We start from the raw sequence: 144,179 nt of genomic DNA, 5'->3' as shown, positions 1-144,179 counted from the left end.
TTTTGGTTTTATTGTTGTTGTTGGTAGTATGTATGTGTTTCCCTTCTTTAGGATTTGTTGGTGTGAGATTATCTATTGCCTGTGTTTTTATGGGTGCAGCTAGTTTCCTTGGGTTGGAGTTTTCCTTCTAGCACTTTTTGTAGGTATTGATTTGTGGATAAGAATTGTTTAAATCTGGGGCTGGAGAGATGGCTCAGAGGTTAAGAGCACCGACTGCTCTTCCAGAAGTCTTGAGTTCAATTCCCAGCAACCACATGGTGGCTGACAACCATCTACAATTCAATCTGGTGTATATGTAATAAATAAAAAAATCTTTAAAAAAAGAATTGTTTAAATCTAATTTTGCCATGAAATATCTTGTTTTCTCTGTCTATGGTGATTGAAAGTTTTGCTGGATATAGTAGTCTTGGCTGGAGTCTGTGGTCTCTTGGTGTCTGCAAAGCATCTGTCCAGGATCTTCTGGCTTTCAGAGTTTTCATTGAGAATTTGGGTGTTATTCTGATGGATCTGCCTTTATATGCTTGCCTTTTTTTCTTTGCACTTCTTATATTCTTTCTTTTTTCTATATGCTTAGTGTTTTGATTATCATGTAACAAGGGGACTTTTTTTGGTAGTCTATTTGGTGTTTTGTAAGCTTTTTGTATCTTCATAGGTATGCCCTTCTTTAGGTTGGGAAAGTTTACTTCTGTGATTTATTTGAATATATTTTTGTGCCTTTGAGCTGGTATTCTTCTCCTTCTATTCCTATTATTCTTAGGTTTGGTCTTTTCGTGATATCCTTCATTTCTTACATGCTTTGTGTTAAGACGTTGTTGGATTTAGTGTCTTCTTTGACCAATGAGTCTATTTCCTCTATTGTATCTTCAATACCTGAGATTTTCTCTTCTATGTCTTTCATTTTGTTGGTTTGTATCTGTAGCCCCTGTTGATTTTCCCAGATTTTTCATTTGCAGAATTTCCTCTGTTTATGTGTTGTTTATTGCCTCTATTTGAATTTTCAACTCTTGAAATTTCCTTCACCTGTTTGACTTTTTTGTCTTATTTAAGAAATTTATTGATTTCTTCCAATTTTTGAATCTTTTTCTCAATTTCTTTAAGGGAATTTTTCGTTTCCTCTTTAAGAGCCTCTACCATCTTCATAAAGTTATCTTTAAGATGACTTTCTTCTAATCTAAATTTAAACTTAAAAATAAAAAAATAAAAAATGTAATAATAATAAAAAGATGACTTTCTTCTGCTTCATCTCTTTGGGATGTTCCCATCTTGCTGTTGTAGGTCCACTGGTTTCTGGTGGTGCCATATTACTCTTGATGTTGTTGAATGTTTTCTTGGTTTGGTTTATTTCTTTTTCTTTTTATTTTCTCTCTCTCTTTCTTATTTTCTTGTCTTTTCTTTTTTTTTTCAAGACAGGGTTTCTCTGTGTGGACTTTGTTGTCCTAGAAGTAGTTCTTGTAGACCAAGCTGGCCTTGAACTCACAGAGATCCATTTGTCCCTGCCTGTGGAGTGATGGGAAGAGAGGAATGTGCCACCACTACCCAGATAGTATATTATTACACTGCTCTTTACTCATCTGGGTTTGGGGTAATTATAGGTATGGGTGTTGATTCTTGTGATGTCTTTGCTGGACATGTCTTTTGTTCCTTTGTTGTCTGTTTCCTTTACTGTCTTTTGTCCTGAATGGCTAAGGGTTCTGGTAATTGACTAGTTGTCAAGTTAAGTAGGGTTGTCTCAGCTGAAGTTTGTGGGAGCCTAGGTGCCTAGATGCAGCATATTGTCTACTGGCTGGTGAGGGCCTTACTTGTGCCTATGGGATCCTATTTCAGCTGGTGTAGGTTTTGCCTATACCTGTTCTTCCAACTGGTATTCGTGGTATTTTTGCCTATAGAGTCTCCTGATACTACTGGAGAGGGCTGTTCACAGTGTGGCTCTTCTTTCAATTGGTGTAGGTGGTGTTTGTGCCTCTAGGAGCTGCTGATCTTGCAGGGGAGGGGTGCTTGACTGGGGGAGGATGCTGGGTTCAGTAGGTTTGGGGGTGGAGTGGGTCTTGTAGGTTACAGAGTCCAGTGGGTGGTGACAGTGGTGGAGCAGCCTGTCTGCAGACAGGAGCTGTGGCTGAGATGGGAGGGGAAGTGCACAGGATGTGCCCAGTTAAGAGGAATTTATACGTAAAAGTAGTAGCATCAGCCATGGAGCCTGTGCTGCTTCTCTGGGTCAGGGCGAATATTGGTTATGACTGTGGCAGGAGAGGAATGAGCAGCAGTGTTTACTGAAAGCCATTTGCAACTACCATTCACTCAGACAAACAAAAAAGTACTCTATTATCAGGAAGGCTGGGGCTGTTTAAATGCAGGTCCAGTGGAGAGCTTCCTCCCAGGTCCTCTCGCCTTTTATGTCCACCAGAGCTGAGTTCAGTCACGTATCCAGTATCAGCACCCAATACTCCTATCTGTGTATGCATATTTGTGACCACTCATAAACGCCACACAGACATATATACAGACACACACAAACATACAACATAGACATACACATAGATAAACACACATTAGACATACCTAGGCATACACACACAGAGACATATAGACACACAACACAGACACAAGACACAGAGATGGACACATACATACACAACACACACACAAAAAACACATGCACACATAGATACACATATTAGACACAAATGCATGCTAGATATGTAGACATACACACAGAGACACACACGCATGCGTGCATGCGCGCATGCACGCACACACACACACACACAAACACACACACACACACACACACACAGTGCTTCGGCTGCATTAGCCTCAGCACTCTGTCTGCCTTCTTCATCAACCTCAGCTCTCCCACTGTCTATATATTGGCTATGTCTCTTACCAGCCTCTTCCTTAGAAACTCCACAATTTGCCCCAAAACTCTGGTTGTGGAGAACAGGAAATTAAATTCTCCATATCTTTGTGGAGCTTGCCAGGGAAACACACTTTTCTGTTTCAGCCACACCCCTCTTTTCTGAGCCCCACACTCTATGAATTTTAGTGAGTGAAAAGAAACTCCAAGCTTGCTGCTAATGGGCCACCACCAACACCTGAGTCTTCTGAACCGTAGTTTTAGTACTGTGAACAAAATTTTAAATTGACCAAAGAACTGGAGCCTGAGGGAAAGCTTTATGACTTAGGTTTCAGGAAGGAACTTACACCTTTTTACCTCTTTACATGGTTTCACTGTAAGTACTGTAAGCAGAGTTAGTAGGTTACACATTAATCAGCCTGTGGAAGTCCCCAAGGGAGTGGCTAGCATGTGAAGATGTATAGCCTCTGCTCTTTGTACAAATGGATGAATAAATGGACATGGAGACAGAGGTGGGGGTGATAAGGTGATGGTACCTGATATAGGAAACATTCTGCCATGCACGGCTATTTCTCTTGTGTGCAATCAGTCTGTACCCATTGTCCAGTCCAGAGCATCGTGCTGCAGAACTTGAGTACTTCCAGTGTATAGTCAGGTCACCATATGTGGAGCTGGCACTACCGCATGACTTTTTAAAATTAGTTACGTGTGTGTGTGTGTGTGTGTGTGTGTGTGTGTGTGTGCACCCTTATGTGCACACATGAGGGGATCCATTCTCTCCACCTTGGTTCTGGGGATCTAACCCAGGACATCAGACTTGCATGGCAAGCACTTTCACTGGCTGAGCCACCTTGCTGTTCCCAGCATAGCTTTTTAGGTATGCACTCAGATATGATTCCACCTTTAACATTTCTTATTTTATTGTTTCTACCACTTTCCTTAAGATTCTCCAAACCCCTCTCTTCCATTTCCAATGGAGAGTATTGCTCATCATTGCACCATTGTGAGAATGGAATGGTCCCACTTAAGAAAACGACAGCTGTGTAATCAATGTTCTTTTGTGGCATTCGTGTGATTAGCTATGGATGTTCACTGTATATGCGTCACTGTAACCTGTTTTAGGGTGGAATGTCATTGCGTAAGTTGTCTAGGGCTATTTTGGCAAATGACCACAGATTGGGTAGCTTATACAAGAGTGACTATTTGCTGTCAGTCGTGGAGGCTGAAAAGCCCAAGATGATGTCCCAACCATGGTCACTCTGAGGGCTCTAGGGAATGGTTCTTTCCTGGTTTTTATGATTACCCACAATCCTTAGCTTACAGCTGTATCTCTCCAGGCTCTGCTTCTGCTATCTCCTGGCCTGTTTTCTCTGGGTGTGTCTAGATTGGAATTTGGAACACATCTCTTGGGAGATGACACCGTCCAACCCATGACAATGACCACAGGCATACTTGGAGTGGTAAAAAGGAGACATTTCTCTCCAGGATCTTGTTCTGTGACCACAGTCATGTGTGGTCATGGTCTCATGTCTCAGTTTGTCCAGCTGTTCCATCTGAGAAATCAGGAGTTTGGTAGCATGCTCCCTCAGACCTCTCAGTCTTAACGTTTGATGACTTCCCAGAGCATCTCAAATCCTGAACACATTGACTGGAGCTGCCCTTTCCTGTACCTCATCCCAGGGCAGCTCCCTGAGAGCAGCCTTCAAACCTTGAGGGCCCTTTCACAGTGAAATTTGTTCTCTATTTTTCCCTTTCATTCTTAAAATATTGGTATTAAAATATATTTATACCTTTGTAAAGCCTATAACCTCCACTTCATTAAGTGTCTTAGTTAGGCTTTCTATTGCTGTGAAGAGATGCTGTAACCATGGCAACTCTTATAAAGGAAAAAACGTTTAATTGGGGTAGTTTCTGTTTCAGAGGTTTGGTCCATTATCTTCATGGTGGGAACATGGGGGACATGGTAATGTGCAGGGAGACGTGGTGCTGGAAAAGGAGCTGAGAGTTCTATATTGTGATCTGCAGGCAACAGAAAGTGAACTGAGACACTGGGTGTGGCTTGAGCACATATGAGACCTCAAAGCCTGCACCCACAGTGACACACTTCCTCCAACAAGACCACAACTGCTCCAACAAAGTCACGCCTCCTAATGGTACCATTCCCTTTGAGCTTATGGGGGCCAATTACATTTAAACTACCACATAAAGTAAATAGATTTAGAGTCCAGCTTCATTAAAGTAACTACTGTTGACAACTTGTGTGTGTGTGCACACACGCATGTAGAGGTCAGAAATTCATCTAAGATCATTTTTAAATATGTTTTTAGTTGGAGCAGAATTAAATTATCTTCCCCTCTCCCTTTCCTCTCTCCAGCCACTACTAGCTATCCTTCCCCAAACCCCTCCCATGGACCCCTTTCAAGTTGATTACCATTTTTCCTTTGATTATTATTGTTATATAACACACACACACACACACCTTGCTGACTCCATTTTATTGGTGATTTATATCTATGGTTTCAAGGCTAACCACTCCAAATTGGACAATCAATGAGGGTCTTATGCATGAGAGAGGCTAATTCTTATAACTGGAGTTTTTCTTGTCCCATCAGGTCCTGCCACTCTTCTCAGCCCCAAATAATCACACAGATGCTATATTAATTATAAAACTGTTGGCTGATATCTAGGGCTTCTTATTGGCTAGCTCAATCTTAATTATTAACCCATTTCTATTAATCTAAGTATTTTCACATGGTCTTATCTTACTAGAGAAAGGTCTGGACCTGTTACTCCTTCCTCTGCTACCTGGTATCTCTTTCTGGCCTCTCTCTGCCTACATTTCCCAAAATTCTCCTTGTCTCCTAGTCCTGCCTATCTTCCTGCCTCTATTGGCCAATGTTTTATTCATCAACCAATAAGAGAACATATATACAAAAAGACATCCCTCATCATCTCCTCTTTTCTGTCTAAGTAAAAAGAAAAAAATTAACTTCAACGTAGTAAAATTATTTCTAACAAAGCAGCTATCAAGTGAGAACTATATTTAACAATATTTAGTCCACTAACATTTGGCAAAATTTATAGAAAATTTATATTTGTGAGTCTACAGATTTATGTGTCTGTTATCATAACTAAGGAAAACAGGAAGATTAAATATTTGTCTTCAACTCCATCAAAGACAACAGAAGGATAATATATAAACTGTAGAATTGACAGAGACATCTTGTTGCCTGGACACTCATCCAAAGTTCCTCTGTAACATTGGAGTATCCATCTTCAGCCCATAGGCCACAATGTGTCTGGCAGAATTCTCAGTGAAGCAGGAAATTTGAAACTGTCCTACCTGTGTTGACAGTCTGTCAGTCATTTTTCTCTGTGTCCTGCAGAATGTTCAGCAGACTCTTCTTTGAAACAGGAACACTGCAGGACTGCCCCATCTTGTTTTGTAAGTTAAGCAGTCACTTTCCTGTGGGTCCTTAATGTTCAGTTTACACAGCATACCATTAAATGGATATTTCTGTCACGTTAAGGGCAAACTCCAAAACTAGTTTCTTCCATGCCCATCTTCTGCTCTGATGTAATTGATGTTGTCGGGAACAGTTGTGTTTCACAGTCATGAAAAACCCTAAGCCATTTAAAATGCCATATTCTGAAGGACTTTGAAAGGTTTGAAGACTATCCATTTGAAATATATCTCTATACATCTAGAAAACCTAATGAGCATGACTATAAGTTTTGATTATTATAGGTGACCATATATAATCTGTATTTAAGTATACATTACATTTCTTTTTTATCATTTTTTATTTTAATTTTAAATAGCTTGTTTTACATGTCAATCCCAGTTCCCTCTCCCTCCCCTCCTCCCGCACTCCCCTTCCCCCCCTCCCTCCCACCCTATTGCCAAATCCTTCCACATAGGGGATATCTAGAGTCTGTCATTTTACTCTTGGTAGGGTCAAGGCACTCCCCTAAGAGTCCAGGCTGAGAGAGCATCTCTCTTTGTGCTATAGGCACATGAAGACAGTTTGTATACCAGGGATAGACACTGATCCACAGCTCAGGGCCCCATAGGTTGCCCAGGCCTTCTCACTGACACTCACATTTGGGGGTCCAGATCAGTCCCATGCTGGCCTCCCCACTGTCGGTCTGGGGTCCAAGAGCACTCCCCTGTTCAGATCAGCTGTCTCTGCTGGTTTTGCCAGCCCATTCTTTGCCAATTTGCTCATCACTCCTCTCTCTCTGTCACTGGGTTCCTTGGGTTCAGTTCAGTGCTTAGTTGTGTGTTTGCCTCTGCTTCCATCAGTCACAGGATGAAGGCTCCCGGATGGTTATAGACATCAAGTTCATTATCAGGAATGGGCATTCGAGGTGGTCCCTCCACTATTGCTTAGCTTGCCAATTGATGTTATACCTTTAGATCACTCGAGGTCACTCTGGTGCCTGATCTGTCGTCGATCCTATGATTCCCTCTTCCCCCTATTCTACCCCCACCCCCTCAACTTCCTGTTCCCCCATGACCAACTCCCTTCCTCTTTACCCCCTCTATTCTTCCCAGGTCCCACTCCCCCCACCCTCGCCGTGTTCCCCATCAGAGGATCTTGTCTCCATCCTCTTCTCTTGGGTACTATGCATATATGCATATCTTTTAGGTTCTTTCCTGTTTCCCAGACTCTCTATCTGTGGAAGTGCAGACTGGCACTATCCTGATCCATATCTAGAATCCATATATGAGTGAGTACATACCATGTTTGTCTTTTTGCGACTGGGTTACCTCACTCAGGATGGTTTCTTCCAGTGCTATCCATTTCCCTGCGAATTTCAAGATTCCATTGTTTTTTTCTGCTGAGTAATACTCCATTGTGTAAATGTACCACATTTTCTCTATCCACTCTTCAGTTGAGGGGCATCTAGGTTGCTTCCAGGTTCTGGCTATTACAAACAATGCTGCTATGAACAGAGTGGAGCAGATGCCCTTGTTGTATGAACCTGCCTCATTTGGATAAATGCCTAAGAGTGGAATTGCTGGGTCTAGTGGTAGATTAATTCCCATTTTCCTGAGGAATCTCCATACTGATTTCCAAAGAGGCTGTATGAGTCGGCATTCCCACCAGCAGTGGAGGAGTGTTCCTCTCTCTCCACATCCTCTCCAGCATAAATTGTCTTCGGTGTTTTTGATTCTAGCCATTCTGACAGGAGTAAGATGGTATCTCAGAGTTGTTTTGATTTGCATTTCCCTGATGGCTAAGGATGTTGAGCACTTTCTTAAGTGTCTCTTGGCCATTTTAGCCTCCTCTACTGAGAATTCTCTATTTAGCTCTGTACCCCACCTTTCAAGTGGATCCTTTGGTGTTTTGGAGACTTGTTTCTTGAGTTCTTTGTAAATTTTGGAGATTAGCCCTCTGTCAGATGTAGGGTTAGTGAATATCTTTTCCCATTCTGTGGCCTGCCTTTTTGTCTTTTTGACTATGTCCTTTGCCTTACAGAAGCTTTTTAGTTTCAGAAGGTCCCATTTGTTAATTGTCGATCTCAGTGCCTGTGCCACTGGTGTTATGTTTAGGAAGTGGTCTCCTGTACCAACTCGTTGAAGAGTATCTCCCACTTTCTCTTCTAAAAGTTTCAGTGTGGCTGGATGTATGTTGAGATCTTTGATCCATTTGGACTTAAGTTTTGTACAAGGCGATAAACATGGATCTATCTGCAGTCTTCTGCATACCAGTACCCAGTTATGCCAGCACCATTTGTTGAAGATGCTTTCTTTTTTCCACTGTACAGTTTTAGCTTCTTTGTCAAAAATCAGGTGTTCATAGGTGTGGGGGTTAAAATTAGGGCTTTTGATTCGGTTCCATTGGTCTACCTGCCTATTTTTGTGCCAATACCAAGCTGTTTTCAGGACTATAGCTCTATAATAGAGCTTGAAGTCAGGTATGGTGATGCCTCCTGAAGTTCCTTTATTGTATAGGGATGTTTTGGCTATCCTGGGCCTTTTGTTTTTCCATATAAAGTTGATTAATGTTCTTTCCAGGTCCTTGAAGAATTGTGATGGAATTTTGATAGGGATTGCATTGAATCTATAGACTGCTTTTGGCAAGATTGCCATTTTTATTATGTTGATCCTACCAATCCAAGAGCATGGGAGATCTTTCCATTTTCTGGTATCTTCTTTGATTTCTTTCTTCAAAGACACAAAGTTCTTGATATACAGGTCTTTCACTTCCTTGGTTAACATTATCCCCAGATATTTGATGCTGTTTTTGGCTATTGTAAAAGGTGATGTTTCTCTGATTTCTTTCTCAGACACTTCATCATCTGTATATACTAGGGCCACTGATTTTTTTGAGTTTACCTTGTATCCTGCCACATTGCTGAAGGTGTTTATCAGCTCTAGGAATGACCTTGCGGAGTTTTTTGGATCACTTATGTAAACTATCATATCATCTGCAAATAATGAAAGTTTGACTTCTTCTTTTCCTATTTGTATCCCCTTTATCTCCTTTTGTTGTCTTATTGCTGTAGCTAGAACTTCAATTACAATATTGAAGAGATATGGAGAGAGTGGACAGCCTTGTCTTGTTCCTGATTTTAGAGGAATTACTTTGAGTTTCTCTCCATTTAGTTTGATGTTAGCTGTTGGTTTACTGTATATTGCTTTTATTATATTCAGGTACGTTCCTGTTATCCCTGATCTCTCTAGGACCTTTATCATGAAGGGGTGCTGGATTTTGTCAAAGGCTTTTTCAGCATCTAGTGAGATGATCATGTGGTTTTTCTTTCGCAGATTGTTAATATGGTGGATTACATTGATAGATTTTCTAATGTTGAACCATCCCTGCATTCCTGGAATGAAGCCTACTTGATCATGGTGGATGATTTTTCTGATGTGTTCTTGAATCCCGTTTGCAAGTATTTTATTGAGTATTTTTGCATCAATGTTCATGAGGGAAATTGGTCTATAGTTCTCTTTCTTAGTTGTGTCTTTGTGTGGCTTGGGTATCAAGGTAATTGTAGCCTCGTAGAAAGAGTTTGGCAGTGAGCCTCCTGCTTCTATTGTGTGGAATACTTTGACGAGTATTGGAATGAGCTCTTCTTTGAATTTCTGGTAGAATTCTGCACTGAAGCCATCTGGGCCTGGGCTTTTTTTGTTTGGGAGACTTTTGATGACTGCTTCTATTTCATTAGGGGTTATAGGTCTGTTTAGATTATTTATCTGTTCTTGATTTAGTTTTGGCAAGTGATATCTATCCAGGAAATTGTCCATTTCCTTTAAATTTTCAAATTTTGTGGAGTACAGATTTTCAAAGTATGCCCTGATGATTCTCTTGATTTCCTCAGAGTCTGTTGTTATGTCCCCTTTTTCATCCCTGATTTTGTTAATTAGCATGTTCTCTCTCTGTCTTTTGGTTAGTTTGGACAGAGGTTTGTCTATTTTGTTGATTTTCTCAAAGAACCAACTCTTTGTTTCATTGATTCTTCTCAGTGTTTTCCTGGTTTCTACTTGATTGATTTCAGCCCTCAATTTGATTATTTCCTGGCATCTGCTCCTCCTGGGGGAGTTTGCTTCTTTTTGTTCTAGAACATTCAGCTGTGCTATTAATTCTCTAGTATGACTGTTCTCCAGTTTTTTCATGTGGGCACTTAGTGCTATAAACTTCCCTCTCAGTACTGCTTTCAAAGTGTCCCATAAATTTGTGTATGTTGTGTCTTCATTCTCATTGAAATCGAGGAAGTCTTTAATTTCTTTTTTTATTTGTTCCTTTACCCAGGGATGGTGCAATTGTGCATTGTTCAATCTCCATGAGTTTGTAGGGTTTCTGCGATTTGTGTTATTGTTGAATTCTAATGTTAATGCATGGTGGTCTGATAAGATGCAGGGAGTTATTCCAATTTTTTTGTATCTGTGGAGACTTGCTATGTTTCCTATTATGTGGTCAATTTTAGAGAAGGTTCCATGTGGTGCCGAGAAGAAGGTATATCCCTTTGTATTTGGATGGAATGTTCTATAGATGTCTGTTAAACCCAGTTGGGTCATAACTTCTATTAATTCTTTTGTTTCTTTGTTAAGTTTCTGTCTGGAGGTCCTGTCTAGCGGTGAGAGCGGAGTGTTGAAGTCTCCTACTATTAGTGTGTGAGATTTTATGTGCATTTTGAGCTTTAGTAATGTTTCTTTCACGAATGTAGGTGCCTTTGTATTTGGGGCGTAGATGTTTAAAATCGAGACTTCGTCTTGATGTATTTTTCCTTTGATGAATATGAAGTGCCCTTCTTCATCTCTTTTGATTGATTTTAATTTGAAGTCTAATTTGTTAGATATTAGGATTGCTACGCCCGCTTGTTTCTTAGGGCCGTTTGATTGGAAGATCTTTTCCCAGCCCTTTACTCTGAGATAACGTCTGTCTTTGTTGTTGAGATGTGTTTCTTGTATGCAGCAGAAGGAAGGGTTCTGTCTTCGTATCCATTCTGCTAGTCTGTGTCTTTTTATAGGCAAGTTGAGGCCGTTGACATTGAGGGATATTAATGACCATTGATTGGTGATCCTTGTTTGCGCTTGATTTATTGTTAGTGAAGTTATTTTGTGTTGTTTCTCCTCCCTTTTTCTTTTAGTGTTTTGTAAAGTATGATTATATATTGCCTGTGTCTTTGTGAATGTAGTTATCTTCCTTGGCTCTAGGTTTTCCTTCTAGCATTTTCTGTAGAGCTGGATTCATGGATACGTATTGTTTAAATCTGGCTTTGTCATGAAATATTTTGTTTTCTCCATCTATGGTAATTGAGAGCTTTGCTGGATATAGTAGTCTGGGCTGGCATCCTTGTTCCCTTAGCGTTTGTAGGACATCTGACCAGGATCTTCTGGCTTTCATCGTTTCCATTGAGAAGTCTGGTGTAATTCGGATAGGTCTGCCTTTGTATGTTACTTGGCCTTTTTCTTTAGCTGCTCTTAATATTTTCTCTTTGCTCTGTAGGTTTGATGTTTTGATTATTATATGGCGAGGTGACTTCTTTTTCTGGTCAAGCCTATTTGGTGTTCTGTAAGATTCTTGTACTTTCATAGGCATATCTTTCTTTAGGTTAGGGAAGTTTTCTTCTATGATTTTGTTGAATATGTTTTCTGTACCTTTAAGTTGAAGTTCTTCACCTTCTTCTATACCTATTATTCTCAGGTTTGGCTTCTTCATGGTGTCCCATATTTCCTGGATATTTTGTGTTAAGGATTTGTTGGTTTTGAGATTTTCTTTGGTTGACGACTCTATATCCTCTAATGAGTCTTCAACACCTGAGATTCTCTCTTCTATCTCTTGTATTCTATTGATGATACTTGCATCTGTAGTTCCAGACCGTTTACCGAGCTTTTCTATTTCCAGCATCCCTTCATTCTGTGTTTTCTTTATCGTTTCTATTTCAGCTTTCAATCCTTCATTTCTAATGAGCGTATAAGCCCAATACCTAAACAAGAGAAAAAATATGCGTGTAACAAATTGACCTCAAATTTGTATCAATAAATCAAAATCCATACCAATGTAAAATATTCATTTCTATATCATATTTACCCTTTTCCCTTTAAAAAGAGATTGGCTGTGGTCATTAACCATTTATAACCAACCCCATTTAAATGAAAACAAGCATTTATAAACAATATTTGGGAATTTGGGTGTCATCCTCTCCAAACTGCTTCCTGCTGTTTGGGGTGGTATTAATACCATGGGGATCCTCAGAAAACCCAGGAACCTGGTCAAATCCTGGCTGTAGTAGTCTGAGGCTGCATCATCTCAGCTGTTTTTGGATGTTGGATCACCTGGGCCACTGCTTCAGGAGGTCTTGCTTCATCAAACCATACAGTCTGGAAGGAATCCATAGCTTTTCCTTTTCTGTGGAAACAAAATCCAAACTTCTTTTTCAAAGTAACATGTTCTTAGACTTAAATTTTGAAGTCAAGGCATTTTTAAAATATACAAGTTGGATTAATCCAGCAGATTTTATAATCAAATGTCCTTTAAAATATACAAGTTGGATTAATCCAGCAGTGTTTATAATCAAACGTCCTTTAGCAGTTGTTGCTCCTTCCTCAGCAATCAGACAATTCAAAGACAACACAATAACATACAGTAGACAGACTCTATATTTTCCATCTTTACATGGCTTTTTTATTACCCTATTTCTTTTACTTTTGTCTTCTCTCTCTCTCTTTTGTTTTTTTCCGTTTTTCGAGCAGGGTTTCTCTGTATTGTTTTGGAGGCTGTCCTGAAACTTGCTCTATAGACCAGGCTGGCCTGGAACTCACAGAGATCCGCCTGCCTCTGCCTCTTGGGATTAAAGGCATGCACCACCAACACCCGGTTGTCTTCTCATTTTTTGAGACAGGGTTTCTCTGTGTACTTTTGTTGTCCTGGAACTCACTCTGTAAACCAGGCTGACCTTCTAATCACAGGGATCTGCCTGCTTCTGCCTCCCAGGTGCTTGGATTAAAGGTGTGTGCCACCACCACTCAGCTACTCTATTTTTTTAAACTACTTTATTCCTTTTCTTTTCTCTCCCAAGCCTACATATATTTTTAAACACATTGTAAACACTTCAGAGGTTTTTCTTCATCTGAATCTGTCTTTAAGGTTTACCTCTATCTTTTTCTGGCCATGAGTCTTTTACCTGTTAAACAGTATGACTTAAAAAAAAAAGAAAGAAAAAGAGGACCTTAGCCACTTGCTTTCCAACATAGCGGTGATACATTTACCTGTGCTCACCTACTCGACTCTTAAACCTATTTTTTGTCTGTAGGAGTAAAACCTAAATCTGCCATGCAGCATGCTGTGCGGGTTGGAGATGTGGTCACTGCTGCAGCCAGCTGCTTGTACACACCATTCAATTGGTAGAGAGGCCTCTTGAAAGAGCCATGCAGGTTTTGAAGCTAATGCTGAGTCAGGAAGCCTCTCTTAAAGGAGCTGCGGGCCTCTGCTTGTCTCTAGCAAACAGAGCCCACCCAAGAAAATGCTGCCACCAAGAAGCTGTGCCTGTCTCTGTTCCTTTGTTTAGAATCCCTTTAAAGTTTTTGTCAGGTGGTACGCCACTTTGTTGCTGGTGGTTTTTTTTGTTTGTTTGTTTGTTTTTTGTTTGTCCTGCATATCTTCCTGCCTATCCTGACCAGTGTTTTATTCATCAACCAATAAGAGAAACATATATCCAGAAGGACATCCCCCATCAAATTCTCCTCCCAGAAGTCCTTGGTTGCCTGTAGTTCTTTGTCTAGGGATGGGATCCTGTGAAATTGTCCACCTTCCAATTAATGTGTCAATTGATACCATTATTGTTCCAGTCTTGTTTATGCTGCCATTTCTGGGAGAGACTTCCATGGCAGACTTCCTTATATCCTTGCTTTTGCAATCTTTCCTTTCCCTCTGAGATATTCCAGAGCTGTAGATGCAGGAGTTGTGATGTAGATGTATCCACTGGGGATGGTTTCCCCCAAAGCTGTTGATCTCTGCATTATGTCAGATGCAGGAGTTGTGATGTAGATGTATCCACAGGGGATAGTTTCCCCCAAAGCTGTTGATCTCTACATTATGTCCATTATGATGTGGTTTTCCCTGATGGCCTCCATTTTTTGTAGAGAGAGACTGTTTTGATGGGGACAGATGGGCTACACTTATCTAGGGTATAAGAATAACGTTTAGAATGTACTAAGGAATTATGCTAGTCTAGTGAAATGGAATCAGTGGATTTTTTTTCCTACAGTCTATGACCTCACTAGTTCCAGGAAGCTGGCTAGGTTCACATTATCAGCCATGCTTTCCCTCCTGCTGAGTGGCCTTAGGTCCAATTAGACAGCTGCTGTTTGCCACTGACACGTGAGTGCCACTGACTGCACCTTTTGCACACCTTGAGAAGCTGGTAATTGCCGTGGTTCATAGGTATTACAGTTGGGTAGGACTGTTTAAAAGCTTTCCTTCCTCGTCAGCTTGCACAGTATTTTCTAGAGCTATAGAAACCAGACCAGGGAACAGGTTTTTGGGTCAGAATCAGCTATTCTCATCTGTGTGCAGTTGTCTTCAGCAACAGGACTCGCCTTCAACACCTGAGCACCAGAGAAGGGTACAGCTATAATCTCTGTTGCTCAGGGAGTCTCTTGGACTACCCTGAACAACCAGGAGATTTCCTGCACCTGGTACCAGGGTTTCTGCTTGTCTGTGGTTCTTGTGGGGGAACACTGGCAGTCCAAGTCACTTTGATTTTTGGGACAGGGTTTCTTACTGTCCTGGAGGTTTCTACTTAGTGTAGGCTGGTAGGTTCCTAACAGGCTTCAGGAATTCCCTGTCTGTCTCCCCAGTGCTGAAGATCATTTACCCTCCTTTTTTGTTAAAATGTGTGTGTTCTGGGAATTAAACTCAAGTCTTCATGCTTGTGTGGAGAACGATTTATCAACACAGCTGTCTCTCTGACCCCTTATTGACTGTTTTTAATGTTGTTGAGATAAGAACCAGTTTTTTGTTTTTGTTCTTAAGTAGGAAAGTGTGGCTGGTTAGTGACATCTCAGCAGCCAATGTTTCCTGTGGTGCAAGCCTTGCCACCTGGGTGCCAGCTCTAGAACCCAGTAAAGGTAGTAGCAGAGCACTGACTCCATGGACTTGTCTTCTGACCTCATTGTATGAGCTGCAGCACACAACCCCTCCCCCACTTTCTCCATGTGTACACACACTAATAGTTAAAATGTGTTTTAAATAGTAAAGGCCCCACTCTGTCAGTGAGACTGCAGGTATTGGCATCTCATGTGAACCTAAATCAAAGGGGGAAAATCAGCTAGCCTAGCAAGTATTGTACAAAGAAAAATATCTGCTTTCCACTTACAATGAAATTGAACACATTTTACAGCCCAGCAGAACCTTTAGGGTCTCCCCAGAGTTTTATTGTTAAATAACTTCTAACTCTCACTGCTACTGCAGCCATAGAAGGTGCAGTTTTTATTATGAATGATGACATTACTTAGGAAATAACCACCAGGATCATATTCTCTATGAGAGTTACATTTGGACAGACACAGATGTGTACAATCTTTTTATATATGTATATAAAACAACTTAAACTTGCCAAACTGGCTAAGCACATTTTGAAAAATAACCTAATGGAAGGACTTGGTTATGGAAACAGTTTAGCATCTGCACTCTGTATTATATACCCTTCTCTTGAGTTTTGCATGTGTGGCTGCATCTAATAGGAACAGTCAAATCAGAGAATCAGAATTCAGCTGGATTCCGTATAATAAAGGGCTATAGATTCCAACCAGGTATAAAACTCACAATTGTGCAATTTATTTATTGGTTTGCTAGGAAAGGGTTTGCAAAGATAAAATTTGGCATAACTTCTATTAATTTAAACCCAATCATGAATTAGGGGCATCTAAACTGGAGAGGTTTTGTTTTTAATTTGTAAGTGTATTAAAATTTTCTGTGGTTATACCTAGTATGTCTGTTCTAGTTTCCTTTTTGTTGCTGTGATAAATACTCTGACCAAAAGCAACTTAGGTAAGGAAAGAGTTTATTTCATCTAATGCTTCTAGGTCATACTCCACCATTGAGGGAAGTCGGGGTAAGAACTCAAGGCAGAAACCTGAAGATAGGTCTGCTTGCTAGTCCCTGAAACATTACCTCCAACTAGTGATCTCAGTCCTGGCCTGGGAAGTATATCAGGAATCATAGAGGAAGACTCTTTCATACGTTCATGCTTAGGTGGCTTCATCATACAGCTCAGGACAGCCTGCTCAGGGAATGGTGCCACCCACAGTGGGTTGGACCCTCCTTCATCCGCTATCCCCAAGACAATCCCCAATGCACATGTCCACAGGCCAGTATGATATGGGCAAGCCCTCAATTAAGACTCTCTTTTCTTAGGTGATTCTAGACTGTGTCATGCTGGCAGTTGAAGCTACTTATGGCAGTTTTCTCCAATAAACTAAAATTCTTACTTAGTAACCAAAGATAACACTGTGATGATTGTCATATCCTTCCCACTGTCCATCACTCATAGTGAACTTATAGAAGATACTTATAGTACAAAGTTGAAGTCACCATTGTGTGTGCTAGGCTTCCTGGAAAGGAAATGGGCCGCTTTTCATGTTACTGTGAGTAGGTGGTTTGGATAGTTTGATCTTGGAGGGCTTTTTTAGGATTGTGCTAGGAAGACTCTCTCTCTCTCTCTCTCTCTCTCTCTCTCTCTCTCTCTCTCTCTCTCTCTCTCCCTCTCTCTCTCTCTCTCTTTATCTGTCTTCATCTGTTTCCAGGAACAAAGCTTGTAAAGTGCCTAAGCCTTCCACAGGATGGTAGGGATGCTTTTTGGTAATCACAGGGCGTGCCTTTCCACATAGTTCTGGTTCAGAACCTAGCAAGCTACAGGGTGGTCACAGATAGTCAGGAAGAGTGAGCTTCTATTAGAAGGTTCTTAGCACCATCCTAGCCAGGGAGGGGGCTGGAGACTGAGTTCAGACATCATGGTCAAGATTTAACAGTAGGCTAGAACTCCTGAGCTGGCAGACACCCCCGTATCCAGAGTGGGTGGTATCTCTCAAATGCCCCAGACTTCTGTCCTGGGATGTTTTTTCAGACTTTATTCCATGCACTGTTTAGCTAGCATCTGGATGAGGAAAATCTTTAGGGACTGACCCTTTCAATCTATGGGATTTAATGGTCACTATGGGTATCAGTGTGAGAATAAATTGAATTGTTTCACACACAGTTTAGGAAAATTGGAGAATTGGTCAGCCTACTGTGTTCATTTCTGATAAGTTTATGAGCCATCTTGTCTAGCTGTCATGCTGGAATGTTTCTCCATAGTATGTGCCATGGCACTGAGGTGGCAGTGTTTTCTCAAGTGCTTTTGTCAGATAGGCATTGTAGGGTGAGAAGCTGGTGGCCTAGGTGAGTAACTATAGGTCTAGCATTTCAGGGTGAGAAGCTGGTGGCCTAGATGAGGTTGTTTATATCATGACCAAGGGATTCTTGAACTGTTAAACAAATGACCAGAGGTTTCCCAGAGTCTTATGTGTTGGGAAAATTGTCTAGTGTAGACCGAAAATAGTCTTCTACCTCAAGATTCTTTTCATTCATTGAGAGACCTTTATGATGTAGGTACAGTACCACAAATAAAGTTATAAATAAATGCACCGCATTGCTAGCATTTTATAACCCCCTGTGAATGATCTTCTAGGAGCATCCATGCCCTTGTTTATCCTGAAGTTCATATTTTCAATTTGGACTACTCCCCTACACACCATTCTGCTGGGTTATGAAGCAAAATTATTTTTTGCCTCCTTTTGTGTTGTCCTCTCAGTCCTGTTAAGTTGGACGCTAGAGGACACATGTTAGAACACTCCATAGAACCCAAAATGCATTCCAGCTTGTAGATTGCTTTTTGCTTATTTAATTGTGTCTTTCACAGACTATATATTCAGCATATGCCTCTGGGATGTTTTATACACTAACAATTTAAAAACCACTGACCTATAATCATATTAAAATTCCCATTTGTCTCCAGTTTACCCATAATAGAATCCATTCACATGGGCAGAAGCCTTGTGAATAGACAGATAATCTTGCTCCTGCAAAACAAGTTGCTGCTGTTGCTTTATGGTGTGAGGAGGGACTACAAAATCCAATAGTGAGCCGTTGGACTATTGTAAATACTGTCATTATCATCTAAATTCAAAACATTCCAAGTTCCATGGAGACTTCGTTTGGCATTCTTCTGTCTAGTTGATTCTTTTCATTTGGTCAGGCTTACTGATCCTTCAATAAAATAAAATCAGTTTATGGTGACAGAAAATACTTCTGTAGGCTGGAGAGATGGTTCAGCGGGTCAGATTCTTGAAGCTCAAGCATGAGGACTGCAGTTTAAACACCTACCTAAGCCTAAATTCCAGGGAGGCAGAAGCAGGCAATCCCAGGAACAAACTGGCAAGCTCCCAACTCAGAGAGAGAGCCTTCTTCAACATATAAGCTGTAGAGTTATCAGGGAAGCAGGCCTCTACACACATAGGCACAAGTATACATGTACACATGTGTGCAATGACGGGAGAACATTTGTGGGCAGGTGTGGAAACCACATACACAAACAATGCAAATAAATTTAAAAAATGCTTCCAGATTCTGGTTAGATGAAAAATGGATCCTGAAGGTCTAACTAATTCAAAATCCAGATCCCTTCCACAGTCTCCTGAGATTATCACATGGTCTCCTGAGAGACAGAGCATCACACAGTCTCCTGAGAGAGAGAGAGGGAGAGAGGGAGAGAGGGAGAGAGAGAGAGAGAGAGAGAGAGAGAGAGAGAGAGAGAGCATCACACAGTCTCCTGAGAGAGGAGAGAATCACACAAGAGAGAGAGAGAGAGAGAGAGCATCACACAGTCTCCTGAGAGAGGAGAGAATCACACGAGAGAGAGAGAGAGAGCATCACATAGTTAGTCTCCTGAGAGAGGAGAGAATCACACAAGAGAGAGAGAGAGAATCACACAGTCTCCTGAGAGAGAGGAGAGAATCACACAGTCTCCTGAGAGAGAGGAGAGAATCACACAATAAAGAGAGAGAGAGAGAGAGAGAGAGAGAGAGAGAGAGAGAGAGAGAGAGAGAATCACACAGTCTCCTGAGAGAGGAATCACACAGTTTCCTGAGAGAGGAGAGAATCACAGTCTCCTGAGAGAGAGAATCACATAGTCTCTTGAGAGAGAGGAGAGCATCACACAGTCTCTTGAGAGAGGAATCACACAGTCTCCTGAGAGAGAGAATCACATAGTCTCTTGAGAGAGAGGAGAGCATCACACAGTCTCTTGAGAGAGGAATCACACAGTCTCCTGAGAGAGGAGAGAATCAGTCTCCTGAGAGAGAGGAGAGCATCACATAGTTTCCTGAGAAAGAGAGAGGAGAGCATCAGTCACACAGTCTCCTAAGAGAGAGGAGAGCATCACATGGTCCCCTGAGAGAGAGGAGAGCATCACATAGAGAGAGGAGATCATTCTTTCAAATCTCATTCTTTCAAAAAGGGATTGGAGTTTGGAACCTCTGAGGGGTTGGCTGAAATTTATTTCTTCAGCTAAACTTTGTCCTTAATAATCTTTGAGGTTAGTCCTTGGTCTGTGTCCCAGTGGAAAACTGGAAGTGTTTGTTTAAAACAACAGCAACACATGGACTGCCTGCCAGGTTTTCATTATCCAAACGAGTTGTTATGTCATGTTAATGACAGTGTGACCTCTGTTTCATCATTTAGTTTTATTGAGAGTTATTGTACGAGAAAACAGGGAGATAAGTTTCACACTGCAGCTATACAGGGTCATTTGCTCAGTATCTGTGTGGCTGTCTAAGAGTTTTCACCAACAATTACAGTTGATTTTTGCAGAATTCAGATTATCGTGTTGTTAAGTCAATCTAGTCATTACCTCTGCCATGAGAATAGACCGTGGGGAAGTATATTTATTTTGGCCATGTAAGGACAAGCAAGCCTGTGTTTTAAGGATGTTGTTATTATTTATTAAGTAGAATGATTTTACTGGGTACAAACAGAGCATGTGGTTACTTATTTTTCCCTTCCTGGCTGTCTTTTCCCTATCATGATCAGGATAGTGCCCTGGGCAGATCTCATAGCTTCCAACGGCCTTCAGTTTTAAAGACAGTCTTACTCAGGAAGCTGACGGTCACTTGCAGGAGCTAAAATGTTTCTTCTAGTCCTGATCAAAACTGACTTCCATTCCAGGTAGAGCATTCCTTCCCATCTCTTTCTCAACTGAGGCTTAAAGATACAGTAGAAAAGGGCCATGGCTTCCATATCTCTTTCTGTTTCACCCTGACTTCTGGAAACTCCTTTCACCCCCAGCCTCTTGGAGTGGGTCATACAGCAGCTTCCCACTTCTGAGAGTGTGTGTTGCTGAGTGGGTGGGTGGGGCTGTTGCATTGCCAGTCTGTAACTACCTAGCTCCTAGCTCACCCCTCCTCTCTATCTCTTAATTTACTCTTTCTAATGGCTAGTCTTTGTTGTTGAAGAAGCTAGAGATGGACTCCTGAGCATATTCTCTGAGGGCTCTTGACACTGGGGGATGTGCTCAAAGCCTTTGCTGACAAGATGAGTCTTATCAAACATGTCCTCCACAGACAAAAACTAGTCCCTGGGGTTCTTTAGTTAATCAAGAAAGACCATAGCCAGCTGTGAATGTTAGTGCTAATTGTCAGCTAGACATGATCTAGAACCACCTAGGCATGGCTATGGAGGATTATCTTGATTCATTAATGTTGGTGGTCCTGTCCACTGTGGGTGGCAGGCACCATTTCCTGAGTTGGGTAATGGGGTCCTGGGTGGTGTAGGTGGAGACATGGAATTGAAAAGCTGTTCCTTGTTCATGATTGTGGATACAATGAGACCAACTGCTTCAAACCCTTGACTTCTCTGTCATGATGGACTAGGAGCTGTGAACCAGGAGAAACTCTTTTTCACTTCAACAGTTGGTTTCAGGGTACTTTATCACAGCCACAGGGAAGAAAACTGGGACAAAAGTGAATAGAATAGAATTGCCAGTTGAACTTTGTATGGTTTTTTTGACATTGTTGTTGTCATCTTCATCATGATCATCGCCATCATCATCATCATTAGTGGTGTTGCTGCTGGGGATTGAACCTGGACATGACATGGGGCCTTGAAAGTACCATGCTAGGCAAGCACTTTACCATGAAGCTATATCTGCAACCCTTTCTATGCTTTTTATTTTGAGACAGGATCTCATAAATTGCCCAGGATGTTTTTTGTTTTCTTGCTCTATAAACCAGATAGGCCTTAAACTCAGAATTCTCCTTGTTTCTCCTTGATTATAGGCTTCATCAGCCTGGCCTTGCTTTCAAGCTTTGAATACTATTTTTATACTTAATATGGGAGATTGGACTGCTGTTTGCCTTTGATGCCTGGTAAGACTACACTGGTGTCCACATTGACACAGAGGGTTCCCATTTACTAGAGACAGAAAGAGGCACCATCTGTTCTGCCTGTGCCCATCTTAAGAACCATGTGATCTGGGCAACATGGACAGGAGTTCTGAGCTTCATGCTACCTCTGCTTTTAGTTTGTTGATAGTTTCATTTAACTACTCTAATGGAAACATTAAATCAATGTGGTTGATTTTTGAAGAATGCAATCTAGAAAATTCAATTATTTAGTGCCTGGAAGGCTTTCAATGATTAAAATGCTGCATTAAAAAAGTAAGGATTATTAAAATTAAATGCATGTTTTCTCCATGGAATTAAATTGAATTGTTAAAAGGGTTTTCATAACTGCTCAGACCACTCAGTGTTGTTTTTATTTTGTCTTTTCCTAATCTCCCCAGGCAGAATTAGAAACTGTTTCCCTATGTTGCTTCTTGTGTCTTTATTTTAGCTCAATGGAATTGATTTTATTTGGTTTGAAGCAACATTTACACAGTGCATTTATATGTGCTAGGTTGTTGTGCTAAGCTCAGAGGAGCAAAGATTTGAACCAGACTTTCTATCAAGCAGCAGCCTGAGTACACACATGTGAACCCAACTAGAGGTCAGAGGTCAGCCTCAGGTGTCCTTCATAAGCACATTAAATGAAAAACTAAATAGTTTTATTTTTAAGTTTCATGTGTGTGTGTGTGTGTGTGAGCATAATGTAGATAATGTTTTGTGATTATATTTTGATTACATTTATCCATCACTTCTCATTCTATCTCCTTCCAGATCCATTCTCCTCCCAGCTTGGATTCCTCCTTTCTAAAATCCATCGATTCCAATTGGTGCTGACTACATACTCTGAATGTGGGACTATCCCCAGGAATGTGCTTGACCTACCAGAGGCCATGCCCTTAAAGAAAACAGTCTTTTCCTTTTCCAGAAACCATCAGCTGTTGATAACTTGAGGGGTGGAGGCTCATGGGCTCCTCACTGCATCTTGCTAGAATGTGCCGGCAGCCATAGCTGCTGTGAGTTCATAAACACAATGGCCATGCTGTGTGTGGAAGATGCTGCTTCACTCAGCTCTTCCCAAACCTCTGGCTCTCCCAGCCCTCTGTCCCTCCTCCTGCAGGGTCCCCAAGGCTTTGAGGGGGTGGTAGAGATGTGGCCTTTGTGTCTGCTCACTCTGCTGGCACTTACTCTTTGCACTTGGTTCAGGTGGGAGTTTCCGGGCTAAGCCCCTCTACTACACAAAGAAACTTCTCTGGTGAGATCTGAGATCTGTGTGGACCTCTGGATACAGGGAGATGGATTTCGAGGAGAGTGTGTAAATTTAGTAGAACAACAGTAGTGAGTTCACCACCGAGGTCTTTGAGGTCCTACATGAATTCTTGCAGCACCAGGGACGAGTTTCCTCCTGTGGAGCAGGCTTTATATCCAACCAGAAAGTGTTTGGTTACCACCAATAACATTTGTGCTATCATTGTACCCATGGGTATATATCATGCCACTCTGGTCTTTATTGCAGCTCATAGGGTTCATAACTGGGTAAATCACACTGACATTTTTGCCTCCAGCAGTTTATATAGCACCTCCCAGGGCTATTAAAGCTAGCCAGCATAGAGAAAACAGCTTGATTTCTCCATGACCTGTGATCAAAGTGTGTGGTATCTTCAGCAATATGGTCTTACCAGGAGCAGTGATAGTAGCCCGAATTGGTTTGAGGGTCTCTAGGAAATCTATGGCCAGGAACTTGAGGTGAGGTATCCTGCATTTGGCACTGGGCCTTTTATTTGGTAGCCTATAGCTTCCAGGAGGGGCATTATCTGCTGTGTAGGATAACTCCAATTAAATTGTGTGTGTATATGTGCTTATATATTCTCTCTATATATGTGTGTGTACATACATGAATATAATAACTACAATGTAATAAATACACTATATTAAAATAATGTGTGTATCCATTGGAGAGATGGGTATATAATCTCCATAGCTGCCATCCATTTATATACATATATTTTTATATCAATTAGAGTTAACTAGTCAGCTATGCCTAGACTCTATAGTGTTTCTTTCCCCAATATGCCCCAACCTAGGAAGCACTTCATTTTCTCACTGCTGGTGTATCTTTGAGGCAGTCCTGGTCCTTACCTTACCTGTGTGGCAATATTACTATTTAGAAGACATAGCTACACATGTAAGCTCCAGACTTGACTTCTTTGTATGTGGGCAGTGTTTGTGTGCATATGTGTGTTCCTATGGGAGTGGGTGGCGTTTGTGGATGTGAGTGTGGAGGCCCAAGGCTGATGCTGGGAGTTTCCCTCCATCACTCTTCCACCTTCTTTCCACCTTCTGCATGGAGGAATAGTCTCTCAATTAAACTCAAACTCTCTAATATAGCAAGGCTGACTAGCCAGCTTGCTCGAGGGCTCTCCCATTCAAGAATGGACTTACAGATGGCCATTCCACCTGGTATTTACATGGAATACGGGGATACGGATTTTCTGCAGAGCAGCAGAGTAAGTCTCGAGTGAAGCAGAAGGACTCTCTCCAGAGCTTGTGTGAGAAGCAGGATGGGCTCTGTGTGTTTTAGTCCTGTGACCTACTCAAGTTTCCTGACCCATTTCCCACAGAAGGGTCTCACTAAAAGCGCAGTTTAGATGTGGATTATTGGCTGCCCCTAGTCCTAGCATGGCCTTCTCTCTTCCATTTCCTCATTGTTTTCTTTGAAATGTCCCTTCTCTTCTGCATATACATGTGTTTTCACAGTTCTCTGAAAGACACACGCCCAGTGCCACCATCTCCTTTGTAAACAGTTCCCCTGCCACATGTCAGTCATCTCTCATCTTAAGCCCTCCTTGTACCTCTTTGTACAACTCTAACTCATAGCAGAAGTTCTCCGTGACCATGTGATTCGTGTCCACTCTGGTTCTTGTGTTTGTGTAACACGGACTGTAGCTGTGGAGCCATCTCCCCAAATCCTGGCCCCTATTTTCCTGAAATTCAAACATTCTCTGATGTTTCACTCTGAGGAGGGCACTAAAGACATGAGAACATGAGATAGGTAAGCATAGGGTGAACTACATCGACTTCTTTGGCTCTGCCTGGAACAGACAGCGTCCCCCAAGAATATGGGGAGCTTGAGGGACAGAGGCGAGGTCTGAGTTCTCTCAGCACTTTCTTTTCCTGATCTGCTTTGGTGGATGAGGGTAGGGAGGAGAAAGGGCACCCTGTCAGGTTTGAATGTCTCTGGCCAAGATGGCAGAAGAGCAGAAAGCAAGAGCAGTCCCTATGAAGCTGGGCATGATGGTCTTCCACTATGCTTCAGAGCTCCCTTGTTGCCTTTGCTGAGGCCAGCTGGAACCCCCAGAGGACTGTTTGTGGCTTACAGCTGCCAGATCTTCCCTGCTCCCCCAGGTAGGGGTTCCTAGTTCTCCATCTACACCATGGGGTCTCATGTATTCTGGGCATCCACCTTAAAGATAATTCTTACCACGACACAAGACTGTTTTGTGTACGCTGTGTTTGCCCATTCATGACTCCAAATGTTTAATGGCATTAAATGTAATCCAAAGAACTTCCTAATTTATAATTAGTAAGCACAATGTCTGTGTTCAACATTTATCTGTGCTGTTCTTCCAAAACAGAGGTGGGTTGTTACAAAATATCACGGATTCAAATAAGTGGGTGTTCTCATTCTCCTAACTCCCTCTCCCCTTCCCCCATGCTCCCAATTTGCGCAGGAGATCTCGTCCCTTTCCCCTTCTCTCGGGGACCATTTATGTCTCTTTATGGTCCTCCTTGTTTCCTAGCTTCTCTGGAGGTGTGGATTGTAGGCTGGTAATCCTTTGCTCTATGTCTAATATACATATTTAAGTGAGTACATACCATGTTTGTGTGCCTGGGTTACCTCATCCAGGATGGTTTCTTCTAGTTCCACCCATTTACCGGTGAATTTCAAGATTTCATTGATGTTTTCCCCCCACTAAGTAGTACTCCATTGTGTAAATGTACCACATTTTCTCTATCCACTCTTCAGTTGAGGGGCATCTAGGTTGCTTCCAGGATCTGGCTATTACAAATAATGCTGCTAGGAACATAGTTGAACAGACATCCTTGTGGTATGAATGCGCATCCTTTGGGTATATGCCTAAGAGTGGAATCGTTGGATCTTGAGGTAGACTGATTCACGGCCTAGACACATGGGGGGAGGGCCTAGGCCCTGCTCCAAATGATGTGACAGACTTTGAAGATCCCCCATGGAAGGTCTCACCCTCCTTGGAAAGCAGAAAAGGGGATGAGAGAGAGGATTGATGGGGGGCAGGGGAGGGTGGGAGGGAGAAGGAACTGGGATTGACATGTAAAACAAGCTTGTTACTAATTTAAATAAAAAAGAGGTAAAAAGAAAATGTTTAAAATAAAAAAAGAAAGAAGGGCACATCCCCTCTCTGTGAAGCTCAGGGTTCTTCCCATCCCCCCACCCTGGGTTCTCCAGGTTCTTTCTCACCGGCCTCCCTGGGCACCTCCTCCTTCCATGTTGTCTAGACTTCCCCAGACTGTCAGGCTCACTTATTCAACCTCTGGCCACTCACAGTCCCTTTGTACTTGATCACCTTTCTCCTGTCCCCAGTCATAGAAGCCTTGTCAGACAAATTAAATGTTTACTGATATTAATCATAAAGAAATTTATTTTAAAATGGTTCTTTACTACACATGTGATTTTGCCATTTTTTAAAGATGAAAGCAAATTTGCATACTAATGAGACATATTTGTTGATTTTTTTACATAATTCATCTTGGCTGCAGGGCATAGAGCCTCTTAATGTTTTGCAGAGTCAATCAATATTTTGATTTTGTAATTGTCAATGCTAGGAACACTATATCACATAAACACATAGTAGAGAACAGCAGAAATATATTTGAGGTCAATTCAGAAATCACTGGAAATTCTGTACTAACTATAAGTCAAAATTTATTGAATGGCACTTTTTATGAAACTTAAGTCAACAACTTTAACATTTTTAAAATCAGATATTCTGACACAATACAATCTAAAGATTATTGATACATGCTAAAGAATGGTGATAAAAAGCATTGAAAGTATTTGTCTTCCATAAGTAAACCATTATGTTTCTAGAGGAGCAGGAATGGTAAAAACAAAACAAAACCACCAAAACCCCGTAACAACTGTCATAAACACAACAGGGTCCAGGTGTTTCAGGCAGCATTCATTGGTGTTCTGTGATGTGGCGCTTGTGTAGTGTGCAGTGCACGTTATGCGTTCAAAACCAACGAAGTCCAGGGAGTGTGCCTGGATCCAAACAACAGTACTAAGAGGGGCTGTGCCACACAGGAGATGGTAAACTGAGGATCTGAGAAACCATGGTGGGACATTCCCCAGGGGGCCTTCCTACATCCAGGCGTCCAGGCGTCCAGGCGTCCAGGCGTCCAGGCGTCCAGGCGTCCAGGCGGAGCAGCTTCCATCTCTCCACTCTGTTTTAGGCACTTGCTGCATCGGGCAACAGTGTACCTATTTGCTTCTCTTTCTTCACTGCTTGAGGAATTAACTGCAGGTGGGTGCGGTGGTGAACGCTCTGTAAATGCTTACTAAGTGGAAACTACAGATTTAAATATATCACCAGTTCTTCAATCTCCTCCTGCAAGAAAGGTAGAACCTAGTCCTTCCCACCTTTTAGTGTGGCTGCACTCGGTGACACACTGCTAGTGAATAAATACAGACGGTGGCCTGTGGCTTCCTGCACTTGAGCTCACTAGACTGCCATTCCTCAGGCACCGTCCATTTTTCTTCTAATTAAACTTATTCATTTATTTTACATCCCCACTGCAGCTTCCCCTACCTCCTCTCCTCCCATTCCGCCTCCCCACTGCCCACTTTATTTTTGAGACAGAGTTTCTCATTGGCCTGGAACTTGCCACATAGGCTAGGATGGCTGGCCAGTTAACTCCAGGGATCCACATCCTTCCGTGGTACCTTCGTCATGTCACTGATCTTTCTAGTACAGAAACTGGAGGAATGAGAGTACAAGCTGACCTGCATCCTCCCCAGCACTGAGATTACAAGCATAGACCATCACTGCTGGCTACCTTGAAACAACTTGTTTTCTGGAAGTTGAACTCAGGCTCTTAGCCTTCCTTACAAACCAAGCCCTTTCCTGATGGAGCCATCGTCCCAGCCCAGGCTTCACCAGTTCTCCCTGCCCATTGTCTCTGGTCCCTTGCCTTCTCACCAAGCCATGCTGCAGGCCAGAAGTGTTCAGCCTAGCTGCAAATTAAATACTCTGGTTATCTTTAAAATCTCCCTTGCCTGGGCATCACTAAGGCCAATTCATTGAGACTCTCTGGGATGGTCTCCTGCCTTGAAAATTCCTCTAAGAGCTCTGAAGGACGGTCAGCTGGGAGAGAAGCAGCCACCCTGCTCTGTGAGGTGCAGTTGTCCTCGCCAATTATTCATTCACACTTTGTGAGGATCAATTTGCAATTCTCTGCAATGTGGTACTTCCCAAAAAGCATTATTAGAGGAGCGAACGGGACAGTGGTGTGAAAAGCATGCGGAGAATAGCTGCTGTTCCTGTGGGGCTCACACCCATCACCGCCTGTCTGACTGAGCCCTAACCACCCTTGGGCTCCAGCTGTCAGGATATGCTGCCTGCCTGAAGCCGCTCTGCTCTCCAGTTCATTGGCACACATGCCCAGGCCACCTTTACTAAGTCACCCCTTTGCTTGAAAACTTTGCGGCTTTTTCATTTCTACTAAGTTAAGGCCACTGGTCTATACCTTCTCAAGTCAAGCAGGGAGATGGCATGCAGAGGTGACACCCCGAGACGGGGAAGAAAAGAAAGAACAAGTCAGCTTCAGACTTCCAGTGGCTGAACGGGGAAGGTAGGCGATACCTTTGTCATGCCACTGATCTTTCTAGCACAGAAACTGGAGGAATTGAAGGTGTAAATTGACCTGAAACTCCTCACAGGAGGCCATGTTGACCACTCATGATGGGACCTGCTCAGTGGCTGGAGGATGCTGGGGTCTGCATATCAAACTCTAGGACACAATCTGGATATGGGGCTTAGTCATTTCTCAGAGAAGACTGAGAATCTCACCCCAAATTACTCTTATCACTTAGTTTTTCATTTCCTAAATCTAGTCCACAAACAGAATACCTGAGAGTTGGCAAAGAAAAATGTCTAACTCTGCCTGCTAAATCCAGGACTGGCAATTGCAGTCGGATCAAGACATGACGTTGCTGTCAGCTCATGGCTCCAAGTGCTCACCCAGCTCAGAAAGATAATCACAGTCCCGTGAGAGTGGCAGGAACCCACAACAGGATCCAAGTACCTTTAAAACTGTTTCATGACACTCCAACAGTGGACAGCAGATTTCAGCATGGGCTTTAGAGGGACTATACATCCAACCATGGCTAACTGTGCGCATCTACCCACCATCCCCACTAGTCAATAGGAACGTTGAGTGTCTATAACAGGAGAGCATCATGCTAACGCTCTGGGAAAAAAAAAACAACAAAATTAGCAACATAATGGCTGCTAAGAAAGGGAGGACCACTCCACTGCTGGTGGGAGTGTCAACTCGTACAGCCACTTTGGAAATCAGTATGGAGATTCCTCAGAAAAATGGGAATAAACCTACCACAAGACCCAGCAACTCCACTCTTAGGCATATATCCAAAAGATGCACATTCATACAACAAAGACATCTGTTCCACTATGTTCATAGAAGCATTATTTGTAATAGCCAGAACTTGGAAGCAACCTAGATGCCCCTCAACTGAAGAGTGGATAGAGAAAATGTGGTACATCTACACAACGGAGTACTATTCAGCAGAAAAAAAAAACAATGGAATCCTGAAATTTGCAGGCAAATGGATGGCACTAGAAGAAACCATCCTGGGGCAGGTTACCCAGTCACAAAAAGACTCTGTCATATATGGATTTTAGACACAGATCCGGGGAGTGCCAGACTACAATCCCATGGCCAGAGAGTCTGGGGGATAGAACCTTCATCCAATGGCTGATGGAAGCAGAAGCAGATTCTCACAGCTAACCACTGAGCTGGACTCAAGGAACCCAGTGACAGACAGGGAGGACTGATGAGCAAAGGGGTTAAGACTGGGCTGGTTTAACCCCCAAAAACAGCTGACCTGGCAAGGGTTAGCTCTTGAATCCCAGACTGATGGCTAGGAATCCAGCATGGGACTGATCAAGACCCCCTGAATGTGGGTGTCAGTGAGGAGGCCAAGGCAATCAATTGAGCCTTGGGTAGTAGATCAGTATTTATCCCTGGCATACAAATGTACTTTTGGCTCCCATCCAACAATGAGAGATGCACTCTTACCCTTGACTTTGGGGGAGGGTCTAGACCCTGCCCTGGATGAAATGACAGACTATGGACACCCCCAGGGAGGGCCTCACCCTACCTGGGGAAATGAGGGGTATTGAGGGGGTTTGTGGGAGGGCATGGGAGGAGGGGAGGGGAAAGGAGAGGGACCTGGGACTGACATGTGAAGCAACCTTGTTTCTAATTTAAATTTAAAAATAAAAGTTTTTAAAAAAAGAAAGGGAGGACCAGACTTCTCCAGCGACAGTCCCATACAAAGCAACACTTAATGATGTGTGTGTGTGTGTAACAATAATAAAGGAAAGGTTATAGATTATAAATTTGAGAGGGGAGGGGGAAATGGGAAGAGTTGGAGATTTGGAATGGGAAGAGAGTTGGGGGAATGATGTAAATATAGGTTGCATGTATGAAGTTCTCAAAAATAAGTAATAAGTGTTAAGAAAAAATGACTAGAGAGGAAACAAGAAAGAAACTATCTAGACAGCAAAACAATCCTAAACACCCTACTTTTAGCCAGAAAGAATTCCCGAGTCAGATTTAATTGTCTCATCCCTCTGCCTCTGTTCAAATGCACGCATGTACAGCACATCTATTGTTTCTTCAGTTCTTGAAAGTAAGTCCTTGGAGGAGGCTGGGAGTCCAGGGAAGCAGCTGTTCCTCCGGCAGCATCAGGTAAACAGGCCGGCTTCCTGGCCTGTGTTCCAATGCCTGCAGATCGCCTGGGAACTGCACAGAGCTCCCAATCCCGGCGGGGGCCAAGGACCCCAGACTTCAGGTCTTCTCTCCCACCAAGGAGACCAGGAAACCAGAGGAGGCGGAGAGTCCAGAGAAGCAGCTGTTCCTCCGGCAGCATCAGGTAAACAGGCTGGCTTCCCGGCCTGTGTTCCAGTGCCTGCAGATTGCCTGGGAACTGCACAGAGCTTCCAATCCCAGTGGGAGCCAAGCACCCCAGAGTCCAGGGCTTTTCTCCCACCAAGGAGACCAGGAAACCAGAGGAGGCTGGGAGTCCAGGGAAGCAGCTGTTCCTGCAGCAGCATCAGGTAAACAGGCCGGCTTCCCGGCCTGTGTTCCAGTACCTGCAGATCGCCTGGGAACTGCACAGAGCTCCCAATCCCGGCGGGAGCCAAGCATCCCAGACTCCAGGTCTTCTCTCCCACCAACGAGACCAGGAAACCAGAGGAGGCAGGGAGACCAGGGGAGTAGCTGTTCCGGATCAGGTACAACAGGACCCAGCATAGGGTCCAGGGGACCAGGTAGGAGGCTAAGCGCCCCACATTCCTGTTCTTCTTCCCCACCCATGGGACCAGCATTTGGACAAGGAATAGAAGAATCACCAGATTATTGGATGCTAGCACCCACCAAAAGGGAACTCTGGTCCCCAGACCAGTAAGGGGCTCTTTCTGCACCCACTAGAAGAGATGGGAAAGAGACAATACAAAAACACAGTCAGCAACAGAAAAACAAATATGACACCACCAGATTCTAGAGAATCCACACCAGCAAGACCCCAACATTCCAATGCAAACGAAGCAGAAGAGAACGACCTTAAAAGCACTTTCATGAAAATGATAGAGGCCCTAAAAGAGGATATAGGAAAATCCCTCAAAGAAATGGAAGAAAAAACAAACCAAAAAATGCAAGAAATGGAAGAAAAAACAAACCAAAAAATGCAAGAATTAGAAAAACAAACAAACGAAAAAGGCAGGAAATGGAAGAAGAAACGAAGCAAAAAATGCAAGAAATGGAAGAAAAAACAAAGCAAAAAATGCAAGAATTGGAAGAAGAAACATACCAAAAAAGGCAGGAAATGGAAGAAAAAACAAAGCAAAAAAATGCAAGAAATGGTAGAAAAAACAAAGCAAAAAATGAAAAAAATGGAAGAAGAAATAAACCAAAAAAGGCAGGAAATGGAAGAAGAAACAAAGCACAAAATGTGAGAAATGGAACAAAAAGCAAACCAAAAAATGCAAGAAATGGAAAAAAGAACAAACCAAAAAATTCATAAAAGGCAACAAATGGACGAAAAGATTAAACAGAAAATTGCAAGAAGCAATGCAAACACTGCAAGGGTTGAAAACTGAAATAGAGACATTAAAAAAAAACAATCTGAAGAATGGCAGAAAATAGAAAAGCTGGACAAACAGTCAGGCACTACCGATACAAGCATTACCAACAGAATAGAAGAGATGGAAGAGAGAATCTCAAGTGTTGAAGATACACTAGGAGAAATGGATTTATCAACCAAAGAAAACGTTAAGTCCAACAAATCCTTAACACAAAACATCCAGGAAATATGGGACACCATGAAAAGACCAAACCTAAGAATAATAGGTATAGAAGAAGGAGAAGAAATCCACCTCAAAGGGGCAGAAGGCATATTCAACAAAATCATAGAAGAAAACTTTCCCAACCTTAAGAAAGACATGCCAATGAAGGTACAAGAAGCCTACAGAACACCAAATAGAGTGGACCACAAAAAAAAATCCCCTTGCCACATAATAATCAAGACCCCAAACATACAGAATAAAGAAAGAATATTACGAGCAGCTAAGGAAAAAGGTCAAGTAACATATAAAGGCAGACCTATCAGAATTACACCTGATTTCTCCATGGAAACTCTGAAAGCCAGAAGGTCCTGGATAGATATTCTACCTACACTAAGAGACCATGGATGCCAGCCCAGACTACTATACCCGGCAAAGCTCTCAATCACTATAGACGGAGAAAACAAGATATTCCATGACAAAACTAGATTCAAGCAATATATGTCCACTAACCCAGCCCTACAGAAAATTTTGGAAGGAAAACTCCAACCCAAGGAAGCTAACTACAACCAGAAAAACATTGGCATTAGCGAATCCCTCTCTACCAACAGCCAAAAGAACAAAGGGGTGAAATTCCACACATAATTCCACCAACAGCAACCATTGCAAATCGAAGAAGGATGAGCAATCAATGGTCATTAATATCCCTCAATATTAATGGCCTTAACTCACCCATAAAAGGCACAGACTAGCAGAATGGATTCGAAGACAGAACCCTTCATTCTGCTGCATACAAGAAACACACCTCACCCTCAAAGACAGACATTACCTGAGAGTTAAAGGTTGGGAAAAAATTTTTCAATCAAATGGCCCCAAGAAACAAGCAGGGGTAGCAATCCTAATATCTAACAAACTGGACTTTAAAATAAAATCAATCAAAAGAGATGAAGGAGGTCATTACATACTCATCACAGGTGAAACCCACCAAGATGAAGTGTCTATCCTGAACATCTATGCCCCAAATACAAAGGCATCCACATTCGTTAAAGAAACATTATTAGAACTTAAATCTCATCTAAAGCCCCACACAGTTATAGTGGGAGATTTCAACACACCACTCTCACCACTAGACAGGAATACCAGACAGAAACTCAACAAAGAAGCAAAGGGTCTAATAGAAGTAATGACCCAACTGGGATTAACAGATATCTATAGAACATTTCATCCACATAAAAAAGAATATACCTTCTTCTCACTACCACATGGAACCTTCTCAAAAATCGACCACATACTTGGCAACATATCAAACCTCAGCAGCTACAAAAAAATTGGAATAACTCCATGCATCTTATCAGACCACCATGCTTTAAAATTAGAATTCAACAACAACACAAATTGCAGAAAACCTACAAACTCATGGAAATTGAATAATGCTCAACTGCACCATCCCTGGGTCAAAGAGGAAATAAAAAAAGAAATTAAAGACTTCCTTGAATACAATGAGAATGAAGACACAACATACCCAAACCTGTGGGACACTTTGAAAGCAGTGCTACGGGGGAAGTTCATTGCACTAAGTGCTCACATGAAGAAACAGGAGAACAGTTATACCAGAGAATTAACATCACAGCTGAAAGCTCTAGAACACAAAGAAGCAAACTCCCCCAGGAGGAGTAGACACCAGGAAATAATCAAATTGAGGGCTGAAATCAATAAAGTAGAAACCAGGAAAACAATACAAAGAATCAATGCAATGAAGAGTTGGTTCTTTGAGAAAATCAACAAGATAGACAAACCTTTGTCCAAACTTACCAAACAGCAGAGAGTGAACACGCAAATTAACAAAATCAGAAATGAAAAGGGGGACATAACAACAGACTCTGAGGAAATCCAGAGAATCATTAGGTCATACTTTGAAAACCTGTACTCCACAAAATTCGAAAATTTAAAGGAAATGGATGACTTCCTGGATAGCTATCACTTGCCAAAACTAAATAAAGAACAGATAAGCAATTTAAATAGACCTATAACCCCTATGGAAATAGAAGCTGTCATCAAAAGTCTCCCAACCAAAAAAAGTCCAGGTCCAGATGGCCTCAGTACAGAATTCTACCACAAATTCAAAGAACAGCTTATACCAATTCTTCTCAAAGTGTTCCACACAATAGAAGCAGAAGGGTCTTTGCCAAACTCTTTCTATGAGGCTTCAATAACCTTGATCCCCAAGCCACACAAAGCTACAACTAAGGAAGAGAACTTCAGACCAATATCCCTCATGAACATTGATGCAAAAATACTCAATAAAATACTGGCAAATCGGATCCAAGAACACATCAAAACAATCATTCACCACGATCAAGTAGGTTTCATCCCAGGGATGCAGGGATGGTTCAACATACGAAAATCCATCAACGTAATCCACCATATAAACAAGCTGAAAAACAAAAATCACATGATCATCTCACTAGATGCTGAAAAAGCCTTTGACAAAATCCAACACCCCTTCATGATAAAGGTCTTGGAGAGATCTGGGATAACAGGGACATACTTAAACATAATAAAAGCTGTATACAATAAACCAACAGCCAACATCAAACTAAATGGACAGAAACTCAATGCAATTCCTCTAAAATCAGGAACAAAACAAGGCTGTCCACTCTCTCCATACCTTTTCAACATGGTACTTGAAGTTCTAGCTATTGCCATACGACAACAAAGGGGGATCAAGGGGATACAAATTGGGAAGGAAGAAGTCAAACTTTCACTGTTTGCAGACGATATGATAGTTTACATCAATGACCCAAAGAACTCTACCAGGGAACTCTTACAGCTGATTAAAAATATACAATGGACTAAAGAAAGCACCTTCAACAAATGGTGCTGGCATAACTGGAGGCTGGCATGTAGAAGAATGCAGATCGATCCATGTTTATCGCCATGCACAAAACTTAAGTCCAAATGGATCAAAGACCTCAACATAAATCCAGCCACACTGAACCTCTTAGAAGAGAAAGTGGGTGGTACCCTTGAACGAATTGGTACAGGAGACAGCTTCCTGAACATAACACCAGTAGCACAGTCAGTGAGATCAACAATTAATAAATGGGACCTACTGAAACTGAGAAGCTTCTGTAAGGCAAAGGACACAGTCAGCAAGACAAAAAGGCAGCCCACAGAATGGGAAAAAATATTCACTAATCCCACATCTGACAGAGGGTTGATCTCCAAAATTTACAAAGAACTCAAGAAGCAAGTCTCCAAAACATCAAAGGACCCAATTAAAAAGTGGGCTGCAGAACTAAATAGAGTTTTCAATAGAGGAGTCTAAAATGGCTGAGAGGCACTTGAGAAAGTGCTCAACATCCTTAGCCATCCGGGAAATGCAAATCAAAACAACTCTGAGATCCCATTTCACTCCTGTCAGAATGGCTAAAATCAAAAACACCAATGACAATTTATGCTGGAGAGGATGTGGTGAAAGGGGGACACTCCTCCATTGCTGGTGGGAGTGCCAACTGGTTCAGCCACTTTGGAAATCAGTATGGAGATTCCTCAGAAAAATGGGAATAAACCTACCACAAGACCCAGCAACTCCACTCTTAGGCATATATCCAAAAGATGCCCATTCATACAACAAAGATGTCTGTTCTACTATGTTCATAGCAGCTTTATTTGTAATAGCCAGAACTTGGAAGCAACCTAGATGTCCCTCAACTGAAGAGTGGATAGAGAAAATGTGGTACATCTACACAATGGAGTACTATTCAGCAGAAAAAAATAATGGAATCATGAGTTTCACAGGCAAATGGATGACACTAGAAGAAACCATCCTGAGTGAGGTAACCCAGTCACAAAAAGAGAAACATGGCATGTACTCTCTCATATATGGATTTTAGACATAGATCTGGGGAGTGCCAGCCTACAATCCTATGGCCAGAGAGTCTGGGAAACAGAAACTTCATTTAGTGGCTGATCGAAGAGGCAGACTCCCTTGGTTAAGTACTGAGCTAAACTCAAGAAAGCCAGTAACAGAGAGGGAGGACTGATGATCAAAGAGATTAAGACTGGGCTGGTTTAACCCCCAGAAACAGCTGACCAGACAAAGGTTAACTCTTGAATCCCAGGCATCAGCCTGAGAATCCAGCATGGGACTGATCAAGACCCCCTGAATCTGGGTGTCAGTGAGGAGGCCTAGGTAATCTATTGAGCCTTGGGCAGCAGATCAGTACCCATCCCAAGTATACACATGGACTTTGGACTCCCATAGAACAATGTGAGGTGCACTCTCACCCTGAACTCTTGGGGAAGGGTCTAGGCCCTGCCCTATATGAAATGACAGACTATGGCCACCCCCATGGAGGGCCTCACCCTCCCTGGGGGAATGAGGGGATAAGGGGGGGTTGGGGGGAGGGCACGGGAGGAGGGGAGAGAAAGGGAGAGGGACCTGGAACTGACTTGTGAAGCAACCTTGTTTCTTATCTAAATTTAAACTGGAAAATAAAATAAAATAATTAACATTAAAAAAAAAGAAAGTAAGTCCTTGAGAGATGAAAATACATAATGCAAATTCCTAATTTTTGGAGGATTACAGTTGGCAAGGCAGAGTCAAGAACGCCCATTGTTGCTTTACTATTCTGTTGTTGTTGCCATCTTGAAATTCTTAACAACTTTTGGGCAAGAACCCACATTTATTTTTTTATTTTATCCTCCAAAAGGGTAGTATATAACAGCACTTGGTTATTCCTACATTTTTTATTGTTTTGTTGTTTTTTAAGAGGCTTTAAGGAAGAACAAAGTGGTGTATGTAACAAAAAGGAGCAGTAACTCGTTTATTTATTTAATTTATTTACTTGAGAAAGGGCCTTATTAAGTAGCCCAGGGGTCCTTAACCCTTGAACCTCTTGCCTCAGTCTCCTGAGTAGATGAGACTGTAGGCGTGTTCTGTCACACGTTCTCCACTTTCAGTGAGGCAAAGGAAAGATGAGATAGGAGAATTAAAATGATCTGGAACTGATCCTGCTACATTAGAAGTACATCAGAATGTCCAATATACCTTCCTGAAGTTACCACAAATGTGAGCTGAGGTTTTCAAACAGCCATGATGAGAAGCCAGGGACACACATTACAGGTAGACGGTGCACACTATCCTGTGATCAGTCAGGGATACAGAGGTAGACAATGCACACTACCCCGTGGTCAGTAGTTGAGGGAGAACTGTGTCCATGATAAAACACTCATGAGGATTCAAATCTGGGCACCCTAAAATGCTCTTTAGTGACATTGTGAGCGATACACATACTGTGAACCTAGGAACTAGTGTCACAGGGTTGTTTTTTTTTTGTGGATTTTCATAGATGCATGTAGTATGTAATGGCCCTCTTCCAGGATTACCCTGTAGAGAAGAGGTGTGATATAGCTGTCCATTTAGAGCTGAGCACTGTACAGTTGTGGATCTCTGTATTAATCAAGGCTTATTCTTTAAAAATTTTATTAATTATTTTTGTGTACAGAATAATGGATTTCATTGTGACATTTTCATGTATGTATATCATTATAGCTTGTTTACATTTGTTTCTCTCCCCCTCCCCTTCCCCTTAGCTTCAGTCTTACAAGATCCTTTCCTCCCACCAAGTAGTCCCCCTTCTGCTTTTATGTCATATGTGATAATATGTATTCTGGAGTCCATATATGAGAGAAAATGTGATACTTTATTCCCATTTTCCTGTCTAGTGTTTGCCTTTTTCCCAAGCCTTCCTCCTTCCTCATAGCCTCCCTCCAAGTTTCATGTCACATATATATGCATGTATGTATGTGCATATATACATGTATAATTTTTGTATATATATATGTGGTTGGGAGGTAGTGTGTTTGTGTTTGTGTTTGTGTGTGTGTGTGTGTGTGTGTGTGTGTGTGTGTGTGTGTGTGTGTGCAGAGGCCAGAGGACAATGGGTCTTTTCCTCATTGCCATCCACTTTGTTTTCTGAGTCAGGTTATTTGACTTGATCTAGAACTTACAAATTAAGCTTGGCTGCTTAGCTGACTCACTAGAGAGCCCCAAAGATCTGTCTGTCTCCGCCTTCCCAGCACTAGGAATATAAGCATGCAATACCACTCCCATCTTCGTGGGTTTCTTTTTTTTCTTTTTAGTATAGGTTTCTTGGGATCCAATTCAGTTCAGGTTCCCATGCTGTGTAACAAACATTTTATTGCCTGAACTGTCTTCCCAGGCCTTATACATACTTACATTTAAATCTAGATTTCCTATATGAGAGAAAATATGTGATATTTGTCTTACCGAGTCTGGCTTCCACTCATTTTCCTCAAATGGCACAATTTCATCCGTAGAGACAGAGAAATGAAAAATTCCATCACATACACACACCACATCTTCCTTATCCATTCATCTGTTCGTTGTATTCCTTTGCTTTGTGAACAGCCAACAATGACATGGAGGCGGTGGTCTCTCTGTGGTCATGTGACTTACATTCCTTACACACCCATGAGTCAAATAACTGGATCTTATGGTGCTTCTACATTTACCTTAATGTAGTGGCTGACCCAGTTTACATTCCTACCGTCAGTGTGTAAATGCCCATCTCCCCACAGCCTCACTAGCACGGACTGTTTTTGTTTTCTTAATGATAAATAACCATTCTGCCTGGGGTGAGGTGGAGTCTCAATGAACTGTTAATTTGCATTTCTCTGATGGTTAAGATGTTCAGCTTCTTAAAAACTATGTATTTTTTGTTGGCCATTTATTTACATTTCTTCTTTCCAGAACCATCTGTTTGCTTCATTTGCCTAGTTGTTGCTTAGATAATTTGGGTTTGGGGGGATGTTTGCTTTTGGGGGTTCTTTATGGATTCTAGGTGATAATCCCCTGGCAGATGTACTGTTGGCAGAGAGACCCCCTCCACCCCCAGCTGTCACCTCAGCCTGCTGCCTTTTCCCTGTGTTGTGAGCCTCCCTCCACCCTGAGTGACACTTACCCTGCTGCCTGTGTTTCTCCTGGGTTGTGAAGTAGCTCTTTAATGTCCTAAACCACTGCTTGTGGGTTCTTGGAATTATGTCCTGAGCCAAGGTGTTTGTTTCCAGAACGTCCTGGCCAGCACCTACCTCCTGAATCCGTCTCCCTGATTCCCTCCAGCAGCTTCAGAGTTTCGGGTTTTACATTAAGGTCTTTGATCCGTTTTGAATTGCAGTGTGAAAGCCTCGGCTCTAGTTCCACCCTTTTACATATGGATACCCAGGTTCCCCTGCCCCGCTTATTGAAGAGGGGTTCCTTTTCCAATGTATGTTTTTGACACTTTGTTGTAAATTAGGTGGTGGAGCTATGCAGCTTTATTTCTGAGTCCTTTGTTCTATTCCACTGGTCTGTGTGCCTGTTTGGTTGGGTCATTTTTCTTTTACTTTTTATGTTCCTTAAATCAGTGGCAACACACAATTCAGAGAAGTTGTTTAACATAGCCTTGTACACTACAGGAGGCCTGTGTGCTTAGCATTGCCTTGCACATGAGAGGAGACCCTCACCTATGTGCTGAATACATGCATGCATGCGTGCTTCAGTGAGTGACTCTGAATAGGATGTGGTACCCCACTCTGGCGGGATAACTTACTTCAGAGGTAGACTTCAGAGTATTTTGAAGAATTAATGAATTCAATAATTTTTAGAAAGGTATTGTTAGAAAGGCTTCAGAGGGAAAGACTGCTTTTACTGCTCTCACCAGGGACTGCAGTTCAGGTCCTAGAACCTACAGCAGGCATCTCACAACCACTGTGACTCCAGCTCTTGGGGATCCCACACCCTCTTCTGGCCTATACAGACAACCGCATATGCAGACACAGAAGCACACACATAAATAAAAAAAAATCAGTAGGGAAAGCAATGCTTTTGTCAAAGAACATTATCAACAGAGTGAAAATACCACTTCATAGAACGGGAGACAGTGTTTGAATTTTGATGTGAAAAGGTGAAGCCAAGCATGTATGGAGAGGAACTGAATGAAAGCAAAACCCAGTGAAGAACACGCTTCAGAAATAAGCATCGGTTTCCAACAGTGATTTCTTCAGGGAATACATAAGAAGAGCATGTGAAAAGAAGCTCAACCTTGTCCGTCTTCGGGAAAAGACAAATGAAGACCACAACGACATGGCATTTATTACTCATCGGGATGGTTATGAAGAGAAGGAGGTGGCGGCGGTGGCCCCACCGTCGATACAATGGAAAACAAGAGCCCCAAGAAAGTACAGAAGCTGAAAGCTGCGCACACGGTGGGTGGGAATGTAATTCGGTCTTGCAGAGTAGACGACAGTACAGTCGTTCCCACGAGATTTCAGAGAATCCCCACGAGGTCTGACAATCCCACATTCGATGCGCATCTGAAAGATCTGAAACCAGAGACTCAAACAGGTGTCCGTGCACCCCGTCAGAGCATCACTGGTCGTAAGTGCAAAAGAGGGTGTCCTAGGTACTTCCTATTGCCATGGCAACTTACAAAAGAAGGAATTTATTCAGGGTTTGCAGATTTAGCAAGTGAGTCCATGACCACATGGTGGGGAGGATGGCTGCATGATGTTGGAGCAGTAGCTAAGAGCTCGCATCTTGTTCCATAAATACAAGGCAGAAGGAGGGGGGGAGGAGGGAAGAAGGAGAGAAGGAGGGAGAGATGAAAGGAAGGAGAGAAAGATGGAGGGGGGAGGGGAGGAAGAGAGAGAGAGAGAGAGAGAGAGAGAGAGAGAGAGAGAGAGAGAGAGCTGGCAATATCATGCACTCCAACAAGGTCATTCCTCTTACACTTCCTCAAGAAGTTCCTCTAACTGGGAAACAAGTTTTCAAGCCTAAGAATCTATAGGGGCCATTTTCATTCAAACTACCACAGATGGAAAACACCCAAATGTCCCTCAGTGACAAGTGGATAATAGAGTGTGGTCTGTTAATGTCATACCACTTGACTTTAAAATGGAGGGAAATTCTGACACTTGTTACAAGGTGGATGGCTCTAGAAATCAATAGACAAATACAAAAGATAAGAATATGTGGTTCTGCTTGCAAGATATGCTTAACATAAATTAAACTAATGGAGACACACAGTGGAGTGGTGGTCACTAAGGTCTGGGGAGACAGAACAGGACTTCCTGTTTAATAAGCAGAGAATTTCAGAACAGAGGGGCTTCTCAGGTCTCCTCGAGTTGGGTAGTACTGGCAGGCATACGACTTTGTGGGTGTAATAACACAGGCTGAGTTGTGCACCTGAAAATGTAAATGGCAAATTTCATGTATATTTTACCCGATTTTAAAGAAAAAAATGAAATGTATCTCCTTATTAAGTGTTGAAGTTCTACAGGTCAGTAAATTTGCAGCTACCGACTTTTCATAATCTATCTAAAAATGGCTCATATGGTAGAAAAATCAAAATGTGCTTGTAGAAATAGCATGGAGCATCACAGAATTGCTTGGACTATAAGGAAGTTGTTTTCTTAGTGAGAAACAGGAAGGAGGGCACTATTGAAGTTGGTCTGCTTGGGCAAAGTGAGGCCACCAATCCTGGTTCCTTTACTCTCCTTAGGGAGACTTCCATCATTGTCATATGATGGTTGTTACCATGGGGACATCACATGAAGGCTGTGTAACATCTAGCAACAGGAGAGGGGCTCCTGCTTCATAGATGACTTCCTAAGGGTGAAGATCCCTTCTATCCACCTTCCTTTCTGGTCGCATTGCACACAACCGGATCACATTTTTATTATTGCACTGACCAATGACAAGAGAAATAGTTCTACAGACCTACTAGACTGGTTAACATGGTCCACAGCACATGGTGGACATGCAGGCAGAAGAAATAAACTGCTATGCAGAAGAACAAAACTGATAGCCAGGGGCTCCCGCTGAGCCCCCAGTCTCATTAGAAATAGTGTATCCTGGGAAATTCTCATAAATACTTCTGAGCCTCAGTTTCTACATCCATGAACTGCAGGTAGCAGTGTCTCTCAATTGGGTGTTGGGGAATGGAGACAGTATTTACAGAGTGCCTAGTACAGTGATTTATTCATATTATTGCATGGAGCATTATCTCATTACTGACACAAATAGTAAATGTTTTACCAGTAATAATCCTTCTCCTAAATGGATAAATGCACCATTTCTTCATTTCCTATGTTAGTCTGCCCATGAGGGTAAACACAGGAAATAAGTAGCTCAGGCATAATAAATCAGAGGGGGCTGTTGGGTGCACTTTCCTTCTTCTACAAGAGTTCTGGGTACAAGAGCCTGCCAGGGCTACCTTAATCAATGTCACTGACTGGGTGGCTCATACAGAAAATGTGTCATATTTCTGGAGCTCAAGGGCTCTGCAGGGTTGGGTCCTTCTGGGACTGTGAGAAGGTTGTGTTCCAGGTCCCTCTTCTTGGCTTGTCAATGTCTGTCTGTCCCCTGTGTCTCCACCTTATCTTCCCTCTTTATCTGTGTCCACTTTTCCTTTCTTTTTTTTTTTTTTTTTTTTTGGTTTTTCGAGACAAGGTTTCTCTGTAGCTTTGGAGGCTGTCCTGGAACTCACTTTGTAGACCAGGCTGGCCTCGAACTCACAGAGATCCGCCTGCCTCTGCCTCCCGAGTGCTGGGATTAAAGGCGTGCGCCACCAACGCCCGGCTCCCACTTTTCCTTTCTTTTGTTAATATCATTCAATTGGGTTCAGGGATCACCTCATGACTACATTTGATCTAGCCTGTATAAAGGCTCTGTCTATAAATATGCCCACATTCTGAGGATTTCAACATGAGAGTTTTGAAGGACACTATCCAGCTCAAAAGGCAGAGTAAGGACCCCTTGGCTGAGAATTGAATATTGGTGGCAGGTAAGATGGTTCAGTGGTTAAAAGTACCTGTGTGGCAGTATGAAAGAGAACAGTCCCCAGAGTGGCACTATTAGGAGGTATGACTTTGTTGGAGTAGGTATGACCTTATTGGAGGAGTGTGTCATTGTGGGAGTGACATACTTTTAGGTCTCCTATGTTCAAGCTACCCCCAGTGTCACAGTCTACTTCCTGTTTTCTGCATTTCAACACGTAGCAGCTCCTTCTCCAGCACCATGTCTGCCTGAGCACTACCATGTTCCACCATGATGATAATGGACTGAACCTCTGAACTGTAGCCCTCCTCCATGAAATGTTTTCCTTTATAAGAGTTGCTATGGTATGGTGGTTTCTCAGAAAATTGGGAATCAATGTACTTCCAGATCCAGCAATAACACTTTTGGGCATATATCCAAAGGATGCATACTCATACCACAAGGACATTTGCTCAACTATGTTCATAGCAGCATTATTTGTAATAGCCAGAACCTGGAAACAACCTAGATGCCCCTCAACCAAAGAATGGATAAAGAAAATGTGGTACATTTATACAATGGAGTATTACTCAGTGATAAAAAACAATGACATCTTGAAATTTGCAGGCAGATGGATAGAACTAGAATTAACCATCCTGAGTGAGGTAACTCGGACCCAGAAAAGCAAACATGGCATGTACTCACTTATAAGTGGATATTAGACATAGAGTAAAGGATAACCAGCCTACAGTCTACAGCCCCAGAGAAGCTAGGTAAAAAGGAGGACCCTAAGAGATACATACATGGATTCCCTTGGGAAGAGGAAATAGATAAGATCTCCTGAGTAAATTGGGAGTGTGGGAGAGTGGGGGAGGGCTGAAGGGGAGAGGGAAGGGGAGGAGAGGAGTGGGAGGAGAACATGAGGGAATGGGATGGTCGAGTTGGGGGAAGGACAGAGAGGGAGAACAGGAGAGAGATATCTTAATAGAGGGAACCATTATGGGGTTAGTGAGAAATCTGGCACTAGGGAAATGCCCAGGAATCCACAAGGATGACCCCAACTAAGACGCTAAACAGTAATGGAGAGGGTGCCTGAATTGGCCTTTCCCTGTAATCAGATTGATGATTTCCTTAACTGTTATCATAGTGAAAAGACCTCGGCATCAAAGCGCCGGGCACTGAACTGAACCCTCTGCCCAAGAACCGGGGCCAGACCACTGGATGAAAATGCAAGAGGTGATTTATTGAGTACACAGGTGCCTGCGGATGCTACTGCAACATGGGTGCAGAGCATACCGGGCTTGCAGGAAGCACAATATTTATAGAGTTTTAATGGTTACATAAGTATCAGCATAGCAACAGGCATTTCATTGGCTCATCTTGGGGGCAGGAGTAGTTCCCACGGACTAAGTTTTCTGGTATTACCTCATGAAAGACCCCGGCACACTTCAGCAATTATTATCCGGGTCCCATGACTGCTCTGGTGACCACAGATCCTGTTTGAAGTGCCAGCTGGGCAAGGCACCTGGTCTGGGTTTTTTCATTAGGCAACGGCCTGGCCTTGTTTTCCTTTTCCTAGGGGGCCCTGGGTAGGGGTCTTTCAATAGAACCTTTGTGGGGACACCAGACCTTGAGCAGAGACCCACTTCCCCATCGGCCTGGGAGTAGGCAGCTGTAAGACAATGTTTACTAAAAACAATACAATGCCCCATGCCCCAGGCAATAAGTTCCTGAAAAGGGCTTGTCCATGGGAACCGCCCTGACCTCGACCTTTTCCAAAGACTCACCGCCTCTTCTGACACACCCAAGTCAGTTTTCTGGTGTCAGGGAAGAACCAGCCAGGGTTAAGGGGAGAGCAGAAGCTTTTCTGGAGGGAGGCCTTTCTTGGGAAGTTTTCTTGAGCCTTTTTGGGGCCTGCTTAAAGTTTTCTTTACATCGTTGAACGAGTCTGTGTCGTCAATCCCCGACACCCTTGGCACATTCTCGGATACAGGCTGCGCAGCGGGCGCAGCAAACCTTCATCCAGTAATTGATGGAAGTAGATTCAGAGATCCACAGCTAAACACTGGGCAGAGCTCCCAGAGTCCAGTGGAAGAGGGGGAGGAACAATAATATGAGCAAAGGGGTCAAGACCATGATGAGGAAACCCACAGAAACAGCTGACTTGAGCTAGTGGGAGCTCCCTGACTCCAAACTAGCAGCTGGGGAACCTGCACAGGACCAAAATAGGCCCGCTGAATGCAGGTGACAGTTGTGTAACTTGGGCAGTTTATGGGGCCACTGGCAGTGGGACTAGGATTTATTCCCTAGTGCTTGAACTGGCTTTTTGGAACCCATTCCCTATGGAGGGATGCATTGTTCAACCTAGATACAGGAGGGAGGGCCTTTGTCCTGCCTCAAGTGATGTGACAGACTTTGTTGATTTCCCATGGGAGGCTTCACCCTCTGGAAAGAGTGGATTGGGGATGGGGTGAGGAGAAGGTGGGGGAAGTGGGAGCAGGGGAGGGAGGGGAATTGGGATTAATATATAAAATAAAAAACAGTGTTTTTTAAAAAGGAAAAAAATTAAAAAGTTGCTGTGGTCACAGAGTCTTTTCTCAGCAATAGAAAAGCTAACTAAGACAACATGTAACTAAGCGCAAAGGCCCACATGTCAGAGAGAACCAACTCCTGCAAGTTAATCTTTGGTCCCCATACATGTGTTGTGGCATGCTCCACACTTCAATAAGTAGATGTAATAAAAAGAATTTTAAGGCAAGAATTGATGCTGGGGTCCCTCCGTATTCCTGCAAAGCCAGGGTGAGGAGTCTCCCGTTAGTCACCACTCTGTCCCACTCACACTCCTTCCCTTCTCCAGACATTTCACTTCAAGTGGATTTGGAAATAACTCTGTCTCCAGGGATCTTCCCATGCGGTAGCCACAGAAGCTGACAGCTACAGTGTAAAGCAGAACACAGTAAGGGCAGACTCGAAGAAAAAGAGCATCCTAGGCAGACAGAATGAATCTGGTTGGTAAAGCTCAACACAGGCAGAAATGGACATATCCTTGGAAATCTTGGAAGTATTTTACATTTGGGTTTTGCCCAGCTGTAAATGGAAGTTGGATAGCTGCATAAAGGGGCAAAGAGACATTGAGAGCATGGATAGGGGACAGTCAACTCAAGTGCACTCTCAGAGCCCTGCAGTAGGAGGAGACAGTGTCAGTCACGTGCCACCTTTCAGCTAAAGCTGGAGTGGCTCCTCAGGGACCCACAGACCGCACAGAATTGCCTGAACTCCGTGTGATGCTTGAGGGAATGTTTCATATTTGGCTGAGCTGGGGCAACTGTGTGTTCACTGTTTATTATCACAACACCTTACCAGTTTGCCCAAGTCCTCCAGGCATCAGACGCCTCACCTGTAAAGCAAGAGTTCTGGCATTCATGGAGATATCGCAGGTGGTGGTTAGTAACCAACCAGGTTCAGAATCAATAAATATTCACCAGAAGAGGAGCTCTGGGGCTAACTTATGTGGGATGTTTCACTTGGATAGCACCTTGTCTCCTTGGCCTGTAGCCAAATTATTTGTGTCCTTAAAAATAACAAATGAAAGCCAGGCATGGTGGTACATGCCTATGATTCCCGCTCTTGGAGGTGGAGAAAGGAGGTTATCTTAGGGACAGTGAATTTCAAGCGAGCCTGGGTGTTGGTGGGAAATGATAATGGCCCTATAGGCTTGTATGTTTGAGTGTCTGGTTCCCAGTTGGTGGACTGTTTGGGATGGATTAGAAAGTGTGGCCTTGTTGGACGAGGTGTGTCCATAGGGGTGGGTGGGCTTTGAGGCTTCAAAGCCCAAGCCAGGCCCAGGCTCACTGTCTTTCTCTCTGCTCCCTGCTTGCAGATAAAATGTGAGCTCTCTGCTGCTGTTTCAGTACCATGCCTGCCTGCCTGCTGCTTCTATTATGATCAGGAACTCATCCTCTGATACTGTAAGCAACTCCCCCAATTAAATGCTTTTGTTATAAGTTGCCTTAGTAATTATCTCTTTTCACAGCAATAGAACAGTGACTAAGACACTGAACTACATGAGACCCCCATCTTATAAAAACAAGCCAAACCAAACAAAGGAATGAAAACAGTATGTGAACACACTAAACCCCACAAATGTTATGAGAGCTTTCTGGAGACAGAAGAAGGGACAGGGTTGAGAACCCCGTGAGCAGTATTAACTGTCTCCTCTCCCAGAACATTCCAACTGCTGATAAGGGAAGATAGTAACAGCAGAGGGAACGCATTAAATTAACAAAAGGAGAGGAAACATGTGGGGAGTCCCAGTGGGCATTGCCCTGAGGTGACCTGCCTCACCTAGGACCTCATTCACAGGGCGCCACTCCTCCTCCTCACCACAAGAGGGCACTCTGACTGGCTCCTCTAGACTGGGCGCAAGAGAAACAGATATTTTGATTCAGATGGGTTTGAATGATGAGGGACATAGAGCTAAAGACAGAGAAGGTGAGGAGGAGTTGGCTGGAGCCTGCTGTTGACCTGGAGCAGGTACAGGTGACAGGCTTACTTAGGCAAGGTTCAGGCTACAGAAGACAGGGGCCTTCCTGGAGTTTAGTTAGCTTTTGGGAACAAGCAAGTTACTAGAGGCAAACTTGAGTTTTGAAAAATGCAAGTGGAGCTGTAACCAGCTTGGCAGATGAAGAAACTTCAAAGGGACACTATGTTTCCAGTCTGGCCGTCAGACTATAGGAACAGCATACACCAAAGAAATGAACATTTCCCCAGGAATCTCATGGAAGGAAAAGGTGTCAGCCAGAGAGGGAGTTTGTCTCCTGGAAAGAGATTTCACACAGTTCCAAGGATTCCTCAGGCTGCCTTAGGGGATGAGACTGAAGCCCACACAAGGATGGTTCAGTGGTGGGCAGAGCAGGACTGCTTAGATGCACACTTCCTTGGTCTTCTATGTAAACTTTACTGTCTCTTCAGGACCAGGAAGCTATATTTGGGGTGGGAGTTGTTTCCCAGTGGAGTTGCATTGGATAAATTTCCTTTTTCTGCTCTTTTCTCTATTTTTTAAAATTATCCATCCTATGTGTGTTGGCATTTTGCCTGTATGTATGTCTGTGTGAAGGTGTCAGAACCCTTGGAACATGAGTTACAGAACATGGCAAGCTGCCATGTGGGTGCTGAGAATTGAATCCAAGTCTCCCAGAAGAGACATTACTCTTAACCACAGACCCATCTCTCCAGCCCCTCTGCTCTTCTCTTAGTTTGGTTCTTTTAATTGACTTATTGAGCACAAGCAAGTGTCTGCACCTGATTTGGGGCATAGGTTGTGACCCCCAAGTTCAACAACAGACCCCCTTGGTTCTTTTGTTCCTTCTCTATCATCTCAGGGCAGCACCGTTTCGTGGTTGCTAACATAGGCAGGATTGGTGGCCAAATGAAAGCAAAAGCATGTGAAAGCCAGCAACCTGGCTGATAATGGGAGGAAAGACAGGGAAAGCTATAGTCACTGCATGGGAGAACAGAAGGTGGGGGACATCTGGAGAGAGGGCAGCTAGGACAGACAATAGTGATGAGGAAATGGGTTGAGAGAGAAGCTACACACTCCAGTCACACAAGGACATTCCAACTGTTCAGCAGGGAGAATAGCAAGGGATGCAACTTATGATGACATCCCTCTATCATACTTATATCAAAGATGTTGTCAATTTAGGAATGGAAGTGAGAATCTCATTCAACACCGTACCATACTGTAGAGGCTACGAGAGGACTTGGACATTCAGTCTGGAAACCATAATGGCCATTCTGATTGCTTATAGTCAGAACCCAAACTAAGGATTTGATCACCATCATGTCAACTTGGCTTTGGAATGCATTTTGTGCATGTCAAAGATGTTTCCTTTAATCCAGGCGTTGGTGGCACACGCCTTTAATCCCAGCACTCAGGAGGCAGAGGCAGGCGGATCTCTGTGAGTTTGAGGCCAGCCTGGTCTACAAGAGCTAGTTCCAGGACAGCCTCCAAAAGCCTCGGAGAAACCCTGTCTCAAAAATCAAAAAAAAAAAAAAAAGATGTTTCCTTTAACCCGTCACTGCTTTTAGAAAGCAATCCTTGATGTAGTTTCCATGAAAATCTTCCCAGGTCCTCAAAATGCTTTAGTATCTTCCTCCACCCTGAGATGAGGTGTCATTGTCCTTGGATGGCACTGGGTCTACATAAGTAAGACAATATGTCAAACATAGAATCTCATTCTTGCCAGAATGATAGGTCTGTTGGGACTGCCTTTAACAGAGGCCTAAGTAACAACCAGCTTTGAAATGTACACTCCAGTTAGCGTTCTTTTCTTTTCTTTTTTTTTTTTTTGCAAATAATGTTAGGCTCCTCATGCCCTAGGAGTCTTTAGATGCTTTTTAGAGTATGTATACTTTATGGTAACTAGTGCCGCATTAGAGAGTGTAAATTGTAGGCTGGTTGGTAAGGAGACTCCCATGTTTGTTGAGGGTTCCTCTTTGCTTTTGCACTGACAGCTATAGCTTTCCAGTTTGATGGGTTTAACTGTGATTTTTATAGATAGGTTTTAAAACACACTTGTTTATAATGTAGAATGTCTTCCTGATTATTAAATTGATTGGGCTGGCTTCTGAGATGGCTCAGTGGGTAAGGGAGCTTTGTCACGGAGACTGGTAACCAGAGTTTGACCCCAGAACCCACATGGTGGAAGAAGAAAACTAACTTCTACAAGTTGTCCTCCGACTTCCATGCATACTGTGGCACACACCCCACAATAATAAATATGATTTTTTAAATACTGAAGTTGTACAAATATTGTGATTCAGATGATCCAGCTTCAATATCCACTTTTTAAAAATAAATTCAAGCATGTTTGATGTTCTGTTCGCATACCTACCAGCTCACTAACTGGACATCAGTACTCAGGAGACAACATTTGCAGGAAGGAAATCTGCATTCTTCAAGGGCTGACATCTGAGAAGATGGGACGATGCTGCCTCACAGTCTCTCCTTGAACACTCAGTGGTGCACAGGGCTTTTATAGAAGGAACCATGAACATAGAATGGAAATCGTGAGTGCAGCATGTTAAGCAATCTTGTCCTACAGGGTGAGGCCCTGCCATCCGGGACCTGTGGCTCCCCTTTTTTCTTTTCTCTAATGATTAATCTTGACCTCCTGGGGCCCATTACAAGCATTTTACTTCTCTTGATGTTAAAGGGTGGAGCAGCTGTGGGGCGTAGCTTAGTGGTAGACTGTTTGCATGGCATGCATGAAGCTCTGGGTTGAATGCCTGATGCTGATCAAAAACCAACAGAAACAGCCGGGCGTTGGTGGCGCACGCCTTTAATCCCAGCACTCGGGAGGCAGAGACGGGTGGATCTCTGTACGGGTGGATCTCTGTGAGTTCGAGGCCAGCCTGGTCTACAAAGCGAGTTCCAGGACAGCTTCCAAGAAATACAGAGAAACCCTGTCTCGGAAAACCAAAAAAACAAACAAACAAACAAACAAAAAAAAACAAAAAACCCAAAACAAAACAAAACAAAAACCCAACAGAAACAAAGCGTCAGAGCAGTGTTCATGCTTCATGCTAGCTACAGCACAGAAATAAAGAATGAGGAGGGATATGTTACACACCCCGATGTTTTCTAAAGGTCACCAGTTGCTCTGGGTTCTATAAATCTGAAGAAAGATGATTTGGCAGTTGACATCTTACTCATTTAGACGCGGCTTCTCTTTAGGATTTAGGACACCAGACACAGGCAGAGGGAGAAAGACCTTACTTTGCAAAGGGCAACTTGCAAAGCATCGGCCAGCTACGTGTTGGGCAAGAAGCTCACCCTCAGAATTGGGCTTCATTTGGGCCCGCAGGAGTGAGAGCGCGGAACCGAGCTGACCTATCTCCTCATCCTAGTTCCTTTTTCTTCCTTATTGACTCCCTCCTGCTGCTATCCTTCCTTGTGGGGTTACTTGCTGATGGTACAAGTTGAAAGATGATCCTTGCCCTCAAAGACCAGGAAGAGGATCGCAAAAGTTATCTACAAGATCATCACATTCTTTTATGCCAGTGTCGTTCCGGCAGAGGCTCTGCCTGGGCATCAGACTGATCTTAGCTCCACCCTAGCTTCTCAGAATTTAAGAACTCTGCTCAATAAACATTTATTGAGGATCTCCACTCCACACTGCAAAGATAAGAACATAAGCCTGGTCCTTAACCTCAACCACCATGGCCACACAACTACCTTCCCTCTCCTCTTGCTGGTACGCTCTCATTTGCTTGACAATGTGTGCTCCCCCATGGCCTTTAGATTTCAGGTCCAAAGCACCATGAGTGGGGCTTCCTGTCATCCGTCTAGCATGTCCCCCAGCATTCAGATGTCGTCGACTCTCTTTCTACTTTGTTGTCCCTCGAGCCCTTTCATTGTCTCACAGACGTTGCACTTTATTGTGGATCTTTTATTAGAAAGTGAGTTCTGTGACTGCAGGCACCCTCATCCTAACCCTCCTGGATCATAGTCCATATTTTATGACTATTAGCTGTCATATTCATCATTATTTGAATCATGTGTGTGCAAATGCATATATATCTACAGAGGCCAGAGGTTAACCTCAAGTGTCATTCTATCCACCTTGGTTGTTAAAAATGCCTCTTAGCTGTCTGACTGACAAGCTCACTGATTCAACTAGCATGGCATCCCAGGTAGCCCAGGGGATCTGCCTGTCTCCACCTCCCTAGTGCTAGGATTACAAAGGATGAGGCATGCCCACCATGACACCCGGATTTTTACGTGGCACTTGGGAGAGGGAGCACAGATCCTTATGTCTGCACAGGGAGCACTTTACCAACCAACTTGCCTAGGCCCCCGTGTTAGTGTCTTTGTCTTGTCTCCAGGTCTGCGCATGCGCCTCTAACCCTGGCTCTCCCGGGCCTCGGGTGCCCACTTGCTCTCTCCCACACATGCGCAGTGGCTTGTGAGAGAGATAGCAGCTTCTCTGCAGGGTGTTGCCAGCTTGCAACTCGAAGCTCGGACTGGTCTTAGCTGCCTTGCTCCTGGCTGTTTCACAGATGAATTTGTTAGAACATGTTCTGCCTGTTCTTCCCCTGACTTAGACCGTAGCCACCTGTCCAGATTCTGGCCTCCAGTGTGTCTTAGGAGCTGTCCCATTGCAGGCTGCCCCAGTTAATTAACCTTCTCTGTGTGACAGCATTACACGACTGGACAGAGAAGGCAGAACACCCACGATGCTCTGTGAATTAAACTCCCGGTCAGTGGAAATGAGTGAAGTTGGAGGTGTTCTTACCTTCCCGTGCGGAATCCTTGCATTTCCCACTCTAAAGAATTGTCTACAAAGCAACTGGAGGGGGGACGTCGAAACATTTCAGAATAATTACTGAATCCTGAAATTACTTTCTTAAAAGCAATCTTGAGAGGCACTCATGCATAATAATATTTCTGGGCTGAGCTCTACTAGTAAAATGTTGGGGTATCATGAATCACCTTTACTCCAAGCCCCTGACCAACATCTGAGTTGTTAATCTCTTGCTTAGCGTCTCATTATTATTTTTTTTTCCCAGAGCCCACCACATGGTTCAGTGAATAAAGATGCCTGGGCCTAGCGAAATGACCTGAGTTTAATCTCCCAGGGCAGGAGAGAACTGACTCCTGCAAGTGCAAATTGTTCTCCACACCTGTGCTATGGCAGGCATGCACCCCCGTAAATAAAATATGACTAAAATTAGTTTTCCAAGTAAGTCATAGTGACTCACGCCTGTAAATCCAGCACTTGGGAAGGTTTGACTGGAGGGTTTGCCAAAAAGTCTTGTTTGTGCTGCCTGGTAGGTTCCAGGTTTGCCTGGGGCTACATGTGTAAGACCCTGTCTCCAAAAGACTTATTACTTTTTTTTTTTAGTTTGGTTTTTCAAGACAGGGTCCTCTGTGTAGCTCTGATTGTCCTGGAACTCACTCTGTAGACCAGGCTGGCCTTGAACTCACAGAGATCCGACAGCCTTTGCCTCCCTAGTGCTGGGATTAAAGGTGTGCACCACCACTTCCACCAGGATAGATTTTTTTTCTTCTGTATTAAAGTTGGAAATGTTCGTGCCGGGCGTTGGTGGCGCACGCCTTTAATCCCAGCACTCGGGAGGCAGAGGCAGAGGCAGACGGATCTCTGTGAGTTCGAGGCCAGCTTGGTCTACAAAGTGAGTTCCAGGACAGCCTCCAAAGCTACAGAGAAACCCTGTCTCAAAAAAACAAAAACAAAAACAAAAACAAACCCCCCCCCCAAAAACCCCCCCAAAAAAGTTGGAAATGTTCATACAATGAAACCTTAGGTTCCAAAGGCATGAATGAGCATGGCGCCTCTGTGGGGTGCTATGGAGGTTATAACCAGAACAACGAGGCAAGCCAGCCTGGTGACTCCAGGAAGCAGTACTCCTCCTGGGATCTGAGAGACTGCACATACCCTACAAGCTTTACCAGTCTCCTGGATGCTGGTTTTTCCCGATGTGCTTAATAGCCTTTTTGGAACACCATCCGCAAAGTTTTAAGTGTGGGGCAAAGCAAGAATGACCAGCTGCCACATTGTTTCATTAGGTCACACAGAGCCACCGTGGTTCTCAGGACTTCCGGTACAGCAGTGGTTCTTAACCTGTGGGCCGCTAACCCTGGGGGGGGGGGGGGGGTGGTCCAACGACCCTTTCACAGGGGTGGCCTGAAACCATCGGAAAACAGAGATGTTTACATTACGACTCATAACAGTAGCGAATAATAATTATGAAGTAGCAACGGAAATAATGGTATGGTTCGGGGTCACCACAAGAAATGTACTAAAGGGTCACAGCATTAGGGAGGCTGGGAACCACTGCTCTCCAGGAAGAGGCGTGGGCACTCGGCACCTGCAGTCCAGGAAAGATCATCTGTTCTCTGTGTTAACAGAGGGGTTCTTCAGTTGAGCCGTGGAGATGGAGACACAGGACCTTTCTTTTTTTGGGGGGGGGGGGTTTCGAGACAGGGTTTCTCTGTATTGTTTTGGAGGCTCTCCTGGAACTCGCTTTGTAGACCAGGCTGGCCTTGAACTCACAGAGATCCGCCTGCCTCTGCCTCCCGAGTGCTGGGATTAAAGGCGTGCGCCACCACCGCCCGGCGACACAGGACCTTTCTTGATGGAATGGATTCCAAAAAGGTGCAAGAATTCAGGCGTGGTGTCCCAGACACCTTCCTCCCCAATTTCCCCACTGTATGCTAAGCAAAGAAACAGGAGGAGCACTTCAGATTTTCTGGGGTTACATGACATTAAGAACATGCACACAAAGTGGGAGTTAGGCTTTATTTTTGTTTGGGGGCCCTCATGCATACTGGGCAAGCACTTGACCACTGAGCCAGAAGTTGGGCTGTAACGTGGGCAATCGGGTGACCTTGGTAGCCCCCTCTAGGCTTCTTTATCGCCCGTAACACCTGCCGCTTCTGTTTCCCTATTCTGTGCGGTTTTTTCCCATCAAGGTCCAGGTGTGAGGTGTCCCTGTGGGTCTCCTCGGATGCATGTCCCCTTCCACGCCGACAGGTTCCTGCCCTGGTTGGACTAGTGAACTTTTGGGGAAGCCAAAAAAGAATCCGCGGGAAAGGCAACAGTCTAGACTCCTCCCTCTTCCCCCGCGGTACAGAGATCCCAGCCTCAGCTGGGTCACCACCTCGGTCAGGCCAGCTGCTCTAGCCTGCGGGCGCGCTGGCTCCAAGTCACACCTGATCCCGCTCAGGTCCGGCTTCTGCGCCCGGAAAGCAAGACGTCCAGATGCTCGCTGGTCTACGGTGGGTCAAGGGCGCGTCCCTGCTTCCCCCAACCCCCACCCCCACAGCCAGGAGGTTGGCGACAGGGGACAGACAGACAGACAGACAGACACGGACGTGCCGGCCAGGCTGATGGGTGGGGTGCGGGAGGGGGTGGAGCCGCCGGGGAGGGGCGGTGCCATAGAGCGGAGCTCAGCCTCCCGCCCCCTTCAGCGCTTGGGTCTTGTGGGTGACACAAAAAGCTCCCGCTCGGTGCCCAGCGCCTGGCGCAGGGTGTCCGATCCGGGACTCTGAGGGCGGCGGCGGGGCAGGTGGAAGGCGCCGCCTGAAGCAAAGGGGAGGACGGGCCGGGAGCTGGGCTGCGGGAGGCGCAGCCGCCGCCACTCTGCCCGCGCCGCCCGGAACCCGCGGCGGGAGGAACAGGCGACAGCCGGCCCCCAGCGCGTGTCTGGCAGAGCGCGACGGGCAGCGCGGACCCCCGGGATGCTGCCCATGCTGCTGCGGCCACAGGCAGCATAGCAGAGCCCGAGTCAGTGGCGGAGAGAGGTCAGTGAGTTTCGGTTTGTTTTCCTGCTCTGTATGCTCCCAGGTCCCGGGTGCAAAGAAGGCGCGTGGGGATGCCTGCTCCTAGGGAAAGCGGGGAAGGGCAACAGTAGCCCGGGATACATTTGGGGGTACCTCCTGGACTGTGATTGGGGTGAGCTGTTTGGATAAAAGAGTGCGGACCCGGAGTGGAGTCTCCCAGGGAGGTCGTCCCGGGAGTTGTGTTTTTCCCAGGCATTACTTGAGTTGGGAGCTCAATGGGGCAGTGGCAACTGCCTCTGGTTCCTCTGAGTCCTGGGATGCCCCCTGAAGCTCTGGTCCTGGGAGCTTGCCTTGTGCATGCGCTGCGCGCGCCCTTGAAGTCCGAGAGCGCGCGTCCATGCTGTGCCCCCTAGCCTTTCCAAGCCCGGGTCATCCCCTCCAATCCTGTCCTGCCTTTCCACTCTCCGATACCTAGCTAGAAGTTGCCCCCGAAACATTCTTGGAAAAATGGGGCCGGTGGAGGGCCAGATACCAGGGGTCTTTTGTGCGGACCCACGGGCCTGGGGCGCTTGCTCCTGGAAGGACAACCGCAGGACAAAGCCAGCTGGACTTGTAGGGAGCTGCTCCGACAGCGTTGCTCTGGGAATCCCGCCTACAGTGGGGGTGTGGTGGGGGGAGCGCCACATAGATTTGGAATAATTGACAAAACAGTGATAGTGACAGTGGCTTGATGAGGTGGTGGCCAGGGCAACGAAAAGATGCTTGCAGATGCAGCCTGGTGTGTGTGTGTGTCTGGGTTGGTGACTATGCGCCCAGCATCGCCAGCTGTGTGGGTTTAACTAGTATGTTTTGCTAGCTTATCTTTGCCCCAAGACCATGGCATTCCCCATCCTGACTCCTATGTTTCTGTGGGATTACTCTTGCTGGTAGTCGCTTTACCGCGGGAGAACTTGGGGGCGGGGGAAGACTGCAGAGGAGCTGGGAGGTGGTTATTTATTGGGGAGAGCCACAATGCCCCATCCTTGCCCTGCCAGCATTTCACCCCTCAGTCTCACCCTCCCCAGACACCCACTCCTCCTCCAGTGGCCTTGGAGGGTGCCTGGATTTCTGTCTGTGCCGCGTGCATCTAACCCTTGCTGCATGTATTTCACTGCAGGCTGAACAAAGCTGGGTCCCAATCGTGCTTCCTGCTCGTCAGCCCCTTGCCTCCCAAATGCATATGGTTTCCACTTGATGTCATCGCAGAAAGGGGTGAAAGGGACCCGTGACAGATTCAGGTAACCCCGATGATCTGGTTAACCGCCTGGGTGTCTCTGGGTCATTTGGACCCACAGTGCTGACACAGGGCTGCTTGGGTGGTTTCTGCTTCCACAGCATTCCGGAACATTGGTGAAGGAGTGGGGGATGCCCAACCAAGCAAACAAAATCTGTCCTACCTTAGGGGACTTCATTTCAATGTCCCCTATGTTCTTGTTCCACCAACACATTGCGTATGACTTCATCCTTTCTTTTTGGAGAGGTCACTGGGGGCAGCTTACATTGGAGTGTATTAGTTCCACTGGATGGTGGGAATTTTGATGCTGCCTGTACACAGTTGTACCTGAATGTAGGCTTGGATACAAGGCAGTCTTTTGTCTCCAGTAGGGATGCCATTTAATGCTATTGTAGGAAGGCTGATAATTGTGAATCTGATGAGAAATTTGACCAGTGCTCAGTTAGGGCATTGGGCAAGTACAGCGATAGTCTTAGAAGATAGTACTATTTCTCTCCTATCCTTTAATTGTAATAGTATTTGTCATAGCAAGAGCAGGGTGGGCTGACACTAAGTTGCTGGGAGGTGGTGGAGAGGGTTGTTGGGAAGGGGCAGAAAGAGCCTGGGAAGGCAAAGCTTCAGTTAAGTTTCTACCTACATAGACATGAATTATTAGACTCTCCTGCATCTTATCTTTAGGTTTTGGTTCTTAAACAAAAAACAAAAACAACAACAACAACAAAAATAAAAAGCCTCTGGCCTGTTTGTGGGGACACCAGACCTGGTTCAAAGACCCACTTCCCCATCAGCCTGGGAGTAGGCAGCTGTAAGACAATGTTTACTAAAAACAATACAATGCCCAGGGCAATAAGTTCCTGAAAAGGGCTTGCTCATGGGAACCACCCTGACCTCGACCTTGTCCAAAGACTAACCGCCTCTTCTGACACACCCAGATCAGTTTTTGGTGTCAGAGCAGAACCAGCCAGGGGAGAGGAGCAAGCAGAAGCTTTTCTGGAGGGAGGCCTTTCTTGGGAAGTTTTTTTGAGCCTTTTTGGGGCCTGCTTAAAGTTTTCTTTATACCGTTGAACGAGTCTCTATGTTGTTAATCCCCGACACTCTCCGCACATTCTCGGACACAGGCTGCGCAGTGGACACGGCACCTGTTCATGTCTTTCCAAGGCTAGTTCTGTTGTGAGCAGCCTAAGCAGATCAGACAATGACAGAGTGCATGGAAGCCTAACCTTCAGATGGAGAGGACACACACCTACCGGCTGGCATGCTCTCCTAGGACTAGGAATCCCATACAGTGCTGGACCCATGTGTTCCTCATAGGAAGTTAAGAAAACTTGAACATTCCGGTCTAGAGTAGTTTTGCTTTGAAAGGTGACTTTAGAACCAGGAGTGACACCAATGTTAATCCTTTGGAAAGCTTAGAAAATCATTAGGAGTAGAACAGTCATGTCGTTCTTGCCGAAACAAAGGCTTTGGAGAGACAAGATTACTAAAATGGTGCTAGGATGTAGGTATTTTGACAAGTGATTTTTCTGTCAGCAGTAATTCAGGGTGTGTCCTGGGTTGCAGCAAGAAGAAAAACCACGTGACAGAATAACAGAATGTAATAATGCAATAGAACTGAGGGTGTGGCTTTTTTTAATAGAAAAAAAACTCACAATTTTCCATATAAGAAAACAGTTGCCTGCACATGTAATTGCACGTCCAAGAACAAAGATAGCCACAGTGTAACATTAGGTTTTATTGTGAATTTTAATCATGTGCTGTGATAACTCATAATGAAATGTTGCATTTCATTGGATTTTTTTTCCACAAGGAGTCTCTTTCCCCTGGGGATATATAGAGGTGGGTCTAGTTCTAGGTTGGCATAGCTGACCTTTGGTTCGAATGATTTTCTCTGTTCTCGTTTGCTCATTCAGCAGATGTTCTTGGGCACTTAATAGATAGAGGACTCTGAGAAGTGCCAAGGGATGAGTGATGGCTAGAGACACAGTCATGAATCACCCTCAGGGAGCTTCTAGAGAGACAAAGAAATGGCGGCCTAATTGTAAGTGGCTGAGATAAGGGAACACCTCTGAGGACATTCATGTAGCCTCTACTTGATTGTCTCTTTCTTTTGGGTGCTCTCTGCTCCCTAAGTGGCTGGGCTGGGTCAGAGGTAGCCTTTTCTTTATAGACTTTGAACTCTTCAGCTGGATTCTCCATAGCTGCTGAAGCCAGACAAATGAGGGAGGTCATTCTGTTTTCATTTCTTCTTGACTATCCACCCTGCCTGTGCCTTCTCCCCAAGGTGCTGTTCACCAAGTTTGAACCGAAGTCTACATTTCTGTTTTGAACCGAAGTCTACATTTCTGTGCTGCTTGATTTAGAAGACAGGTGGGACAGGCAGTCTTTTGTGGGTGTTTCTCACTCCTTTTTGAGCAGCCATGTGTTTCATATTTTGCCGTAGTAAGGAGTACTCCACATATCCATACCCAACAGTTTCTTTCCTGGGCTTGCTGAGCAGAAAGGCCAGACTCATTGTTGTCATTCAGACCCGGAACTGATAGACACTTGCTCAAGCTTGATCCCATAGGACCCCTGCACTCAAGAAAGGAGTGATTTGGGTGTCAATCAATCCCATAATGCCTCCCAAAAGCATGTTACATTGTTCTGGTCCCAAACAAGCTCTATGACCCATTCAGTATTTCTTACATGGACGTTTTAAGAACTAGGAAGCTCAGAGCTACACTAGTTACTTAAACATTTCTTGTCCCATGGGGCCTGGCTCAAGGCTTGAAAAGTATCTGCTATTCCATGAGTAATTATTGAGCACATAAATCAATGGAAAATATCTTAAGGAATCTGGTCCATTGCCTGGGGAGATGGCTCGGTGGGTAAAGTGCTTATTGTGCAAGCATGAGGACCTGGGAAACTTAATGTGGGAAAACACATCTGTAATCCCAGTGTTCCAACAACCAATGGGAAGGAGAGACAGGAGAGTATCTGGAGGCTTATGTACCAACTAGCCTGGTATATGTTGCAGAGAATGACAAAGACACACTCTCTCAAACAAGGTCTCTCAAACAAGGTAGAAGGCAATGACCAACACCAGGCCCTCTGACCTCCATATGTGTTTTGTGACATGCACATACTTGCACACATCCAAACACAGGAATGAATTCATATCACATACACACACACACACACACACACACACCATGCACACATATGCACGCACACATTAAAAATATGGATCTTCTCCAACATGTTATTTACACAATTATGTACTAATATCAAAGAAAAATATAGAATTTTCTTTATGGCTATTTGGAGTGCTGGTTTATTCTGCAGTGATAGGTCAGTAGTTATCCCCAAGGCTGATGCTAGCAGGTCTCATGGCCAGCATTATGTAATACGGAAATGTCCTTTGCAGACTTTTTCTCCCTTACCATCTGCTTCTTGACTAAGACTTCCTGATTTTGTTTGGAACATCCCAGGATAGAAAAGGAGTGGCAGGTGGGCCTGGAGTCACCCAGAAGGTGACCTGCCATAGCAAAGACCTCAGGAAAACAGAGAGAATGAGAACAAGCAGGGATGTGCTTAGGATGACTCTTGTTATTTTGGTGTTTAGGAAAAGCAATTTGGCTAAGAGGCTTTTTCAGGTCAATGGATTCACAGGACACCCTGAGTATTCTAGGACATTCATGTTTCCATTAACCACCACGTTGGCTACGAGGGTGGTGTGTTTTAAATCCTGCCTTGCCATATATTCCATACAAAGAACTGGGTTCTGTGAACCAAGTCTTGCAAAAGAGTGGGCAACCCTGGCTACTTTGGGAGAGACCATTGCTTTGAGACAAGTTGGCCACTTAAGCATCATTGCCCACTTTGAGATAACTGTGTGCATAGATTAGAATTTTTTTTAAGATTTGATATGTACTTTAAAGATAAGCATAGAATTTAACAAAATAGTATTGCTTTTTGTTACCTTGAAGTCATTCTCAAAAACAGCTCTTATACACAGAAGAAGCAACACAGTAGACCGAGTTAGCCTCTGTAGTCACAGTGCCTTAGCCTAATGATGTAGAGGTCACCGTTCCAGTCCAGCTTCACTTGAACGAAAAGCTGGGAGGTAGAGTGAGTTGTTGAGGAGGCAGCTGCAGGGTTAGGCCAAGGGCAAACACAGTCTGAACGAGAAAGAGAAGAAAGCCCCATGAGACTCACCTTGAAGAACATTTAAGCACCTTTAAATATATTCCTACATTCTTTGTAACTAACCCCTTTAATGTTCTTATGTGGTCAGTTATTCAGGTGGAAGGCACCTGTGGTGTAAATGAGTACTCCCTGGTATATCCTGTCACAAAGTCACAGTGGTCAGAAGGGTGCAGAAGGAGGGAGGTATGGGTGTTGTGCTTCCTCGGGTGGCTCTTTTGTTGGACTGTGGGTCCCAGGAATCAGATTCCATGCTTTACATATGTTTCAGGATTTTTTTCTGGGAAGGAACTCATGTCCCTTTCTCTCCTTTAGTTTTCCCTGGTGTGACCCTCAAATTCTTTCCAGTCTTCATTTTTGCTTATATGTGTGTGTGTACATGTAGGAGTTCTAGTCTTCATTTTTGCTTATGTGTGCTCATGTGTGTGTACATGTAGGAGTTCTAGCTCAGGTACCACGCACTTTGATTTTTCAGATGAGGTCTCTTACTGGCCTAGGGTTCTCTGAGTAAGACTGGGATGGGTGGCCAGCAAGTCCCAGGTACCTACTGCCTTTGTCTCCCTGATCTTGGGATTATATGTATGTATCACCATGCGTGATGGCCTGGTCTTTCTTCATGACTTCTCAGAATCAAACTCAGGTTCTCGTGCTTATGTGGCAAATATTTTGCCAATTGTGCTATCCTTCAACCCTCTAATCTTGACTTTAAAGCTCTCCATTAGCTGGGTGGCTAGTCTATAGTCTTTCCCAAAGGCTTTTTGTTACCTTTCTCTTGGTTCTTGTGCATTGGGTGGCCTCAATGCCCTTCCTTTACCCTCTCTCCATTCTATTACTCAAGGCTTATTTCTACTCTCATCTCAATATTTAACTGGGTCATTTGATTCCTTAGTGATCCTTCCTTATCCCAAAGTTCTCTGGAAGAATTGCCACTCTGTCTCATTCAAACTCTTCATTCATTCATATTCATTTGTCCGTTTATTCATCCATCACTCATTACAAAGAACACTTGCATTATCACTTAGTATTGAAGTGCTTTTCCGTTTTATCACTGTATCATAGCAACTTATCAAAGCCAATTAGCATAAAGGGAGATGCTTTAAAGAGATGTCCCAGGATGTCTTTTGCCATTGAGACTCATCTCCCCAGAGCCTCAGTGCACGAGAATCTTCAGCCATTGCCCTTCTGGGTCTTATGCAACACTGAGAGAGGGTAGTCAAGATGCGCTTCCCTCCATGGGACCATAGCCACTACTATCTACAGGATCTTTTTCTTTAAAAGCTCCTACAACATGAGGACTGGATGAATCTAACTACATTTGTGTTTGCCACTTATGCACAGGGAGTGATCAATAAAAACCTTATTATTGGTGAATCCTTGATATAGGAACTGATTTTGGTCACTCACTGTGAAGGAATTATTGACATACTTTTCCTATATTCTTCTTTTCTATATTCTTAAAGATTAGAAAGAAGCTTGTTTCTAAAAAAAAAAGCTTCCTCTGATTATACTAATAATGATTAAATATTGAATTAAATTTGATTACCTGGCTGCCCTGAGCATACCGCTATAATTAGATGGTGAAGATGCTTATTGTTGGTCATCCCAGCAAAATTGGCTTTTTTCAACCAGCATTTGTCCATTACTTAAGAACCAGCCAATCAACAAACCAATCAATCGATCTTCTTGGTGTCACACTGCAAGCAATACCAGCACTTCCCATCTCACCAGATGACTGCAAACGAGTGATGGCTATACCTGATGGACTGAGTTGCAAGGCTGATCACCTCATCTTCTCTCCTAATTACCTTGGTGTAACCTGGCTTCTTTTGATTCTAGAATTGACATGATTGGTCATGCAGGAGAGTGTTATTACCAAGGAGAGAAATGTGTTCAGCTTCTGGGAGAAGGTGGGCAGGAAAGTATTCTTCCAAACACATTCTCCGTTTGAAGGGTAGAGAGTGGAACTGAGACAAACGCTTCAGAACCAGCATATGATGTGACGTTCTTTGGCAGTTGTGTCAGCTGCAAATTGGTTTCTTTTGCTTTAATAGTTTGAGATTAAAAATGACCGGAGAGCTAGACAAGTGGCACTTGCCTTCAACCTCGGAACTTATTTATTTTATCTTATTTATTTATTGAAATAAGGTCAATAAATAAATAGAGTACACATTGGCCCCAAACTTAGTATGTAGCTAAAAATGACCTTGAACTCCTGTTCTTTCCTCTACCCTCCACGTGCTGGGATTACAGGTGTGTACTACATTGCCATATTTATTTATTTTGTGGTTTGGGCATTACTAGGTCAAAATAATAACTGCCACCACAACAAAAACAACATAATCAAATAAGACCAAACTAAACAGACAAACAAACCAAAAACTAGTTAGGAGCATACTAGAGAAATTTGTATACTTTGGAGGATTTGCCTTTTGTTGCCTGAGGATTGCTGTTTAGCCAAGTAGCTGATGTCTTACCCATCTAGGCAGGGCCAGCCTTAATGAGACTGAGTGGGCCTCTATCATCTCCTTTCCCATGGCACTGACACTTCAGAACCCCCAAGATAGAATCCCAGTGGAATGTAACAAGCACTTGAAACATTAATCACCAGTGAGCAAGCCACATACTGAATCAACAATTCTATTTATTCAGATAGTGGGTGCTTGTTCTTTTACTAGGTATGATTCTAATAAAAATCTCTGTTTTTACTAGGTATGATTCTAATAAAAATCTGTTTTTACTAGGTATGATTCTAACAAAAATCTCTGTTTGGTTACACTTTAATGTATATTACTTAACTCAGTATTTTTGTAAATTCAAAGCTAAAGTGGAAGAGAATAAAAGAAACGTGTCTGAATCTGTTCTCCCAATTCTTGATTTCTTACCCTATATTTTACATGGTCCTACTCCAGTTGGAATGGTTTGGAGCACGCCATGGTTTTAAGTGTGGTGACATTGAGTTTGACCTTGAAAAACTAAGGTTTGACTTGACATTGGTTTCTTTATCTTAAAAGTAAGAAACAACGTCTTTGAGTTGCTGTGAGAACAAGACAGACACGGACAGACAGAGTGTTGACAGAGAGATTATTGGGCGATTATATAACTGCTGTATACATGTGGTAAGCACGAAATAAATGGCAGCCATTATTCACTCCAATTTTGTTAAACTTCTGCCACCTATCAGTGAGCAAGCCTGGTCTAACCAGTAGGTAAACTAGCCTAGGAGATGACTACCCTAAATAATTACAGCCTACAATATTTACAAAAGAGTTCCCTTTGTACTTCATTGTCATTGAGGCCTTAACACTGAAATATCAGAACATCTCTGTGACATTTTTCTTAAGTGGTTTGTAGTTTCAAAGGAATTAATTCTCAGGAGGAAGCTAGAGCCAGCTAGAAGCAGGTGGAGGCAACAAGTCAGAAAGAGTATGAGGAAGTCAGAGCTGGCTGCGCTGGCTTAGGACACTGTCTCCTTTCTCCAAGCCAAGTGAAGGACACACCAGAACGATCTTGGTGGAGAGTTGTTAAGTCAGTGCTTGGGCTTGCAGCCCTAACAAGCCAGTCTCTTTTACCATCTTCGAGAGGCTGGTTAAAAGCAGCGGAGGCTGGAACAATGGCTCGTCGTTAACAACACAGCTGCTCTTACAGAGGACCTGGATTTGGTTCCCAGCAGCTCTCAACCATCTGTAAGTCCAGTGCCTCCTGATCGCCACGAGCAAATCGGTACATATACATACATGCAGGAGGACACCCACACACATACAAAACAAACAAATCAGGATTTTTAAAGAGACAAGCAACAGTGAAAAAGCAGAGAGAAGAGATTTATTCACTGTGGGCACATTGGGAACAGGGACAGATAAAGAGGTTTGGTGACTCCAAAGTCCATCTTCAGGGTACTGACAAGGGGCTTAGGTTTAGATAGAGGGCAGAGGTGTGGATAGTTAAGCAGTCATGGTCAAGGTGTGATTCCCCCATGCTGACCCATCACTGTCAGCTGCAGCTCTCCTGTCATGGCCTCTGACAGGTTGTCAACAATGTGTGAAATCTCTTTGGGGGAGGCAAGTTCTGCACCCAGGCTCCAGCTTTTCCCTTATGAGAGAATTCTGAGGAAATTGCAATGCTTTGGGACCACTGCTTCCAGTAGTCTGATAGCAAAAGGGAGGGCCCAGGAGTCTGTATGATGTCTCACCCTTGTCAGAGACTCATTGGTCTGCCCTGTTCCTGGGCTCAGGTTTCTTGTACAGAGAGTTTGCCCAAGTGCATCTATTACAGAGGAACACCTAGGTCACAAAAGTCCATTTTAAAGCTAAACAGTCAGAAGAAAACAGGGACAAATTGCCTTTATTTATATAAGTCCTGTTGTGTGTTATGATTGTTGTTGACCACCCTGAAGGAGACATTGTGGGCATTTAACCAGCTCTGGCACGAGGAAGGTGAAATTGGGAGGGGTTAGCCGGAGAAGAGAGAAGGTATCCTGATGGTGTTCGCTTCCTTGCTTAGGAATCCAGAATTTGGAATGTATCTTTTCTTGCTGTTACTCTTTTGTTTCTTTTTTAAAGACCCTTTAATGAAAACAAAGAAACCAGGCACTATAATAAATAAATAAATATATACTAGAAATATAATGCTAATGAGATATTTCAGAATTGCCCTTAACAGTGGCTGCTGCTGAGCTATTCCAGGCTGTTGTCCAAGGCTAGGACCACAGTAGGCACTCAATGAAGACTTGTTGGAATCAGTCAGCTCTTTGAAATCACATAAAGGGGCCACACAAAGGAGAGGAACCTCTTAACTAGAGGTCCTGGTCAGGCTTGGTTTGCCAATCACCATCAGTACTGAACGACCCCACACTGGGTCTCTGGTGATTTGGAGAGTTTGTATCTAGATGTACTTTGCTGTCTTGGTGCAGTGGCATCTGAGGTATATTTATGTAGGAGTCTGTGTTCTATGTTTTTCTTCTTAGGGAAATCACACAGCCCAATGGACAATCAAACTGCCTTGTCTTTTGTTTGAAGCAAGGATGTTTCTGGAACTTGCCCAATGTTATAAACATGAAAGAAGCGTGGGCTGGTCTGGGGATGCTGTACACACAAGACCCAGTGCTTTCTTCCCAGGGGTTCCAGAGGGATTTCGTTATGCATCTGCGGTAGTACATGTGGGTGGGAAATGAACCAGGCCTGGCTCCATGCTTTAGTATCTCTTGGGAGGAAGCTGCTAAGACCTTTAGTTCCACAGATTCTCTTATGTTTACCTGATGTGTTGGATGATAACGCCTGCATTCTCTTTCTCCTTGGGAAGGATAGTTGTGCATCCAAGACTGCTATGCTGTTGGGAGCAGAGTCTGCAGTGGACTTCCAGCGATTGTAGTTTGTTTGGTGGTTTTTTTCTTCTGTAACCCTCATGCATGCAGCATGTGAGGTTATTGTAAGTCATCATGGCATTTTCCCCCCCCAGTGGAATCATCATGACCACTAAGACATCATGTTCACTGTGTGTTGAGGAGCTGGATTTTTTTATTCCCTCACCTAAGCAAATAGCTTGTCTGTGCAACAGGAATCTTGGATGTACAGATAGCATTTAGTGACTAGCCTTTCTAAATTCAAAATGCTCAGTGCTAGTTTAGTTGGTAGTTTCCTTTTCTTTCCAATGGTAGAGCCAGGTCTATTAAAATTAATTGCTCATCTATCTACCTTTAGGTTATGTAACAAAATAGTAACTAAGGTATCTGAGAATTACATCCTAAGGTAGTCATCACACTGCCCTACAAGATGTTTGTTTGTTTTCTGCAGAAAATCCTTTACTAAGAAGGAAAGAAAAAACACCTGTGTTAGATTCCAGATCCTATTTCAGCTGGTGTGTGGATCCTGCCCTTGGAGGTTTCCAAACCTTCTCTTTTTATTGTACACCATAGAACAACAATCCCTCATGGTCAAGTCTACTCTGCAATGCAAATTGAAAGAGAGATGTCATCTAGACAGTGTAGAATTCCTTTTAAATTGGGAGGGCAGCACTAATCACTCTTGAAGCATAGACCTGATTTAGCCAGTGCTGTTTGCCTTGTTTTTTCTTTGATTCCATATAGGGTGGCACCCTGAGGTTCTGTTAGTCATTTTCCTGAAGGCAAATGTGGCTCGATCTGGATCCCAGTCTTGCAAAGGGGGTTGTCTGCCAGCTGTCTCAAATCCTCTACACACTCTCTCTCTAGGCCACTTTTCTTATTTATTTTCCCCTGGTGAGTCTGACTTGTAACGAAACAAATTTCTTCGTTTTGTGATTTTTTTTTTAATGCTAGGTACTGGTGGTGTTCTATATAATCTGCAGTGCTTAACGGTTAAATATATGTTGTCTCTCCCAAGCATATCACAGAAGGTAGAAGACAATGGTGGGAGGGAGGAAGAGTGGGCCACGCAGAGAGGGAAGTGAAGGTATTCCTAGAAACACGGCACTTTTAAAGTTCAGCTTCACTCTCAGAATCGGAAATCTGCTGGTTATGTGGTGATCTCAGATTCATATCACCAGCATCTTACTCAAAGCATGGTGAAGAAGTTGCTCAGTGGGAACACCCACCAAATGACATGGTCGTGTGAAAGGGACCTTTTATACGTTCTGCCCAGTCCTGCAGCTGCTTCTAAAGTAATCACTGTGAGGCTTAATACTAATTATAATTTTTTGACTAGCTCTCACAATTAAATTAACCCATTTTTATTAGTTTATATTTTACCACGAGGCCCATGACTTGTTATGTCACATTTTGCTTCTCTGGTGACTACATGGCATCTCCCTGATTCTGTCTTCTTTCTCTCTGTGTCTTTGTTTGAATTTCCCACCTGGCTCTATTCTCCCTGGCCATTGGTCAAATCAGTTTTATTTATCAACCAATAAAAGCAATGCATATTCACAACATACAGAAGAACATCCCACATCATGGTAGGCTATTGAATCCCAAATATGTAGAGTTATACAATTTCTTTTACAAAAGCTGAGAGGTGTTGTGGGGTAGGGGTGTTAGCTACAGCCCAAGTGTGATAGGTTGTGTATATCCTGTACTTCAAGCATTCCGAGCTTAAAGTGCCCGAAGACCTGTTTGTCTGGGAGACTAGAACTTGGAAAAGTCAAGTGACTTGGCCCAGGATACGTGGTAGGTTTATGCCAGAGCAGGCTTTGGCCCTGGATGATGTGGTCTCATCTGGTGTCTTTTGTGTGTATTCATGAGTATGTGTGTGTGGACACCAGATGATTATCTTAAGTGTTGTTCTTCAGATGGCATCCATCTTTGGTTTTTGTTGTTCTGAGTTTTGTTACCAAGTAGACTAGGCTGACTGGCTAGCAAGACCCAGGACCCCACATATCCTGAGATCCCCAGCACTGAGACAACAAGTGTGCATCACCACACCTGGCTTTTTAATTCAGGTTTTGGGGACCCAATTCATCCTTGTTGCTTATGGCAAGCTCTTTATCACTTGAGCTAGCTCTACAGCTCTTGCCCTCCCTCTTAGCCTTACCCAGTATGAGCCATATTCAAAATGGGGATGAGGGATCAGAAAGGGAAATTTATTAAAAGACATTTTGGTGCCACATAGTTTAGAGAAAGGACAAGAGCCCCCAGAAGTCTGTCTTTAGAACAAGGTGTATGGTTTAGACTGCCCTAATCCCTCTGCTGTTAACTCAGGGCAATCTTTGAAAACATTGGTGTCAAATTCTTTCAGGAGATTATGAATGGGTTTCAATATTGAACATTGCGTTGTGCTGGGCAGTGTCTGTGAAGTCTGGTGGTGTGAACTGTTTCTAGATGGCCACTCTTTGAAGAGTCAATGTTTGGCATTGTGTCAGATATTCTATCAGATGTCAGGACCTACACCTTTCTTGAATGTAGTACCAAAACCCCACATTTGAACAGAAGAGTATTTTACAGCCCTCTTCTCTTACTATTGCCCCTCATATCAGGAAGAACGATGTCTTGTCCTTTGGCGACTCTGTTCCTTGATTTACACAGCTCCCTGCATGCTGAGGAAGAGCTGTAGGATGTGCCTCTGAAAGCTTCATTCCCATTTCACCCATCTGTAAGTCTCCTCCTGGCTCCCAGTGTCAGAATCTCTTCCTTCCCCTTGTTCTTGTTAATCTCATGCTCTTTATGTGGTAACTCCGCACAAGGTTGTCATCCCTGTTCCACTATGAATTCTTTGATTTTTGGGACCTTGGCTTGATAAGGAGTTCAAATGAGGAAGAAGCAGGTGAGTGGATGACTCAGGCGGGTTTGCTGGGATTGATTACTAGAAAGTGATAATGGACTCCAGCATGGACATGTACATGACTGGCAGAGACTAGCTCATTGAAATCTTAGTTTAACACTAGGACTGGATATGTCTTTGTTGTGGAGGCACCCAGTTGTGCTGTGGGATGTTTAATAGTGTTCCTGAATTCTATCTCCCTAGGTGTCATTGTGTAACAATCAGGGAAATTTCTAGACATTAGGAGATAAAATGACCCCCCCCATTGACAAGCTGTATAAAACATGCCCATTTGTATCTACGTGCAACATAGCAATTTCTTATCATCAAATGGTATTAAACGTTAGAGGGTGGTTATGTTTGTTACAAGCCCTCTCCCTCTGACCTACTGATCAGTTGCTGTGGTTCTAGGGAGGTCTCTGGATTCCTAGTATATGATGGATGGCAGAAGGAAGAAGCTTGGATCCCCAAATGACCATGTGGAACAGAACCCCCTAGTATTCAGCTACTTAGAATGCAAGGTGAAGAATAGGTAAACCATTTTTGCATGAGGCTACTGAGATTTGGGGATACTTGCTTTGGCCTTCAGTCTACCCTGACTAACCTTTCCTGACACTTGGATGAAGGGAACTAGCTGAAGCATCTGGGCCAGTCTTTCAGGTATGAGGGAAAACAAGGATTCCCGACATCATGGGACAAGGGATTTGAGTTTTTGTGTATTTGTTTTATGTAGTATCAGCCTGCTTGCTATAGTTCTTGTGATTACTGTGTTGTCTAAAATTAAGATGGTAAAATGAGTTTGTAATCCCTAAGACTATAATCATTTGGATAGGATATGAGAGTAAGTGCATGGACTCTGTAAAAGTAATAAAGTATCAAGTTTTCTGGCTGTTTTGACCTTGTGTCATGTATATAAGGCTGTAGCCTAAGGCCAAGCTGAAACACTTGTGGCAGCATGTGTTTAATGTACCTTAATGTTTGGGGGGAAGGAAATGACAGATGTTGATGCCCCACACTCACAGCTATTAACCACACCATTAATAAATGAATCACTGTATCATCTGAACATCTTTGAAACAGACTCTGGTATGCTAAGTTCAGCTAAATGACATGGCAGCTTAAAAACCTGAGCACAGAGCTTGCTTATCAGACTAAACTCAGTGTACAGTGCTAGGTTTCTTCTGTAGCAATTATCTGTGCTTGTGTTTATGTAGAGTCATTGGCCAAAATGTGTAAGTCCAGTGGTTTCCTTGTGCCCATCTGGCCGACAACAATGGGAGTGTTTATAGGAGACAATGGCTATTTGTGTACCAGCCTTTTGGTTGCTGCAAGCTCTCTGTTGGTTTGACTCAGAGCCTCACATGACTGATGTGTTGCATGGGGTTCAGTCCATTCTACAGAGGGCCACTCCAGTGAATTTCACCTTCCCAGTCTGTCACAGCCCTTGCCAGGCCACAGAACACAATCAGACATGATAAGACAGTGACGTCTCTTTCTAGTAGCAATGCTGCTAGACATGTAACTTACCAGAAGCCTGTATCTATCCATGGAAAATATTTCCACAACAGTAAAATAAAAATAGCTACTATTAGTGGTCCCACTTACTTGTGGTGTTCTGTGTTTTGTGTATGTGTGTAAACCTCACAATGGCCCCACAAAGTAGGGTAGAAGGCTGTGTTGGGAGTGTTGAAATGTAGATGAGGACAGTCAGATATAGAGGTTAAACGGCTCTCCCATGGTCACAAAGCTGGGATTAGAACCCGAAGATGAGGGCTCTAGAGTTGTTGGTCCATGTTGCCTTTGCAGAATGCTGCCTCAGAGATTTGTAACTTCATCTCTGGAACAGACACCTGTATGTGGCAATGAAAATGGTATTGCTGCTTCATTCGTGGGTCAGGGAGTTTCCCAACTTGGCTGATGCCTTTTGGGTCGTGTATCCCATAACATTTCATGTCAGAAGGTCCCAAGTTAGCAAGGTGATTGATCACTTTTATTGAAAGGGCTTACCTTGCAGGAGTAAGAATGTTTGCACATGGAATGCAAATGCAAATGCATCAAGTAATAGGGCAGTTTGGGGCTGGGTAACTTCCAGTCAGAGGACTTAGGGAAGCTTTGTGGAAAAAGTGTCTGACGTCCTTTGAAGGCTACATAGCTGTTGTCAGGCTGTATGGCAGGTGGGGAAGGCATTTCTGGGGCAGTAAAAAACTGCAGGAGGTAGGAGAGGGCGCATCTTATCCTCTGGACAACAAATGTTGTACATGCCTGGAGCATGGAGGACGCAGCAGAAATGTATGATAAAGGAGGGAGACAGTGAGAACAGGGCATTGCTAGTTCTTTGGTGGGCAGATACGTTTTACTGCAGGGGAGGAAGTGAGCATGAGGCTGTTTTCAGATGATGAATCCAAGTGTTCAGGAAGGCCTGAAGCAGAGGAAAAAAAGATGAGGCTATCCCGAGGTCCTCAGAATGTACAGTGAAGGCCTGAGCCCAGGGAGGACAGCAAGATTGGAAAGGGTAAATGAGTGCCCCGGGTTCTCAGAGGTGAACTTCATAGAATTTTGGGATGTGGCCCAATGGTAAAATGGATTTTTTTCAGTCAGAGTTACTGAATGTATGGTGTTGACAAATTACAGTTAAAGGCCAGACTCAGAGAAATCAGTATTGACCTTGGAAATGGCATTGAATAGAGGTCAGCAGGACCTGTGGGAGCCCATTTCCAAATGTCCACGTGACTCAGGCTAAACCACATTGTCCATGATGAGAAGGACTCCCTGAAAAGTTTTCCTTAGAAGGACACAGATCAAAAAGCTGACAGAACAAAGGAAAAAAATTTTTTTAGAGAGACTATTTGCATGCACTGAAATGAATGCAGTATATTAGAGCTATAGAGCAGCTTAATTTATATTTATTGCTACCAAATTAATTATGATTTCTCTTGGATGTAAACTACTTCAAATATTTTCTAGACTGTGTATAGAACTAGTTCCAGTCCTCTCCATGCAGACTGGTTAATTCTCCAGTCCCCAGACAATGCCCAAGCTGTTGGCTCCTTAGGAATCTTTTGTCCTTTATCCTTCTACCTTATGCTTCCCTCAGAGGCCACCTCTAAATCCCTGTTGAGTTTCGCTGCCTCCACCATCCTGCAGGCCTTGGCATTGCCTGTGCACCCCCAGCTGCTGACCAGGCATTGACAGAAGTGGGCTCTTTGAAGGTGGAGCCTGGCTGATCTGCATAGTCCTGGTGACTGGTTCTTTTTACTATCAGAAGTGAAGAACATTGTATTTCTACCTAGTTTCAAATCTCCTTAAGGGCTGTAGTAATATGATTTTTACTTTATATCTTATTGTTCCTAACATTCCCCCACACTATCTTGGATACTGTGTCTGCCATAGCGCCAAGAAACTCTTTCTATATATATATATATATATATATATATATATATATATGTATGTACACTAATTACAGCATGCTAGTTGAATGCATAGTCAGAATTGTAATGGGTTAGTTACTGCCACTGGCTTAGTTAAATGTGTTTGTTGCTTAGGAGACATTGACATGTGAGTCTCTCTCTCTCTCTCTCTCTCTCTCTCTCTCTCTCTCTCTCTCTCTCTCTCTCTCTCTCTCTCTGTCTGCATGTATGTGTGGGGGGGGATATAGAAATTGAAGCCAGGCTTTGAGTTTCTAAGTTTGCCCTCTATCACTGAACTGCTCCATTAGAACTACCTTTTGTATAATCAAACCTTACTAGCCGGGCGGTGGTGGCGCACGCCTTTAATCCCAGCACTCGGGAGGCAGAGGCAGGCAGATCTCTGTGAGTTCGAGGCCAGGCCGGACCGACAGCCTCCAAAACAATACAGACAAACCCTGACTCGTAAAAACAAACAAACAAACAAACAAACAAACAAACAAAAAAACCCAAAGCCAAAAACAAACAAACAAACAAACAAAAAAACCCAACCTTACTGCATGAATTGTAAAAGGAGCTAAGGATGGTCTGGTGAGGTCAGTTAGTCAGTGAAGAGCTTTGTTATGTGAGCATGAAGACCCGAGTCCCATCACTAATATCCGTGAGAAAAGGTGGGTGAAGTAGCACACACTTGTAGTCACAGTCTGCAAGGTGGAGATGGGTGGATCCTGGGGCTCATGGACGAGTCTGTGAGTTTGCAGTCAAGGAAAGCCCCGTCTCCAAAGCAAGGTGGATGGAGTCCTGAGAACTGACGCCTGAGGCCAGCCACTAGCCTCCCCAAACAGGCTCGTGTCCATGCATGTGTACCCACATGTGCACGCACGCACACGCTCGCGCGCGCGCGCACACACACACACACACACACACACACACACACAGTGCAAATGGCAGTGGTAGTCCCAATCAGGATTTAAATATGGAGATTGCAAGTTTTGAATGAAATTTTAAGTTGTAAGTAACTTTGGTATTTGTACCTTTAAAAGTTGAGAGTTAACTACTAAAAAGGTAAAGCCCCAAGCATTTTATCAAGCCCTCTAAGTATTTTCCACTTGGATTATCATAGTAATTTAGACATAGATTATGTATTTTTAAGTATTTTCATTAATTTTTTTGAGAATTTCACACAATGCACTTTGATCAGTGCTCACCCCATCCCTCAAACCCTCCCATGTCTACCCTCTCCACCTTCCTTCCCTTCTATACCAACTGAACTTTGAACTTTATTCTTTATTTTTCCCGTCTAGCCCAGTTGGTGTTGCCCAACTCCTCTTGGAACACCAGGCCACTAAACGAAAACTGACTTTCCCTGTTCCAGAAGCCATCAGCTGCTCATAGCTCCTTAGCCTGTGGTGGAGTTCAGGCCCCTCCCCATTTCCCCATCCTCACTCTGGGATTTTGTCTGATTGGAGACTGAACAGATCTTCTGTAACTGCCCTGTTGTGTGTAAAACCCACCATTTCCTTGGTGTCATCTCCCACCTCTGGCTCTTACAGTCTTTTTGTCCCCTCCTCCCTGAAGACCCTTGAGCCTTCTAAAGGGGGAACGTGTACATTCCATGCAGAGTTGATAACTCCGCACTCATTTATCCTCTGCACTTCGACCAGTCAAAGGTCTCCGTGTTAACTGCTGTCTTCTGAAAGGATCAGGTAGAAAGCATGGCAATGCCCTGATTGTTCTAGAAAGTGGGGGAAACTGAGGATGGAAACCCTGAATCGCTAGGTTGGTAGCACTGAAGGCTCTCCGTTGTAATAATACTGCCGTCTTTATAGTAGTGGGGTTGGGGAGATGGCTCAGTGGGTAAATGTTTGCTGTGCAAGCATGAGGATTTGAGGGTAGAGCCCAGCATCCACCTAAAATGTTGGGTGTGGGGCGCTGTGATTCCAGCACCAGGGAAGCAGAGACAAGTGGATCCTGGGGGCTTGTCAGACATGCAGCCAATCTCAGCTAGTGAACTCCAAGTTCAGTGAGAAACTCCATTTCCAAAAATGACTATAGAGAAAAATAGCGATGCTGACCTCCGGCCTCTATATATGCATACAGATACATACACATCTGTGCACCACACACACGTGCATTCACACATGCGCACAAAGTTTATAGTGGTAGTTGTTGAGGAGTGCCAGTGAAAACAAAGAAAGCTAACTATAATCTTTACTAATTGTTTATCCACTACAGAGATGCATTAGAAACCCAGTCCTCAGAAGTCTGGGGATTTTTATTTCAGCCACTCTTTGATATAGTAATAATAGAGTTGTAATTGATTATCTTATTGTGGCTATTTTGTTTCTACCCCAGAAATTCATCTGGAAATTATAGTGCAACAGATAGCTGCCGGAGTCACGACGGTAGTAATTACATCAATTGTGGAAGTAGCAAATGATGAGGTTGTTTAGAGGGGAGATTCAGCAAATGCCATCCGAATGTAGGGCGAGAAAGGAAGGGAGGGGGGCGAATCATGGGTTTGTGAGGCATGAAGATGGGTGGAGTTTCATGAATGATTGGGAGTTAAAAAAATGAATTGGCCAGGCTTAACTCAGAGGGTTTTTTTTCCTCTCTTTTTATTAGATATAACTGAGGTTATCAGTGCTGATGTTAAGTTTTATTCAGATATTGTTGGTCTCTGGAGAATCTGCATTGACTAAGGTGGGGCTCTAACCATCAGCTTTACTGCTCTTCCGGACTCAGAACCTTCTCAGTGATCCTCACAAAAGGTTCGCTCTTTCTGTGAACATGCTAAGAAGTCAGGCTATCTGTACCTCCTAAATGCATTGTTTCCATTTGCAATAGTTGAGAAAGCCCGAGATAGGAAGGGCCAACTTGGTAGATCAAGTCCTCTTCAGCCCTGGGAACGTTGAATTGTTTCTCAGAGAACAAGACATTCTGTTCATGGTTCAGGAATCCAGCCTGGCCATCTGATGGCTAGAAATCATATGCCTCCAGCCAAATCCCCGCCTTGCAGGCTAGTGGGTGGCATCCCGGATCTTGTCATTAAAGGGCTGGGGAGATGGGCTCAGTTGGTAAAGCATTTGGCGTATAAGCATAAGGACTTCACTTTGATCCCCAGGGGATCAGTGGACATCACTAGTCTCCCAACCTGGCCAAATCATCAAGCTCCAGATCCGAATGAGAGACCCTGTCTCGAAAATCTAGGTAGCACCGTGGCTGACTTCTGACCCCTACCTACACGCACACTTGCGAGTACACATGTACATACGATTTCCACTCCTTGTGTTGTAGAAAAGATAGCACGTGTCTTGGTCTTGGTGGGTTGAGTGTCTTCTCTGCCTCTTGTCAGCCCTGTGGTCCTGCAAAGCTTCTCAGTCTTGAGGCCTCCCTTGGGAACTCAGAAGGAGGCTAGTGCTGATAATGTAGGTGTGGAACTCTTTCTAGGTACCTGGGCTGTGTGATTTGGTTCTCAGCGCTCTAGTCCAAGGTGGGAGCAGGTCCAGGGAAATGCAATGATTATGAAGTGGGCAGCTGGCGGGTAAATGGATGAATGGCAACACCGGTTCCCATTTCAGTTTATTTTTATCTTTCTATACTGAAATAATACCGCTCCTCGTGAAAGGTAACCCTCACTTCTGTGAAATTGTCATATCTCTCTACAGGTGGGCTATACTACGACTTGGCAAAGGGTGGGGTGTGTGGCATGAAAACCCAGAGGAGCCTCAGAAGGAAACAGGTACACAAAAAGAAGGCCAAAACTCAGCCATCAGGTGCCCCCAGAATTGTCGCCATGGGCAGTTTTGCCTGGATACAGCCAGCTCCTTCTTGTTGGGCTTGAGATGAAACTTGGACTCTATTTCTTTCTTGGTTACCTTTAAAAGAGCCCCCACCCCTTCATATCTTACACCGGGAGAGGAAAAAGTAGCTTGAAGTAAAACCTTAAGGCAAAGTTTAGACCAGCATGGGCTTCACTGAATTACCAGGATTTGAAGTGTTTTAGTGTTTTCTTCAGATAGAGACATTTGGGGAGCAAGGGGACAGGTTTGGTTCCCTCATTTTTTTTTTTTTTGGGTAGGGTGGAGGAAAACTAGAACAAGCCTGAGCTTAGAGTTTAATGAATAAATATGGAAACATGGGTGATAAGACTCAAAATGTCTTCCACTGTGCCTGTGTACATTGATAATAGTAAACTCTATCCTGGATGCTATGGACAATAAAACCTGCTTCCCCTCAAGCAAGCGCCACATCACAGTCACATCAGAATCTGGCCACCAAAGCATCCATGCCACACACTCACTTCTCCAACTCTGTCATCCTAAGAGCAGAATATTGGTGACACATGTGGGTGCAGCTAGGTAACATTCCTATACTTTCAAATGATTTCTTTGTCAAAGCGAGTCATGTTTGGAAGCCACGGGAACGCCTTCCTAGGCATCATCAGATCCATGGTGGTGAGACGGTGGACTAGCTCAACTTTTCTTCCATGGGATGAGTTCAGTGAAAGAACCTAAGGTAGAAGCCTTAATCAGAAAAACAGTGGAGGGTCTTGAGAGATGGCTCAATGGTCAGACCATGACTGCCCTCACAGAAGACTGGGGTTTCTTAAGCACCCTCATGACAAGTAACAACTGCCTGGAACTCTAGTTCCAGGAGCTCCAACACCGTCCTCTGGTCTCTGCAGGCACTGCATACATGTAGTAAACATTCAGATGAGCAGGCATGCATGCGTGTGTACACACACAGACACACGCAGACACAGAAACACACAGACACGCACACTCACGGAAATGTAAAAAAAAATAAAACAAAAAATGAAACACAACCACTTTTAGTCCATTTTAATAATCCTGTTCTCTGTGGTATTCTGTCCAAAGCTTGCTAACATGTGAGCTCTTACCTTACGTTCATGCCCTTGTGCCAAATTAACGAACACGTGCTAGCAGAGGTGGTTGGTGCTTAGGGGCTTGTCTGAGCTCCTGGAGGCGATGCTCTCTGATTGGAGGGATGTACATCTACAGATGCACGGTGCCTGCATGAGTATATGCAGCTGACGGTTCTTGGGGCTAAGCATCCATACCTTCCATTGAGGGTGTGAACATAGAGTAATGCAGATTAGTTTATACATTACAGCACAGCGGGTTTCTTGAGCCCTAGGGATGTCAGGGACATAGTTGTCTTGTCCTCTGGCCTCCACACATCTGCATAGTACACATACAGGATGATGATAAACGTAACAGATAAAGAAACCGATCTGAACAGTCTTGCTTGCCCAGCCCAGTGTTCTCGAAGGTCTCGCCATCTCTCACAAGGCTGCAGTACCTGATGCTTTGACAGAGCTTTTGGAAGTTTCCTGAGCTCCTTTTCATCTCCCACAGCTACTCACAGGTACTTGCCATTTTAGGAAATGCTGCTAAATGTGCATTGTGGTTTTTCTCTTGCTTCAAGTGTCCCTGATTTGGCAAGGTGCATTCTTAGTGCTAAGGGACAGACTGTCTCAGCCAGGCACTGCCAAGCAGCAGGTGGCAGAGGGTGGCAGGTGGCAGAAGAGTCAGAGCTACTGCCTCAGGGAAGATCATACTCAGTGTCACTTACTGTCAGCAGGAAGTAGTGAATGGTGGATAAAGGGATGGATGGGGCACTGTAGGAGCACAGTCGGCAGAGAAGGGGTGTGGGGATCTGCAAACGGGGTTCAAGGGACAGCATGGGCATGCATGTTGGGAAAGCTGGAGTAGGATGAGGTAGACGGGGGTGAGAGCCTATGGGCCTTGCCCAGTTGGTGGTGGGAGCCAGTTGAACACCATGCCATAGAGGGTATAGGGCACAGGGAAGTGGGCACAAGTGTGGGCATGAACCCTGGCTCTGCATTTGCTGGCTCTGTGCCACAGGCAAGTGTTTTGTCTCTGGAAGGAGCCTGGTATGTAAAGCACTGGGTGTGTGAAGTAACGCTCCCTGGGGGCTATCTGACTGCCTTGAGCTGTAGACAGCATGCCTGCAGTTGAGAAGGAACCTGGTGTTCATGACTGGTGTGGGGATCTGGGGAGTTTCCAGGGTGGTGGGTCCCTGAGATCTGGGGAGGATGGGTCTGTGCTTACCCTCCTGCCCTTCTTCTACTCTTGCCTAGGCTGTCAGTCTTTGTGGTGGTATAAGGACAGACCTGGGAAATATTAGGAGGCCTGGTGACATTTCTGAAGTAGCATACAGGTTTTTGGAAAAATAATTATAGTGGTGCCCATTGACCAAATGGGGGGATATGTAACTGAACCCCGGTTGCCCAGTCTTCCCTGACAATTAAGAGGAAATGGCCATTTTCCTAGAACTTTAGGAAGGCTTTTTATGGGTTTCTTTGGAGATTGTGGCAGATAACAAGGCAATTTCGGTCTTAAAACTCTATTAGGCTGTATGTCTAAATTCCAGTGTTTAGCAAAAGTCCTTTTTGAAGGACAAGTGAGTTAGCTCAGGATGAATGTCTTTGTGGCAATAGAGACTAAGTATTAAATTCCACAAGAGAATGGAAGCTGTTGGCAGGGGATTATGGGGAACTTAGGCTGTTTGCAAAGCAATTCAACAAAGTATATAGAGGCAATGGGGGGGGGTAGATAGTCCTATTATTTTTTTTCTTCTGCCAACCACGTTTGTCACATGGATTAGTAATTTAGATAGAACAGCTGTGAATCACTGCTTGGAATTTTGCATTTAATTTTATCCTAGAATACATTTCCTTTCCAATTTTCGAGCTGGAGTTATCATTAATGAATTAAACATTACAAAACCCAGAGCACGGCTAATTCATTTTGAAATAAGTAGACATTTAAATCTGAAAAAGAAACCTTACATTTTTTTCCAGTGGTGTTTAATACTTTCAAGTTGACACAATGTGGAAAGTGGCTTTGATTTCTCATTATGATTAAGGGTCTCCATGGGTATGTATGCTAGAAACTTAACTGTAGGTTTGAGGGGTGATACTGTGTCAAGACATGCATATCTTGTTTCTATCCCCCAGTACCTATCACAGAATTCCTAAATCTGTGACTTTCTGAGCAATTTATGGAGAGAGAGAGAGAGAGAGAGAGAGAGAGAGGATGTGCTTGTGTCGTGTGTGTGTGTGTGTGTGTGTGTGTGTGTGTGTGTGTGTGTGTGTGTGTGTGTGTGTGCCCGCACGCGCGCGCGTGTGCGCACACGGGTACCCTTATATGTAGAGACCAGGGGTCAACCTTGGGGTCATTTCTCATGTGCTACAAACCTTGGTTTTTGAGACAGTGTTTCTCACTGGCCTGGGACTCATCAAGTAGGTTAAGCCAGCTGGCCAGTGAGCCCCAGAGATCTGACTTCTCTCCACCTCCCTAGTGCTTGGATTATATGGGTTTGGGGGCACCCAACACATGCTTGTTTATACAGGAAATGGTTTACTGAGGAAGCCATCTCACCTGTCTCCAAGAGGATCCTGGTAAGAAGCTTGGCCTTTGTCTTGGTTCCTAACGCTCAGCTTCTAAAACTCTTGGATCATCTTACAAAGAAGGGCAAGAAAAGAACCTTGTGTTACTCCTCGATAGTACTCCTGAGCTTTTGCCAATGAGGTTGCCTTTGGTGGACTCTCAAGTGCCTTAGGATGGAGGGGTCATCAAAGGAAGCGTCATGTTGTCTAAACTTAGGGAGTCTCAGCTTCACTCTGGACTTGCTGGGAGAAAAAGAGGGTCAATCACCAATGGCCAACTGTTTATTCAACAACCCTATATAAAGGACCCTCCACAGACATCACAGTTGGCCTGACTGAAGCGTTTCCAGCTGGTGGATGTGTCACAAGTGTTGTGAGGATGATGTCCAGGGAGACTAAGGTGTGCCCTCACCTGCACGCCTTGCCCTGATATCTCTTCTATTTGACTAGTATGCATTGATCCGTTATAATAATACAGGAGTAATAAAACTTTCTTGAGCTCTGTGAGCCTTGTCTAGAAAATCACTGAAATTGAGAAGAGAGCTGTAGGAACCTCCAGTCAGATGTGTGGGAGACCTGTGACCTTTAACCGACAGCTTCAGTGGGAACAGCATGTGGGTCTGACTCTGCTCTGACTCTACATGGTCTGTAGTAACATCAGGTGGTTATCGTCACAGTTGAATTGAATCATCGGATACTCTATCAGTGTCCAGAAAGCTAGAGAATTAGTGTGACCATGGGTAACATGTATTTGACACTATCCACTAGCATCTGACGAGTTTTTCGGGGGTGCACAGTTGAAGACAACAACTGCTCCTCTCACAGAATCCATCAGTAGTCAGCAGTTCAACAGAGAGGGTGAGGCCAATGGGCTCCTCCTTGGTCCGTGCTTGACTGTTGATAGGCCCACTTTATTGTAGGCCTATTGCATGGACACGGGTGTGTGAGGGCATGACTATTTCATTGCCTTTCTCTTCTGCTTCTTACATTCTTCCTGCCCCCTCTTCCACCATGATTCCTGAGCCTTAGAGGGGGTGGTGATATGAACGTCCTGTTCAGGGCTGAACACTCACCTGTCTCTTGTTCTTGGCAGTTGTTGCCATTTATTTTAAAGGGACACTTTTCTGTGAAGCCCTTTCTTATGTCCATCCTCTCCAGCTTCACCCTTGCAGTTCCTCTCTGTCTCTGGACTCTGCCAGTGGCCCCTGCAAATTTCTTTCTTTACCATTTGGTGCTGTTTCCAAGTTGGGATGTTTGTGTGATTATTCCATTACACTAATGTCCTGGGCATCTATGAACCACATACCACAAATGAGAGAAACTGGGACCCATGTGACCATATCTCAGTTATGACCTTTCTATTGATGAGAACACCCCTCAAGCTGATGAGGAGCCAATCCTATTTTATATGACTTCATCTTAATTATACCTTTAGCAAGCCTACTTCCAACTGAGCCCACATTCTGAGTTGTCATGGACTATGGGGTTTCAGTATTTCTTTTGAGGGACACAACCTCCTCCCATGGTTTGAGATCCATTCACACTTCAGTTCATCTCAAGATAGCATATGGCCACCTGGATGACGGGCAGCCTCGGCTCTCCCCAGAACGCTGAGCTGAGCCGCGAGCGAGTTCTTTTTAATGACTATGTCATGGTGTCCTGGGAATGTGGTGTGTTAAAATCCTGAAGCACTTTGAGGCAACTTGGAGTTTGAGTTTGTTCAACTCTCCTCTTATGCTCCATTGCGGATTTCACTTAAGCCAGCTGAGCTTGCAGCCAAGAAGCTCAGATGGGACCAGTGGGGAGTACTGAAGCCCTTCCTGTTTTATTTGAAACAATCGGTTTTATCAGAAGCACTGAGGTGGGAATTTGAGCAGATGCATCCTCTGTCCCATTCTGCGAGGTAGAGCGAGCACATGTCTGTTACTGAACGGTGCCGGTGATTGGTAGGTACCCGAGGGAGCTGCCGCGCTTGTCTGTAATATGGGATTGTGCCGTGAGACTCTTCAGAGGGGCCCATGTGGGCTAGAAAACACCTCTTCTGCTCTCCTGGAATCAGCAGTTGACTTCACCTGGAGTGTCCCCAGGTGTGATTGACACAGCAGGGACAAGCCAGGAGATCCCAGCCTTCATCCCAGCTTCGTTCTAGTCTTGCCAAGTAAACTTCTTATTAAATGGGTCCCAGTTCTCTTGGAAAAAAAAAAATCGGGGGGGATTTTGCTGAGTCATGGTGCTTGCAAGGCAATGAATACGGTGCTGTACATGAGCCTCTGGCAGCTCTCATAGAAACAGTAGAGGTGATCATGAGGACAGCCACTCTAACTTCATCTCCAGGGGACTAAGAGCTCTAGGCTGGAACTGAGGGACTAATTAAGATCAAGTCTCCAGGGCAGAAGGCCCACCAAGATCTTGCCTCACAGACTAGCTAGACCTAGGAAGGAGTCCTGAAGGCTTGCCCAACTAGAAATCAGCCGGCAGACGGGGGCTGTGAGCAAGTTTCAGAGTCATGAGTTGTTATGAGAAGATGCCATGGGAGATGTTTCCGAGGGAGGCCAGAATCCACATCTTAGTGTACATGGACACAAAGGGGACAGGTCTGGGTGGCTTGGAGGCAGAGGAGACACTAGTCAGCTTCAGATATAGACAGCTAACGTGCCAACAAAGGCCTCCTGTGTCCAGAAGATGTGGGCAGGACGTCACAGCTACTCTGTATGTGGGCAGAGCCCAAGTGAAATCTCAAGAGTGTCCCAGAACTGTATAGAGACCTCTGCTACTGTGGGGCCTGCTTTTGGAAGTGTTGGCTGGGGTTTGAGTAGGGGATTCTGATTATGTTTCAGGCTGGATCAGCTTGGTCTTTCTAATCTTCTGGGAGGGTTAACTGGCTTTGTTCATTTTGAGAGACTTAGCAATGAATGGCACAGATTCCATATTAATCTGACTTGACCCATTTGTTCAACACCGGGTATGGTTTTAATGCTCACTGATTCAACGTCACAGGGCAGATGCATGTCTTGGGAAACACCTTTTAGGTTGATGTTTAGATGCTTCCACGACAGCCACTTTAAATACCTATTGATGAAGAAGGGTCTTCAACAGGCTGGTACCTGAAAACAGTGAACAGAGTCAAACTGCGGATGATATGGAACTGTCTGCGTATGAGAGTCTTTGCTATGTTTGTGCCCCTAGTGACCATAACAAGACCATGAAGCAGAAGGGTTGGCCATTTAAAGGGGATGCCAGAGGTTCAGAGGAAGTCCTGCAGCAAGGCTGGGCTGTGGGGAACTTTCTCTATCCTGTTACTATTTACATTGAAAAAGCCTCTTTTTATGTATGTGTGGTTATTGAAAATCCCCCCCCCCCCCCCAGGATTCAAACTGGAGTGTTGAAAGGCTCTAAGGGCTTAGAAAAAAAAAAATGTGATGATTTTTAATGTAAAGTTATGTGAGTTCCACCATGAAAATAAAGTTACAGGGACCCAGTGGGTCCAGTTCTTGAGAAGGGAACATTGAAAACCACAGTTAGATGAGGTGACCTTGGATGTATCATTTCATGCTTATAAGTCTTTGTTCTACTTTCATTCCTGTTTTACTGTGGTGAAAGATCCCGAATAAACAAGCTTAAGGGATCAAGAGCGCAATTTAGCTCATAATTCCAGGTTATAGACCATCACAACAAGGAAGGCACAGTGGCAGGAATGTAAAACAACTGGTCAAATCACACCACAGTCAGGGAAGAGCACAGAGAAATGTGTGTGCGCACTCACGGCCTGGGCTCAGCTTGAGGTCTCCACTTCCGCACAGCCAGTCTCTTCTCTGGTGTAATAACACCACCCCCAGAGGGCTGGGTCTGATTTGGACAGGTCCCCACAGCCGTGACCACAGGCTAACCCAATACGGACAATGCCGCATTGAGACTCTCTTCCCAGTTGATGTGATGCAACAATAAAAGTTGATAACACCATCATAATGGTAGTTTTACTTTATTTTATTTATTTTTTTTTGAGAGGCAGTCCATATGCCTCAGGGTGGCCTTGGATTTGCCCTGTAGCCAAGGCTGACCACCAATGCTGGTATTAAAGCTGAAAGCCACCATGTCTGGATTGAGGTCTTAGTTTTAGAAGCTGAAAACAAAGCAGTTTCTATGCTTTGTTCCTCTTATAATGCTGGGGGCCATCATGACAGGGCTTGAAAGCTGGGGTGTGACATAACCACTCTGTCACAGTTGTCTACACATGCGGGTAGAGGGTCGGGTTCTCACTCTTGTATCTGTTTTCATTCACCTAGGGCTCTGATTGAAAAATGCCCAATTCCCCTTGTTTTACTACTTAATTAATTGAAAATGTTGTCGTGAGCAACCGCTGTGCTTCTACAAGAGGATGATTAGGAGAAGGAGGGCCGGGCATGAGGGTGTTTGTAAATAAAGCTTAGGAGATGCTAGTGTGATAATTATGGCTATTTGAAGATGGCATTTATGGCACATCTTCAATTTTCCTGTCACCTCCCCCTGGGTTCTTCCACTTAAGCAGGCACATTTGTCCCTGGAACTAGCCAGTCAGGGGTCTAAATTCCTGGAAGAGTTGGTAGCTCCTTGAATTTCTGTGGCTAATTCTCCAGGTCCTCAAGGGTACCAAGATGGCTCTGTGTGTGAGGAAAGCAGGAAGCAGAACAGAGGGAACATGCAATAAGGCTAAACACCCATTTCCAATGGCAAGAGTGGCCCCCTGTGTTAGCTTATTTGTCCCCAAATACCTGATGGGAACGTCTTAAAGGGGGGGAAGATTTTTCAGCTCCCAGCTTCAGGGGCCTCAGCCCATGACTGCGTGTAGGGCAGAACATTGTGGTGGGAACCTCTGGTCAAGAAGTTTTGCCCCCTGGGGAACAGTGAGCAGAGAGCACAGGAAGGACCAGCACAAGCTATAGGAGTCATGGGCTGGCTTCGTGCCTGCTGCAACCACCCAAAGCTCCCACAGCCTCCCAAACAGCACACTAGCCGGGCGATGAAGCAGTCAATACTTGACACTGAGAGAGCTTTCAGACCCAAGCCAGAGCCCTGTTTGCAGAGCAGTGACCCAGCTGTCCCTGCCAGACACTTCCATGGGCCTCAGGGTCTCAGCCAGGACTCTGTCTGGTATGCACATCCTACGGCTGCCCCCACCTCCTCTGTTCCTTCTTGGCCTACCCTTGGCTGTGGGTGCTGGAGGTGACATGCATGATGAAACTTGTCCTGCAGACAGGCCCACAGGGAGTGATTCCTCGGTCCCAGTATTTCTACTTTCCAGACCCAGACCTTGATGTTTCAGCATGTGTGGTTTTTTCCAGCTGGGCTGTTGTCTTCAGCATCTAGTTTTTAACAGTTTTGATCACTGGCCCTGCTGTCATCATTTCTGCTCACCAACTCGGAGTCAAGTTTCAGAAAGCAGCCAGTGAATTTTGTTAATGAGTCTTTTGGAAGCTTTTAGAATCCACTTTTGGGGAAGACCCTAGGAGGTCACTGTGTCCCTGTCTCTCACTTTATGGATGCAAACGTTGCCCAGTGAGGTTGAATGACTTGTCTGGAGTGACAGACCAAGTTGGTGGCATAGCTAGGAGTAGAACCCAGGAAGAAGGTTTTGGTACCTGAATATAGGGAAATATCCATGTTGTTATTAAAGCATGAAGAAAAGGGAGCACTTTATCTCCAGTTTAAACAGTGTAGTGGTAGGTTATCCCCCCCACCCCCCACCCCCGTGTCTCTCCCCTTTTGGAGATCACGTGTTTCTCTATAGTCCTGGCTGGTTTGGAACTCATTTTGCATACCGTATGGACCTGAAACTCACGAGAGATCCACCTGCCTCTGCCATCCACATGCTGGGATTACAAGTGTGTGGCACCATCCTGCTCCATCACTTTAGTTTTGAGGCTGTGATATGGTCAAACTAATGATATTGCTACATTTTAGTAGATAAATCCTGATAAACCAGACTTCCTGGTGCTATGTCCTGTCCTGGATTTTGTCAATTTTTTTTTACAAACAGTAGTCACCTGGGGAGAGGAACTCTCAACTGAGGAACTGCTCCCATTAGACTGGCCTGTGGGTGTGTCCACGGAGCACTTCCTTAATTGACTATTGGTGTGGGAGGTACCACTGTGGGCACCCCTGAGCTGGTGGTCCTGGGTAGCATAGGCAATCAGACTGAGCAGGCCATGGGAAGCAAACCAGTAAGTGGTGTTCATTCTCCCCTTCTGCTTCAGTTCGGGCTCCCAGATCCCTGCCCTGCCTTTGCCGAATGATAAACTGTGGTTTGGAGGTGTAAGCCGAAACAAACACCTTTCTCCTCAAGTTACTTAAGTCAGTATTCTAGCTTAGCCGCAGAGACACAAATCAACAGACACTTTACACGGAAAAACTTCACAAAATACAGTAGCTTGCTTTTCTGAGCTAGTGACCCAGCCTCCTTTCTCAGGTCGTTTAGGGGTATGAGGGGAACTCTAGCTGGCCTTAGAGTCACTTCACCCTCCATCCAGCGTCCTAGAGGATGGCAGTTCAGGAGCTAGCACATTCCAGGCCCACAAGCTATGCTGTTCTTTCTAGCCGTTCCCACTTGCCCGGCCACCATTAGCTCATTTAACTTATCTCCTCACTTGACTTCTCCCACGTGACCTTCCTGAGCCCTTTTGGATGCTGTTTTCCAGACAGCGCCAATGAGTTAGTTCTCTGCAGTCTGAGGAGGTCATGTATCTTGCTGTGCTGATGCCAGTTGCATTCCGATGCAGCATTGATCTGCTGCTGCCGTTTTCACATCAGATTGAACACAGACAAAGGCTTAGCAGTGCGATTTGCCTGGCTGTTTACTCTCCTCCATTGTTAAAGTGGCTATGATTCAGCACTGGATTCTGATGCATTAGTGAAGGGGAGAGGGGAAAGAGAGAAAGGAGAAAGAGAAAAACGGGGTGGGGGGGGGAGTAGAGAAATCCCAGGTTAGCACTAAAGATCTATCCTTTATTCGGAAACCCTTACTGCCTTCTGATGGCCCCAACTGAAATAACCCTCTATTCCAGAAAATGGCTAGCTGAGACTAGCAGGTGTCAATCTTTAATTCTCTTAGTCATAAGGAAGAGAGAGAAAGGGCTTGGGAAGCCCCTAAAAGCATGGTTTCCTATGATTCTGACGTGATTGTGACCTGTCATATCTTTTCCTTGAGACCTTTTGCTGTGAATGTATATGTCTCTCTCAAATCGAGAGTTTCCTGTTTTCCACGTGGACTTTCTCCAGATGACCAAGTTGAAATGGCTGTGGTGTAGTCTATGTTATGTAGCTTGCTGTCCTGGTGGGGCTTGTTGGTTCTGTTGGTCTGAGGGTGGGGTCTGGCTGAGGAAAGGGGTGCACAGAACAGCCAGGTTACTTTGGGAATGCAAGGGCAGAGGTGAAAATTGAGTCAAAGTGAAAAGTCTTCTTGTTAACAGGATGGCAAACGCTTGGAAAAGAAAGTATTGCAAACATCAGCCTGCTTTTGGGTGGCCATATGGGTGGCAGCCGTCAAGTGTGTGCCTTGCAGCTATGAGGTTGGGCTTAGGTTTGTCCCTGTTCTGGATATGGGACCTGGGTCTCTGTCATATAGTTTTGAGCTTGAGTGTCTTCACCTGGGAGGGGGTTGTTGTCCCCTCTTCCTCTTCTGTTGCTGGGATAAAATACCTAGACAAGCGCAGCTTTGGGGAAGTGTTTGTTTGTCTTACAAATCTAGGTTTTAGGCTATCATTTTGGGAAAAGTTAAGGAAGGAACTAGAAGCAGTTAGCCATAGCCACAGTCAAGAGCAGAGAGAGCCGGGCGTTGGTGGTGCACGCCTTTAATCCCAGCACTCGGGAGGCAGAGGCAGGCGGATCTCTGTGAGTTCGAGACCAGCCTGGACTACCAAGCTAGTTCCAGGACAACCTCCAAAGCCACAGAGAAACCCTGTCTCGAAAAACCAAAAAAAAAAAGAGCAGAGAGAAGCAAACATATGTGTTCTTCCTGCTTGGCTTACTCTCTCCACTCATCATTCCAGGATGGAGACCCAGGCACAGTGCCACTCAGTTTAAGGTGGATCTTCCTGCCTCAATTAATACAATTAAGGAAAAATCCATCACAGGCATGCTCACAGGCCAACCTGATCTAGACAACTCCTCATAGGCTTGCCCAAAGGATCTAGGAAATCCCTCACAGGCAGGTCCACAGGCTAACCTGATCTAGGAAACTCCTCACAGGCTTGCCCACAGGCTAACCTGATCTAGGAAATCCCTGACAGGCAGGTCCACAGGCCAACCTGATCTAGGAAAGTTCTTACAGGCATGCCCACAGGCTAACTTGATCTAGGAAACTCCTCACAGGCTTGCCCACAGGCCAACCTGATCTAGGAAATACCTCACAGGCAGGTCCACAGGCCAACCTGATCTAGGAAACCCCTCACTGAGATGTCTTCCCAGCTGGGTCTACTTTGTGTCAAACTAACCAGCATGGGCCCTTGACCAAGAGAGGAGGTTCAGTGTGGGCAGTGGCAAAGCCTGCCTTTAGCAGACTGCACAGCAGCCCCAAAAATGCCCTTATCTTCATCCAAAAGGCCTATGAGGCAAACAGACTCCACAAAAGTGGTTAGCCTAAGTAGGCGGAGATTGTCTCTGGTATCTGGGTAGGCCCAGTGCAGTCACAAGAGTCTCCTAAGAGGGGCAGTCAGAACACATGGTAGGTACTGGCTTGTTGATAGAGGCAAGTGTAAGAGCAGTTAGGAGGGGCCTTCAACCTCGGGTGCAGAAGCCATTGGAGGCTGGAAAGGAAAAAAGCGACAAATCCTCCTACTCTTGAAGGAACCATCTGTGCCAGTCTTGACTGTGCCTTGTGGAGTGACATGCAGATATTTGACCTCCAGACCAATGAGGTGATAAATTAGTAATGTTTTAAGTTTTGAAGTTTGTGGAAATTTGCCACAGCAGCAGTAGGAATGTATTCCACAGTTCTTATCATGGTTTAATGGGACATTGCATCTTCTAAGTTTATAACTACAAAGTGTTATCTAGGTGTTATTACTTCTAAGAGTGACACTTCGTATTCACCCAGAGCTGCAAGTTGGGTGGTAGGTCAGGAAGACCAGGGGGCCAGTATCCAAGGGCTTTTAAATTATGCAGTGAACAGACTGTACCTCTGAATTTTAAACCCATGCTAAGGAATAATTTTCAGTTGTGTAATGATTCATGGTCCCTAGTACCTGTAGAGGCAACAGGAACATGCTGGTGTTACTTTGTACATCTGTAGGTTGCAATTTTGGATGCTAGGTAGAGTCACCTGGTGCACTTCTGAAGTCCTGATGTTAGTTCGGGGAGATTCTCAATCCACAAAGTACCTGTTCTGAAAGGATGGGGACCTGGTTGTACGTCCTTGTAATCCCTGCCCCGGGTGGAGACAGTTAGATCCCTGGGGCTCACTGGCCAGATAGCTTAGTTTAATTGGCAAGTTCCAGGCCAACAAGACATTCTGTTTCATAAAACAAGATGGATGGCACCTGAGGAATGACTGTCCAGGTTGTTCTCTGGCCCTCTGGAGGGCAGGGGAGAGCGAGAGAGAGCCCTGACATCCAACTGCAGCCTACACAGTTATACCAGAGTTGCTGAAGTCAAGGGGAAGCAAGCACCGGAGGCTTGATGGCAATGTTGGCTCCAGGCTGATCCACTGCAGAGGATCTGCTGAGGGAGTTACAGATCAGATCCTTGGGAGGCTGATTATTGGGACGGTCCCTGAGTTTAGGGGGAAAGCCTGATGGAGGACACTGACTCATCTCCCAGTGATCAGTTTAGGAGCTATTGTGTCATTCCGGCCAGCCGTGCAGAAGCATTAGTCAGCCAGCATTCCTGAGCATGGGTGCAATGACAGCAGTATCTGCAGACACTCTCATTGCTCAAATGTGTCAGAGAGTAGGAAGACAGGGGAGGCTTCCTTCTCAAACGGGATTGTCTCTAGGGAACTGGTGAATATTGCTTTCATGCACGTCCTTCTAATTCCGGTTTGGAGGAGAAACAGATGCGGAATTTCTTCCTTTGAAACCACTGTTTCCAGAGGATTGTCCCCACTGCCTCCTGGTCCCTTGGGTGTTCTGGGCTGTGATGTGATGGGCTTCTGGGGCCAGTTCTGGGCTGCCCATCACGTAGTGCACCCTGGTCTTTGACAATAGGTGACTCTATCTGCTTTCCATATGTCGCAGGGATGATGCTGTAGATAGAACTTCTTTTTATAAATCATAAGATGCCAGGCAGATGCTGCTGTTAGATTTTCAGTGGGATTTCTGGGTTACGGCTGGAAAGATGACGGCCTAAAGAATGAACTCATTATCTTGAAGCACAGGAACAGATGGGGATCCTGGCTGTGAAGATTCTGAGGTGGGGAACAAACAGGGACACCTGCTCCAGTGGCATGTGACTTCTTATTGGTCATTTAGCTATTGGGGTTCAAATACAAACTTCTAGGCTTGATTTTATAAAGGCCACACTAAGTGGATCTCTGGTTTATATTGTCTCAATTTAAAGCTTGACTCTGAACCTCACTGTCTTAGGGACTCTAATAGTTTATTTATCTATAAAATAGACAGATAAGATGCCCCTCCCAAGCTCTTATAAGAATTAGACAAGGTGTGGTGTGCTGTCCCTGACCCTGTCCCTCTCCCTTTGGACTGGGCAGCTCAGGAAATTGGCAGGGGCTCTTAAGTTCTGGGAGCAACTAGGGGAATCTTTCTCAACAGTAGCTGAAAGAAGCAGTGTGGGTCAGCTGTAAAATTGTGTGCTGCATTTTTAACCTCCCTGTACTAGGTACTGTTTGCCAGTCCTGGTGTGGATATTTCTGGTTTTCATAGGAATGGTGCAAAGGGAAACTGTCTTTTCCTGAGAGTCCCTCAGTACAAATTCTTTATGCTCCACACAGCTATATGCAGCTCGGTTCTGCCTTTCAGTAGCTTGAGTGTTATGGCAATTAGAGCTGGCCACCAATTTGGTGAAATTATAACAGCTGTTGGAGTTATTTTTAACCGGAGACCTACAGGAGAATTATTTTAAGGATGTAGAGTAATTGTTGAAAGTGCTCAGAGCTCTTTTGTTCCTTCTCCAGTTTCACTTAAAGCCACTTAAAGGCAAATGATGGGCTTGGAATAATGATGGCACCCTGCCAAGGGGCTATTGTGTGCCAGGCATTGTGCTGTGTGTGGGCTCTGCCCAGGTTTCCTCACCTCACCACCAGGAACTGTGTAAGGTGACATTTTCTTTGTTTTCACGGTTTTCTGGAAGGAGGCATGAAGGCACATCAAGGCATGTAACTTGACCAAGTCAAATGTCTTGTCGGGGAAAGGCTTGCCATTTGAGTCCAGGAAGCTCACGGGCTTTCATCACTACGGTATTACTGACTTGGGTAAGATCCAGTTGTGCAGTAGAGAGGAAAGGGCCTCTTTAGAGACAGGGAGTGTAGTAGCTGGTATTCCTCCATGTCTCCCTGACAGTGTGAATAGAGAAGCATCAGACTAAGAACCTAGCAATAGGGATGCCGAGATCTGAGAAATGTTGAGAGTGGTCGTACATCCCATAGAACCTGCCAGGACTTTGTTAAGAAGCAAGGAGCCCCATGAAACTCAGTTGACAAGGGCAATCTGTCTGCCTGAGGGATTGGAGTGAGAAACTACAGCACAGCAATGCCCAGTTTGATTTTTAAGCGTTCTTTCTACACATTTTGAAAAACTGCACAGGCTTAGGTATGATTCTGGTAGTCACCTTGAGCTGCTTCAACTCAGTGACTTACTTAGACCTCCATTATGTATCTACAGCGAGGAAGGGGCCCCAATGTCTCCTAAAACTTACTTCTTATGAAGTATAAAAATAGGCCCAGAGGAATTCCCCAAGGAAACAAAGTGAAGATTTTCTATAAATGAAACAGGTCATGCAGTATAGAATGTAGCCTTATGTTTTAACGACTTCTACAAGAGTTTCAGTATAGTCGGTATATGTGAAGGTTCCTTGTCCTCAGAGCCAACCATCCTCCTATCAAAAGAAAACATTGGTTTCACGAATGATTTACCCAGCATTTTCATGATATTTTGCTCTGTCAGCAATCTAGAAATTATTTGAAATAGCAGGAATAATATGTGGAGCAATCATTAATGCCTAGAGAACTTGTAGAAGCACAAATGCCTCTTACCTGTTCTACGAACAAATATAGACACAGGTACTGTGACATTTCATGAGGAAACATTGAACAAGCTAGGAAAGTCTCAATAGTGTTATGGAACAGACAGAGTAGGGTTGGTGAGAGCAGCTCTTCCTGTCTCCTCACAGGATTTATTAATAGTTGGTTGATGGGAGAGGATCCCAGAGGTAGCTTTTAATCTATGTTCTGAGTGCAGAGCACAGCTCCAAATGATGAGGTCACAGCAGGAGCAAAGTCCACATAGAGCTGATTGCACAGGGAGATGGGATGATACCACACAGCCTGGAATAGGGAGGGGCAAAGGTGTTAGCAGATGTGTATCTCAACTTTTTTAATGGCAAATGAAGAAAATGGACAAGGAATGCTAAGAAATGTTGCCATTTCTAAAGCTGCCTTGTTTTAGTTACTATTCTGTTGCTGTGAGAAGGTAACTTACAGAAGAAGCATTTGATTGGTGGCCTGCATATAGTTTCACAGGTTGAGTTCATGAACCTTGTGGTGGGGTACATGGCCGGAGTCAGGTACGGTGCTAGAGAGGTAGCTGAGAGCTCACGTCTGATCTACAAGTTGCAGGCAGAGGTAGAATGGGCTTGTCATGGGCTTTTGAAAATGCAAAGCTCACCCCAAAAGACACATTTCCTCCAACAAGGCCACATCTCCTATCTTTCCCAAACAGTTCCACTTACTAGGACCAAGCATTCAAACATACGGGGCCAATGTCACTCACACCACCACAGGACTCAAGGAAATCCTTGATTAGACAATGCCTTTGGAGCATAGACCTGAAGGAAGTGAAGAGGGACAGATGTCAGTATGGCTCAGGGGTCTGGCAGAGTAAAAGGGAGTAGAGGCTAGCCTGAAGCTGGAAGGCTGGCTAGCAAGGCTGGGGTGAGGGGAGCTGTGGAAGGCAAGCAGGGAGGTGTGGGGAGGTGTGGGGAGGTGGCGGTGTGTCACAGGACCTGAGGTATATATTTCTTATGAAAGGGGTGGGTACTGCAGGGTTGGGAGGGGGCAGAGAGCTCTGACATGGGTTGTAACACCAGTACTGTGGTGTCTGACACATGAAGGTGAACAGAGATCCATGCTGGGCTAATGTCAAGATCCCCAGTCAGAGGGCGGTAGCTCACGAGAGAGGCTGAGTCAGTGGAGCAGGGAGAAGAAGAATTGTAAATGTATTTGAGAGAGAGAGAGAGAGAGAGAGAGATCGAGATCGAGATCGAGATCGAGATCTTTGTTAAGAATGAAGGTTGTTGGGGCTCAGTGGGAGAGTACTTTCTTAGCACATAGGAAGTCTTAGATTTAATTCTTAGTACCAGAAAAATAAAAGATCGAATACTAAAAAACTAAAAGCAACGGTGTCAACCTGAATCACAGAAAAATAGGGCTGCCATTAGCTGACGGGGAGACCATGGGGAGAGCAGGTTTTGGGGGACATAGAGAACCAAGAATTCTGCTTTGGATGTGTTAACTTTGAGACATCCTTGAAAGACTCTGGTGACAATCCTTAATGGATGACCATCCTTAGTGTTTGAACAGCCATTCTAAGTTAAAAACTGTCACCCTTGGAGGCGTGCTGTCTTTGAGGCGTGCTTTAGGAAAGATAAATGTTTATACCATGGTTGTAGTGATGAGTTGGGAGTTTTCCTCAGGGCTAAACATGCATTTGTACTTTCCATTGATTCAAAGACACATCTGTGTAATTAGCAGATTCCAGGGTCATCACTGGGCCAGTAGGGACTTCTGACACATTTACCAGATCTGGGTGTAACTATACTGCCTAGCGTCACACACACACACACACACACACACACACACACACACACACACACACACACACACACACACACACACACACACACACACACACACACACACACCTGAGGGCCCAGTGTCCCAAGTGTTCTGGTGTTATGCAACAAGGACTTCGAGTCGGCCACAGGAGCAGACTTGGCAAGTGGAAAGGCTTGTTTAGAAATTTGTCTGTTGAGTCTTCACTGTCCTTTTATAAAGTGAGTGTTGTGTGTGTGTGTGTGCTTATTGTGGTGTCAGACTCTGACTGACACCACAGCCTGGGGCATGCTGGGCAAGTGCTATATCACTGGACTTTGTCCCTAACTCTAGACTCTATTTCTGCTTTTAGATGAATTTAATATCTATCTCTCTTTATATATAGATATATAGATAAGGATATGTGTGTGACAGAGAGAGAGAGAGAGAGAGAGAGAGAGAGAGAGAGAGAGAGAGAGAGAGAGAGAGAGAGAGAGAGAGAACAAATGCCCCTGTGTATGGGTCAGAGGACAATTTTTGGGAGTTCTCATCTTACACCGTGAGTCCCAGAGACTAGACTAGGTGGTCAGGCATGGGCAGCCAGTGCGTTCACTCACTACACCATCATGCTGGCCTTTCTTTGCTTATTTCTACCTGTTTTATTTGGTTAGTTACCTCATTTTTTTCTTTTCCCTTCTTAAGAAGGCAGTGTCTCACATAGCCAGGCTAGCCTCTAACAGTACAGTCAAAGATGATCTTGGATTTCTAATCCTCCTGCCTTTACCTCCTAAGTTTGTAGGTATGCCAGCATGGGTCACCTCCCCTGGCTTATGTGGAGGTCACACTCAGACTTCGTGCGTGGTAGGTGAGCACTGTGCCATGTGGGCTATATTTCCAGTATTCCCAGTCTATTTCCTTTTGCTTCCCCTTTTCTTTATGCCCTTATCACAGTTGCTCCCAGCAGAGAAATTCCCGAGTAGGTGTCGGAAGTGTGTGTGTGCTGAGCTGGATGCTGTACTGGCCCCCCAACCCCCACATCCACAGAATACTGTTTGAAGGTAGGTGGGAGAGTTAAATCCCTGTTTGTTGTTTTGAGACAGGATCTAATGTAGCCCAAGTTGACTGAGGAGAACGAACGATTCAGCCTCTACCCCTAGAGTGGCTAGAGGTTGCATTACAGGCCTGTGTGCTTTACCATTCCCAGTGTTGGTGGTTCTGGTTGGCTAAGTGGGTACTCAACTTCAGTGCATGCTCAGTACCTGCATGGGAGGTTAAATCCAAACCTGTGAATTCCCAAGGGTCTTGACTGTGGTTGGGCAGCATAGTCTTCAGGCAGTTCAGAGCCTTGAGGAGTGCATTGTGTTCTAGCTTCCTCACCAGGCAGAAGAGAAGCTACAGTTAGCATCCCCGTGCCTGGTGCCACCATAAGAAATTACCTGGGAGAAGAGAATAAGGACACCCTGGTTCAGGGAGGCTGCTCCTGGTGGTCTTGGGGCCTGTCCTTTGCCAAATAGGAGGGAAGGGAATGCCCTCACTGTGGGAGCAGAGGTCCAAAGTCCACGAATGAGAGGCGTGAGGCAGGGAGGGGACTGAATTGGAGTTTGCATATGTGGCTATGAGGAAGTGTCCCACTATTTGATGATAATGAATTTTATACCTTTGATTTTCATTACACCATACCATAGCAGACAGTCTCTGTGTGAGAGGGGGGTAACTCTAACAGCTTAGAAAAGGGACAAGAACAAGGGAGACTGGTTGCATTGAGAATTAGGAAGTATATCTCTTACTCGCATTAGGCTGACTTAGAAACAACTGAGATATGTTCCTCGCAGTTCTGGAAGGCAAAAGCCCGTGGTCAAGGGCATGAGGTGTCTGGTTAGTGCACACTGCCTACTTCACAGATGGTGACTTCTAGCTGTGTCCTTGCACAGTGGACTGGGAAGAGAAGGCTCACTAGGGTTGTTATTGCCATCCTCATCTCCTCCTCATACCTTTAAGCTGGGGATCAGGCCACTCCGTGCCCATTCTGTGATGCACCCTGGGATTGTGGCAATGTGTATTAGCTAAGCTTTTAGAGGGACTCATGGTCACATTTTTCAAGGGATAATGATTCCTGCCATTCTGGGAGGCCCTGGGAAGAGTGGTTTTGCTGGTAATGGTGGAGATAGGCTAAATGCACTTTACAAATTCCCATGAGAAATCAAGTTTCCTTGCCTTCATGGGAGACAAAGGATTTAAACCACACGGCCTGGGCATCCATGTTGCTGTTATGTTATTTCCTAGGTAGGCATGAGGTGAACAATACCCTGGCTTGTCTGTAGAATCTTACCTTTAGATGAAAAATGCTGCTGTGAGTATCCTATAATCCCAGGAGCAACAGGAGCAGTGTGAATTCCTCTACCAGCCTGGAGCAACGAAGGACTCCCTTTTGATGTGGCTGTACAGTATCCTCATGCCTTGTCATGTCTTGAGCTTTGTGCCTTGAATGTATTTTACTTGTGGTGAAATACATATATAACATTCTTTCATTTTAGTCTTTTTATTTTATATTCATGTAATTTTTATCCATGGGGCATATGTCTGTGTATGTGTTAGTGTATGTGAGTATGAGTACATGCATGCTTATTTGCACAAATGTACTCATGAGTGCTCTCTCTCTCTCTCTCTCTCTCTCTCTCTCTCTCTCTCTCTCTCTCTCTCTCTCTCTCTCTCTCTCTACACACACACACACACACACACACAGGATATGATATACATTTCTTGAGATGTTCTATCACTGAGCCTGAAGGCAGCCAACTAGGAAGACTAGCTAAAGAGAGCTGCAGGGATCTGCCTGTGTCTGCCCACCTAAGGCTATGATTACACATGCATTGAAGCACCTAGAGATTTGCAGTGCATTCTGGGCATCTAAACTCAGGTCTTCATGCTTATGCAGCAAGCGCTTTATGAACTCAACCACCTCCCAAGCCCCGGCCTCTAACCATTTGATATGCATGGATTGCAGTTGTTAAATATTCACTGCCATGATTTCTAGAACTTTGGATTTTTGTTTTGTAGAGTTTATACTATGTACCCCTTAAATACTATCCCCCCTTTAAACAACCAGTAAGTTCCTAACAGAAACCACTGTGTCTTATATCCCTACCCCTTGCTTGTGCATGTACGCATGTGTGCCTCTCTCTCTGTGTGTGTGTGTGTGTGTGTGTGTGTGTGTGTTGCTGAGGAGAGAAACCAGGGCCTTGTACATAGGGAGGGCATTGTGTCACCAAAACATACACCCTTGACTGTATGAATTACCTTGCTTTAGTGGGATCCTATGATCCTTGTGTTTTTGTGACTGGCTTACTAAAGATACATCTATATTATAACATGTGTTAGAATTTTCTTCCCTTTAACGCTGCATAGTACTTCATTATATGGACACAATATGTTTATCTATTCACTTGTCTGTGATGCCTGGATTTTTCTTATTTTGTCTATTAGAAATTATAGGTCAGGATATGTATTTATGTCTTTAAGGTCTTGCTTTTGGTTTTTCTGGTTATATGCCCACAGTGAAATTGCCAAATGATATGGCAATTCTATGTTAAACTTTTTCATAAATTGTGGCATGGTTTTCCAAAGCAGCAGCACTGTGGTTTGCCACAGGCCCCAGTTACGTCTTGCTAGAGCTGACTTTTACTCAGGGTACATGAGAATTGAACTATTTTTTTCTATGTGGATGGCCTGTCAGCTCTGCTTCCTGCAGTCCTCTCAGAGCAGACTGGCTAGTGTCTGACCAGGCCTGTGTTCCAGATGTGTGGCTCTGGTGGAAACCTGTCTAACCCACGCCCCTTCTGCAGTCTGGGCTGTGGTGTGAGGAGGAGGACAGGGGGGGGGATCCTCAAGGCTGAACACCTGACCTTCACTGCAAAGGACAGCAGAGGCCAGGCAGCCTGTGGTTCTAGACTCCAGGGAAACAAAAGCCTTGTGGGGACGGCAGAGTGTGACAGCTGCCAGGTTTGTTCTAACAGTGACAGCAGCCTCCTCCAGAAAGGACCCCTGGGAGCATGAAGGAATGTGCTTCTTTGTCATCTGGTTTGTGGTCAGCTGTCAATGAATAGAACAGCTCCATGAGTTAGAAAGGGAGGCTGCAATGGGTCTTTCAGGAAATGCTAATGACATGGAGTTATTCTGCCCTCATTGTGTTGGCTGAAAAGGGAACAATGGCTTGTTCACAGTAAATTGTTTAGGAGGTAAAAGTGTCATATGTGGTATTGCTGGTTAAGAGAATAACAAATGAATGCAATAAACTTGTGGCAGAAATAAACACAGACCTCTAAGGATTCCAGAGCTTGTCTTAGTTTTGGAAGTTTTCTATTGTGTGCTTTGTACTAGGTTTCTTTTATTTTCCAGTGCTGGGAATTAAACTAACGTCCCACACATGCTGGGCAAGAGCACTAATTAGTCTTTAGGTGTTCCCCCACCCTGCCTCCTGTGCTGGCTTGGGAGAATACTTCCTCCCTCCCTCCCTCCCTGTGTGTGTGTGTGTGTGTGTGTGTGTGTGTGTGTGTGTGTGTTCGTGTGTGGAGGCCTGGGGACCTCAGCTGTTGGACTCTGTGTGCCATCAGCTTTCTTTTGAGATAGGATCTCTCACTTATGGCTCATAGACTAGGTTTAGTCAGCTGACCAGAGAGCCTAGGAATCCAAATGTTTTTTCCTCTCCAGTGGTGGATTTACAAATGCACACCAGGTTCTCTTTCGCCTGTGTTGTGGGGATGGAAGTCCTCATGCTTGCGTGGTAGGTACTTTAATCTCTGAATCATCTCTCAGGCCTCTACTTCTGCTTTTGTAAACAGATTTTACCGGAACATAGTCATGTCCACATGCCTACATACTGTCTACGGCTGCTTTCTGTCTCCGTGGTACAGCTGAGTAATTGTTACAGATCTACAAAGCTAGAGCAGTCCTATCTGTCTTTGAGAAGTTAGTTGACCTGTGTTCCCAGATGTTGATGTCCAAAATTCAGCACAGAGCAGTCACTGGACCCTGAAACACAGAAAACACTGTTGGGGTGATACTTCACTCCTGGCTGCAGAGAGCTCAGTGATCAGCCTCCAGGCGATGTGTGCACAGCTCTGCATAAACGTGTCTTTTGTTTCTACTTCAGTCTCCTTGGAAGAGGGATCTGTCACCCTCGATGCTTCCTCTGCATGTTCATCACCCCAAACTTGAGAATCATAGGTTAGAGAGAGCTTGGACTCACTGAAAGTTCTCTCTGAGGACATCACTACTCTATAGACTCGGTATGGATGCTTATTTATTATTTTTAAATGCAACATAGATTTGTGAATTGTGTCATTTTGTAACTATTATGAATTGATGAACAGGAGTCTGCTTCCTGGGCCTAGCTAGTGTCATATTATATAGCAAGTAAGGGATGTTTATTACATGCTGTTAGCTCCTTTGAGAAATGAAAGCTGTAATGTCCAGCACGTAGGCCTTTGAGATGACTTTTTATGCAAATGCAATAGAAAGTGTTATTAAACACCCATCGTGCCAGGAACCTGGTTGTCATTTCTAAAAGACAGAAGATCTGAATCGGTCAAGCCTGACATCTGCCTGCCTTTCCTTGCATTGCTTATCCAGTGGGGTCTTTCTCTCATCACCAGCCCTTGGAGTAGATATAATAGGCGCTTCTGTGTTTACCCAGGGTCATAGATACTTCTGGAGATAGAAGCTGGGCAGCACAATAAGGGCAGGAAGCCACATGGTGCTGATAGCAAAGGTGGAGCATTGGATTGATTGTTCTGGAAACCCACAGAGGTGCTTGTCCCTTTGTTGCATGGCAGTAAGATAAGACTATCACTACTATCAGTGGAAACTCTCTGGGGTACTACTACTCAATGGGAGGAGTCTCCAATGGACCACATTGGCTCTTGCTGGGTCCTGGGTTCTGGGGACTGTGTTAGAACTCTGAGGGTTGTGATTTGCCCATGGGATTCCTGAAGGTGCCCTATGAAGCCACAAAGCAGAGTTAAGCACATGGCAGCACAACAAAACTGGCACAATTGGACGAGATCAGGCATTTCAGGGTGGTATGGCTGTAGACAAGATGAAGCAATCAGCTTGCAGACCAGAACGTGAGCACGTGGAAGAAGACGAGGGTCTCTGAGGACATGAAGCTGTCTTCCCATGCTGCTTGGGAGCCACAGTTACTTGGAGCTGTATGTAAAAGGCACCATGATTGTAGGCTTTACTGACGCTTGCCTACTTCAAGAGAGTGGGTCTTTAGATGGTGTTTTGTGGATCTGTAACAAAATACCATACACTGGGTTGCTTACAAACAAAATGCATCTTTCTCAGTTTTAGTGTTAATAAGCCAAAGATCAAAGGCTTGTGGGAAGATTCAGCCTCTGGTGAGGGCTTGTGACCTGCTTCATAGTATGTTTCTGTGCCATCGGATGGAGAAGGACAGGGTAGTCCCTTTGGGCTGTGTGCGTGCGTGTGCGTGTGCGTGTGTGTGTGTGTGTGTATACACACACATGTTTGTGCATGTGTATGTATGTGCATGGGTATGTGTTGTGCATGTGTATGAATGCATATGCGTGCCTATGTTTTTGCATATGTGCGTGTGTATGTCTGTACACATGTGTATGTGTGGGTATGTATTGTGCTTGTGTATGAGTGCATATGTGTGCATAAGTACCATGCATGTACATATGCATGTGCATATTTGTGCAAGCGGATGCATATGTTTGTGTAGGCCCACATGCAAGTGCATGCAGAGGCCAGAAGTTAAGCTCAGGTATTGTTCCACAAGAGCCATCCACCTTATATTTTGGGACAGGGCCTTTCATTGACTGGGGAGCTCCACCTGCGTCTGCTAACTCAGAGCTGGCATTAGGAATGCACATGGCCACACCCTATTTAAAAATATTTTATCAACTATTTGATAATTCCATAAATGTATTTTGATTATATTCACTTCCTCTGCTCTTTCTCTTAACTCCTCCCATATTTCTCATCATTGCCCCACGACTTCATATCCTCTTTAAAAAATATCAACTCCAATTTGTACTGCTGCTTCTGGGTGTGAGGCTCACTCTGCTTCTTATGGGGGCTGGAGATTGAACATTGGTCCTCATGATCTCATGGCTCACCTACGGAGCTACCATACTCCCCTTAAAATAAAGACACCAATCCCATTCATGGGAACTTAGTTCAATGTCCCATCTCCTGAGGACATCACTCTCTGGGATGAGACTTCAGCTGATGCATTTGGGTGAACTTCAAGTATTTAAAACAGAGTACTGGACTAGAGAGATGGCTCAGCTGTTAAAGGCTAGGCTCACAACCAAAAACAGAACAGAGTACTTACCTAATCTTTTAAGGGGCTTATGGGTACCATGGATTTCCTGGCTGTGCCCACCAACAGATCTAAGAGGAGTATACCCAACCATATCGTTTGGTTTCTGAATTACATTTGTCATCTGGATCTGGGCCCGAGGCAGAGGAAGTACAAGATAAGCCTGAAATATCTTTTGGTGTCACCAAGTTAGGATGACTCAAAGACTGGCCAGGATGTGTAAAAGGGTACAGGAGCCATCCGGGAGGTGTCTGCACCAGCCAGTCTTGGCACTGTTGCAGAATCAAAACATGGAACAGACAGAGATTAGAACTCACTGATTAATACGAAACCTTAAATCTATAACCAGAGTGAAGGAACAAAGAAGAGTGTCCTACCTGTATGAGAATGCAAATGGTCAATGTAAAACAGATGGTGGAATAAAAAAAAAATCATCTGTTAACCATGATTGCTATCATTAATTTAGTGAAGTTATAAAGTAAATCCAGTGAGCAAAGTTTGATGAGTATGAAGATATTTACATAACTCAGGGTTTTATTCCATAAAATATTTAATAGGTAAAATGCAAAATGATGAGGGAATATCAGAGGGACACAGGTGACAGAGTTGATTTAGCAGAATCACCCACTAGGGTGGGATGGGAAACTGTGGAGACACTTCTATACCACCTGCAGGAGAACAGCGCAATCAGAATCTTCTCCTGATCACCAGTGTGCCATTCTGTGAAATAGCACACTGGCTTCTCAAACAGTCAGACTTACAAAAGGCAAGGGAGACCAGGGACTGCTCCAGGCTGAAGACTAAAGAAATACTATAGGTGACCGTAGCCAGTCAACATCCCTTTCTTTATTATATGATCATTCATTTGATAAAGTTAGAATTTGGTGGTAATCTCTTTAGGCAGAAGTACTTGGCGCAAGCAGAGTTGTTTGAACTTCAGTTTTTAGCTTACCACTGATGGTTCCAGAAAGGGCTAGGGAAGGGAGGCACTTATTTTTGCAATGAAGTGGGGTCCAGTGGGAAACTGTTATGCTTATGGAGGAGTGAGATGATGCCAGAGATCAGCTGGGAGTGCAGAAGAGGGGGGAGTATGGGAGGGAATTAGCGCCTTCTGATGTCTTCACCTGAGAAGGTAGGTTCCAGCAGAGATAAGGGCGAGTGAACACATGGGTGACAGTCGGTTTTGGATGAAGAAGTGTCAATCTGCAAAGAAAAAAAAGGGGAGGAAATAGAAATCAGACAATGGCGGTCTCAGGAGAGGCTGGGTAAGACCTTGGCAGGTCTGAATGTAGAGATGGGTGCTGGCCTCCCACAGCAGACATGTTGATCCACGCGAGGCTCCCTTTGCCACATTCCAGTGCCATATCTGCAAATACAACTCCTGTCTGGTCCTACCTGAAAGTATTAGTGCTATCTGGGAACAGTCTGGCTATTTAGAGATGCTCTGGGGTTGCTGGAGGGGTGTCAAGGTCCTCGAAAGCAAGCGTGGTTTATACCACACGGTAGTCTATTGCATCTACTGTTGGGATTCCAACGTATGTTTGAAAGAGTTAGGCTGATTCCAAGTATAAAGCGTGAAGGTGGAATCATGTGCCACTGCTCTGTCCATGGTTTCCCAGCTGACCTTCAGAGCCATTTGTGGCTGCTGCCCTGGTCCTTTGGGCATGACAAAGCAAATGAAAAGCCCCAGGATGAGCCGGCAGTTGAACTACTTGTTCGCTTGTGTTTCCTGTGAACTTGGTTCACCTGAGATCTGAATGGCCAGCATGCCCTTAAATGCTATAGTTCACAGAGACAGTGAGCATATGTTTCCTGCTCTAGAGGAAACTGGTGTGGAGAGATGTGAATGAGCAAGTCTTAGTGGGGCGGGGATCATTTTTATGGGGCTGATAAGGGGCTGAGGAAGAGTGGGAGGCAGCTTTTAAGTCAAGAACTACTTGTTTTTTTCCAAGAATGGTCCAGAGGCAAGGAGTCAGGGCTTGAGGATGGCTGGAGCCTCAGACAGACATAGCATGGGTGATGGGGATTCAGAGGTGTTGAAACTGGATCCCCAGGGACCCGAGTGTCTCCCTGCCAAACCTGCTGAACATAACACGGTGGCCTCTGGAGCCAGGAGATCTGCTAGATTCTGAATAACGCAGAGAGAATCCAGGACTGTTGTGTCTGTGGGTGCTCACACTCCTATGAAAAGGGCAATTGGAGTTTTCTAGAAGAAAACAAGCTTGCTGATCAAATTTTATTTTGAAAAAAAAATCCATTTCTGAAGGAAAGTGGAAAGTGTGGAACAAAATTGCCAGGGTTAATTTCTGCCACATTTGGGAGGTCAGGGTGTTCCGACTGAAGTGTGCTTATAGCCTGCATCCTGAGAGTTTTCATAGCTACGGCACCATCACACCCAAAAAAAGTCATCACTAATTTAGTAAGAGCCCCCAATCCACAGTCCCTGTGCAGAAATATCTTACTGAGACGAGAGACTAGCTAGCAACGTGCTTTCCAAAAAGGCATGAGGACCTGATTTAAATTCCAAGAAGCCAGCTGTAAGTCAATGTGCTTATAATCCCAGTGCCGGAGAGGCAGAGACTGGCAGATCCCTGCAGTTTGTTGGCCAGCTAGAATCACACACTTCGTGAGTCCCAGGGACCAATGACAGACTGTATCTCAAAGCATAAGGAGCTGGGGAGATGGCTTAGTGCTTAAAATGCTTGCAGCACAGTGTGAGGACTAGACTGACATTGTCAGAAGCCACCTAATCGCTGATGGATGGGAGAAACCACCTCTAATGTTGGCCTTGGGAAGCAAAGACACAGGATCTCCAAGCCAGCTGGCAGGACATAATGGGGAGCTCTGGGTTTGATTAAGAGACCACACCCCTTGAATAGGTTGGAAGAACAATTGATGGTTCCTTATATCAGTTTCAGGCATCTACATGTGTATATTCATGTGTGCATGCATCCACGCACATGTATGCTATCCCCCATGAAATGGAAACAACAGAGTGGGTGGCCCCTGAGAAACAGTGTCTGATGTGTACAACTGGTCTCCACGTGTACCAGAACACAAGTGTACCCCTGCACAAACATCCACACCACACAAGGTGCGCATCCATGAGGGGGCTTCTAGACAGAGTCTATTGAGATGGGAAGATTCATCCTGAATGTGGGTGGCACCATCCTTTGAACTGAGGTCCTGGCTAAATGAAAAGGAAGAGGCCAACTTACTATAGGCGTCTGTCACTCTCTGATTCCTGATTGCTCACACCCTGTGACTGGTGGGCTCTGCAGCCGCCGCCATAATAGAGTGTGAACCAAAGCAAACCCCTCCTTCCTTAAGTTTCTTTTGGCAGGTAGCTGGTCGCACTCAGTGTGTCGACGGAGTTGGTTCAATGAGTGGCAGTTTGCTGATCTGTGGAGTAGTGGAGTCCACTAACCATGCTCAGAAATCAGGGAGTTGGTGTTCCCAGTGTGTTTGATACCCTATTCTATGGTCGTTCCTATGCAGGTGGCCATTAGACTCTGAAAGCTGCCAAAATTGAGAGGTTACCTGAATCCATTCTAGATTCATGGGCAGAAAGCCCCTGACTCAAGTTGTTTAGTTTCTTTCTGTGCTTATTACACTTTGGGTCCAGGGCTAGATGATGCTTTTAAAATGTGCGGCCCCATTGGGCCTGTTTGCTCCTCAGCTGAAGAAGAGTAGGCTGGGCTGTGTGAGCTGCACCATCAGCTTCCAAGGAAATCAGTCTACGTGAGCGCAAGGTCCTGTGTTCCCACTGATGCCCTGCGAGGTGGGAAGCACAAGGGCAGGAGTTCCTGGAGGAAGTGGGGGGGGGCTTTGGAGCCCTGGCACCCACCCAGGCTGTGTGCACCATATCACACTCACAGTTCTGAGGCTTCGTTCTCTCTCCCTTCCCTCACATGTAGGTTAAATTTGACCTTGTTTTATTTTAAGTTACTCAATAACTTGAGAGCATTAGGGAATTATTTTCTGAAATACACTAGCTGTCTCAATAAAGCAATTTAATCTGATTCTTGTGACCTACATCAGCTAATGGTTTGTGAGGAATCGGTTTTTTGTTTAAATCTGCATTTGTTGTTTAACTCCTATTACGGCTCCATCTCTGAGGAGGATTTCAGAGTCTGCATTACTGTAAGGAGACGATTTGTGTTTGCAAACTTGGTGGATTTTTGTAGAAGCCTTTGAGTCAAAAGCAAAGGGAAGCCTGCTCTCCTCTCCTTGCCTCTGTGTGCATACTGGCACATGTACGCCACACCCCATGAAACGGGAACAACGGGGTGGGCAGCTCCTGAGAAACAGTATCTGAGGTTATTGTTTTTCTTGCTGTCGGGACAAAATAGCCAAGGAATCCCACACAAGGAGAGCTTGTCTTGACTCACAGCGTGTGTATAGTCCACTGTAGCAGGATGGAGAAGTGGCTGCTCACACTGGGTCCCAATTCAGGGAGCAGAATGGCAACTTACGTCCTGTTAGCGGAGGGCCCTGTCATGTTTCTACTATGGATAGAGTATCTTGAGTGCTGCATACAGATGTGCCATGGTTTCCAGGTGACCATGACACAACAGCCCACTGACATAGCCATCTCAGGGTCTTTGTGGGTAGGAAGGACAGACTGTGGTGTACTGAATTCGGATGCATTGTTTGGTGATTTCAAACATCTTCTTGTGTCTGGCCAGGCATAAATCAGGCTCTAAATATATACAAGGCCCCCTAAGATCCACCAATGCTATGAACTCACCGGAAACTCTCTATCCCCTCCATCTACCTACCCCGTCTATGTTTGTGTGTGGTGTCTTCCTGTGGAGGGGGTGGGTTGGGGGTAGAACGGTGTGGCAGTGCACAGAAACCAGAGGTCTGCAATTCTTCTCAACCTTATATCAGTGTTTTGAGACAAGGCCTTTACTAAACCAGGAGCTCACATTCCTACGCTGTCTGCCAAGTGAGTCCCCAAGATCCTGGGGTCTCTGCCTTCCACAGCTGCAGTTACAGGGTTGAACCATGCACCTGGATTTGCATAGATGCTCTGAGTTCTGAACTCAGGTCCTCCTGCTTGCCAGCAAATGCTTCACCCACTGAGCCATCTTCAAAGCCCTCTTTTAATTATTTTTCATTTATAAAACATATACCTGCTAAATGAGGCTCTTCCGTGCAATCATAAGTAGAATTTGACTAATTAAAAGAGATAAATGTACTGTTTTCTGAAATGCTGAAATTTTTTTGAGTAAAGTGAACTACTGCGTTTTTTTTTCTTTCAGGGAAATGAAATCTGGAATAAAGCCAACTGTAAAAGTATTGGTAGGGTATATGGGGTTAGCCAAAAGAATATAATAGTAATTTGGGAAAATAATTTGGCCTGGCTGAATTGAGATATCAGATCAGATGTCAGATGTCACCAAATAAAGTCAGTCAGTCACTTAAACCTGAAAAGTCAACACAAACATAAAATGAATCTTCCGCTTTTTATAGTAAAGTTTTTTAAATGTATATTTTACTGTTTAAATGCCTTGAGATAAGTGGTATGTATGTACCAGAGTTCTTTAAACAAGAAAGGCAATGTCTACACACTGTGATCACAAGTCAACTCTCCTGCTTATGCAGATGCAGAATGCTCACAAATGAAATGGAGCCTGACGCACTCCGCACTCCTGTGTCTGTGGAGATGACGGAACTGATTGTCACCAATTCAGATGCTTGACTCAAAGTGAATTCAAGGCTTAGCATTGCATCTCAATTTCCAGAAAATGAGTTGTATTTTATGTGGCTTTATGTATGGGTAAAGATAGCTCTAGATCATGAGATGCATACACCACATAGAGACTAAATTTAGAATATTGAGGCCAGGGAGATGACTGAGATGACTCAGTGAGCAAAAGTGATTGCTATCAAGCCTGACAATCTGAATTTATTTCCTGGGACCCACACGGTGAAAGGAGAACTGATACACACACACACACACACACACACACACACACACACACACACACACACACAAGTGCATATTCATACACACAAATACACATACTTGCATGTATGCACAAATACACATACATGCATACATACACAAATATACATACATCCATACAAGCAAATACACATACAGACTTAACACATACAAGTACACAAACTCCTGCATATATGCACATACAAACACACACACACAAATACACATACAAACTCATACACAAGCACAACATGATAGTAGGCTCACAAGTAATTTTTTGCCTCCCAGAATGTTGAGAATTATTACTGCTAAGATCTGAGAATGTGTGAAAGTCAGGCATTTATGTGCACATTGCTGTTATTTGACAAACAAATGCCAACTTGCACCATCTCTCAGATGGGCAAGCTTCATTCATGTGTGAAGATGAGTCTGTTTAGAGTGCTCAAACTAAACACACACAAGAGGGGAAGATACGGAGTCTAGCTTCTCCTCTTGCCTGCAGCTGCTTATGATTGACACAGTTGTCTTTGGAAATCTGAGGGTAACATCCAGGAAAATCTTACAGGTATCTTCCATCAGCTTCTGAGACACTCAAGGCTTAATCACTGTAGATTTAAAATATCCATGATACAGCCTTTTTTTTATTACTGTTTAGTTTGTCTAAAAGACTCATTATGAAATTACGTTTCTTGACTATCTAATAATCCCCTTGCTGAACTCTTAATTTCACATAAGGAGAGCAAGAGTAAGAGGCCATTTCCCAGTAGTTGCCTAAATATCACATAGAAATTAAGGCTTCGGATAGCAAACAGCTTGAAGACTCAGGGCACAATGCCTGTCTTTGCACCCTCCTTGCAAAGCTCTGGTCCCTGCTCTTTCCCACCACATTGACTGCCTCGCTGTGGGCACTGTGCACACAACGGACCCCTCATCCTTGGCAGGGAATGGTTCCTTTTCTCAAAAAACATTGTTTCCCCAGATAGACCTAAATCACTCTCATTCTATTTTACAGAGTGCTTCCCCGGGAAACCAAGGTAACTGCACTGCAGGATCCCCTGCCTGGTGTCATTGTTCACACCCCTGCATGGTAATGTTGTCCATCCTCAGGTCTTAGAAGAGCATCTTCTATTTAAGAATGTCTGGATGAATTTATTACTGCTCTTATGGTTTAATGTGAGAGAGTAGTATTTGTATTCTATGGTTTGCTGCATGAGATATGAATGTGAAGTTGAACAAAGACTTTATATCCAAAAACATGGTGCTTAGCCATCTACAAGCACACACACGAACTGGCAAGATGCTTCAAGTAGGTAAAGGCACTTGCTGCCCAGCTGATGACCTGAGTTTGACCTTGAGACCTACATGGTAGGAGGAGAAAACCAACTTCCCTAAGTTGTCCTCTGACCTCCATACCTATATACAGAGACACATTAACACAAAATAAATATAAAATACTCAGGGTAGATATGCAGGCAGGGGATCTTGAGTTATAAGCCTGTTTGGGCCACAGAGGGGGTATGTCATAAACAAGCAAATACTTAGGGTCAGGATATTGCAATAGGTTTTGGATTCACAGGGAAGTAGCTTCAAGAGATGGAGGGTGAAGGCAAGGATCGGCGAAACTGATGAGGCACAGGGAACTTGCAGAATGGCGGAAATGTCTCAGGAGGTGTAGTGTTACAGGGGTGAGGCATTTGTCAGAAACCACATACTTTAGATATGTGTGTCTTATTATTAATTAACTTTGTTTCAAGCGTGGGTTTTAAAATAAGTCTATGAAAACAAAGGTCTTTTGAACTTCTTGTTAGGTTGGAAAACACAAGCTAATGATGGATGGCATTGCTTCGCGCTAGTGTTCACCATCTACTTTTGGGGTTTGGGCTTTTTTTTTTCTTCTCTTCTTGCTTTACCTAAGTGGAAAATCAACCCTCATTGAGTTACTGCAGCTGGAAGGAAGAGAAAGCTGGAGTAATGAGCAAACTGACAGCTGCCTCCCCAAGGTGCTTAATTTTAGTGCCAGTGCCTTTAGAGAGTCTTTGCAACTCCAGTTTGCGTCTTAACCCAAGCTATGAATCATGAATGTGGAGGGTAAGTAGGGAGACTGCAGCAACACTCTGCTCTTAGAAAAGTGCTCTGATGGCTCTCAAAGCAGCTCATTCAAAGAGATGTCTGAACACCACCAGCTCCATACTTTCCGCTCACTGAATGGTCCTTGAGTTAGTTTAAAGGTGTTTAAAAGTTTTGAAAGTGTGTGTGTGTGTGTGTGTGTGTGTGTGTGTGTGTGTGTGTGTGTGTGTGTGTGTGTGTGTATGTGGAAGTAAATTGTTGGGTAGACAGTCAAACAAAACCAGTAATCATCACGACTTGTGTGGTACTTAACTTGGCTTTAGTGGCTAAGTGTCTAGATTGTAGTACACTTTGTAATATGCAGTAACAAACTGTGGCTAGGTCTGATGCATTTTTCTTTTACTAAAGTGACTTTTACAGAATACATATCAGGTTGAGTCAAACCACCTCTGGCATCCATGGCTGCTTGGTAGGTTCGGTTTCTCAGTAAGAGGATGGTCATGTTCTTGGCTGCATGCCATATACAGACATATAGTAAGTGCAACAAGGCTGTGGCCAGGCCAGTGACTGTGAGGTGAGTGAGCTTCAGAAGTGGAACTTGGCTGTGGAAGGCCACCGGGGGCAGTCAGCAAGCATCATACTTGTTCTGCTACTTTTCTTCCTGTTCAACCACTGACATTCTACCCCACCCTCCCTGCTTCTGCTACCCAGTTAATCACCAGCACTGTCAGCATCTCCTTCTCCATTTCCCATCATTCAAGACTTCTAAAGGATAGTTTTACTCTCTAGACTTTTGGTTTCATCAAGTACAGAAATTTAGAATACTCCAAGGGGGAAATTGTACAAAGATTGGAACTTATGCCAGTGGAATCCTCAACTGAACTTTGTCAATATCCAATGCCCACTGGTCTCATTCTGTTAAAGCACTGGCTGTAGTTGTTGTCAATATCCAGTGCCCACTGCCTCCCTCCATGATAGCAATGGTTGTGATTGCACCAAGTAGACTGCTGATGTATGAAGGGTCCCTTGTCCTGGAATGAATGCTCCCTGCTGCAAGAAAACTAGAAGTCAAAGACATTACCAGGCCATTCCTGTTCTGGCTACTAATTGGAGCATTTGATATGATACAGTACAAGTAAGCAGTCTGGCCAGCTGAAGTACCAGATAAAATGGAATGATAATTATTTTACCTAATCTCATTTCGTCTATCTTTCTCAAGTATCAGGTAGCTGGCCTATCTTGGAGAGATAAGCTGTTCCAGTAGAGAAAAGAAAAGCAATGTAGTATGGAGTTTAATCTTTGAGATTTCCTTCAGTGTAACCGTTAAATTTAGATCCCTGTACAGAACCTCAGTTATGGCAAGCACAGATTAGGTAGATATAACCAGTATCATGCTGTGGTTCCACAGAGGCCTCTTAATTGGCACTGTGGCTGAGGAATGCATGGGAATGCCCAACTGTGACTGGAGTAAGTCAACATAGATTGTTTAGTTCATCACCATCTACAGGTTCATGTGCCTGAACCAATTCAAAGCTATTAGAATTGTAAAAGTTCAGTGCTGAAGACCTTTCCTGTTTCTCCTCCCACTAAATTTATTCAAGTATATTAGCACACTTATATTTCATATGGATATATAAATCCCACAGTTCTATAGAGAAATCTTATTTTATAAAACTGTCAATAATATAAAATAGTTCCAGATCCCCGATACCAAAGGTCCCTAAAGCTATAGTAATTAATACCCCATGCAGATATTAGTTAATATGCATAGTGTGCAAATAACCATGTATTTGTATATGTATATGTATACTGCCATTATAACCAGGTAAGTCTGAAAGTACGTTTGGTCTTGTAAGCTCTACTGTCCTAGAAATGTCTTGGCTGGCCACTGTTCCTTATTGTGTGGTCTGTTTTTCTCTTTGATCTTTACTCTAGGTTCTCTGAAAAAATAAATTGCAGTGACATTTTAAAAAATTGGTCCAATATATTTCAGCCTACTTGTTCTTGTGCACTCTACCAAAGTACTCGCTCCTTTTAAAATTTAATGAGTATTTTATTTGAGTATCCCATCTTGCTCTCAAGGAAGGCAATGCTAAGATTCCCAAGGCAGTTGCCAGTGTGCATGTTTGTATAACACACCTGACAAGAACTTTGAACTGCTTCTCCAACCTGAGTGGACAGAGCCCTTGTTCCCTCTCTTGGAGTTGACTTGCTTCTCTTGAGCTCATGAGGAAAGGAGAGTGACTCATCATTAGCTTCAGGCCACAGCCTCATAAATTTTCTTCTTTCTTCCTAACTAATCACCTTTGTTACTAATTATGTTCCAGAAAACACACTGTAATGCCATACAGGCTGGCAGAGTATAGAACAAAGCAGGGTATAAATTAGAGATGGCACTGTCAAAAAAGCTTTCAGGGCTGTAGCATCAAAAATAAGAACTGTATTCCCACTCTGCCTCTGTGGGACTTACTTGGATAGAGTTGGAAATTGAGTAGCATAATCTAATTTTAAGGGAACTTAACACAAATTAAGCGAACATTTTTCTGAGCGTAAATTCATGAATCAAATTGCATGCTGGCTTTATTGAAAAATGACGACGGTGCTGCAGGCCTTGGAGCAGAGCCAGGAAGAATGCTCGCATGCCTTATAGCATGCTGTTCAAAATGGCAGTTCTCTGATAACCAGGAAGTGCCCCTGGGCAAACCCCGTACTGCTGTGCTCTGAGCAGAGCAGTGAACTCACTTGAACTTCAGCCAGGATGCCATCACCTCTGCTTGGCTGATGAGGTCACAGGATCAGAGAAGTTAAGTGACATTCCCTGGTGTCATAGTCAGAGGCGATGAGAGAGAGAGAGAGAGAGAGAGAGTGAGTTCCCCACTTTCCACTTATTAAACTGCTATTATGTGAGCTAAACAATATGGAGAGAAGATTGATTAATCAGCAGGTTGACAACTTTGACATTGGTACCATGAAGCATTTGTCTCTGGCTGTATTTACAGGTGGGGTGTTTTCCTGGGTATAGTTATTAAGGAAAGATCCCTCATGAAATTTTCAAAGTCTGTCATTTTAATACTTTTCTGTTATTTTTTCTGCTGCCATAGTTCAATGCAGTCAATCCTTCCCTGTTTTACTTTCTTTAAGAAAACTACATTAAGGCTGGACATTGGTGGTGCACGCCTTTAATCCCAGCACTCGGGAGGCAGAGGCAGGTGGATGTGAGTTCGAGGTTGGGCTGGACCGACAGCCTCCAAAAAATATAGAGAAACCCTGTCTCATAAAAACCAAAAAAACAAACCATTAAACATCATGGGTATGCCATTGGAAGGAGTGCCATTGGATTTGCAGCTAGCTGCTTACCTATCACAAACTCGGTAGACAAAGGTTTGGGAAGGAAGGCAGTTTTATTAAGTGGCAGGCACCCTGGGAAGGTGAGGGTGCTACATCTCCAAAGCTTCATCACAAGTAACTCAGTGCTGGAAAGGTTTTTTGCAGAGGGGAAAAAAAGAGCATGGCATGGTGCAAAAAAAGACTGGAAGACCCCAAGGTCTTCCTTTTAGGGGCCTCTCTCTCTCTCTCTCTCTCTCTCTCTCTCTCTCTCTCTCTCTCTCTCTCTCTCTCTCGGCCTCTCTCTCTCTCTCTCGGCCTCTCTCTCTCTCTCTCGGCCTCTCTCTCTCTCTCTCTCTCTCTCTCTCTCTCTCTCTCTCTCTCTCGGCCTCTCTCTCTCTCTCGGCCTCTCTCTCTCGGCCTCTCTCTCTCTCTCTCGGCCTCTCTCTCTCTCTCTCGGCCTCTCTCTCTCTCTCTCTCTCTCTCTCGGCCTCTCTCTCTCGGCCTCTCTCTCTCTCTCTCGGCCTCTCTCTCTCTCTCTCTCGGCCTCTCTCTCTCTCTCTCTCTCTCTCTCTCTCTCTCTCTCTCTCTCTCTCTCTCTCTCTCTCTCGGCCTCTCTCTCTCTCTCTCTCTCTCTCTCTCTCTCTCTCTCTCTCGGCTCTCTCTCTCTCTCGGCCTCTCTCTCTCTCTCGGCCTCTCTCTCTCACACACACACACACACACACACACACTTGTTCTTCTGTCAGTCTGGCCTTCTAGGGCTTGTTCCTTAAGCAAACACCACTTTTCTGTAAAGTCAGCCTCACAGCATTGACTCACTTCGTGGCAGCTGAGGAGTTGATTAGAGAATAAGGACAGTGTTCTGCTCTGATGCAATTTGAAGCTCAGCATGCTATGGGTTTCGTGAAGTTACAGAAAGGTTGTTAGCATTGTAATAATTTGGGTATGGCTTCTCCTTAGAAAGTGAGCCATAGGAAGGGTAAGTCACCTTTCATAGGGGAGAAGGAAGGCTCCCCACAAAGTAGTGGTGACCTCTTCCAGACATCATTTCTCCATTCTGGGAGCAATGCACCTGCTTTCCTCTTTCTAATTTCTACATAACAACTTTCTTGAGCCCATGGCTCACATCCCTGTGATCATCACCCAGTGTCTTCTGTCTACCCTTGATTTTCCCTATGTGGTTTAAATACCTACCTGCCTGGAACTTGCTGTAGAATATGTTCTAAACAAACTCATTGCATGCCATCTCTACTTCTCTTGGTGACACTGTGTTCCTATCAAGACTTTGTTTTGACATATTCACACTTGTGACTTCTTCATGTCAGTAAATGACTGACTCTACTTTGTGCTACATGAGTGAGATCTCCTAAAAAGAAGCCATGTCTGTAAAAACTGATTGATTGATTAGGACTGTAGTGATGTGGGGAGGGTGGGATATGACAGGTCATCCATAAGCTAATTGTCTTGTCTTAGGTTAGCTTTAGACCTGAAGTTAATTCCTTTCCCAATTATGTCAGAACTACCATTTTGTGACTATCTAATTGCAGAGGGGCTACTACAGCAAGATGGAGAAGATGGAGGAAGCTTTTCTATTGGCTTAAGATGCTGTCTGATGATATTCTTAGCTTTTAGATTGGGGAAAACTAATGGTCTGCTGTATCTGTCTCCCCATGTACCTACCAATATATTTTAAACTTGCCTCCATTTATGACTTTCTTGGTTCTGTAAAACTATGAAACTGTTTCCACATGGAAACATGGAATTTGAGGTAACATTTTTGTTCCTTGGCCATGGTCACTCAAAATAGTTCCAGAGTAAACAACCACTTATTCCCTTTAAGATGAGAGCTGTGGGTTTTGTGTCAACATCCATAAAAGTTCTTAGCACTTACCATCGTCTCATCTTGTTTGCCCAGGCCACATGATAGTCTGCTCATGGGTCTTTCCAACCTGACCCAGATGGATCAATCTTATTCCCAAACTTTTTGGTGTTTTGCCATTGCCTGCTATAAAGCCCCAATGGCTGGCACTCGATGCTGGCCACATGCTGGTCTATAGCTGGTACTGTCTTCCTTCACTGTGGGATCTGCTGTCCTGGCTTATGGAAGAGGACTTGGAGTATAGGCTTTCCAAGAAGTAACTCATTTATGTAATCTTTGCCATACTGGGCATAACGTGGGGCTTCACTCTGTCACTGTACTATTTCCCCCAGCCCTTCATTTATCTGTGGATAGTCCTAGGCATTGAATTCAGGGCCCAGTGCATTCTGGGAAGCGTTCTAGTGATGGGCCACCATTTCTTTCTTTGAAGGTGTCTTTGTCAAAGACAAGGATAAGAGAAGAGCAAAAGCCACACAATTTTTGGAGAAGACGCCATTAAGTCTCTCTCATACTAGCAACAACCCTCTAGCTAATATGGGATGGGGAAGAGTCACTCGATAATGACTGCTGTGTTGCCTTCACTTGCACTGTTTTCTGAACCCGAATACACGCTGCCTAGCCTCCTGCTCTGCACACCAGATTCTTCTCTATTGCAGTTCATATTTTACACTAGACACCCCTAAGTCCTCCAGCCTTTCTGACACAGTGTGACAAAGCATAAGTAGTTGTAGCCCCCAGCTCTAACTTGGGACTGTCTGTAGGCAGACCCTAAGTCTTAGCTACAAAGACTGATGTAGAAAGCGGGGCAGAGTGGCATGTACTTGTAATCCCAGTAATGTGAGGTGAAGGGCAGAGGGCTTGCTCGCCAGTGAAGTCTAGACTATTGGTAAAATTCCAGCCCAATAAGAGATAACTGTCTCAAGACAAAAAGGGGAAGGTGACTGAAGACTGTCACTTTAGGTTGTCTTATGACTTCTACCTGCATGTGAGCACACATGAATGCATGTGCAAACACATATATGTATATATGTCACATGCCAGGCATGCATCTACCTAGTACGTGACAGATCACACAGATTAGTGATTTGAAATGTAGTTGATTCTGAAACAAACTTTCTGAGTGATTATTAATTTTAATTTTAGTGAAATTTGAAATAAGTACTTTTAACACACAAAAGCATGTTTCTCTTTTAATCATTTAATTTGATCAGTGATTAATTTTTGTATTGTGTGTCTATGGTGCCTGTCTTTCCGTGTCTCCTTCTATCTTGTTTGAGGCAAGGTCTCTTGCGTCTCTGCTGCTGTACTGTGTTCTCTGGGCTAGCTGGCCGGTGAGCTGGACAGCTCTGTTTCTGCTTCCAGCTACAGTTCGGAATGGGGGTATTACAAATGTGGGCTACCAGTTCCAGCTTCTGAGATTTTTCGTGGGTTTGGGGATCTGAAGTGAGTTTGCCAGGCTGGCAAGCCCTTTACTCTCAGCCATCTCTTTGGTACAATATACTGTTGGTCTTCAAACTGTGTTGCTTCTTCAAGCATTAAAATTTTTTATTTTAACCATGTGTATATCAAGGAGGTTGATGGTTCTTAATTTCACGAAGGAAATTAAATTAGAAATCTAAAAAGTTCATGGCAAATAGTTCTTTCCAGAATCATGTCTCATACAAAGAAGCATAATGTGGACACTTTAGTCAGGAATCAGACCTGGGCAGGCCTTCTCCCCGCGCATATATTTACACACACACACACACACACACACACACACACACACACACACACACACACACACACACACACATTCCTGTTATTTCTTCACTCACAATATTGTGGTCAGTGAGTTAAGAGTATTTGCTTTTAGGAGCTGGGCAGTATAACTCCATGACAGAGTACATTCCTAGCACATGTGAAGTCTGGGTTCATTCCTCAACATTGCTAAAATTCTCCCAGAGTCTAAGCTTTAGCCAGGCAAGCCTAAATAATCATGAAACTGAAAGGCTGACTGGTGGTTTCTCTGTGGAGTTGGCCTCTTGCCTGCAGCACCTTCCAGGGCCACTGATGCTCTGCTTCTGTTGGCTCCCTTATCCTTTCGTTCTTTTGGTCTCCTTTAAGACTAATTGATAAGCATGATCTAAGGTGTTTGGAGGAAGAGATAAAAAGATGGGCTTTGTGCACTTCTGCCTGTGGGGCTATTTCAATATCCTCTGAGAGTGGAGCCTGTTTGTCTGCCTGCCTGGAACTGTCACCATGAAACCCCTTCCTTTGGGAATCCACATAAGCTAGTAAAGAAGAAATGATGCTGGCAGGTACATTGCTTGCCATGCCTGGTAGGTGTGGTGGCTTCCTGTAAACCCAAGGGAATTCTTACATAATGATGGCTGATGGGTAGGCGAACTGTGTGTTCAACCCTGCCTCAATGAACAGTTTGGAGAGAAACAGGAAAACGCCTGACATTAGCTTTGGGCCTACACGTGCATGTACATATAGATACACACAGAGACAATGGCCAAAAAAAAAAGAAAAAGAAAATAAAAATCAATAGTAAATTTTTGAGGTAACAGGATATGTTAATTACCCTGATTTGATCATGTATTGAGACATCACATTGTGTCCCACAAATCTGTTGGAGCATTACGTGACAATGTAAAATGATGAAATGTAAAGATATAGTTAAAGGAATGTGCATAGAACAAGTAAGCTATACTCACTCAAAGCACCTGTTCTATAAAGCTCCCTGTATCTGGCTTTGAATTCTTACTGGAAGGTAAATAAAGGCAAGAAACTGATTTCCCATAGGGCATCACAGGAAGCCTACAGTCTCAGCGGTGAGACACTTTCTTAAGTCTGACCCATAGACTTTTGAGCTATGATATGTTTGAACTAATTCACATTGCAACAACTTTTTAATGGATTAATTAGTTTCATTTGCATTTTTTTCCTTCCTCAGAAATTAGCACATCCGTGAATGGCAGATGCTGGTGAGCTTGCTGATCTCCTAGAGACCTTGAGAAGATTGACCCAGAGTTGTGACTTTGGAGAACCAGCTCTTTGATCTTCCTGTTGGCCTTACCCTTTGGCTCACAATGGAGACACTCTCCCAGGATTCCCTGCTGGAATGTCAGATCTGTTTTAATTATTACAGCCCACGACGAAGGCCCAAGTTGCTGGACTGCAAGCACACCTGCTGCTCCGTGTGCCTGCAGCAGATGAGGACCAGCCAGAAGGACGTAAGGTGCCCCTGGTGCCGCGGTATCACCAAGTTGCCCCCAGGCTTCTCTGTATCACAGCTGCCCGATGACCCTGAGGTCCTGGCAGTCATTGCCATACCGCACGCTTCCGAGCATACACCAGTCTTCATCAAACTGCCAAGCAATGGGTGCTACATGCTGCCCCTGCCCATCTCTAAGGAGCGCACACTCCTGCCTGGAGACATGGGCTGCCGTCTGCTGCCAGGGAGCCAGCAGAAGCCCCTCACCGTGGTGACCATCCCTGCAGAACAGCAGCCCCTGCAGGGTGGAGCTCCCCAAGAGGCTGTGGAGGAGGAGCCTGACAGACGGGGTGTGGTGAAGAGTTCCACATGGTCTGGCGTGTGCACTGTCATCTTGGTGGCCTGTGTTCTGGTCTTCCTCTTGGGCATCGTGCTACACAACATGTCCTGCATCTCTAAGCGCTTCACTGTGATATCTTGTGGCTGAAGCCTGTCACAGCGATGCCTCTTGTGGGTGCCAACTTAGGGGGGTGAGCAGGTGTTGGTGATGGGATCCCTATGATGAGATGGGGTGACACTGAGGATTTGGTACAAGTGCTGGCCTCCAATTGGCCACTTGATTCACCTGAAGACAAGAGCAGAGGGGAAGTTCTCAGCAAGAGATGGTGGCAGCCATGAAGACGTGTGCATGCTTCCTCATAATTGTGTATTTAATGGGCTGTAATTTATGATTTTCAAAGATCTTTTCCCCAAGTTAGGCTTTTCTATTTAGACATGAAACTGTACATGTGGGTGCGATGAGCTCTCTCAATACGGTAGATGGTAGGCTAAAGCAGATGCTTTGTGTGGAAGTAGAATTAAACCTCAAATCCATGTTTAAAAAACTAATGAAGACACAGAGCTGGTCTGTGTGTGTGTGTGTGAGAGAGAGGGAGGGAGGGAGGGAGAGACAGAGAGGGGGGGAGGGGGAGAGAGAGCAGAGCCTGGTCTGCATAACTTTTTTATACAATTTGAATGGCACCCAAATCAAAATAACTAAAACATACCTTTTGGTTGTTTGAAGAAAATATTTGAACACGTGTCTCCAGCGTGTTGTGTATTGTCATGTTTCTTCATTTCTCTTCATTTGTGATTAGAGCTTACTATGTGTATGTTAATCTGGAAGCCCAATAGGTGAAAGATGGACTGGAAAATAATGGGAAATGTCCAATTCCCCAGGAAGCCCACATGCCAATTTTCTTCTCAAGCCATCTCACAAAATAAGAAATAATTTAAAATGTAAATATTATGAATCTGTGTGTATTTTGTGTGCGTGTAAATTGATTTACCTCAGGTGTTTTGAGTTTTTCCTGAAGAATCCTGGGAGGAAGACTTTGTAGGCATGCTTAAGCCACATGTCTGAAACGCTGGCTCCTCGTCGGTGTCTGGATCTTCCCCTCTGAGAGTCTCCCACACATCCCCTGCGACACCCACTGGCTGCTTTGCTGTGTGAGATCCTGTGTCAGTACCACATGGATGGGGAATGTCAGGAGAACTCATCATTTCCCCCAGTTTGGAGGATTTTGTGTGAAATTCACAAGTGTTGCTAATTAATGGCTCGCCTAGATGGGCATTTTCATAGACAGTCCTTGATAATAATTTTTAAAGATGTTCCTGTAAGAGTTAACCTCTTTAGAATTGCAATTTCATCTTGTTGGAATCAGCAAGAAAATGTTTTGTGTTTCAAAGTGTTCCTACTGACAAAAGCGTGGCAAAGAAAACTCGGGTTTTCTATGTAAGTGGACCAGTTTCCCATGAGCGGTCACCTATTTTGACATGTGAATTTATGAAGAAAGGTAGTTAGGCTGAAAGGATAGGTTCCTATCTCTGGCTGTATGTACAATGAGAAATAGCTGTGAGCTTGGTAGTCTTTTTTGAACTCCTTTTGTGGAACTAGGAAGCTAGTGATATTGTCAAGGAATCCAACCAAATGTACTTTTCTTTGTGGCAGAAAGGTAAGCAGTGGCCAGTGGGCTCTGAAAAGCAAACATGGAAACAGTCCTGTAAGATTGAGGCAGTGTATTTGCATGCTAGCCTTCATCTTCCAGCAGAACAACAGATGTGGACTAAAGTGATGGCATTGCTGTGGGGGAAAAAAAACAAAAGAATAATAGCTGGAATACAAAGAACAATTGGCATGAAAATTCAACTTCAAATTATGAGCTCTGGTTTTTAAACCTTTCAAATTTGTAAGACCTTTAGAAAAAATGTATTTGAGGGCTCAAATAGAAATTAGGTTAAAATACCATTTTGTCATGTAAGCTATTGGGCATTATACAACAAATAATCTAGGATTTATTTGGTATTAGTAATTTAGGTATATTATCTGAATACTATCCTCTATTATGTAACATAATATACTGTTGGGTTAGTGTCAATTTCTCAAACTCCCAGGCTGCTATAATGCATGTCTGACCTAATTTCTATTTCTTGTGAAGGGGAAACACACAGATAGAAATGTTGTATTAAGGATGTTATGTTTCCAGTGGACTTTACCCTTGCAATTTTAAGACAGGCCATATTTAAATTAATTTGTGAGAGCTGCCTGCATACCTTTCTATACAGTAGAAAATGACTGATCCTGTAGTGCAGTGTGTGATAGGGGTCTGTCTAATTGTTTAGGAGACTACTTGTAGACACTAATGTATGTGCTAATATGGTATCCTGTGGTTTTTATTGCAAAGCTGTATAGTAAAAATGTCCACAGAACTTTTACTTAAAAACAGTCCATGCTAGAACTGCAATTAAGCAAAACTGATTTACTCCTCGTAGATTCTTGACCTTCAACCTGACAGTAACAGCCCAAGTCAGAGCTTTTGTATGTGTGCTTGATCTAAGAAACACTATTTAAAACTGTTGAAATGGATTCTGCCTATAGTTTGCATATGTGCTTGTTAGGAGGTGTGTGTGTGTGTGTGTGTGTGAGAGAGAGAGAGAGAGAGAGGTCTGCCTACTTCTATATAGTTGATGTTCCAGCTTCTTCTGGAATTTACCTACAACACTAAAAACCTATCTACCCCACGTGACACAAACAACCAGGGCTTAGAGTCACATAACGAAGGCAAGCACTGAAGTCACAGCTGAAAGGAGCCTCCTGTGGCTTCATCCTGTAGATAAGTTCATGGTGGAGGAGAGGGATGGGAGTGGTGGGGATTGTGCAGGCTGTAATTCTGGAGCAAGAGGAAAAGACCTGTGTACTGCTGTGCTCTGCTAAACTTCCTAAGCATGTCACCTTCTCAGTCAGGATCTATGAACACACTTTCTATGTGAGCTATTGCTCTAAGATTATGTTCTTGTCAGGTAGCTTCCTCTCTGGGAAGAAAAGGAGGGTTGATTTAGGGATGAATAGAGACATTGAAAGAAAACTTCCAAACAGAGTGTTTTGAATATTTAGAAGTGTAAAACATTGACCAGAACCCTGTCCCCCATATGTCCAGGACAATGAGTGCTGTGTAAATAGTAACTTATAAGAAGCATGAATTTCCTCTTTTTTAATGATCTTGACATAAGCCAGAGAATGCTAACTATGTTAAGTAGAGCCAAGTATGCCACCTTGTGTGTTGTCTTTAGAAAACTTTTGTGTAGTGATCTGGGATGTAAATTGTGATGACAAAGGCATCTGAGCTTCAATTTAAGGTATTTTCTTTAGACTTATAATTAAATTTCACCCCCCTGCATGGCTCACAGAGTGGGCCTGTTGGAGTGTCAGCTGTGTGTTGGTACAGCTCTTGGAATTTTCCATGTCAGTGCTGTTGGATAGGTGGAAATTGTTTTATAATCTGTGCTGCCCATAGAATGGCTACTAGTCACTTGGCTGTTGGGCAATTAAGTGGGGGTGACTGAAGAAGTGGTATTTGCATGGTATTTAATTTTAAGCAATTTAAAGTGAAATGTTCCCATACAGCTTGTACCTATCACATTGGCCATGGTGACATCAAGAGGCTCACAAAGTAACAGTAAGGCCAAGAGAGAGTTTACAGGCTTGTAACAGTTTCCCAAAGGAAATGCTGTTCCAGGCTTAAAGAAGTTTATGAGCTCTGGGGTGGGGTGAGGGTGATAATAAAATCTCATCCACTGTCCTTTGGGGTTACTATTTAGATACTTTAGACCAAGGAATGAACAGTGAAGCTTAAAGAGAACTTTATTAAGCCCCTTTCTAGGACCATTAGCTGCATGTGAATCTATTGTCCAGAGCTCATAGCTAGACAATAGCTGTAAAAATTTTTGACTTGCAAGCTATGCATGACCTGTGCCGTGAAACTGTGTTTAGGGTCTTGTGGTCAAAAAGAGTCAATGTTACAGAAAATCAAATAATATAATACAAAAAGAGTCTGAGGAAATTCCCGCTCACTTCTGATCTCCTTCCCCTCTTCATCGCAGTATCAGTGAGTGGGAATCAAGAGCAAGTACGATTTGTGGTGTTTGCTTCTGTGCTTGAAGTCAGACAGCTTGACATTGCGTTTGGCGTGGACATTTGTGGGTGTCATTTTCTGGATGCCAGGCTAAAATGGAGGCACTAATTTTCGTGTGAGATGTGACATTGCTTTAGTGTCTCTCTTTTTAAATTATTATTACAAGGTTTGAAACTTTGCACAAAGGCACTTTTACATTTTTCATAGTTAAAAAAAAAAAGCAAAGCATGGCCCAGTAGAATTTAGAAACTGAAAGGTTATTACTGTGGCTCTGTGGAATTGCTTCTAAGTGGGTAAAGGGAAGCAGAAGATTCAGCTTGAGATGCATTTTTTTTTTGTATACAGAGGAGACTGTTGCTGATAGTCTTACATTTATTCGTGCTTAGATTTTGACTTAGTGCTCCAGTGCCTTCATTTGAGAATCTGTGCTGTGTCAAAATTGATTAGCCTGCCTCTTCATTGCTTGCCCAATTAATGGAAACCAAGTGTGTTTGCTTTAGTGGAGCAGAATTGAGTTGGGCTTTCAATTCTGCAGCATTCAGTAGGGAAGACTACTCCCTGGGGTGTCTCTATCTTGTATCTATCTATATGTTGGTCAAATGGTATTTTCTTACGTCTTTTGGAAGTTAGGAGGGCTTCTTCCCCAAAATAATGACGTTATAGACCAGGTAGCATTCTGTGACCACACCAGATTTTGTGCAACTCACATCCTTGACCTAGATGGAGAAGTTACTTTGATATTTCCACCATACTCAGTAAAACATCACCTGTAAGGTGATCCTCACCCAGAGACTCCATGCAACAGCAAGATATGCAAGATAATTTACTCATGGTGTCTACTTGAAGGAGACAGGTGCTGAATTGTTTTCAACCTGAAACTCTTGAAAAAATAAGTGGAAATTCAAGCTATTTTTTCCTCATACAATTGACTTAATAAACTACAACACACACACACACACACATACACACACACACACACACACACTTTAGCCGAGGTAAAATAAAGTAGAAAAGATTATCAACACTACTTTTTCATTCATGGATCACAAAATACTGAATTTATATGTTAATTTTTAAACAGTGGCTATGATCTCCATATACTGTGTCTAACCAACTACTTTGGGGAGTGTCTTAAGACTTCTCCATATGTAAAGAGGTGAGTAATCCTATAGAATGTCATTTCCATATGTAAAGAGGTGGGTAATCCTATAGAATATCATCCCTATATGCAAAGAAGTGGGTAATCCTATAAAACATAATTTCCATATGTAAAGAGATAGATAATCCTAAAGAACATCATCTCTTTTGAAAAGAGGTAGGTAATCCTATACATTTCTATATGTAAAGAGGTAGGTAATCCTAAAGAACATCATTGAAAAGCCAATAATCACTGAGGCACTGAGCAGATGGGGCATTTAATTTCTGACTTCTAAATAGCTTTTCATTTTTTCTTTTTTGGTCCCTGTTATGTGTCAAGATTGTAAACCACTATGCTGACTGCCTCCAGTATGACTGTTTCTCTGCATGCTTCCTTGCTTGCTTGCTCTGGCCAATGTTCCTTTGGTTTTTCCCTATTCACTGCCTGGGATATCCCCATGTGTGGATCTCACACCATAGTGGTGCTTGAAAAATGCTCATTTCATTATCTGGATTTTAGTCTAAGAAAAGTTTTTTTATACTATTCATATTATGTTTTTAGGGACAATCAGTTTTTAGAACACAATGTTGAGGGGTCTCCCAAGAGTCTCAACAGCAGGGCTATCTTTTTGTTCTTTACAGAGTCATATCCAGTATCTTTTCCCGTTTTCCCAGATCACTGTTCTGAATACATCTCTAGATGGAGGATTGTAACCCACAGAACAGTCTCCTATAATCTTCTTGCCCAACGAGTTACTGCATTATTCTAACAGGAGCTTTCCAACAGGACTGGTTGGTCTTTAATTAGACATTTGCTTTTCGATAATCTAGTAATAAGTGGTCGGATATGTTGGTGGCAAGGAAATATGGAGTAGAAAGAAAAAAGAAATAGATGTGACACATATGTCCTTCAGTGGGCAAATTGATGTCTATGTGATCTTTGAACAGTGAGAGAAGGCAGTGGCTGTTGCCTTATACTGGGCTGGCTAGGCAGCCTGCAGCACTGCCCACTGCCAAGGAACCCTACCTGAGGGAAAGGCAGAGACAAAGCCCTGGGCTCTGAACAGATAGGCAAATATGCCTGGAAAAAGGAGAAACTGTTTTTAAAAGGAAGGGAAATTTGGAATGAGATCATGACTTCAAAAGACTTGGCACTGATGTCAGCCACAGTAGAAGCCAGGTGAAGGCAGCGACATGTGACCTGGGTTGACTTCATCATTCTATCACGGACCACCAAATTCAGTTCAGTATGATTAAGTTGAAGACACAAAGGGAAAGTGCTTGGCTGAGGGGGAGGTTCCCAAGGAGTTCTCCTCTTTCCTGTCATCCCCTCTGCTGCTCTTGGGTTATCAGGGAAGTAGAAAAATCCCAGAACCTGCTGTGGAGTTGGCCATACCAAGTGAACGCTGGTACCCTCTTTGCTGTGGAAAACTAATTCAATGAGTCTACTGTGACTTGAGTGCTACTGCGGAAAGAATAAGTTGAGGAATATTATGGTTATATTTTGACTGCTGCCATTTTTATATTCCTGTACCTCACCAATTGTTTGTGTGTCCTCACTTGGTGGTTATTGGTGTGGAAATTGCTTTCAGCTTGAGATGTTGGTCACAAACTCCCAACGGAAGACATATATAACCACCATCTTGCTTCCTTCCATTTACAAAGTTCCACACATGGGTTCCCTAGTCTTAGATAATTAGTCAAATGGCAAGGTCAGTACTGTTCCTGACATGTTTCAGTCGTAATCATGGGGACTATTTATTTGGGGAGCTTTTCCTTTAAAGGGCCGAATTGCTCTACAGATAAATGAGCTGCAGGGCAGTGTAAAGATTCTTGTCCAAATGTTGCCAAATACTGACTTCATAAGGGGACATCAAGCTGCTGTTTATTAATCTGAATGTCTTAAAAGCATTCCCGCTTGCTCTCTCTGTTATAGATGGTGTCTTAGCCAGTCCAGAATTTTTCCAATGAACCAATTTTAATATATGGTATTTTTGTATGCCAAACCAGTGTCTTGTCCTTTGTATATGTGGTAATGTTCATTTTACGACTACTGTTAAAACACATTTGCTATGATTAAAATTCAAAATGATTTCAAGTAGACTCATGCATTGGACTTTTTTTTTCCCTCCCTTACCCCACAGAAGAAAAAATTGACTGGGACTTTTATCATTCTGGAAAATTTTAATAGATGGGTACTAGAGCGGGAAAGAGCTCCTAAGTGGAGGGTTTTAAGGAGAGGTGACTTTCAAGTGACTTTTTGAGAAGCTGAAGAACAGGTTTGTAATGAGGAAGCTGGAAGCTGCTTCTGCAGCTTGAGTTCTCAGGGCTTGTGGTGACTTCACCCCTGTCCTCACTCCTTAGAAATGACACCACATGCTGAGGCTCTGGGAGCAGGGAGTCACACTAGACCGTGTACAAAGCACCTTCCAGAGGCTCCTGGCTTGCCCGTTGGCTCTGGATTTGGAAATGTGACTTCAGATGAATGTTCTTGTTGACGCCCCTGGTGCTTGTAGAGCACTCCTGGGTGGAAAGCATCCTGGCTTCCCAGCTCTGATCACATTAAAGAAATTCAACTCATTTTAGCACACAGCCTCATCTTAATTAGGGCGTTATCAGTGATCCAATCTGCACAATGCCAGTATGAGCACACTTTGTGTGGCAGCTTTTAAATTCATCCTCCTAGTTTCATAAGTGAGATGTGTTGATGACTCGATGCCCGTTTTGTTCCAAGCACAAAGCTCTGCTTATCAAGTCTAGATTTTGACAGCGTGAAACTTACTTTTCTTCTTTTACAATGCCCTACTGTAACTTTTCCTGGACTACAGTGTGGGAGTTGGGCACACATCCCCTTGCTAATATCACCTGTTCAGACTTGAACTTTTCCATCTGCCAGAGAACTCAAGAGCAAGAGGGCAGAAGGTCGTGTAAATAAATTCCTTGACTCCTCCTGGGCTTGGCTCCCCATGCCTGTGCTGAGTAAAGATGGTATCTTTGTGGAGTGATGGGTATAGGTGGAGCAGAGGGCTTCATTGGAAGCCCTCTAGGTGCCTCTTTCCTAATGACCGCATTAGCTGGTTTAGATTTTCCATGTTGTGTAGCAGGGAGTCAGTTTCTATTAATTCCAGGTAGAGAGGGCAACAACAAGCCAAAGAAGCAGTTCCATACAAGCCTGGTTTAGTGAGCCAGTGGTTTAATTGGGATTACTCGTGGGAGCACAGGAAGCTACATACAGAAATGGAAGCTCGCTCTAAGGTTTTATCCTTGGGGAGGAGAGAAACCTCCTTATGAGCCTAACCCACCATGTTAGCGGGCTCAGCTTTGTGAGAGTGTTATGCTAGTAACTACAGCTCCTGTGACTTCAAAAGTGCAAATGACATATGGCTGGAAGGAGGAGGAGGCTGTCAGTTCCAGGGTCCTTGCCATCCTCGTCTGACAAAGGATGGACGCGTGAGTACTCCAGGTCTGGAGGAGTGGGCATCACCATGCCCACATTCACTCATGCCTCCCTCACCCTCAGTACACACACACACACACACACACACACACACACACACACACACAGAGACAGAGAGAGAGGGGGGAGCACAATCCTAGGGCAGATGCATCAGTGTTTCACACTCCTGTTGTGTTCAGTGCTGGTCTGGGGAGGGCAATGTCCTCTCTGGTGTGCACAGCGGGGCTAGGCTGAGCATGGTCAGGTGAGGGGAAGAGCCCTCTTGCACACATGCTCAGCTGTGCCCCTCTTAGGTGTGAGCAGTGCAGGGCTAGGTTGGGGAAGGTCAGGCAAGGGGAAAGGGGAAGACCCTCTTTGTAGTTCACAGAGCAGTGCTAAGTTGTGCATGGTCAGGTGAGGGAAGCAACCAGCTCCAGGATTAAGGCTGAACCTCTGCTTTTCTTTTTTTTTCTGCTTTTCTTTTTTTAGGTTTGAAACTTTGTGCAATTCTACCTGACCCAGAAAACAGTACAGCTGTAATTGGATTCAGCTTCTCTTCTCTGACTCCCCCGCCTCTCTCTTCACACTATTGTGTGTGCCTATTTGTTTTTTATCATTTTTAGTTGAGAGAGTGACTATCTGGATGTGTGACTCGTGCATTTGTGTGCATGTTTGTGGTGTATGTGCAATGTGTGTCTGTGTTTGTGTGTGATATGTGTGCATGAGTGTGTGTTCGCATGTGCACATGCATATACAGAGATATGTACACTCAGGAGCATTTCATAGGCTCTTAGCACTAGGTTTTTTAAGGTTAATCGGGTAAAACTCTAAAGATATCATAGTAGAGGAAAACACTCCTGTTTGTCGATGAAGATTATTTGTACAGATCATCAACACAATTACAGGAATCCTTTTTCTTCAGAGTTCCCACTGAATACCAGAGCCTAGGCGTGCATGGGACCTGCTTTATTCAGGATGGAAATGATCCCTGTACATTGAGAGAGGAAAAGTATAAACTTCTCCCCCACAGCAAGGATCAAGGCTGAGGCTCCTACAAAAGAGAGAGATTGGCAGGGAAGAAAGAACAGAACAGATGTGTTCTGATACAGTTCTTACCTGACACATGACATTTCATGAACGGCCATTGTGGATTGAACAGGTGGCTAGATGGCAGAGTGTGCAAGCAACAAGGGCAAGTCTCTGACTGTGATCCAGCATTCACATGCACACACACATGCACACTCACTCTCTCACACACTCACTCGTGCACATGCATGCACACTCACTCTCACACACATGTACACTCATATACACATGCTCTCTCTCTCCCTTTGTACCTCTCATACACACACACACCATAAAATTGTATTGTATGAAAAATCCTGTGAAAGAGTGACTGAGGACAAATGAATTGGAGAAGCTGGAGGCAATAAACTGGAGGACTCAACAATTGCTGTTTGTCCGGGTTCCTCTTGGAGTTCCTGTACACGGACACCTGTCGTGGGACAGTCTTCAGGGCACAATGAAGAGAAGTCAGACTTACCTTTGAGATTTCGTTGCCTCCTTTAGGCATGAAATAGTTAGGGGAATCCTACTCTGGACTGGATGGGAGAGTGGTAGAGAGCCCGACCACACTACTTCCTTGGTTTCCTTGGCTTTCTTTACCTTGGAACACTAAGGAAGCCAGGGCTCCTTTCTGACACATTTTATTCTAAACCCAAGTGTGCATATAGAACTTATAGTATTGTAGGAGATACAAGCATTGATTCCAACAAGTGATATTGTAGCCTAGGACATCTTCATTTTATTCCTCCCAAAAAGACAGTAGGCTTACCTGTTTTGGTAGGAGATATGGTCCCAAGTGAATTTCTGGACTCATAGCTTTTGGAGAAGGGGAAATGCAAAATAAAGGAGACATAAGTGTCCCTTGTTAGGCTCCCAACACTTATACGTTGTCTCATGCTTATTATGCTGTGAGAGATGGCATTCCATACACCTGCTCTGTCCCTTGATATATATGACAATGGTCTCAACTTTGTGTCTGCCCTCAACTTATTTGTTCAAATCCTTTGGGAGAAGTTCATAAGAGGAGAGCCATAGTGAATGGGATTAATTCCCTTATAAAAAGGACACACTTTGTTTTCCTGAAAGAGTTAACCAAGGGAGAAGACATACCTTGAATGAAGGCAAACCAGTCCATGGTGTGAGCCATGATGAGATAAAGGGAGAGGGAGGAGAAAGCCAGAGGTTTGGGCATTTTTGTAGCTTTCTCCTGCCATTATAGGTGATTTTCTGCCCGACCACACCATCCTTCCATGAGGGGCTGGGCCTCTGAAACCAAGAGCCAAAGGAGAGGGCAGGGGAGAAGGTGGGAAGGGAAGGGAAAGGAGAGGTAGACCGCACTGCCTTGCATTCTTCTATGTGGAAGAAGTTAGCCAGCACCACCAAAGAATCCGGAAATTCATCCTTACAGACAGACACCAAATCTGCCAGCACTTTGATTTTGGACTTCTCAACTTCCAAAGCTAAGAGACATAAATTGTGTTTATAAGCCACAAGGTGTATATTAGTTTAGTATAGCAACCCAAGCAGACTAAGTCATCCATAAAGAACATTTTACAGAAACATAGCCATGGGTCTATTTCACAGGTAGCTGCTGCTGCTTCCTAAATGGTGCAACTGGCTCACAGTGGACATTTTACCTCCTTGTGCTCAGACAAGCAGTTATATATAGTTTTCTACAGTTTGTGCAGAAGAAAATAATGTGTGCAGTCTTTTGTTCTAATGCTTGCGCAATTCTTTATGAAACAGAGCAGAGTTCAATACTGCTGACACAAACAACAGAGAACCATCTCACTGATGGCCCAACAAGAAGCATGCACCTCCCAAGCTGTGTTTCGGGATGATATGTCTTATGGAAGAAAGATTTGTGGTTGGGAAAACTGGGAAAAGATTTAGTTAAACAGTTTTTTTTGTTTTTAATTTTTAGTTATTTTCAGAGTCTTTGGCTTGTGCATTAGTCAAGGTTTTCTCAAGGAACAATAGGTTGCATGTGTGTGGAGGAAAAGGGACCAAGACTGAGAGAAAGGGAGGGTGACAGACAGAGCGAGAAAGAGATTTTAAGGATTTGCTTTGTGAAATGTGGAGGCTGGAACGTTCAAAAGCTCTAGGGAGGTCAGCAAGCTGGAGCCCCGAGAGAGACATGATGTTTCAGCTGAATTCAAAGGCAGTCTGCTGACAGAACCGCCTCTTCCTCTAGGGAGGTCAGCTTTTTGTTTGTTTAGAGTGAATTAGATGAGCCCCATCCACTGCACAATGAGTGAATCTCCTTCATTCACTCACCAAGTGTAAATGGGAATCCCAGCAATAACCTTCAGGGCAACTGATATAGGAGCAAGTGTTCGGTTCATAGCCTAGACAAGTTGACATAAGACAGGAACTATCATAGGATGCTGGGGATGTAGCTCAGTGGTAGAATGTGAACCCAGGGTTTGACCTCCAGTATCTTGTGATGATTAGTAATGGTATCTATGGTGACACCCTCCACGGTATGCTGAAGCACCCAGAGACCCTCTAAAAGAAGATGCAGTGCTCTCTGCCTCCTCCTAGTTACGTAAGGCTTCATCATCGCAGAGCATGTGTTGATGACTGAAGGGCCACAGTCAGATGGATATGGAATGCATTGATTTTTATGTATGTGTGCATGTGTTCATGTAGGGGTGGATGCATACATAGCAAGGTCCTGGAGCACATGTGGGGGCATGTGGGGGGCAGTCAGAGGACAACCTTGAGGGTCTGTCATTAGGTGTCTTCTGTTTTGCACCATTCACCTGGCACTTTGTCTTGTAGTACAAGCTTATTGCTCTACCTGCCCCCAGAGATCCTCCATCTTGGATTACAGGCTTGTATAACCATGCTAAGTATTCAAGTGGGTTCTCAGAGAATCCAAGTGCAGGTCCTCACACTTGTGAAGTAAACTTTTAATCTGAACCATCTCCCAAGTCCCAGTTTTGATTTACCCTATGCATTTCTGCACTCAAGTGACCATCAAAGTCTTGCCACAAACAAAACAAAAATTGCACCTTAAATGTTCACTTATATGCAATAAAATGAAAACGTTAGCTTGCTTGGTTTGAAATGTATGTGTGTGTGTATGTATATGTATAAGTATATGTATATTCATATATATGAGTGTTTTGTCTGAATATGTGTATATCACATGCCTCCTGGTACCCTTGGAGGTTAGAAAAAAAGCATTGGGTCTCCTGGAACTAGAGTTACAGATGACTGTGAGTCACCATGGGTTTCTGGGAAGCAAACCCGGTTCTCCTGGAGGAGTAACCAGTACTCTTAACCACTGAGCAATCTCTTCAGCCCTCTTTTTAAAACTGTAAGACAATATCATGTAGACATGAAATAGTACAATAATTGCATTAGATTTGTCTTGATGATAATTAAATAATTAACCCATTAAGCCCGTGTATTGTACATATTGCCAATGGAACGCTCTTCTGTGAGAAAATTATGGGGACAAATATGCACACATCTGCTTCAGCAATAGGGGTGTGATGACTCAGACTTGAATGTACTGCATACATATCAGAGTCTAGTTTGAGAAATTATAACCTAAAAAATCATAAATAATCATTACTACATATTGTTAGGTTTAAAAAAGCATAACAAACTAAGTTGTTAATGAAGACCAAAACCATCAATAATCTACTCTTTTTTTTTCTTTTGAGACAGGGTTTCTCTGTAGCTTTTGAGTCTGTCCTGTAACATGCTCTGAAGGACAGGGAGGCCTGGAACTCACAGAGATCTGCCTGTGTCTGCCTTTCAAGTGCTAGGACTAAAGGCGTGGGCCACCACTTCCTGGCCAATAATCTACTTTTAAGAAGTAGGAGCCGAGCAGCAGTTAAACAGGATCAATTTGGGCAGTACTGATAATGAGTATCTTTGCCTCAGGTTGTAGGAATTTCAGCTAGCAGCATATGGGATTATGCACTAGAGACCCCACAGTGTTAATAAGATCCCAAATTAGTAAAATCCTGAATTGCAATGATCTCTCATTTCTATAAGCTATAAAATCCTGTGATTTCATTTTGAAGATACCTGGTTTAGCAAAGCATGGAGGCAATTATTCTTAAGTGTATTTCTTTCAGGCCCGGAAGACATTTTAGGTTTGGTGGACAAACCTTAGGTAGACTTTTCAGCAGAGGGCCTTCCCAGGAGAACCACAGCTCAGAGCATTAGGCCTTAGGAACATGGACAAAACACACAAGCAATTTTCCAATTTTCTTTTTAATAGAAATAGAAGACATTTTAACAGAAATATAAATGTCATGAATGAAACTGATGCTTGCAATATTTTCTTTCAAATGTACTCTAGGAGGTAAGCACAGCGACCACACCTGTAATCCCAGCATTTGGGAGGCAGAGGCAGAAGGAGAAGGCTAGCCTGATATTCAAGTGTTTCATGACAGCAAGGGCTACACAGTCAGACCCTGTCTACTACAACAACAAACAAACTAATTAAAATATGCTCAGTGTCTACGCTATATAAGGGGTATTTTCATTTCCATGAATTTCTATCGAGTTTTGAAATATACTTTCAGCACATGATCCCCTGTCACACTATACTGACCCACTCCTTGCTTATGCTTCCTGCCATTTAGAACTATTCATAACTTTCTCCAAGATTCATGTCAAACAATCAATAAATGGCCTTGATTTTATTTCATACTATTCTTCCCTACCCATTTTCACTGGGCAAATAAAACCCATCTCAAGGTAAAATATGTCTACTTCCTAGGGATGCAGCCCAATTCCTGTGGCCACTTCGAGAAGATATCTGGTTTTGATTTGAATATAAATGGCTATTTCATTCGTTACTTTTCTGGTGGTTGTGACAATACACCTGATTTATTTGCCTCACGGTTTTAGTGATTTTAGTTCTGAGTCTTTAGCGCTGTTGATTCTGGGCCCATGTTGAGATAGGATGTGTAGGGAAAAGGGACTAAGGTGAGAATACCTTGCCAAACCTTGACTCATCGTTAATGGCCAAACACTGCTGGCAGTGCTATACTTTCCTACTAGCTTAGTGAGCATGCTCCAAAAAACCTATAAAAGCTCTCTCCTTTGCCCAGCCCTTTACGTTCTCTATTCCTGGAGAGATTCATCTACCATTTTGTATATCATCTCCCAGTAGTAAATTTCCCTTCAGTCTTTGTGAACCCTTCCCTGCTTCTGAAGAAGTGACTATCTGACACTCCTCTGCTACCCTTGGAGACAAAGATAAACCCAGACATTGTCTTTACAGTTATGGTTGGCCCCTCTTCTCCTGACCCTGCCCCCCAGCCTTGGATCCTCAATTCTGCAGCTTCCTTAGGCCCAACTGGGCTATTGTGACCCTGTCCCTGCCCCTTCCTTTTCTGCCCCCTCACCCCAAGAGCTGCCTGGAATCCCACAGCTTCTCTATGCTATCATGACTTTTATGATACTATGTGACTCCCGTCCTGCCCCTTTCCCGTGGATAAAACCTCGTTCTTGAGCTCTATGTTTGCCTGCCTTCTTGCAATACCTCAGGCCTCACTGAAAACTCTAGTTCCACAGGTGGTTAGCCCTGACCACTGCTGAGTGCAGTGATGGCCAACGAAATGGCTTGGTCTTGGTTCTATCCTCACTAAATCCTGGATGCATCCTTGACTAAAGGTTGCTGCAACATCCCCTTCCCCGCTCCATCCATGGAAACAGTGTCATTCATATCTCATGATTCTCCCTTGGGATGCCTTTTAGAAAACCTCCAGCCCCTCCATCTGGCACCTGAACTGAAAGGCCCTAAATTCTTTTCTGCTTTTGCAATCAAATTTGACCTCATTGTCCCTCAGTAACCAATCCAAATGGCGATTGTGCCTGCCCCCTATTGGCTTCAACCCACAGCTCCTTTTCCTCCTCTGGCCTTTCTCATCTCCCCTTGTCCCTCTCCAATGATAGGCCGCCCTAATGAAACCTCTTTGGTGCTCACTTTTAGTCACCAACAGCAACAGCCTTCAGTCCTCCTGCTACTTGTTCCCACTCCACCATGGGACCCCTCTACATCCCCCTACTTGACCTGACACAGCCACAGTTCTCCCTTTGCAGAAAGCCACCGGACTCAATGGCTTGGTCAGGGTACTAGGTGTCCCCCTTCTCACTAAATAAGCTCTCTCAAATAGAAAAAAGATTGGGGTCCTATATTGCTAATTCCTCCACTTTTATTAAAGAATTCCAGTGTATTACCCAACCTGACAACCTCACCTTCCAGGACGTTTATATGATTCTCACCAACAACCTTCTCCTGAGGAGTATAGACCAGTCTGGGAACAGACTAAGGTACATGCTGATGGAGTCCACCAAACGAATGCTGCTCACCCAGCTGGGCTGAGGCAATTCCTGACTGAGATTCCTAATGGAACTACACTATCCCAGGGGGTATTTTAGCTAGAAATCAATTTATAACTTGCCTCCTGGCCAGTCTCTTCAAGGCTGGTAAATTATGAAAAAAGAATCCAAGAGGACATCCAGGACAAACATGAAAATTATCTCAATTCTTAGAATGCCTTACAAAGGCCCTCAACCATGTACCATCAAAAGGGACACTGGGCTGTAGATTGCCCTCATGTCTTTGCCCCACACTCTAGCCAATCCTTTAGGCCTGCTCATGGGTGACTGAGGGGGCCTGGGCTCCCCTGGCCTGACTACTGCCATTTCTGATAGGGATCCCCAGGTAGTCATCATGATATCAGGGCAACCCAGCTACTTCCTTCTGGACTCTGGGGTCACCTATTTGGTCCTGATTGAGTATTGGGGACCCACCTTCCCTTCTAATTTCCCTATTGTTGTCATGGGGGACAGCCTTACCAATCTTACCAAACCCCATCACTTAGTTGTATCTTTAGGGATATCCCACTTCCCCACTCCTTCTTAGTGAGACCAACCTGCTCCCCCCTTGCTGGGGAGGGACCTCCTAGCCAAAGTGCAAGCCTGTGCTTTCTTCACTCCCCCCATCTGCTTGACCCCCAGGCTCGCTTGCTATTCTCTCCCTTCTCTTCCAAATCAAATCATATAATCATATAATCCTACACACTTTCCCCTGGCTGGCCTCCTGTGTTTATCTTCTGAGTATGGGACACCCAAAATCCCTCTATAGCCAAACATTCCCCAGCTACAAAACCCTTTCACTGCCATCCAGGGCAAAGAGTGAGACATTTTTCCACCTGCCTGGTTCTGGTTGTTTGGAATATTTTGTCTGTGTTTTCTGGTGTGTCTACAAGACTTATGGCAAACATGGGAGCACAGACAGAAATGGTTTTGGCTCAGTTGAATATATGAATGACGGTGGCCACCATGTTTTGTTTCTGACCTTTGAGCCGGTGAGCTTTCTGTGTTCTGTGTTTATTCATTTTGTTTTTACTTTCTCTGCTGCTGCCAGCCACTGACCACCACCATCAATGCCACTTGCCATGACTGCTTTGATAGCCAGGGCTCAGAATTTATCTCTGAGCTTTCTGGTCACTAGATTCTGTTTAGCAGGGATTCAAATGTCTTTTGAATGTGGATAATAATAAAGTTGTTTTGTTGTTGTTGTTGTTCTGCTTTATTGGAATCTGGCTCTGGAGTTGGGTTGCGACTCCTCTCATCCAGATCCAAGCATGTTTGTTTAAAGGGTCCCCTAACTTCTCTGTCCTTTGTCAGGTGAGCCAGAGAAAGGAGAGCAAGACAAAATGATTGAAAGGAACTTGCTTTGCAATGACTGCTTTCAGTAACCACCACTTGTGTCTCTGGAAAATGGTTAAGTGAAAAATGTGCGAGTCGAAGAAAGTGCCTGAGGATATGAAAGCTGGTGTTTTAAGGTATGTAAATGCAAGTTGTAAAGATACAAGAAAGTAATCTAAGATAATGAAAAATGTTCAGATTTCTTTCTCCCTCTGTTTTGAAGGTTCAGTGTTAACATGCTGATCAATGGGGTTCTGATAAGCTAATAAAGCATTGACTACTATTATCAGTCACAAGCTCAAGCTTTTCCTTTTCCTTTGTCTTCTAAGGACTTAAAGGTGCTTCTCACAGTGCTAAAACTTTCTGTTCAATCCAAATCTATATGTATTGCTCTCTGGACAGAGGAAAAGGTTCATACTGTTTAACCCAAAGTTTTTGCTATGACTCAAAGGTTAGCTGCTTTTTCTACAACATGGATTTCAAACACTAGCAATGCTAATATATCTAGAACCTTTACTTCTTCTTGTAAACAAAAACCTCATGTAGGCTTTAGGGAGTCATAGACTTGGATCTGCCTTTCACAAGCCACATAGACTCCACATAAATATACCCCAAATTTCCCCACCTGCCTACTCCTGAGAGTGTGATCTCTCTCCTCTTGTCTTGGGATTCCTCACCTCCCAGAACCACCAGAACTATGGCCTTGAAAGTTCCAAGTGTATGATTTTTCCTGTAAGTTCCAAAATTTTAACTTCTGTCCCTACTCTGCATCTGTTTCAGCATATTTCTACTTTGTTGAGAGATACCGTTCAGAAATCAGCTGTGCACTAACTACAAACTGCTCCAAACAGGTGTGAGGCCTGGACTCGCTGAAGGCTGATGTGAACCTGTCCATCCAATGTGGTAGCTCTCTGTCTGTTCAGCTGGACCAGCAAAGCATATCCTTCTCATCAAGTCTGCATTGCCTGAACCCTTTCACAGCCTTTTGTTAGCATTTCAGCCTTCTTGTGCCCCGACAATGACATCCTAATTTCAGCAAGAAGCAGTTACAGAAGAGAGCATGTTGGTTGCTCCTTGTCCTCTTTAAAAAGGCTGGAATGTTAGGTCAAAAGGAAACTCCCTGCTATATAGGACAAAATGGCTATCTTACAGTGTCCATTGACATACCAGGAAAGGTACCTGTTAAAATAGACCCAAATCTATCAACAGGTAGATTCATTAGCTGAAATGGGTCCACAATCTGGTGGGGCACTCGACCTTCTTTATGCAGGACAAGGAAGTTGTTGTGTGGCTTTAAGAAAAATTCTCATTTCTGTGTAAACCACTTGAACACCATTAGAGAAAATCATTGAGGATCAGATCTACTAACAATGGAGAACAGTGGCCTTTGTATCTTCCACAAGGAAGAATGTTACTTCTGTGTCAACCAATCATATATAGTAAAAAATGTGATCCAGCAACTCCAGACAGATCTCCAAAAATGTAAGGAACAGCTTGTTGCCTCTGGCTAATAGATTTTTGACAGTCCAATATGGAACTCAAACTGTCTTTCTTAATCTCCTTTTCCTAATTCTACTTGCATCCTGACTTATAAACTTCTTGTGTAGATTTCTTCAACAACAAATTCAAAAGATTTCTAACCAAATCTTCAGTCATTTGTTAATGGGTCATTAGACCTTTGACTACTGACTATACCAAGATCAAGCTTGCCCCATGGACTTCGATGTCTCCATACAACAGGAAGTAGTTTACCGATAATGCCACCCTGTTTCCTGACCCTTGATTATTTATTCTTGATTATTTATCAGTAGTAAACAAAAAGGGAGGGATATGGGGGAAAGGGCCAAGGAAAGAACACTCTGACCTTGATTTGATCCCAACCTTGAGACTAGGGCCAACGAAGAAACACCCTGCTCCTGGCTTGACCATACGTTCCTGACCTGGAAATTTCTGCCCTTGTGACTCATGAACAAACAGTACTTCCGGCTGTGCTGTTCCACTAGCTCACTGTGCATGCTCCAAAAACTTATAAAAGCTCTCCACTCTGCCCAACCCTCTGCTGTCTCTGCTCCCGGTCAGAGACAGCCACCATTCTATGTCTCTCTCCCAATAAATACCCTGTGTGAGGTTTGTTGCATGGTATTACTTTGTGGTATTCCTTGGCTCCCAATTGCCAAGATGCCCTTGTGCCAGAACAACCCATACAGGATGCAATGGCAGGAAAGGTGTGTGGAGAAGACTGTTTGCTTCATGGTAGACAGGAAGTTAGGAAGAGACTGGCAGGGCCTCACAGATACAACCCCACTGATCTCCTTCTTCTAGCTTCCCCCTCCAAAAGTAAAACACAGTTACTAGTTGGGGACCATTCTTTCAACACACCAGCCTATAGGGAACATTTCATAATCAAAAGATGGCATCTACTAACTTAAGAATGGCTTATAACTCAATGCAACAGAAGGTGGTGAGCTGGTGAGATAGCTCAGTAGATAAAGGCATCCCTGCCAAGAGTAATCACCAAAGTCTGAGACCTGGCACTCACATGGTAGAAAGAACGGACCTCCACAGTTCTCTGTCCTTCACACGTGCACCGTGACACACATACAAAATAAATAAATAAATAAATAAAATTTAATTAAATGAAAGGGTTTTTTTCCTTTTTTATTAAGGGCAGATTGGATATGTAAATTGTGTGGAGCAGTAGAGTCACAGGTTACATGGGCAAGATTTCCTGCAGGAGTCCAAGTCAGGGCCAGTACCAGAGTAGAAGAGGAGGTGATATTCTTTCTGCCTGGGATTTGTTTCTGACACATTATTCCCACTGTGTGCTTGCCCCTGAACCCCCAGTATCCACATCTGTGAACACTTCCTGAATGAGTAAGTCTGAGACGTTGTGTCACTGTGATCATTTATTCAGGCACCTTGAGATTTGGGTAAGCTGACAGTTCTGGAAGACATGGGTGGTTGGAATTCTGAGCTTTGCAGATCTCATCATTTTCTGCACTTAGATTCTTGCTTTGCAGTGGGGAATAGTTCACTTTCTCCTTCCTGCCCATCAAAGTCATTTTAATGAGCTGTTCCTGTACAGATGTCTTCCTGCAATAAAGTCATATCCTCTTGCTCAAAACACTCATGTTCAAGGCTGACTGGATGGACACTTCTACGTGTTACAAAGAATTAATGAATGCCAAGATCCACAGCCTGCCCTGAGCCCCTGGCTTTGACCACCTACAGATGCTGAGTATTTCCCCATAGTCTGCTAATTTGAATACATTATCGCTCTGTTCTCATTATCACTCAGTTTCTTGATGGGCTTATAAAGATGGGAGAAGGATCCAGACTAGGGTGCTCAGGTGCCTGGGATGGAAACTTACATGGATGCTCAGGGATAAGCATCTCTCTTTCTTCATGCTGGACCCAGATCTGATGCTGGACCCAGATCTGCAAGGGGCCTAGGAGGGTACGAGTGAGGCTGAGTCATGCAACTGTGTCAAAAGTCAGTAGACACTCAGTAAATGCCTCTTATGCCAAAATATATAACAATCTGGATTACCAGGTAGTATTTTACATTTCCCCAGACACCTTAAAAGGAAAAATATGATTTAGGTAAACTTGAATATGTAAACTTCTTTAGGTGCATAGGACAAATAAGTAACTTAAAAATAGTTCACAGTAATTGTGTAGCACTTTTCGAAGTTTAGGTTATTTTTCCTTATTTACTCTCTAAAACACACACCGCTACCAGACCATGTTCTCATTGCCTCCTGTTGTGGCGATACAGCCCTGACCAAAACCAACCTGTGTGAGAAAGGGTTTGACTTAGAAGAGTTCATCATAGCCATCATTATGGAAGTCATGGCAGGAAGCAGAGGGTGCTGCTTACAGTTTTGGTCCCCAAGGCTTGCTCAACCTGCCTTTCTATACATCCCAAGACCACCTGCCATAGTGGGCTGAACCTCCACATTAATCATTAATCAAGAAAGCAACTACCATGCAAACTTGTCTCCAGACCAATCTAGTGGAGGCCACAGCTGAGGTTCCTTCTCCTCAGATGTCCAAATCTTCTGTTAGAGTGACAAAAACTAGTCAGCACAGATGATCTCTATGCCTGGTTTGTAGCGCCATCAGTGTTGCTCTGAGCACTACTTTAATGACATGCTAATGTAAATAAAGTAGGTGAGGCTCAAGGTAGATTAGGAGTTTAGCATACACAAGGACCTGGGCTCAACCCCTAGCCCCAAAATATAGGCAAAGACTTAGGACAGTACTGGGAAGGTAGCTCATTGGTAAAGTGCTTGCCTAGATACACAAGACCCTGGGTTTGATCCAACAAAGCAAATACGAATAAATGAATGAGTGGAGAAATAAATAAGTGAACTTAGGCAATGCTTGGAGTGCTGGGGTGTAAGTGCATGCTATATATGTGTATGTATGAATTTCTAGCCCATGTGTCTGTAAGACAAGTAGAACTTTATTTATAATAATAAAATGGTTGCTGGCTTCAGTTGAAAAGGCCCACATTCACCCCTCAACAGAGAGACCAGAGACAGAGGCTGAGTGGGAGCTCTGGAAAGAGGTAGTGAGAGGACAAATTCTCAGAAATAACAAAGCCAGTTCTTCATGCAGACATGGCTCTCTTCCTTCAACTTCTCATGTCTTTTGAATGAGTTTTCCCACCTCTTCTTCCACGTCCTCAAGTGGAAAGCCTATTTATCATTTCATTACCATCTCCACTTCACTCTTCAAGACCAAGTGATTTTAGAAATGTCTAATTCCACTGGATTTATTTGTGATACTTGGGAACTAATTTATTTACTCCATTTATTTTTACAGCATACTCATTACCCAGGGGCTCTGGGCATGTATAAACGGTTTGCTTGGGATCGACAAAAAGGAGGTTGATTTTAAATGGGGAGTAAGCAAAATCTGAAGACAGTCAAAAACCTTTTCCCTCCTAGAAAGGTCTGGCTAAGTAGGTGTCTGATGCAGTTTTATGCATTTGGGGTTCACGTTTCTCATCTTCTGATTGATATATTTAATAAGTGAAGCAGGGTTGAGTAATGCTTCAGGGAACCCTTGAAGGTCAGGGTGAAGGGAGCTGAGGGGCAGCTGGCTCAGGACTTGGCAAAGGCCTTTACTGTATCCCTCAGTCAAGTGGAGTTATCCCAGGATGTGGGAGATAGAGGTAGGAAGATTAAAAGTTCAAGGGAATCTTGGATACACAGTGAGTTCTGGGCAAGCCTGGGCTAAGTGACACTCATTCATAAGGGTTGACTCAAACTGGGGTTGTCTGAGAAGAGGGAGCCTTGGCTGAGGAATTGTCTTCATCAGATTGGCCTATAGGAATGTCTGAGGGGACATTTTCTTGATGAACGGTTGCTGTGAGAGAACACACTCTGCCACCAAAGGTGCCCCCTGGCAGTTGGTTTCATGTGCAAGTGTGGTGAGGGTAGCTCCTGGACAGGGCTGGGACTGTTGATGGCATGTACTTGAAAGTCTTCTAGAAGCTGTATAGTAACTCTACCTAGACTTGTCCTCACAAGTGAGAAGCTACTGAGTCCCTGTGGTGGTTTGAATAGGAATGGTGCCCATAGACTCACGTGTCTTGGCCTATAGAGGATGGCACTAGTAGGAGGTGTAGCCTTGTTGGAGGAAGATTGTCACTGTGGGGGGTGAGCTTTGAGGTCTCATATGCTCAAGCTACAAATATGAACTTGAGCTTGGTGGTACTCAGTTCACTTCCTGTGGATCAAGCTGTAGAACTCTCAGCTACCTCTCCAGCACCATGTTGGCCTGCATGTCTCTCTGTTAATGAAATTGTTAGGGCAGAGCCTGTGCCCTTTCAGTCCTAACAAACTAGGTGCAGGCACTGATCCTCAATAGGCCAATAGGTAAAGAGATAAATAATAATGAAAAATAGAGAGAGAGAATTGGTGGTAGCCACATTAAGAAGAGAAACAAAAAGATTCAATGACTTCCCAACTCCATCTTTGGAGTCCTGCCATGAGGTTTAGTACTGACAGATGGCAAGAGGTGTGCATAGCTAAGCAGCAGTGGTCAAGGTGTGGTCCTGCCCATCACTGACCTGTCACTGTCTCAGCAATGAGGTCTAACAAGCTTCAACTGAGTGCAATATCTTCCAGGGAGACAGGTTCCTCCTGTGGTTGCTCTGGGCTTCAGCCTTTCACTCACCACAGGCAGCTTGAGACCCTTGAGGAAATTCCAATTTCTTGGGAATCATTGTTTTGACAGCCAAAGGGAAGGACAGTATCTTTCTTTCTTTCTTTTTCTTCCTATTTTTAATTTAAGTTATAAACAAGCTGGCTTCACATGTCAATCCCAGCTTCCTTTGCCTCCCCTCCTCCCCTGCCCCCCCACCATGTTCCCCAGTTCCCCACCCAATCTCCACTCTGATTCCCATGGAGGGTTAGACTCTCAATGGAGGATCTCCAGAGTCTGTCATTTCATTCAGGGAAAGGCCTAGGCCCTCCCCTCATTGTGGGATGGGCAGCCAAAGAGGATTTGTATCCCATGGTAAATACTACCCAAGGCCTCACATATCACCTAGGCCTCCTCATTGACACCCACATTCAGGGGGTCTGGATCAGTCCCATGCTGTCCACCCAGCCATCAGTCTGGGGTCCAAGAGTCAGCTGTTTCTGTGGGTTAAACCAGTCCAGTCTTAACCCATTTGCTCATCAGTTCTTCCTTTCTGTCACTGGATTCCAGGAGTTCAGTTGAGTGTTTAGCAGTATGTGTCTGCCTCTGCTTCCATCAGTCGCTGGATGAAGGTTCTGTTTCCCAGACTCTCCAGCACTGGGACTGTATGCTGGCACATCCGTGATACATGTCTAAAATCCATATATGAGTGAGTACATACCATGTTTCTCTTTTTATGACTGGGTTAACTCACTTAGGATGGTTTCTTCTAGTGCTATCAATTTGTCTGCAAATTTCAAGAGTCCATTTTTTTCCCCACTGAGTAGTACTCCATTGTGTAAATGTACCACATTTTCTCTATTCGCTCTTCAGGTGAGGGGCATCTAGGTTGCTTCCAGGTTCTGGCTATTACAAATAATGTTGCTATGAACAAAGTGGAGCAGATGTCCTTGTTGTATGAATGTGCCTGATCTTACAGGAATCCCATTGAGTTTTTGTCCATTTAGTTTGATGTTGGCTGTTGGTTTGCTGTATACAGTTTTTATTATGTGTGGGTGTGTTCCTGTTCTCCAGGATTTCTACAAGACCTTTATCATGAAGGAGTGTTGGATTTTGTCAAAGGCTTTTTCAGTATCTAGTGAGATGATCACGTGATTTTTGTTTCTCAGTTTGTTCATATGGTGGATTACACTGATGGATTTTCATATGTTACTTTTGACTCCTCTACTGAGAATTCTCTATTTAGTTCTGTACCCCACTTTTTAATTGGATCCTTTGGTGTTTTGGGGACTTGCTTCTTGAGTTCATTGCAAATTTTGGAGGTCAGCCCTTTGTCAGATGTCAGGTTAATGAATATCTTTTCCCAATCTTTGGGTTGCCTTTTTGTCTTGTTGACTGTGTCTTTGCCTTACAGAAGCTTCTCAGTTTCAGGAGGTCCCATTTATTAATTGTGGATCTTAGTGTCTGTGCTACTGGAGTTATGTTCAGGAACCAGTCTCCTGTACCAACTCAAGGGTACCTCCCACTTTCTCTTTTAAGAGGTTCAGTGTAGCTGGATTATGTTGAGGTCTTTGATCCATTTGGATTTAAGTTTTGTGCATGTATTGTTTTCCTAGTTTCTACTTTATTTATTTCTATCCTCAATTTGGTTATTTCCTGGTGTCTACTCCTCTGAGGTGAGTTTCCTTCTTTGTGTTCTAAGGCTTTCAGTTGTGCTGTTAATTCTCTAATGTGACTATTCTCCAGTTTCTTCATGTGGGTACTTAGTGCTATGAACTTTCCTCTGAGCACTGCTTTCAAAGTGTCCCATAAGTTTGGGTATGCTGTGTCTTCCTTCTCATTGAATTCTAGGAAGTCTTTAATTTCTTTTTTAATTTCTTCTTTGACTCAGGAATGGTGCAACTGTGCATTATTCAACTTCTATGAGTTTGTAGGTTTTCTTCAATGTGTGTTGTTGTTGAATTCTAACTTTAACACATGGTGGTCTGATACGGTACATGGAGCTATTCCAATTTTTTTTTGTACCTGTTGAGGTTTGATATGTTGCTGAGTATGTGGCTGATTTTTGAGAAGGTTCCATGTGGTGCTGAGGAGAAGGTATATTCTTTTATGTTTGGATCGAATGTTCTACAGATGTCTGTTAAATCCAGTGGGTTCATACCTTCTATTAGTTCCTTTGCTTCTTTGTTAAGTTTTTGTCTGGTGGTCCTGTCTAATGGTGAGAGTAGAGTGTTGAAGTCTCCCACTAGAAGTGTGTGAGGTTTTATGTATGATTTGTGTTTTACTAATGTTTCTTTCACGAACGTGGATGCCTTTGTATTTGGGGCATAGATGTTCAGAATTGATACTTCATCTTCATGGATTTCTTCTGTGATGTGTATGAAGTGACCTCCTTCATTTCTTTGGACTGATTTTAGTTTAACATCTAATTTGTTAGATATTAGGATTGCTACCCCG

General features: G+C 44.0%; 1 protein-coding gene across 3 annotated transcripts; it reads left to right on the top strand.

Annotated features, from left to right (window-relative positions):
- Positions 1-54,881: 54,881 nt before the first annotated feature.
- Rnf152 (ring finger protein 152) lies at positions 54,882-118,718 on the top strand. Of its 3 annotated transcripts, XM_040738457.1 has the most exons (4): positions 55,210-55,554; positions 56,690-56,810; positions 108,329-108,403; positions 117,528-118,718. In XM_040738457.1, exon 4 carries the CDS (start codon positions 117,664-117,666, stop codon positions 118,273-118,275), a length of 612 nt encoding a protein of 203 aa, XP_040594391.1. In that variant the 5' UTR covers positions 55,210-55,554; positions 56,690-56,810; positions 108,329-108,403; positions 117,528-117,663; the 3' UTR covers positions 118,276-118,718. The 3 variants fall into 3 exon arrangements, with proteins under 3 accessions (XP_012976976.1, XP_040594391.1, XP_005081515.1); XM_013121522.3 differs by lacking the exons at positions 55,210-55,554; positions 108,329-108,403 and adding an exon at positions 54,882-55,029; XM_005081458.4 differs by lacking the exon at positions 108,329-108,403.
- Positions 118,719-144,179: the final 25,461 nt, after the last annotated feature.

The sequence above is a fragment of the Mesocricetus auratus genome, unplaced genomic scaffold (genome assembly GCF_017639785.1).
Source record: "Mesocricetus auratus isolate SY011 unplaced genomic scaffold, BCM_Maur_2.0 Super-Scaffold_100676, whole genome shotgun sequence".
Taxonomy (NCBI): Eukaryota; Metazoa; Chordata; class Mammalia; order Rodentia; family Cricetidae; genus Mesocricetus; species Mesocricetus auratus.
The sequence above is the reverse complement of the archived record's forward strand: the minus strand, read 5'-3'. Positions and strand labels throughout refer to the sequence as shown.

Bases quoted from the DNA above. Each gene is read 5' to 3' on its own strand.
- Rnf152 (XM_013121522.3), top strand. From the start codon at position 117,664: ATGGAGACACTCTCCCAGGATTCCCTGCTGGAATGTCAGATCTGTTTT.